The following is a 144,179-nucleotide window of genomic DNA, read 5'->3' as shown; positions in this document are numbered from 1 at the left end:
CTTAATGGGATGTTTCAGCATTTGCTCTAACAAATTTCTCTTTGGATTAGAAAATTACACCATTTATAGCCCTATGTTTTAAAGTCTAGGTATGAAACTTAGATTTTAATAGCTCTGATGACTAATTAGACTGATGCCTCCGAGGGCTGTTGGTGTATGACTTTGCTGACGTTTCCAGAATGAGTGAGTATTTCTCAGGTGGTAAATTTAGTCTGCATGGCGAGGTTCTTACTCTTTTCCTGAAGCCTTGCGCTGTTTTCTTTCCCTTGTTGCTCATCTCCCTATCCCAGCTGGAGAAATTTCAATGCTGAGGAGAGTTTGATGTAGCCAGTTGACTTGTGTTGGCTTTGATTGTTGTTATCTTGGCATGTGTAAGGTAAAACAGTGTGTGTTTATTTCTGCTGGTGAAGCTTTGCATTGAAATAATGTCTGTGCTGTAAGTGATGGTTGGTGTCAGATTACTTTGTGGATCCAACCAACATTCCAAGTGTTCTGAAAGAATTCAAATTAGTACAGTTCTATTTAGAGTGGAGTTTGAAGAAGGTGAAGAAGTTAAGAGAATCGTATCTAGGGGATCACTTCTCAACCCATGTTTAAGATGAAATAGGTTGAATGGCGATGATGAAGAGGAGAAGAATTGCTGGGCAGGGGAAATGCTGCTGTCTTGATGACAAAAAGCAATGCAAAACTATCTTAATAGGTCTGTGTACTATGGCTGTTCTGTATCTGCCAACAGAAAAAATACATCAGATGTTATTTAATGTCTTTATATTGATAGAATATGGTAAAACTCACCTGGGATTTTTTGGCAATAAACATGCATCTGATGAAAACCTGTAACTGCTGTGACTTAAAATGCAGTCTATGTATTGCAGATGTATTTTCTTGAAAGTCTGTGTTCAGGCATCCCAGAGTTAGAAGTTATGCTTGCCAGTCTTTTACTTCTAGTACCTGAGATCTGGAGCCTTAAATACTGTGTTTTTCCTCTGACCTATACTTTCTGGAGTGGCTGGAAAGGTGTGCTGGCCCCTTTCCCAGTTGTAAGTTGCAGATACATTTAAACTGATCATAAAGGATTGTTAGTACTGGAGTCAGTAAGAGGGAAGGGAACTATTGCAAGCTTCTCATTGATGTAACTACCTTTCAGTCTCTGGAATCTAAAGAAAGGATTTTTTTCTTCCTCGCCTGTAATTCATTCCTCCTCAAGTAATGGGGGGAAAAATCATGGGCCTTTAGGAAAGAACTAGGAATAATATATAATTCATTTGGTTCCAAAAAGATGTTTGTTTCTTTATCTCCCTGTCTTTGGGAGATAACCTCTATCTTTGGATTTATAAGATGCTAGCTGGCTCAATACTTGATACACTCAAAGAAGATTGCCTTCAGTAGGAGTTCTGTAGCACAATAATCTGTGAAAAGAGAAAGTGAAGATTCCCTTTGGGTTTGCTGTATGTTTGAAGAAAGGAAAAAGAAGTAAGGTCTGTGTGCATCCGCTTAAGAAACACCTTGCTTTGTCAGGCCAGTGGTACCTATAGCACAGTACTCAGTCCTAGATAACTGCACTGTGCTGCACTCTTCAGGAAGAACTTATGAGCTGTCCTCCTTGTTCTTCCTCAGCATCTGGAACTGTTGTATTAGTCTCCTGTTCAGAGACTATTTTCAAGCATGGATTTTGTAGTGTGGAATGGTTGTCCATGAATTAATGAATTCATGTCCACAGATTAACCTGGATTAGTCTATGGTCTTGAGGGTAATGTATCACTTATCACAGTTGATGTTTTGGGCCCTTTTACAAAAAGGTGCTGGAAGTCATGTCCTGAAAAGGTGTATCTCCAAGTACAGATAAATATCTTTCTCTGTGGTGCTTGTGATCAAGGGATTGAAAATCAGTTTTGAATGGTAAAATAAAAGGAGTTCATAGTTTGCAAGTGAAAAAAGAATCTTGATATCACCATATATATGTTTATGTTTATAAACTTAAAAGGTTCTACATCTTTGTGTATGCTGAAAAAATGGTACTTAAAAAATCAGTGTCACAACAAAAGTATTCCAAAAATATGTCATAGAGGATTATGTTCCATGGTCTAAGGGTTTCTAGACTCTCGTTGGGAGTGAAGGTGAGGAATTGTGAAGTTTTGGGTGCTGAGGGTTGGAGAGAGACTGGTTCCTAAATAAGTCTAAGCATTGTCCTTTTGCAATTCTTCCCCCAGAGAAGCATGCCATCGAGATATTGTGAATTTGCAATTGGAGATGATCAAGCAATTCCATATGCAGTTGGTACGTACAAAGACCATGATGGGAAATGTATTCACTTTTCAATTTTGGTAATACCAAATTCGGTAATATCAATCTTTTCTCAAAACTGAAAATGTATTTTATTTATTAAGACCAAGAAAGGGAGGATTTGATATGGAGGGGGAAAGTATGAATGGGAATCTGTTAAATTGTTTTTTGTTTGATTGATTAATAAAGGGAACCTGGGGATTGAGTAGGTATGAATTCCATATTTCAGGAGTTTTAAACAAATGGAGATGTCCTTTGGAAAGGGCCAAAGTCTGGGTAAGGAGAAGATAGATGGAATTCAAATAGAAAGCTTCACTTGTATGTACTATATGCATACTGAGCTGTTCTGTATTCTTTAGCTTCACCTTTTTATGAATCTTTGTTCTTTTGATCTGCGTTAAAAAGACCTTGTCTCAGTACTGAGCATTTAATGGAACCTGCATTAGGAGATTCTCATCCTGAAGAACTGCAAAATATCCTTTGATAAAATATTCACTAATGTATTAATGATCAAAATGCTGTATGTCAGCATAAAAAGGAAAATCTTACTTTTCTTATCAGAAGTTTTTAAAAACAGAATTATCTGCATTATTTCATTTTCAAAAGAAATATGAAAGCCAGTAGGGTAAAACTGGAGTTACTAACTTTATTACTACTGATTGGGACTTTTTTTCTTTTCTGTAGAATGAAATGCATGCTTTACTTGAAAGATACTCTGTAAATGAAAGCTTAGTAGCTGAAATTGAGAGACTGCGAGAGGAAAACAAAAGACTGAGGACTCACTTCTGAAAGATTTACTTTGCTAATTTTATTAGCATGAACTCACTACAGGTGATGTGTTGTCTATGGCAGATCATCTATCATCATTGAAGTATTGTTTGAAGACCTGCTATTATTTTGAACATGAATCTGTTCTTCTAAGTAACTGGTGTAAGATACTATATGTAATTATAAAATTTGTAGCAGATAGGCACTGTATAAAGAACATTTGCATCCTCATGCTAACCACCTTGAAACGCAGCCGTCTAACAGGAAAAACTGAAAGGACAAGTACATTATTGGAGTTTTAGCAATACATAAAGTGCCTTTTCATAAACAAAATTAAACCAGGACAGATGCTTTTACTGTAAGAACTTTTTTATATATACCTACTTTTCTATCTGCTTCTTTATTCTGCTGCTGTCAGAAACAATCACTACAGCTTGCCTTTCAGATACTTTCCTTGAAGAAAAAGGGGAGCGAAAGCTCCTCTTTTGCACAACACGGAGTCTTGTTTACAAAGAGTTGGAAAGTACAGTAGTCAGTTAAGTTTGTTCAACTGGCAACTCTTCAGTCCTGAGTAAAACTAGAGCTTGAAAATATTCCCAGATTTGGTGCCACAATCTTTCTTGTTGAATTCATAAGTTTGTTGTTCTAACAAATGCTACATCAACTACACAATGAGATTTTTTGTTACTACTTTGGCTATGAATTAGATTTCTTTTTATTTACATGTATTTGAATGTTGTCATAGCTTGTCTGATTTGAATGCAACTTTAGTCTTCAAAATGTAAGTATATTAATAATATAGCCATTCATAATGCGGCAATGTCTAAATGAGGTCTTTCAGTCTTTGACTCAAACACCTTTTGTGCCCAACCTCCCCTGCCATTCATAGTGAACAACACTTAATACTGAGCAGTTTTGTCACAATTTTGAGTCTTCTTGGTTAGCGTTATTGTGGCCTTCTTGAGATAGCTGCCTAACAAATCTATTACCTTATATGATTAACAGCCATTAAAGAGAGATCATTACTTCAGTACCATAATAGTATCATACTGGTGTGTAAACATTTCTGAAATGAAGCTCAGTGTGAAGTCCTGACTGTTGAAGTGTGTGGGATTTTGGCGTGGCCTTTATTTTGCCAAGAAGATTTAATTTAATCTTAAATTTTAAATTTCTTTAAAAATTAACTTAAAATGTTAAAGTGAGTTAAAATTTTTTCTGAAAGACGATTTCTACAGGTGCTTCGTGCTATTTAAGTTGTTCTGGAGGCTTCTTAATTTTCCCTCTAATACTTGCTTGTTTCTTTTCACAAATTCAAAACTCAAAGGAAGTCTGAAGAAGATGGCAGGTTAATTAGTTACAACAGCTAGTGTTTAAATCCATGATGACACTCTTCTACTAAATGAGTAGATAAATAATGAAAGCCATACTATATAGTGTAACTTATTTTTATATGTTGCAAAACTAAAAGAAAAACTCCAAACCTGTCTATAACTTTTCCTTACCTTTTTTTAAAAAAGAGACTTCCTTTTTGTATGTTATTCAATGAAAAACAGTCTTGTAGCAAAATGAGGGTGTTCAAGTAGCCTTTAATATTAGGAAAATGACTTTAAATGTCTGTTCTACTGCTTTTATAAGCTTTAAAAATATTTCTATATTACATATAACTTCATAGTGAAAGGAAGCAAAAAACATTGGGGTTTTTTTACTAACTTAACACAATCTAGAGAGCTCTATGGTAAGTTCATGTGATATGTAAGCTTGACCTATAGACTACACAGTTCATGAAGACAGTAGTAGTTGAAGGTAGCAAAAATATCTTAGCATTCTTCTACGTGCTTTCCAGTGTTAATGAAGTAACCTTGCATATTTCCGTCTCTTGGTTTGTTTCTTCAAGTGCTCTTGCTGGTGTACCCGGATGACAGCAGGGAATTAGACAAGTATCTTGGGTATTTTGCTTGTAGGTAATTTGTTTTCTTGACTCAGAACTGTATAATGCTTTTAATTCCCAAATGGCAGTGACTAGAGCAAGAGTGATTAAAAAGATTTTTAGGGCTTTTGTCCGTATCTCAGGATTACTGTAGCGCATGTGGCTACACATGGTGTGTGGAGACCCAGTCTGCCTATCACTATAAGGGTATGTTTTGCCTTGTACTCAATCTGATTTGTATGTTAAAATAAAGCTTGTTTTAACCTTTTTGAGGAAAAATCTGTGGTCACCTGCTTATTAAAGAGAATAATCTGTATTGTAATTGTTATGCCTCATCAGGCACGCTCTACCTGAAATTCTGGAGTAATCGCTCTTCTGCCTCTGTGGCTTTGTGTAGACCATCCAATCACTCCACAGAAATGTTCACAACACCTCATGTTCTTGGAGTAAAGGACAGATGAGCAGTTTCCCCTTCCAACTTGAAAACTTACAGTCATGCCAGAGAGATCATGTTCACAGCTAAAAATCATGTTCAAGCACGTGTTTTGGGCAGGGGGAATGATCTTGTCTCCGAAGGTCTTGGTGAGCTGGAGATCCTGCATCTTCTTCATGTTAAACTTAATGGATGTTTTATTTTTTAAATTCCCTTCTCTCATGCGAATACAGACTTACTGTGATGAGAAGTTTATTTGCAGTTTCCAGGTAGGTAGGGTTTGAAAACTGATTTTGACTAATTGATTTATTCTCATAAAAATGCAAAATGCCAGCATGTTCTTACTTCCTGGCTGCAGTCCACCAGTGCCGGATACACATGCTGTACTCTTCATAAGCACGACAAGGATGAATTTGGAAGTTGCACATTGCCCCTCCTGTACAAGGAACATGGCATACTAGGAGAAAGAACATGCTTTACGGACTGCATTGCCAAATTGTACAGTTCCTTGCCAGCAGATATCCTAGATACTAAAGATGAAAAATGATTGTAGATTATTTGTATATAAAGGTAACAGATCTGATGCTGCTGAGTGCTTAAGGTTGACAGGTGCTGTGTCTGTGCTTGCCCACCAGTGCACTTGTGTCTGCGTGTCATTACTGCTGCATGTCAAGAGCTGCACTTTCTGGTCTGTCTGTGTACAGCCATTTTCACATCACCTCAGGCCATGCATCTGGGTGATGCTGAACAGATTTCTCAGCTGTGGAAAGAATCTTGTACTCTTTCTTAAGCATCCTGTGCCAGGCACACTGGCAAAGATAAGCTACAAGGTCAGAGGGACAAGAATAAAAAATCTGAGGTGTTTTCAGAATTAACGGTGAAATTAGCTGTGATTCTGGATGTCTCGCTGTAGCTGAGGAACTACAGACACTACCTGTGCACTTCACATTTTCATATTTGTCTGGCACAGCTATAGGACAAGGAAACTTAACAGTGGAATCATACTCAATGACTGTTTCAAAAGTCATGGAAAGCACATTTTTTTTAGCTGATTCTGGCAGTTGAAGCAGTGATACACTTGTGGGACTAAGCCACACATCCTTCAGATGTTCAGACGTGGACAATGTCGTATGTAGTGTGCTGTCTACAGCAGTTGTTAATAGCACTTTTTGCTACATCACCACTTGTACTAAAATTAGGGGCTGATGAGATTTTTCCAATTTTTTTGTGTGGAAAGCTGTATTAGAGCTAGAATGTATATCTGACATTCTCAAAATGAACTTTTGGGGCAGTGCATATAAAACTGTGGATTATTAAAAGCATCTTTGAGATGGTGAGGGGGGGTGATGACACAAGAAAAACTGTTCTTGGGGAGTAAGCTTAGAATCCACTAAATCTGCAGAAACTTACAGATTATTCTCTCTTCACCTGGATGTAAACAACAATTGACTGAAAATGAAGGAAAGAGAAGCGTGGGCTGCTGATGCTTATTCCTTAGCCTCATTAGCACTTAAAACATCCAGACCTAAACTCAAGTAGAAAGCAGCATTCCCTGTTCTGGAGAGACTATCATGGCTGAAGATAGTTGGTGGAGTAACAACTGCCCTATTTATTTTGGACTGTGCCTATCCTGAACCACTTCTGGCCTCCAAATGCTGGTGCAGCATAAACAGTAATGCCCATGCTGTTTTGGGGCTAAACCATTTAGAATTTTCTAAATGTCTGGCTTGGGGCTCTAAAATTGGCTGATGAGCGGCCAAAGCCATCCACTGTCCATCACGTACTAGAGCAGTTCTCTGAAACAGCTGCCCAGCTTTGTTGTCCCATGTAGCCACTGGCCTAGTTGCAGACATGATTTTGGAGGGAGTTTAAACCTGTTGTTATACCTCTGAGGATTGCCTGAGATGTGTTCTGGGGATAGAAGCTTCTTTTGTTCTTATTAGCAGAGTATTTCTCTCCCTCAGTTCTAACGTGTGATTTGCAGCACAAATGCTCACGCCTTGGGCTCTCTCTCTTGAATTCCTCATTTGTCCTCTCATTCCAGCTAAAAATACCAAGGCTCATATAATGGAAAGTTATGGTTCCTTTCCAATTTCTTACACTACAAAGTTCTGTCTCTTTATGGAAATCACTGAGAGACAATGCTTTTTCAGCCTATTATTTTGCAAGAATGATAATTCTGATTTATTCTTTTCATCCCTGCTTGTCCTCTGAGTAATGGAGAAGGAATGAAATTACAGAGAGAAAAGGACGCATGAGAAAAGAACACAATTTCCAATACAGGTTATTTACATACAAGTGCCCTTACTGGTTATAAAAATACACATTAACTAACACAGGGCAGAAGTGTTTCAGAATTAATTTTAAAAAATTAGTACTATAAATAAATACTAGTGCTCAGTTCCATTACTATAACACTACTTACCAGAATGCCTGAATACCCAGAGATGTCCAGCTGGGGATATTTTTTATAATTATCAAGTTGCAGAGGGTGAGCTGTGTTTTCTGAATAGCAATTCTTCATATTTTCATCAGGTCTTAGACTGGCCAATCATAAATTAGGGTGAACAAACCCAATTAAGCATTTTTTAAAAGTTTTGGGCTAAGTAGATGGAATTGCCTCCCTAATTTCGTAGCATCTAAACTGAAGCAGTTCTGGGGTTTCTGCTGTTCCAGTTCTCATCACTGGACTTTTTTATGAGTCAAGAAGCTGATGCAATTTATCCAAGTCCACCTGAATAAACAGAAAGGGTGCAAGATCTATCTAAAGCTTTAAGGGTCAAAGCACTTGAGTGGATGGCAGTAAGTGGCAGACCAAAGTTTTAAATTTCCAGTGTTACACAAGTGTCTGCAGATTTGTCCTCTGGTTGTTACTGAAATACATCCTCTTGACAAGAGAAGTCAGCAAATTAAGGCAAACTTAAATTAAATAGACCCTATGTCCTCATGCCGTGATATCCAAAATTCTTTCCGTGACATGTTTGCCTTAATGAAATTGCATGTGGTGCTGGAGGTCACATTCCTCATTGTCTCCACGGTTTGGAGAAAAAATGTCACTGCACTGTATCCACAATACTTGTCCCCGGAGTCCTGTCTCTTACCAGCTCCTCCAGCTTTGAGAAAGCTGCTGACTGCCCACCTCTCAGCAATAGCAGAAGGAATTAAAAGTTTCATTCCCCTGGGAGACATTTGGCCCTGCTCCTAGAGCCCCTCTCCAGGGTGGTGCCCAGCACTGTCACATTCTGCCAGTGCCCATCTCCTGCTGCAGGGTGTCCTTCCACAAGGATGTGCTGCACCAGATGCAGGTCACACCATTAACTGACACTCACTGCACATGGCGTGGATGGGTAAGGCTCACGAATATACATAAATGCCATTGCTTGTTTCCATGGTAACTTTGATGCTTTAGAATGGAAAAGGCAAAAAAGCCAGGAACAACAGGAGACCTGCAGGGAGGTAACAGCACTTCAATCACATATATTTGAGTTGCCCTGTGCTATTCTGCAGTGCCAGAAATCCCAACTATGCCAGATGATCATGCTATGATGATACTCCAATGATAGTATGATTTCTGTATTTGCCCACCCCATAGCTGATTTTGCTATTGTGTAGTTTTGGGGTTACTTTCTACACCAGGTATTAGGCAAACAGCAGTGGCATCGGTTGTGACTGCTATGTATCCTCTGAGGACAATACAGACATCAGAGGTATGAATGCTTTGAAAGCTATGCCATGCTTTATAGAAATACAGGGGTTTAGGTATGAAACCCACATGGGAGTACCATTGGGACCAAACAAGATAAGCATTACTCTACCTTTTTAAAGGTGTTTATCTTTGTAAAGTTGAAATGAACTTTGATCTCATTTAGTTAATTGACAGTACTTAATTGTTGCTGACCTCTCACAAGTTTAATGCCTAGTCATATAGTGTATGCATTCGTTTCACTGCTGAAAGCTGTCTCTGCCTTACTTCAGCAGCAATTGTGTGCCAGACTTCATGGGAAGAGTAATCTGGTACTGAGAGAATTGGTAGCTTGACAGTGTTTCAATCTCAGCAATGACCAAGGCTTTTATACTTGCAGAAATGAGAAGTCTCATCACCACCACCACCTAATCATCATCTTTGTCAAGAGGTCTCCATCAGGGCAAGGTAAATGTTAAGGAAAATCTCCTGTCCGACCATCCAGGAGCCACCCTGGCAGTCACACATGCACCACCTGAGCTGGGACCGAAGTCCTTTCACAGCCACACGTCCTACACTCAGCACAGACCGTGTTTCCTTACCTCCTTACCGACTCGTCCCCAGGTTTTCTATAGCAGAGTCTCAGGCGTCCCGATCCTTAAAATGTTTTAATCTGGGTGCAATAACTAAATAACAAAATAACAGCTCGAGCTGGTGCCTCCGAGGAGGGACCACGAACAAAGGAAACCCTGGGCTTTTATCCCTTTAGAGTCTTAGCCCGCCAAGTGTGGGGATCGTCGGCTCCTGCCGCGGCTCTGAGTGCCCGGTCCCCTGGTCAGCGCCACAGGTTCCCGGGCCCCTTGTTACGCGAAGGGCGGCACTTCACAGCCCCTTGCCTGAGGCTCTCGCAGCTTGCAAACCGAGCTACCTGCACGAAACGTATTCCTCAACAGTAAAGAAAGCAAAATATTTCGTATCTAGTCCTTAGATTTCACCGATTACTTACACTGCTCGTGACTTTCGCCTGTTCCCATCAGTTCAGTCTCTGCATACATCGTACCAGAGTCATTAGGAAGAGTATGAAGATGTGTCTTCTGAGGGAGTTGATTGCGATGCTGTCAATCAGTTTAGCAGTGTCCTTTCTGGACAGAGAGTGCGACTACTGGGGAGAGCCCCACCTTTCAAATTACTGTGTTGTGTGTATCTTGTCCTTCTTTCCCAGAAATTACACTGGGTTTGAGAAATCCGACTACCTGTTGATCAGAGCTTGCTTAGGAAGGAGGGAGGAGAAACAGACCTAATGATGACTGAGCGATTAACCTGATTGACCCGCTAATCTCCTTTGAAGATGGGGACCTTGAAGCTGGTCTACAATTGAAGAGAAAACCTAAACCACTAGTGCAACTGGTCCTCTCAGCTGACGTGCTTTTAAAATGCCCTCTAATGCCTTTGTTACACAGCAGATCAACTGTTCCGTATTTTTCTACACTGAAGCTGCTCTTCCTAGTAAATTGGTAGGTAGTAGCTTAACCTAGGGACCACAAGGCTTGGCTAATAGAAGTCAGCTCCAGCTGCATCAGAAAAGATGGAGACATTTCTTGCCACTGTTGGTGTGTGTTAAGAGCATCGAAGAATGAAAACAACTCTCAGAGGATTTACAGCCCTTGCCACACACTGAGTCACAGCACTGAGGATTCAATAACAGGAGCCCTCCAGGTCCTTGAAATGCTTCTTTCAATGAGCATCCACTCCATCACACCAAGGCTAAGTGTAAACAAACTTTTCTATCCATATACTTGTCTCGGCCACGTATTGGGTTTTCTGGATAATGCCACGGCAAACTCTGAAGGAGAAAGCAGTACAGCTGCTCCTTGTACTATTTCAGCATCGGTGATCAGATTAACATCCCCTAGGGTGGGATAGCTTAATCAGACTTCAGAGGGCTTGTCTGAGGGCTCTTTCTAAAAACAAGAAAATAAATTGGTACCTGTAGGGTTGTGCAATGAACACTGACAAGGAAGAGGTGGAGAGAAGGACGGAGCTAAAGGGCAATGAGTGGGACCTCGCTCAGCTTTGGAGGGGCATGAGACACTCAGGCCGCGGCCGTGGGGGTGGCAGCAGACCTGGCTCTCGGGTGCTGCCGCCCTCCTTTCCCCGCCGCGGAGCTTCCGAGGCCGCCCGGGCGCAGCCTGTTCGCTGCACGGCGGGGCAGGTGGGAGGGAGGACGGCCAGACGGGCGCTGACCGCGGCAGTGCCGCCCGCCATGGGGGCGCGGGGGCGGCCCCCGGAGCAGGCACGGGGTGCCTTTCCGCCGCTGTCCGCCCACCGGCTGCGCTGTCCGGGGGCGGAGGGCTGGGGCCGCCCAGCTGCGGGCCGGGAGCTGCAGGTGCGCTGCCTGCCGGGCACCGCTCCGTGGGGATCCCGCCCGCGCCTGCGGAAGAAGGTGCCCGCCGGCCCCCGGCGCCGCGCTGTGCCCCGGGGCAGCGCCCTCGTAGCGGAGCCGCCCCGCCGGAGGCTCGCAGTGCCCGCAGGTGCGCGGCGGAGGGCCGGCAGTACCTCCGAGACCCCGCAGAGGGCAGGGTCGCCCCGCGGCTGCGGCCGCGCTCGCTCCCCGTCCGCGCCGGGCCCAGCTCAGCCCCGGCCTCACCCCGGGCAGCGAGCGCGGGCGAGCCGAGGCTGTGCCGAGCCGAGCCGTGCGGGGCGGGCGGTAAGTGACCCCTGGGCGTGAGCCCCGACCACCGCGGCCCGAACGGGCGTCCTTGTGCCCCTGCCCATCCTCCTGAGGCGAGCTCGTCACGGCAGGGGTCTGGCGTAGCGGGATAGGTCCGTTTTGAAGAAGCCTGATAAACAGATTTTCATTCCAACAGTTTATGGTGAAGAGATAAAAAGCGATTTAAATTTCATTTTAGAGCTACATGAAAGCAGTATCACTTTAATGTATTTTTTAAATTGATAATTGTTCTTGGTAATTAAGATATGAAATATTCACTAGGACCTACATTACATTCTAGGGACAGAAGGAAGAAGTGAAAGAATAGGATGCTATCAGATGACCTCTTTTGTGGTGGCTCATTTCCTTCCACTGTGAAAATAGTAAACTTCCTAAAGCTAAGAGCAAGGGGAAAAGTCGTTTTAACTATTTCAGTGAGTACTTACAACCTCTCTCTTAGGGGACCAGACCTTCTCTAACCAGTATTGTTTTAACTATGCAGCTCTAATAGTAGAGTGAGACTTCACATGACCCCATAGTCAGAGGTCTGAGTGACATTGGGATGTGCCCTGTTTCTACTCTCACCTGCAAGAAAATGTTACTAGTGGAGATCAAGATGGTTAGACACAAAGATTAGTCGGTATTTCTGTTTCAATTCAGGTAGAGCAGGGACTAGAGGTGAAATTCTCCTCAGTCATGATAAGTAGCCTATGAACGTATCGGCTTTGTCATAAGCTTTTACTAATTGTCAAATTCATTCTCATTTGCCAGAAAAGTTATCTTAAGTCTTGTAATAGTCACCTTATCACAAGGTCTGACAGCTGTTGGAGAACAGCAATCCTTGCTAATGCCACATCTGTGCAAGATAACCCTGACAAAGTGCTAGACGTGACTCCAGGGTGGCTGGGCTGTATCAGCATTTGTGTGGGTGTAAATTGTGGGGGAATTAAGGCTCTTTGTAGCTCAGTCCTTTCTTTTAAAGGAGTAAGAATATACAGTCTCCTCTTCCCATTCCCTTTGATGTGGGCTTTGGAGGAATTTGGAGACAGCAGCTCTCAGCTGCAAAAGGAGCCTTGCTTACAGAACCAATGGTCGCTTGATGGCTACCTTTGAGTGGGCCATATACAAATATATGTGTATATGTATAGGTTTTGTGTTGGTTCTGGTCCTGTGAATGACCCCAGGCATGGGACAATCTTATTTATTGCCTTTCAAAGCTTGGCTGGAAACCATGGCATAAGGTTATTCAGTGTTGTCGGATTTTAGTGGTTCTTCATGTACCTGGCAGCAGAGAGTGGGAGTCCAACAGGTGCTTACAGGGGTCAGGTGGCAACTTTAGCTCTTACCTTTTATACTTAGATGCATTTAAGTACTTAATGGTCTTGGGAGTTTTAGCATGGATTCACACGCTTGTTTTCACTAGTTGGAAGTTCAGGTCAGGCTATTCTTTATGGGATAAAGGAATTAGTAATGTGATAGGAAAAGAAATACCAAGATTAAGGCCAAAATGACCTTAAAGCTAATTCAACAGGATGTGGAATTCTGATTGGAATTGTTATTTGTGGCCACAATATAAGATAGCGATTGGATTCTGAGTTATTTTGACTATCTTTTCTATATCTTTTAACAATAATAAAACTTCCTATCAGCCTCTGGTCAGTAGGAGTGGAAATAAGAAGTAAAGGCAACAAGGAGGTTTTAAAGCCTCTGACTCACTAGTTGCTACCCTTTTAGGCTTCAGTGCATAGCAGAGCACGTTCCTCAGAGACAAATCACCTTTTTCTTCTTTTGTAGCTGTTTCAATTTGACAAGAGTTCTTCTGAGACTGTGTTTATGTGTGACATGGCTGTAGTTCAGGAAGGGAGAGGAAATTTCAGTTAATTTCTGAAGACAGTGGATTCTGTGATCATTCGCACATTTCTCAAGAGTGAGTTACATGGCTTTGTGGATGCCATGAAGGGTACTGGCTTCTCCTGGGGTAGTCTGTTAGTTTTGATAGCATTCAGCTGTGGTCCTTGAGTAAAAAAAAAATCTCAGTAGGTGGCATAGATATTACAGATGCCTTTGTTTCTCTGTTTTTCATTGAGAGAGATACTTCCAACCAACTGTGTTCAGTGCAGAGATGAGAGATGGACCAGAGAGCAACATCCCTGGGCAACATCCTAAAGAGGGTCCCCTCTCCATCCAGTGAAGATGTACTTCTCTCCACTGAGGGTATGACTGGAAGTCCAGGTAGATAATTTAAGAGCTCAGAGTTGGGTAGCATGTGTACATCCTGCCCTTCATCTGTTTGCAGGCATGTCCAGGATCATTTCAGGTTTGCTGCCTGTGCTGAACGTTGCTGTTGGGTAGCATGCTTAAAGGAATGAGGACATGGGAAGAGCAAGGGGCTCTTAAGTCACTAAAGAGTCATTTTCATATGACTGAAAGCCCTTTTCCTCCCTTTTTCTTATTCTTCCCTACAGTCTGTGGACTGTTTTTAATCTTCTATTTGTTTACTGATGGTAATGGCCATTGGCATTTATATCAGAACACCCACATTTCATGTGACACCAAGAAAAAGCAATAGTTTGGGGTTCAGATTTTTACAATACTGGTTAAAGAAGTGTCTGTGCATAGTTCTTTATAAGCTATTGTTAATGTTTATTTTAAAAATATTTTTCTTCATTCTAGCTACTTTGAGATGGCTATTGTTTATTCTTAATCTATGACTGCACTGATGTTGAGCTTCTGTTTTTATTTCTAGAAAATGTAGTAGAGTGCTATTCTGTTTATTTGGAGAAAGGCAGTATATTCCTGACTAATAAGCTGAAATAAAGCAACAAAGAACAGTGTCACAAATCTGCATAAAAGCAAAGTTCGTCAGTGTGAGACATGGTGTGGTGAGTAATTACTGAATAGCCAGGCCAGAAGGAAGGTTTTTCTTGGGTCTGTTAGGTAAAGATTTGCTTTTTAAATTTTTTAAAAATTTTTCTGCTTTAAACCAGCATAATGAGGAATGTTTCATGTTCAATGTAAATGACTTTTTCTTATTAATCTTAAGAGTGGTCTATAGGAACATTGTGTTTAATGAGAATTAGTTTGGAGTTCAGTGGTTTTGTTTTTCCTTAAAACAGTATCTTCTCAATTTATGATATTTTCACTGCAAATTTTCTGTTAAAATAGAGTAGAATGGCACCTTCTTTGTCTTCTCTGTGGTTCTTCTAATTGTGCCTTTCAAGTATGTGCCCTCTTACTTCTGTCTGTTCATTTTGGCCTCTGGTTGCCATGTAATGGGGGATCAAGGTTAAAATGGTTTCAGGAGACCATTTCTTAATGTGAAGACTCTCCAGGGCTGCCAGAAATAACCAACAATTAATGCAAGTACTGTTTTAATACTTGTTTGGAGTTGAGTCACACTGATACTTGTAGCATGAATTTGTAGCACAGGGAAAACAAACACTGTGTGCTTGGCACCAGACAGCTTCAGGTTTGAAGAACCATAAGGGAGATGTAAGTGGGTGAAACCCAGGAGGAGGTAGTAAATAAAACAAGACTGGATGGTAATCAGTGTTTGGTATGAGAGAATTAAACTGAGTAATCTGTGGAGGTGTTGGAGCAGAGGAAAACAAAAACAAAGTCAAAAGTATGCTGGAGACCATATGTGAAGTTTGATGGTTATTTGGTTTGAAATGTATTAGGAAAGCAAGCAGAGATGAACCTGTGGTTTCAGCTGAAAATAAAGTACCTAGCATGTGGCTGAGGGAGGGCAGAGTAATGAACCTCTCATTTTATCGAGCTGCATGGGTTGGATAAACAACTTGTAAATTAATTTGAAACAAGTATTATCCCAATTTAAGGAACAGTAGCTTTTAAAAGTGAAACTTATGATGTTCATTGTGTTTCTTGATTGCTTGGCTGAAGATGAATGGCTGGATTTTGCTCTCTCAGATCGTAAAGCTGCATTATGTGTTATCCTGAAATTAGGGGAAAGGCATAACCAACAGGTACAAAGCGTAGGAGTTTCATAGTCTGGGAATAACTGTGATAATGGAAAGACTCAGGAAAATGCTTAACTTCTAGACAGTGTTTTACTGTTTGCTTACAGAGAGTAAGTATAGTCTCACTGCTACAACAGTGGAAACCATGAAAACCACCAAGGCTAGACAGAAAACCTGTGATTAATTTTATTATCTTAATAGTCATGTGGTGATTCACAGTGCTAGGGATTTTTCCATTTCAAATGGATTGTTATTTTACTTGCATACTTTCTAAGTAATAAAGCTGAAATTATTTGTAACAGAGCTCAGCTGAACTAGATGGATCTATACCAGAAAAGGATTTGTTCCAGTTTCCTCTTCTGTATTCATTAGAACAATTGGGAAACTGTTATTTTCATGATGTAATGCACTGGTTGTTTTAAGAGCTAGTTCCCCAACAACGTGCTAATTGGTCTGAAATAGTGCAGTGCATGTGGTGCCCCCTTGGGGTTTGAAGTTACAGATGATTCTATTTGTTAGTGGCTTCAGAAATTAAACCTCTCATGAGTGTTTTAACTGTGCTTTTGTAAGAACTGAGTGAATAAGTGCATGATAGTTTGAAACACAGTGTTCAGAGCAATTGTTCTATATTACATGATTGCTGGGCAGATTGGACTTGCAGTGGAAATTTCCTTGCAGGCTACTGTGTTGAAGTTTTTGGCTCACCAGCACAGGGTTGCAAAGATGTTATAGAAGGTACAACATATATCCTGGTCTAATTTTGCAGTAAACAAGAAATGATTTAGAAACTTCTATTAGAAAAGTAAGATAGATACTTAGAAAGAGGAGTGCAGCATATAAACACAGGCTTGAAACTTATTAATCGAATTCCATTTCACATAATTTTTCTGTATGTTCTATTGCCAAGATGCTATGCTTTTATATTGACATGGCTTCACTACATTGTTGAGTGGTGGAAGAGGACTTGGAGAGAGTTTTGACTTTTTACAGCTTTGTAAAGGATGGTGAACACTTCAGCAGTTTGGAATTTAGATTGACAATTTTAACTGGATGTGCCTGAGCAGCTCATCAGGGACCCAAAATTGATTAAGATCTTCCTCCCTCCCCACCTGTCCTCCCTCCCTCATTTAGGCTTCTGAATCAACTTGATTAGCTGAACAACTCAGTTCTTAATTTTTCAGATTTGCTCAGGTTGTCTCCAGAGTAGGGAAGATGATATTGCGCTGGATTTCATTTGGTCCATGTCGGTGATTTCATGACTGTGAGAACAGGGAATGTGTTTTGTTTTCAAATTGAAGGTTATGTTTCTGTGTGGTGAGGTCCCAAACTCAAGGAGCAATTTCTAGAGTGATTTCTACAGTGAGCAAAAACCTACTGCGTGGTTGTGTGCCAAGATCAGTGGTTGCATTCCTGCTGCTGAGACTCTCCTGCCTTGGGACTCATCTCTGGGCTGAGTCTGCCATGAGAGACATTGAAGGTATAAAACCAGTGGGTAAGTAGATGTTTTACTGATGAATAATGATTCAATTATATAACTTAACTATAATATCTGCTAATGGGAGTGAAGTGCAGAGTGAAAGAGGCATCGTAGGCCGGTATATGTGAAATGTGAATTAATTCAAACAGTGTAGAGAACATTGGAGACTTCTGCAGTATTTTTGTGAGTGTTATATGTGCCTCATTTTAATTGCTTGATGTTATTCTGCCAAGCTGCATGAAATTAAATAAAAGGAAACTTACAATGGAACAAACAGGAAATGAAATAATAAGTGGAGTAAGATGTCTCTGGAGAGAATGGCAAGGGATTTGCAGTAATATTTGAGAAGTTATTAGATGTGAGAGTCCCACCCCTGTGCTCCAGCAGCCTTGTTTTTCTCACACCCATATAAAACTACATAAACTACAACGTGGAGAGAAGTGAAGGTGGGAAAGGCTGCATGCATGAGCAGCAGAGACTGGATGCAGAGGCATTTGGAGTGGGATACAGAAGCAATGTTATGTTATACTTCTTCCTTCCCTCTCTCTGCACCCCTCACCACAGCGAGTTTGGATTGGATGGGACATAGCCACAACAACTGAAGAAATGATAATTTGTGAATATTTGAGTCAATTAAGTGTCGGTGTCCTACAGTGTTTTCTCCACCTCTTCACTGAAGTTGGTGCCCACCATCCATCACTCCCCAGTTGCCCTTATACTTGAGTACGTCTCATTGTCCTCTGGCTGCTCTCCATTATTTGCAGCCTCTTCATTCATCCCTGAAATCACTGAGCAGTACTCCAGCTCTGCCTCCATGACTTCTTTGAGCCCTGTGCTGTAGGTGGTTGAACTCATGCTAGGCTCAGAATTTACTGGATGAGCACTGTCAGACTGCATGGTCTGTGTTTCAGCCATATGACATTAGTCTGGGAGGGAGGCTAGTTTTGGCTAACTTGATATATTGTGGGCAAGATCTTCTTGCTGTGCAATCACCAGCAGCAATAAAGGCTTTTCTGGTTCCATCTTCTGTACAGTGCAGGTGCTGCTGTCATTGTTAGGGCTTGTTAAGCTGTTTCCTCTAGTGCTGCTTCACCTCTAGCCTTGCCATCAAAAATGGAAGAATTTGCGTAGGCTACTTATCATTACATTTACTGATACACTGCCACCAAATGGGAGAAATTTTTCCCTTCATAAATGGAATTTTAGCATAATATGCGTTGGCCAGTCTTAGTAGTTCTCTACTGTATAGGCTTTGCAGTGCTGCAGTTTGGTCAAAGCGGTGTTTTCAGCATGTTACTGTGATTTCAAGTATACAGAAAGAACAAGTCTGCTGGCTACCAGGCTGGATTATACTGTTAAGTTTTTTGAACACAATGTTTACATCTTAGCCAATGTACCTTTTTTTTTTTTTCTTTTTTTTCCCCACTTAATACAATGGAGTTAGCGTTTTTGCTGACTGTGGCTCCCACTGGAGCTGATTGAGCTGGTATTTCTGTTCTCTAAGCCTTCTGTTTGTGGTTTCCATAAAGTTGAAAGTAGTTCTTGGTGCTGATTATGTTTTTTTCCTGCCCTAAAATTTCATCCCAATTTCATCTGTACCAGATAACCCTTCTTGGGTTTATTGAATCTTTTCCAAAATTAAAAAGAAAGCATTCTCTGAAGTTTTCTTAATTTGAAATGGTCTGTGATATTTCTGCTAGAGTAAACACCTTTTGCTCTACATGTAGTCAGTTTTTTGGAGTGAGTTTGATATGGGACTCAGGGCATCAAAGCCATTTGGCTTATTGAACTGTAAGATGGGAATACTCTTTTTCTGTCAGGCCTGTGAGCTCCCTCCTGGTAAGCTGTAGTAAACTCCTAAAAATTAGAACTGAAATTTTTCATGCCATCTGCCTTTTTATTTGATGTCTCTTTAAAATGTTTGGGGTTATTTTTAAAAATGAATATGTGGGAAAACATGCATTGTTTTGTCACTTGAAAAAGCCCCTTCTGTCATGGGCTTTGCAGGATAGGTTTGGCAGAAGTTGGCATTTTTAGAGGAAAATGCTCTGCTGCTTTTATTTAATTCTTGCCAAGTTTAGAAGTCTCTGAAAAATATGTGTCAGTAATAAAATTCTGAAAGCTTGCCTGTCATCTCTGTGCAATTAAGCAGCGGATGTCCCATCCTCGCTGAGCAAGCAAGAATGCTGCAGCCCAGGGTTATTGTGTGTTTGAACAGACCTCCCTAAGCAGCTCCTTGTTGCTGCAGGCTGAGGTTAAACTGCATCCTGAAACAGAAAAGGAGCTTCTGCCTCCAACGTACCTGGTGACCAGCAGGTTCTTTAAATGCAGATGAAATACAAGCCAGGCTGTGTCAGGAGGTGGAAAGAGGGGAAAGGAAGGTGGCAAGGAGGGATTTGGACATGGGCCCTGGTGACTCAGGGTGGGAAAGGGAGGGAATTTGCCTTGGAAGATAGGAGTTCTACTGGAAGATGCTGTTGTTGCTCAGAGATTTCTCTGAACATCTTTTCAGGTCCTCAAATCTTATCCTTCCCTGGCTTCTATAAAGAGCTACGCAAGCATGAGAAAAGGATCCCTGTGAGAGCCTAAAGTCTGCCTTTGGAGCAGGGCTTGGGTACCAGGTTTTGCACATTGATTTCTGCTGGTCTGCACAACACAACCACTGCCACCACATGTGCACTTTTGAGTTCTGTCATGCAGTGATTAGTGTCTGTTGGCACTCAGATTGAGACAGTATTTACACTTTTTGTCCTGTAAAATGTTCATGTGTACCTTATTTGAGCTTTGATTTTATATATATTTACTCCATTCTTTCATTGTTTTGGGAAAACATGTTGTTTTTAGTAGATGTAAATCTGAGACATGATTTAAATGGGATGAAAGTTATTCAAAATAGGAATTGTCTCGAGGTTTTTTTTCTTATGTCTTCAAATATTAATTCTTTGATTAATATTTTATGTGATTGAATTTGTAGTATGAATTTTACCAGTTCCATACAGGAGGCAGCAAATACAAATTGTGTGATCTAACAGCTCAACAGATCTAACAGCTTTGAATTCCCCCTGCACTGCTGTGGTAGACATCAGTTTCACAGATTGTCCTCATGGATCCTGCCCACCTGCGAAGCCTCACTGCTTTATCCACGGCTGCATCATTTCTAACCATGTCTGGTAAAGACTTGAGGCTTCACTGGGGCTCCTGCCAGGAGCCATATGTACACCTAATAAGTCACAGTCACAGTCCTGGAGGGCTTGCCATCTGAATGGAGAAAGACACAGCATGTAAGTGACACACTCAAGCAGAGGAAAAAGAAGAGGCAAGAGTGGGATGGCTTGGTCAGGTGTGGCTCGGTTTGGTGTTGAAGTTGGTGGGCAGTGTTACCCCATCACCATGTTCAGTCTCTGCTGACACTGTCAGGTGCAACATACAGACCTCTGCAGGTGAAGCTTCTCCTCAGAAGCAGCTTGGCTTCATCCTCGCATGAGTTGAACAATGAATGCCCCATGGTTGCTTTTACTGAAAAGCTGCTCTAGAACCAAACCCTTTAGCAGTCAAATCCCTGTCATTTTGAATTTAAATTTATTTGTTCCCATATTAGCAAATGGCCATGCATTCCTCATTGTCCTCTGGTTTGAAGGACTGTTTTTTGTTTTACATTTTGGCTTAGACAAATCACAGTGTTTCGTACATGAAAAGGCATGGCTTTTACCTTATGAGCATGTTTAGAGTAGAGTTGTTGCTGCAAGTGTGCCTCTGTAGACACACCTGACACACCTTTGAGTTTCCTCATTGACAGACTGTTAGCAACACAGTTGCCACAGTGTAAAGGTGAGTACCAGGTAACCAGATTCAATTTGAATATTCTAGTTTTTGGGTTTTTTTTTAGAACCTGGATTTCTGGAGGTTGAAGACCTAAGTCTGCTGCAGAAAACTTGTGGTCTTCTTCAGAAGGCTCAGGATAGTGCGATTCACCTCAAGCCTCTGGCCAGCGTCAGGGCCCTTCTCCAAAACGGTTCTGAAAGCAACAACAGTTCCCTTGGCTGCACTTTCCTGGTCTCATGATGGAACCACACATAGTTTGGAATCATCCTGCACTCACAGTTCCTACAGGCACGGCATCTTGCACTGCTAAATCTGGTTTTGGGTTCATTGTCATGCTTTTCTTCCCTTTTGTTGCTCAACTCTGTCCTTAAAGACCACTTTGAAGGAACTTACTTAATAATGAGCTTTCTGCCTGGTAATTTCCCCTTGCTCTTGTTTATCCTTTAAGTAGTTTATCTGATTTATACATCTTATACTTTTGCTGACTATTCCCACTTTTTCCAGTTTAGCCTATGTAGTATGCCAAATGATTTATTAAAATCCAAACAGATTGCATTCACATTTTTTGTGAGAATAAAATAGAAAAGAGACATTTTGGACTAGTGTGCCATGATCAGTCTTCTGTAATGCATTTGATCTGCCTTTGTTTTCCATTCTTTTGTCAAGATTTGTGTGCTATCTGTAGATGACTGATGCGTCTGTGCTACCAAAATGACTTTTTTCCCCTCTTTCCTCCCAAGAATAGGCACCATATTTGGCTTTCTTTAGTCATGTGGTACTACCTCATTTGATGGATTTATTTAATATCTGTGCTATCAGACTTAAAATTTCATGTACCAGTTCTTTCGGTGCTCTGTGATTAAGATTGTTCTGCCACCCAGACTTGACAGCAATAAGCTCTTTGGATTTTGCTTCTATCTCAGTAATTTCTGTTCCTGAGAACTCATTCTTATTAGCTGTCATGTGTCTGCTCCACTGTTCGGCATCAGTTTGGGTTTTTTTTGAAAATGAGTGGTGATAGTAGTTTCTTTTGGGAGTTATGTGTACATTTCACATGAAGTCTACCCTACTCCAGTGAAGAACTTCATGCTTCTTTCATGTGCTTACTGTGGTCATTTCTTTGCTGTTGCGGGGTTTTTTAGGTTTTGTTTTTTGGTGTTTTTTTTTTTTTTTGTGGTTTTTGTTTTATTCTTTTGTTTTGTTTCTTTTTGTAATTAAAATGTGGCTAAAGGACTGTCTCATTATCTATATTCTCTTGGCAGTCTGTCTGGTTCATCTTCAGCAACGCTGCTGTTATCTGTTATCTGTTATCTGTCTCACGAACTCTGAGGACACACGTGCTTGTGAGTTTTAGGACAGCAGAACACATTCAGCAGTTATCCTTTTCCATGTGTAAGATCTCTCTTTACTGTTTCTCCTTGAAGTTATCTTGTGCTGGACCCTTCTCTTACCACAATTTCTTCCCTTGGGATAAAAGCTGGTATAATAGCTCTGTCACTGCTTCCTTCAAGAAATTCAGCATCACTGCACACATGTCATAAAGGGTCTCTCCTTCTTTAGTGACTTTATGGAAGTAAAGAAAATGATTGTGGGAGAGCAGAAGGATGATGTGGGTTGTCTTTCAAATAACAAAGAGAAGACAATGAAAGCATGTTTGTCTGTAAGAAGTACTGTAGACTGTAGGTAGAGCATCTAATTAATCTGAAGCTAGACACTTTTTAGTATTGGGCTTTTTCTCACATACTGAAAGAGAGGCTCAATATTTCTGAAATATTCCAGAGCAATTCCATTGCCAGTGGTGCAGATCACAAAATAAACCCTGGAGTTTTACAGTGGTTTTTTGGGGAAGAATTTGATGCATTGATCTATCTTTCTGGGGTTTTTTTTAAGAAGTCCAGCAATTAGTAGCTTTGCAGACTTTCAGTGTCAGCTTTTTCTTTCTGAAGATAGTTCACACAATAAAGAGTGACCCCGTCTTCGAGTGGGTGCAGAAACAGCATGGGTTTTGAAAAATTGTAGCCAGCTCTAATTGCTCCATGCCAAGGACGTAACTATACAGTGAGTTTTGAATTAATCTAAACTGCACCAGTCTAATTCTGTGTGGACAATTCATAGACTCTTTGTTATCTTCTGAAAACAAATTGAAACTGAAAAGCAGCAGGGAGGTATTTTTAGTTTTCTTCTAGTGCTTCTGTGGAAGCACAGAAATTAAATAAGGGCACCTTGCTTAAAAGGGCACAGATAAAATTGTATGTGGTATGCTGCCATTGCTAGCTTTACTCAAATATCCGTGTCTGCTGCCACATGTAAGATGCACTCACTGTGAATCATCCACCAGACAAAACTGTAGCACTCTGGAAGCTGAAGCAGTTTGTGACCTGAGGAGATAGTACTGAGGGGTGGAGGAAGACGTCCACATCTTTTGTCCTGGTGCAGGGATTCCAGCTGTCAGTGTGTGATCAGACAACAAAAGACTAAGCAGAGCTGGCCTTATGAAGAGCCTTCTTATTCTGGCAGGGTTTGGTAGCACCAGTACTGTGAGATTCAGATTGAACTAAGCTGTTCCGGAGCCATCTCAGTAGTACTGCTGCTTCTGGACATTGCCTGACCATGTGAGTCCTGATAGGGCCAGGCTGGCTTCACAAAGAGCTGCTTGGCTTTCTAGGGTGTTTATCAGGTTGGATAATGAATGAATAATGAAATGAATCCAGATTTTCATGCTATGCTAATGCCAAGTTAGCCAGTCTTCCCAGAACTGGAGTGCTGAAGTATTCAGTGCAGATCCACTGGTGTCTTTGTAGGCATCAGAACCAACCTGTTGGGACTAAATCAGGGCAGGAGACAAGTGGCTGTGAACCTGAGCTGACTCCATGTGCCTTGTGGTTTTGCTCAGAAAGCCACAGGTTTTTTCCATAAAGGTTTGGTAGTACCCTGGTACTGCAATCTCAAGTTTTTTTAAAATTAATTCCTGAAGTAACCAGCTGGGGAAAGCAGCGCTCCCAGGGCAAACTGCAGGCACTGTAACACAAAGGTAGGTTGGATCAGCTGGAACTGCAGTAGGTGGCTGTTTCCCCTTACCAAGGCTGCTGTATGTGGTTCTTTGACTGCATTTTTTAAAGATGACATTCAGTATGTTCTGGCAGGTAGGGGGGAGCCTATAGCCAGAGCTTTAAGCTACATGTTTTTAGCTATCTGTTTTTACTTAGTGTTTGGGAAAGGAATAAATGTTTTATTATGTGTCTGTACCATGTTGATATTATAGAAATTCTAGCTAGGCTCCAAGCATTCTGCTGTTTGCTTACTGGGAGCCAGCAGGACTAAATTAGATTTTGCCCTTTTTTTTCCACCATAGATGCAATCCTAGATGTTTTTCTATGTTCAGAATCATCACAGAAAGCAAATCTAACTAGCTCCCTGCTGTTGCAGGTCCTCCATTCCCATGTGACAGTGCCCTTGATCCCTGACCGTTTTTATTCCTCACCAGATTTCTGTCTTCCATTGTTCTGGTCTACAACTGGATGTTTTTGTAGGGTGTTGGGAAGTTTTAAATCTGTGCTGAATGTGAGCATGAAGAGTAGATGATTGTGGATGCAGAAAGAATGCAGTTACTTGTTTTCCATTTGAGTATCAAAACACAGTCTCAGTGTGTGTACACAGTGGAGTCATACCATACTCCTTTAGGCATGAGTTGACATCCTTACTAAGTTTTTACTTTTGTTTTCTTATGTCCATACTCCCTCAGTTTCAAATGGACTAAATTTTAGCCACTCTTCTTAGCCAGAACTATAAAATAAATTAGCTGTCCCTGTGGATGATTAGGCCAGACGTGTTAGGGAAACATGATGAGACATTGTCACTGTGAGTGCTGTAGCACTCATCATCCTTGTTTATACATTGACAGAAGTAGATGTCCAGGAAAAACAACCCTTGTAAGAGCTCTCAGTTGAAAATGTTACTTTTACAGGTGCCTGTAACTGCCTCTTGCTGTGAAGAAACAGATTTGAAGCAACAGCAATTCTTCCAATTTCAGACACTGAAAGCATGGAAGACAACTAGATTTTATGGTCTTTATAGCTGGCTTATTTTTTTTTTCCCCTGTTAGTGGGAGAAAATGGTGCAGCAGTTTTGTAAACACTGCTAATGCTCAGTTTCTGGAGTGGCACTGGATTTGATAAAAAACCTTATCACAAATCCTGCAGTTTAACTCTACAGGAATCAATAGAACTATGAGGTTGATTATGTAAAAGGTATTTGAAAGGTTGGAGAGGATGAAAAACAATGTTTGCTCTCTTTCATTAAAGAAGAATCAGCAGCAGGATGCAGAACTTAATGTTTTACAATTCAGAAGTTTCAGGCTGTGGTAATAAATTAGGAGATCAAATTATAGCAGTGCTTTGATTTAAAAAAACAAAACCAAAAACCCACCCAAAACATATGGAAAGAGGGTACTATTGGATATTATAATTTCTTTTGCCTGAAAAATATCACTTTGATATATAAACAGTATCATTTATGAAAGAGAAGTTGCTGAGTTGTATTTATATTAGTGTGAAAATTTAATTTCTCTTCCAGTTTATTTACTGGAGGCCATCACAGTTTGTACAAGCAGCTATGCGTGTGTGATAATGACTAATAGGGTGGCTGTTGATGATATTGAATGTTTTAAAGCTATTAGTTTAAATGCTTTAGGTTTATTATTAAAAATGAGGAACTAGATTCTTAAATAGATAACATACATAACCTCAATAAAAATAAAATATAACATATTGGAGTTTTATGGAAGCTTAAACTAAAACTGTTTGCCAGCAAGTTTTTTTAATCAGATTACCTCTTAGTTGAAGTCTCTGCTCTATAATGTTTGGATTGCCAGAGACCACGGGGAATATCTCTTTCTGTTGTAATTAAATTGAACAGAGTCATGTTTATGGTACATCTTTGAAAGCCCCTCTTTGAAGGCATATAAGAGAGCCCCCTTCAGCAAGGGAAGTGCTGTAGGCAAATGTAGTGGATATTGATACAAGCGTATGTTTAATGAAGGAATCTTAGAGACCAAAGTTTGACAACAGCAGAGGTGAAATGAGAAACACTTGGGCAAATGCACCAACCTAAACCCGATATAATTGATCATGATATGAGCACAATAAAATAAAGGTTAAGAATCACAAAATCTCATAAAGCAATGGCTCTGAAGAGACTGGAGCAGAGTGGGTAATTATTCACGGGCCTGTGATCTCTCCAGCACAAACAGTTCTGTGCTGCTACTGAGGTCAGCACTGCTTGGCCTTTTGCAGTGCTACTGCTGTAAGTGCAGTTGAGAAATCGTGGTTATATTGTGAAGATGAGTGGAGTTTAAGTTCAGTAAACTTTCTCCCTCATCCCTAAGAGCTAAAATGAAGTGGCTTTCTTTATGGTCCTATTTCAAGAGAGGTAATTCTCTTCCATAACATCCCCAGAACTTTATGTTGTATCACAAGGGTTTTCCTCTCTTGCCCCGCTCTAATCTGTAATTCCTTGTGGATGATGCCACAGTGTTTGATTTCTGGCTGAAATTTGAGATTTTGATATGCTGTTCAATCTCTGTCTCTTTCCAAGAACTTCTAGGTGTTTGGCATTGCACTGGGTGTCCCTGGAGAGGGAGTTTTGAGGGTGGTGAGCTGCAGTGGTGCCCTCTGTGAGAAGGTGCCAGAGGCCACCCCAAGCTGGACATGGTCAGCTCTAGTGGACCCACCACAGGACACAGTAGCCCATCAGCCATGAGTGTTGCACCTCTGTAAAAAGGGGACAAAAAATGCAGGGCAGGAAAAGGAGGAGGGGGAAAAGTGTGACAAACAGTAGAGGGAAGCAGAGGTCAGAGAAGAAGAAGGTGGAGGGGAAGGAAAAGATGCTTCATGGTACCTTGGCAGATACTGTAGCCTGAGGAGGAGCCCACACTGCAGAAAAATTTTTTCCTGAAGAACAGCAGCCTTTGGGAAGAGACCCTTCTGGAGCAAGGGAGAAGAGTGACAGGGAAGAGGGTAGTAGAGAGGAACCATTGTGTACTGACTGTAATGTCCCTGTTTCCCCCATGCTGCTCAGGGGTTGGAGGGTGGAGTGAAATTGAGTCTGGAAGAGAAAGGAGAAAGGATGTTGTTTTAATGATTGTCTGTGTTTCTTTTGGCAATAAATTGAAGGAGTTTTCATCTGTCAAATCTGTCTTGCCTGTGAAGGTAGTTGGTAAGGAATATCTCTGCCTTTATCTCCACCCACAAGATTTGTCATCCTATTTTCTCCCTGTTTCCTTCTGAAGAGGAGTGAGCAGCAGCTAGGTGGGCATTTGGCTGTTTGCTGAGGTTTCTCTAGCACTTTATGCTTGTGGTAGGTCAAGAGGTACATACTAGTCTACCCTCCAATGACAATAAACTTCAGCTGTGTATTATACCACTGTTTTGTATGTTAGGCACAAATATTCTGTGAAAAGCAATAGGAGCAGAGAACTAGTTGATCCTTTAAAAATTACATCATGAAATAGACTTGTAGCATTTTTAATTTCAATCCATTATATTTTATCTGGAATTCTGATTATCTGTATTATCTCTTATCTTCCCTCCTTACTGGGTAGTTAGTCTAGTGGCTAGGCAGGAAAGGGCTTTGGGGTGAAAAAAATCAATTCTATTGTAAAGTCTCACTGACTTCAGTGAGCTTATGGAGGCATTAACCCTACAAGAGTCTCTTTGCATGGTTTGATCTTTGATTTTAAGAAGTATTTATCTAGAATTCAGTATCAAGCTGTGTGGGACATTTAGGGGAGTTTGCAACATGAAACAGATGGCATTTTCTTTGGAGGAAGCTAGTCTGAGAATTGAAACCCAGTCTAATTAAGCAGTTGACAGGTTGAGTCTCATCTTTTCTGAGCAGTCTGCAGCAAAATTAAAAATGCGACTCCTGGAAATAGTTAATTAAAAGCATCATTTTGGCCATGCAAGTTGCTTCATTGAACTGAATGGGATTTCTCCAGCGATCAGTCACCTCTGATGAAGTGTTTCCAGGGTTTGCATCTTTCAGCTGTGAAGATTTAAGAGTAAGGTTTTTCAAGCTCAGGCGTGTCAAAGCTCAGGGAGTCTAATTTTTGTTGACTTTGTGATATTGAAAGCCCTAAAGCCACAGTGCTGAGAAATACATAAACACTTTCTTCATCCCCACAGACTTCAGCAGCCTAAGCCTGTTTTAAAGTACTCAGCTGTTGATGTTCTACCCTTAATTCCCTCCTACCCTTAGATCCTGGGTGTGCAGGTTTTTCCAAAGCATCTTTGTTTTTAGCAGGACTTTCAGAGGCACCAGGACAGGTGAATTTTCTAGCCACTAGGTATTTCAAAGGAGGATAGTTTCAACTACTAGAAGTGGGTTATAAACCCTGGTGGGTTTATAATACCCACCAGGTACCTCTATATCTTCTGAGCTCAGTGAAAAGTTTGAAATAAGATAAAACTCAAATAATTTTAAGTATTTTGTGGGGATCTGATTTTGGAACACACCTGAAAATGTTTGTTGAGGCAGAATAATTGTTGCTATGCTTTTGGGCAAGGGTAGGCAGTTTGCCTATAGCGGAAAGTAGTTACAGTATAGAAGGAGAATGGAAAGCAAATGAACTTGTCTGTTCTGTTCTTCTTTGCCTTTGAAAAGCCCAGGTGTATCCATTAAAATACATCAGGTTTTATCTTCCTCATTTTGAAATCTACAAATTTAAAGTAGAGGCACTTGAACCTTTTGCTCCTACTTTCAGTCCTAGAAATACCTGTTGGAAGGCCCATGGACTTGTATCTCTTTCTCCTTCATGTTGCTGAAAACAGAATGATAGTAGCACTTACCATTTTCTATCTTCATGAGGAAACTTCAGCATTTCTCCCTCTCATATTATGGACAATTGTCATGGGTAAAGTGGGGATTGAGGTTTGCTGAATTATAAAATGCAGCTGTTTGATCTTGTATGTAGTGGATCAAAAAAGAGCCATTTCTCATTATTTTGTGCTTTTCTCGACATATTTTTTGTGCAGCTGAAATGTGCTATTACTATGAGAAGTTGGAGAAAGACATAGGTTTTCTGTCCTCTGGCAGTATGTGTAAAATAAAAATGAAGCATTAAAATTAGGATGTGGTGGTATATATTCAAATATCTATGAAGGTTTTGTTTTGAATAGATGCATTTCAAATTGTCTCCAAGAACAGAAGGACATTTTAAAATGTGGTTTCTATTTACCTGTGCTCATTTCTTTTATTAAAGGTTGTTGCTTAACCCTGTTATTCATAGTTTGTTGATATAACACTTTAAAATGTTCTGCAGTGCTTTCCACAGTTTAACAAAACAAAATTTAAGACATTACTAAAGGACTGGTATCTGTCTCTAGAGCAATGAGGCGAGAATTACTGCAAAGACATGCCTTGTCAAAGTACCCAGCCTTCTTGGTGAAGTGCTTATATATCTGATAAAGTTCTGATTAATTTCTTTGTCTTACTTTTGTTTTTATAAATGTCTGTGTCTTGATGCTTATTTCTTCCAAATGTGAGATGTAGGAAATGGAACAGATGTTTGTATAACTACTTATTGGGCTCATGGAAGAAATGCGTAAAGTGGTATTTTCATTGTTATAATGAAACTATAATTACATTTGCTTGTGAGGTTTGAATTGGGTTCTTAACAGGAGCGTGTTCAACAGGCAAAAAATATTAAATGGCATAAAACATCATGTGATATTCGAATAATGAAAAATGTATCACTTAACAGTGTTTGCATTATTCAGACTTATACACATACAAGTGTCTGCTCTAATCCCTTGCCAGTATGTTGTCTTGGTAACCAGCTACCTGCACACCTGCTCAGCTTCTGCAAGTGAGGGAAAATGGATGGTTATTGGCCACAAATATATTGAAATGGAATATAAAAATCCAGCAGAATATTAATATTTAATAAGGCTGTGCCTTCAAACTTCAGTGTTCTAGCTAGTCTCTAGCAGCAAGTTTTATACCTGAACAAAAAGAGATTTGACATCATTTGTGCTCTTTCTGTAAAGCAGGGAGAAGTCAAATTCAAATTTGTACCCAAAGATCCTCTAACACAAAGAAGAATATCAGCAGTGTGTATATTAAAAATAGTGTTATTCTAGCGAGAGTCTATTGTCTATTGAGTAACTGCTTTGGAGTACTTAATAACTGTCGAGGAATTAATCACTTTTCAAAACACTTCCTGTTTGTCACTGAACTGAACTATCAGCTCCATACAGGTACATGGACCTGAGCACCAGAAACTGGTGGCAGGGGATTGGAGGCAGTAGGGCAGGTAGATAAAATGCCCGACCTGAAAATACCTTCTGCTTTGGCTGAACTTCATTGGGAGAGTTTTACCTTGAAATAATTTATCCTGCTTGCTTTATAATTACAACCTTCTACTGAACCTGAAGAACTGAACACAGGAATTTTAATAGCTGGTAAAGAAGGCTCATATGTGCATTTTTTGATTTCAACTCCAACTTCATGAATAACTGTTAGAAAAATGGGATTTTTGACTCACTAGTATTTCATAACTATATCTGGAAAAATCTAAAGAAAGCAAAAATGTGAGTAAAATACCTAAAACATGAGAATAGGTACCAAAATAGTTTTGTGGCATTGAGGTATCTGGTGCACAAGTGGAGCCAGAAATAAGCCAGAATGGGTATGGGATTGGGGTTTGTGTGATATATGATGCTGTGTGCAAACTGATGGTATCCCACTAAGAAATGTCTTCCCAATGCATGGACAGAGTGAGCTTGCACTTGCCTGCTGCTGTAGCTGTAAACCTTTGCTGAGAGATACCTATCTATACAGACATATGGATAGTCAGAGATGACAAAGAAAAAGTTATAATCCTGAAAAGGGCAACTACTCAATGTTAACCAGATGCATATTTAGCAGATTGTCTCCTGGGCAGGATAATGCAGGTCACTCCAGCATTTCTTGTCGGGCATATTCTAGGCATCCATTCGTACGGTGTTATATACAGTCCTGAAAGTATTGCTTTTGAATCACAGAATGGGACCACATTACTTTAAAAGGGTTTCTCCTTGTAGTATAAGAACTGGATGTGTTTTGCCTTTCTTATTTTTTTTTTTTTTAGTCCTGTTTTAAAATACTGAGCATTAGGAAATAAAAAGTTTTATATGGAGTTAAAAGCCCAGCTTTTTTTAAAAAGCCAGACTGAGCCTGTATTCATGTTAAGGTGCAAGTGGGTTTGTTCTAATAACTACCCTGGAGCTCTTTTAAAAATGCCCTTTACCTCAGTTATTTTTGTAATGCAGGGTCTTACATAAATTTGTGGTACAAAGTGTTGAACTGTGATCTGATAAGGTGGAGTTCTGCTTCCAAAGAAAAGGCAGGAAGCCTATATTCTAAGTTACATGTAAAATATCTTGCATTCAAAAGCTGGTTTTAGTCTTTTTGTTTCTGCTCATGTTTCAGTAGCCTTGACAGCACGCTAGGTTCTGCCCACGCAGAGGAAGGCTGTTTTGTTGTCCTAATGTATAGATCCCATTGCACAAGACACATGGCAAAAACAAATGAATCACCACAGGAAGAATTTCAAGCTTAAGCTATATTTACTCCTGTGCTTACTCAGAAATTGATCTAAGATGAACTGGGTCTTTTTTTAGAATCATGTGTATGGATATGTGTGTAATTTATATACATACAATATAAAAATGGAGTCCTGTAGATTACTCATTAGCTACTAATATTATTAGCTATTAGGTTAGCTATTAGCAAAAGTCTCTAAGGGTAAATTTGATGCTATTATATTGGCAGTTCTGAAGGCTGGAGGTCATAATAATTTTATATGAATTATGATTTTATTTCCTTTAGTAATTCTTTAATACTGTAGAAATACACTTTTCCAAGTGTACTGCTTTTGGCATCAGCATGACCAGCTTGGGCAAGTGAAAGGACAATTGTGATTATATTTTACTTTATAGGTTGTGTAACAAGCGCAACGATTTTGCTAATTCAGATTTACATCTCAGGATGAAAGTGGTTTTACTTTCACAGCAGTGCGAACTTCATAAATTCACAACATTTTGAAGTATAAATTCAAGTTCTGTAGCTCAGAAGTATGAGAAAGGATTGCTCTGTCTTTTAGACCGGTTATTCCTTCTCAGCTGTATGGGAAGGGTGTGTGCAACGCTGTATCTAGTTAAAATTACATGCTCACTTATGCTGCTCCCCTCTGCTCAGCCCTGGTGAGACACAGCAGGAGGGTTGTGTCTACTGCTGCCTATCTCACTACAAGAAGAGTGGAGTGTGTCCAGCAAAGCATCATGGAGAAGATCAAAGGTCTTGGGGAATCTGACCCACAATGAGAGGCTGAGAGAGCTGGTAGTGTTCAGCCTGGAGAGGGGAAGCTCAGGGGGATCTTATCCATGTGTGTAATGGTCTGATGGGGAGGTGAGTAAAGAAGATGAAGTCAGGCTCTTCTCAGTGTGCCCAGAGAAGCAATGGGCACTAAGTGAAATATGGGACAATCTGTTTGAATGCAGTAAAGATTTATTCTTTTTAGGGTGGCTGAATACTGGACCAGGCTGCCCAGAGGGTTTGTGACATCTCCATCCTTGGAGATACTCAAAACCTGATTGGGTGCAGCACTGAGCAACCTGCTGTAGTTGGCCCTGCTTTGAGTAGGGGGTTGGACCAGATGACTTCCAGAGCTCCCTTCCAACATGAATGCTTTTGTTAAATTAATCAGAAAGAAATTGCTAATTGTTTATCAGTCCTATTTACTCTTTCATCCTGACTGATGGTGGACACTGTTAATGTAACACTGGTGCCCAGAGGTTATGTTTAAAGAGAAGCATATGCATTAAACAAATGCCTTTTTCCAACACGTGTGTGGGTGCTGCACTTAAACTCTAGGGTCCTTTCATTCCTAAAAGCTGAGTTTATGCTTGCTTCATTGCTAGGTAAGAGCTTCAGAAATTAGTCTGTCCTGCACACTGAAGTGCTCCAGAGGCACACAGCTGCGTGCAGAAAGCGCGGCAGTGTTGCACGGGGTGACTTTGGGCACAGGTGTGTGTCTAATCTTGGGAAATTCTAGTTATTATCACCAGAGGACATGATAAATTCCCATCCAACAGCACTCTGCCTATTGCTGGGTGAAGTAGGCAGGCAAGGTTTCAGAGACTGCCAGCCCCATGATGAGTGTGAAGGTCTTTTTTTCCTATATTCTGTTGAACAATTTCTGCCTGTATCTGTAATTAAAATATGGAAGCTTTTGGAAAGGTTTGTTGATTATAAACTGCAGATGCCAAGAGTCAGATCAGAAGGTAAACAGTTAAATAAAAGAGTAATATTTAAGGTCTGTATTTCCAAACTAGCTAATGTCTCATCTTGAGCCTGTAATCAGCAGCAGCTGTGAGGGAGAGGGAATATGAACATTATTATTTTAGTGTAAAAACCTAGTTCTGAATAAACCCTTTCTTGCAGATGTGTTTCTGGGCACCAACAGAAAATCTCATTGTGAAGACAGCATCATTTTAGTATGCAGGACTGTCACTGACAGTGCACTATGGAGTGATTTGCTTTAGTAAGAGTAAAGTGCCTTTCAAGCTGAAAACAACAAAACCCCTTTAATCAACAAAACAAAAGCCATAACAGAATAGGTATAGTGTCTGAAATGCTGCTCAGGACAGAAGGTAAGTTTTTCTAAGATGGGTGTTAGGTGTACATCTTCAAGTGGAATGTATTTTTTCACTGTGGTGCTCTTTGAAGTTCCAGTGTAAATGTAGAAATGACTAGCAGCTCCAGGTGGGTATCTTTGGAAAATTAAAAATAATTTGCTTCCCACATCTCAGTGCGTTGATGGGTATTCCTGTGCAGATTTGCTCAGATTTTAAAGCACTTTTTTATTGTGATTATTTGAACATTCTGATGGATCACTTTCTGGACTTGTGAACGTATAACCTCTACAAGTAACTTCAGATGCACTTTGTTCCAGAAGAGAACTTCTGAAGTGATCCATTATGGGGGAAAGGTTATGGGTATTATTTTGGCTTCTTATTATATCTTTGGTCTTCAGCTGTTTCAGAGACTTGAAAAGGGTCTAGTGATTATTCATTGGTTCTGTATGCACTGTGTAGGGACAGCTTGACCTGTGAAGCAGTTGTAAACCATGCTGTAACACAGAGCTTTTATGAAACAGTTATGTCTAAACTACTGTCCTTAAATACATTTTAATCCATGTGATAATACTTGTATTAATCAAAACTCCAAAGAAGAAATGTGGTGGCTGTGCATGGAAAATTGAGATATGGGAAGGAGTGGAACAGTCTGTATGCTGTAATTTTGGTCAGTGGTTGCAGACAGTGATGCAGCTGCGAAGGTCAGGTTCAACAGAACTGCCTTTATACCAATTTTCTGTTGGAGGTATTGATGTAAAGGAAGTAAGATTAGCCTTCAACTTTTGTGTGATGTGGACAGCATATTTAAGCACATATTTATGTTTCTTCCTGTTACCAAGATATTAGAAAAATAGACGATAACCACCAAATTAGAGCAATTTTGAATGGTGGCTGTACATCAGTTGATTGCTGCACAGGGACTGGGTATTGGAGTGACACATCCCATTAGCTGTGCAGCTGTCCTCTGCTCCCTTCTGACTGAATGCTCCTCTGGTGCTGGGATCTGCCACCCCACGTCCGACAGTCAAGGGTGAGGCTGCTTAGGATGTTATTAATCTCCTAATCGTATGGATACATCAGATGTGCTGGCCTTATTTCTTCTCTATTTCCAGTTACTTAAATTTGACATTACTGTCTGAAGAATGTTTATTTTCTTTAAGGAGAAATGTTTTTGAAAAAGATTTTTTTTTTCAAAGATGAGGTCATGAGTGAAAATAGCGCTGCAGCTATTTTACTGCTGATTGTACTGATAAGATTTCTGTCTTTTATTTTGGCATCACTGCAGTAAATTTGTTAGGATTAAAGGTGAAATGATCAGTACAATCTGTAAAAGAAAAAAAGACAGTTATGAGTTTGTGTGAGTCCATGGGCAAAGTCTGAGTGAAATGTTGAAGGTGAAAAAGTTTTTATACTGCTGATTCTAGAAGGTCTTTGGTTTGATTTTGAGACCAGGCTAGACTTTGACTGTAATGCTGTATCTTGGAACCACACAGCACAGGTGAAACCTTTATGAGTTGGTCTACTTATTTTACCGTAGTTACGTTCTTCTCTGCACTGCTTTTCTCTACATGTCTGCTTGGAAAATGGTAGGTACAAATCACTGGTCATGCCATGGAAGCAAAAATGGTACTTTCAAATGAAATTTAAATGTTTCAAAAAGGCCATGATTTGTAGAAGCTCTGCACCTTAAGTCACACGGATATACTCAGTTATAGAAGTTAGTTATATTGATCTCAATTAGTATTTTTGTGGGTTGTGCAGTCTTTATTAGCAGACCTTGAGAAAGCATGAAACAATCTCCTCCCCCCCTATCAGATTAGCATATAGTTAAAATCTAATTAAGGCAGTACCCATTATACAGGGTTATAATTTACAATTTAAAACAATAGCCTTGTAAAACAACTAAATATGCATTAAAAGAAACAAAAAAACCTTAGCAATTCATGACCTTTTAAAATCGGAGTAATCAATCCAGGCTTGTTTTCCGCTTTAATGAGTCCTGGCACCTCAAGTTTAAATGCCAAATGGTGTTTCTTTTCTCTCCTGTGGGTCTGAGGACATTTGTTGTAGAAGTTAAGCAGAATGACAGCTGGCTTTGTCTGATGGGCAGAGCCCTTGACTATCCTGTTTTCACTTTCCTCCATAAGAAGTTGCTAATAGAAATTCACTTGGCTGCAGGGTAGAGTTAATTTGTCACAACTATCGGGCTGATGTAACAGCAATGGAAGGCAGTAGAACAATAGGGAGGGATTTTTTGTATGTGGGCTCTTTTTGACTTGGTGATATCAAACTTTTTCTAATAAAAAAGTTCTGTCTTAGTGCAGTGAAATTGAAAGTAATCGTGCTGTGTTTGAAAAAGCATGTTCACAGCTAAATATTTGAACAAAAAGAAAATTTGAGATTTTTTTTCCTTATGTGCCTGTATTTGCATAGTCATATATTTCAATGCTATTGAAAATACTTTTGCTTGTGAAACAGTGTATCATAAAATCTACTATAAATAAAGTAATATTCTGAGAGGAAATACCAAACTTGGGGTTTCAGTTGTATCCCAGATAGAAAACGAGATTTTCTTTTTCAGGATGCAAATTACTCAGGTTACACCTTCAAGGTGCTTTTTTCCTCAATTTGAGTAGTCAAATACCATGGTCAAAATGTCCTTGTGAATGTTTGCAGTTGGCACTGCATCTTTGGGGACCTCAGCATAAGGAGGCAGCAAAAGGACAAATGAACAGTAAATTTTACTTCAGAATAAGACAAAGCAAATTATGTATTTTGATACTGGCTTGCATGTATATAGAATCACTATACACGTCAATTAGAAGAGAAAATCTTTCTTTTCAAGAAGTATCTCAAAGAGCAAGATGTTTAGAAAATATGTCTAGCACCAGAGTAACCTTCACAAGTTTTGGTAGCGCATGAAATATTCCCCTAACTTTGCTTTTACTTTTTGCTTCTTATAATCTGTGTTCTTGATGGTAATTCTGTAAGACAGAACCAGAAGCTGACATGCCTTCCCACAGCTTGATATAAATCTCCTCTGATACAAAATGAGTTGAGCTGCAGCGAACTTAAATGCCAATGCTGAAGACAGCAGGCAACCTGCTCTTTAGTATCAGAAAACTTTAACTTCGGCTTATTCCCACATCTTCCTTGTTCCAGTGCAAGTTAAACTGGTGCTTTACCATGGCTAATGACACAAAACTGTTCCTATTTGCAAGTAAAGAAATTGTATGATCAAAAGAGTCATTAATAACAAGCATTGCACAAGGTCAGTGCACGTACTACAGTGCTTCAGTCAGCTAATGAATAATCCCAGTCTTACTGAAAGGAAGAATTATCAAATAGGTTTGACTACATGGGTATGACATTCTGTCTTTAGAAGAAACAGTATTTTACTCAAGCTCATACCCTGTATACTGGCAGAATGTATTTATTCATAATTATTTTCTACAATACATGCTATTCTTTTCATGAATTACTTTTAAAATAACGGCCCTTCATTGATAAGGTATCACAGCTTCCTTCCTTTCTCCACTATATGAGTTTTCATATAACAAACTGAATGAAGTAAGTAACGAGTCTTTCATTTAGGCTTTTCAGAGACTCTGATGTTCTAAGTTGTTCTCCTATACATCTAATCAGCAAAAGAAAATTTTGATGTCTACCTTTCTGCTACAAATCTGATCCTGCTGAATGGTTCTGCTTCTCAAATTTTGCAGGATGTAGATGATTGGCTATGTGTAGGAGGATACCTGAGAAGTGTTTCTTAGGTGGGGTAGGTGTAGCCCATCCATAGTGGGCTGCCTTGTGTCCCTTCCACCTGTGGAATGAGGGGATGGAATCCAGGTCTGTCTCTACAGTAACTGAAAGAAAATGCTGAAATCAGGCACTGCATCTGGTGAAGGTTACACCTCATAATGGAGAAGATGAACGGCTAAGAAAACATGAAGCTCTGCCTTGTAGCCAGTGGGGTGTTTTGCAGTTCTTGGTTTGAAGCTGTCATTTCTTGTTTTACTGCACAAAGCAGGTATAGTCTGACCCTAAAAAAATATTGCCTGCTTGCATGCCCTCAGTCTGTATTACTTTGTCTTGTTTATCATTTGAGATACTAATTCTTCTCTAAGACTGAAATAATTAGGTCTTAATTCTTCCATCCCCTCTTCCCCACAGCAAATTTTTCATCCACTATTTCTAAATCCCATTGTTTAGAGCCTATAAATTTATGTGGGGTTGTGTGTTGGGCAGAGCCCATCATGTGATGATCATGTGCTTGAAGGTAATGTGGCTCAAAGCAGGGTGAATAAAGTCCATCTCTTGCAAGAAGGAGACTCTTTAAACGCATTGAGAATTCTGTGGTGTGCTTCATAGTTCATTTAGAAGAGTTTCTTATAGCCCTGGGCTAAACTAGTTGCAAGGCTGATTTATTTATTTTTCTGTTATTCATCTGATAGGGCACTAATTTTATATTAAAATTAAATCCTTGGTTTACAACAGGAGATTGTCATTATACTTTCAAAACTTTTCATTTCTCAATCTCCTAGTCTGTTCCTTTTTTTCTTACTTTTTTGGATATTACATTAGTGAGCTGTATTGACTGCTAATTATTTTCAGTTATTTTGATTACTGTTTAGGTAGTACTCTGAAGGTGGTCCTACATCCTGTACAGCTGTAATTTTAGCTAAGGTTTTCTGATATGTTGGTAGTTTTCTCCTATCAGAAGTCTCACCTTGGGGGAAAAAAAATCTTTTCCACTTTGTTCTGATTTTAATCACAGAACAGGCTGAGTTGGAAGGGACCCACAAGGATCATCTAGTCCAATTCCTGGCCCTGCACAGGACCCTCCATGTCATGTGGCCAAGAGCAGCCACTATTCTGAAGTATTTCAGGAAGGGTAAGAGAGTTTCTCAGTCAAAATCTCAGTAAAGCACCTTGTTCTGTGATTGACAATTTCTTGCATTTTTAAATAAGAAGTGCTTAGGTGTCCTTTAGGTGTCCTTAGGTGTTGTGTATATTAGTGTACTGCTATAAATTTTTTAAACCAAAATGAGTTTTATGGTTGAAATTTTAAATGTTTAAGTGCACTATACACACAGACAGTGTCATGGGGCATTGGAATCATAGTTTAAACAAATTATGGTAGTTACTGTGCTTTAATAAATTGAGTTGAGCAGATTGCTTTGTTTGGACTTTGTGGACCTGCTTTCAGCATGTGGGATAACACAATGCAGCTTCATGTTTTGTTGTTGCAAGCACTGGAAACAGTTTCAAGAAACTGCAGTGAGGATATGATGAACAAGAAGATTTAAAGAACAATATCTGTGCAGTTTTCTAATTCCAGAGGTAAGGGTTTTGCTAATTTGTCTGCACAGGTTACTAGATTGGATGGCTGGAATGGAACTGTTGCCTACTTTCATTTCCTCTTTGATGTTATCTGCAAAATGGGAGATACAGCAAACTTTTTTTGTTGTTAATAAATAATATTTGTGTTCTTTCTCTGGCAAGGTTCCATATTAGTTGTTAATGTGCCAATTTAGCTATTTTAAAATAGATTTCCTTATGTTGGAAATGATGGATATGTGATGCATTTGAATATTCAAACAGTGGTATTTTCCTTCTATTTATAACCTTTCTTCGGTCATTGGATCCTTGATCTGAATATATTTATTTATTTTTGAGATGTTTGTAAAGAACACCTCCAGAGATTGTTAACATTTGTCAGCTCTTGGAATGACAGCTCCAGTCAGTATAGAAGACAAGTAATTTTCCTCTTGAAGAAAAGGGATGCTAATCTCCACCTACAGTAACATGTTTTGAGAAACACAATGCACTAAGAAAATGTACCAATTACTTGGCTGAAAATTGCTCCCCTTCTGCAAGATAGACAATCATAACATTTTTGGACTTTTTTTTTTTTTACTAGTTTCATAACATAACTCCTTCTTTTCCAAAGTTGGAAACATGAAGTTTTAGAGCAGAGTAGTATTCTATCTGGTATTGGAGCAGCATTGTACTGCAGCCTGGCATTTCAGATTTCAGTCCAGATTCTGAATGTTGTCCAGGCTCTGTAGCTAGAAAAAAAATAGGATCTGATTTATTAAGAGAATTATTAAGTAATGAGCCAATATGGCACATATATGCTCCCATGTGTTTTGCTTACACAGCTGAAGGGTGATTCTTACACTGCTGTCCAGGATGGGAAGTTATTTTTTACGTGTGGTTTCTTAACTAGCTTTCAGAAGCACATTACTGATTTTTACCTGCAAGTAATGTAGAGGTTGTAGGTGGAAATTATATGTATGTGCATGAATGAGTGTATATCTCAATATAATTACTGGCATATACTAAGCCAAAACAGTGAGGAAAATGGCAATTATATTAATGAAGTTGCTTAATTGCATATAAAGAAATTTTTAATTTACTGCAACCTATTGAAACTATCACTGACCTGATAAAGATTATACCCTTTTACTTCTGTTGTTTCCTGTTTAAATCATCAGGAGTGTATTAAAGCAAACTGCTTAATTGTTGAGAAATTAGATTATTTGGGATATAGAAGGAAAACAAAAAGATAGTAATATAAAAATTGACTCTATTTAATAAGCAGTTAGACAAAACTATCTTTTTTAAGATGTTTTGTGCCACAGGCTTATGACATTAGCAAATGAGTCATATCAAGTCACTTTACTTGAAAAGATTTCTAATATTTCAGCTGGAAGCCATTTGCAGTTACGTCTTCGGAAAATAAAGAACTCTGTTGGTGTCATCCCCAGCCTCATGGGGTTCTAGTGGGGCAGAAAGACATGCAGTAAATGGCCTTTAAGGGCAAGGAGGGGTAAAGGAGACAAAAGGCTTAATTACAGCTCATTCTGAACATTTGTTCTTAACCTATGGCAGTGGATTTCTGTTGAGGGACTAAATGTAAACAGGATAGTTGGAGTTGCGTCCGGCCCCTTTCTGCTCAGTGCTCCATCCCATCCCATCCCACACTGTGCCTCCCTGTTGCTCAGACCCATCTGTGAAAAATGTTCCTCCTCATCCTGCTGCTGTCACTTTTGTAGCCTTGTCTCTTCATCTCCTTGTGAGACCTCACTCTGTTAGCAGCACAGGTGTTAGCTGCTGCTGCCCTCTGTGAGGGAATTGGCAAAAGGGTTTGTAGAGGTGGAAGGAGATCAGAAAAGTTTCAGATGGAGTTCAAGTCCTGTGCAGAGTTGCCAGAACAATAGGTTTCTGTTGGGATGTAACAGAGGCAATTAGGAAAAAAGTCATGCTAGCATAAAGGCTGGAACATCTGTTCAATGGTTTAGAAAAAGTTTAATGTTCGACTTTACTAATGGCCCTAAAACTTGCTATCGTTAATGTGAATGATAAAGAGTGACTCACTCCGATGTCTGATGAGTTTTGAGAGGGATGATTCCAGCTGGAGCTCTGCAACTGTTGCATTTGAAGTCATAGCACTTTGCTGGAGAATTCCAGCAGACAAAACCTATTTTGAGGTGTGTTGTCATGCGTGTTTTTGGCATCTGACTAATCCAGTTCTATTTTTTGTTACTGGCCCTGGTTATTGCCTGTATTGGTATTGTGTACTAGTGCTTAACTCCATCATAAGAACTGAAACATCTCAAATGTTAAAGTTTTATTTAAATCCTCTTGTACTTGTACATGGGGAAATACACAGCCTAAGTAAAGACTTTGTGTAAGGAGGATTGTTGTATTAAATGTAAGCCTGGCAATCCAATTAACTGCTTAACAATTTGACTACATTTTTTCCAGAAACACTCTGGTTTTTGGTTTGGTTTTATTTTTTCCCCCTCTGAGCTATTTTCATCATCCCGCTCTTACTTTTGAGCTAGTTGTATCTTTGGAAAAGTAATAAAAGCTTATTTCCTTTGTAACTTGGTTTGTATACTCATGGCTGTCACATTAATCTGGTGTTAGTATTAGATTTTAATGAAAGGCCCTACATTGTAAGAAGAAAGAGCCTTGCTGATATTATAGTATATTTCATATAATTTAATTTTTTATTTCTAATATTTATGCTTTTGGTATATTGTGAGTGATATTGGACTTTGCCAAACATCTTTTATAAAAAACAACCAAACAAAACCCCAAACACAGGAGTTACATTGAAGCAATACTAAGGCAGTGACAAAGGAAAAAATCTGAAAGGGTACAAATCTGCAAAGTACTCATCTTTTACCTGGCTTTGAGGTTCAGGGGAAAGAAAGAGAATATTAACAGTGAACTAATGTTTCTTATTAGCAATTACATTTTCCTTTAACAGTTTCAATGAAGTTTTGTGTATTTTTTGGAGTTAGCATAAAACAGCATTTCAGAATGGATTGTGGGGGTGTGGGTGTTAGAATCCCCTTGGAGGTTTATATAGGGCATGTTTGTATAATTAATTAATACAGGTGGGCTAGAGGCAATCCAATGGCTTTCCACATCTTGGTAAACAAATTAATCAGTTCAGGTTACTTCCCACCTATGGGGCTAAGTGTTGGCTGGTCTCATGTTTAAGATGACAGGTACATCTTGATGGGTCAGGCAATCATGGAAAAGAACATGGCTGAGATAGTGCTACTTCAAACAAACAAGAAATTCACATATGCTCTGCTCTTGCAGGCAAGAAAAAATTGCCTATTAGTAACTCCTAAAAGTTATTGCCATTGCCTTATTTGTTATCCATCATATAATTTCTCATGGCTTTTTTTCTAAATTACAATATTATCATTTTAATGAGAACCAGGGGAAACCCTTTCTCCCTTCCCAAAGAAATGTTAGAAGCAGTATCTTTATATGTAAATTTGATTTAATATTTATTACTGGGGAAGGAGAGAAAGAAAGGGGAAAAACAAGAAGAAATTCAGTTTTCTGTAGGATTTCCTGTGCCCATCAGTTCACAAATCTTCTAAACCCTGCCAGTACTGGATATTCAAATTTAATATGGCTCTTGAAGATCCTTGTTTTAACACTGCTGCTTATACTTGCCACCCCAAATTCCACTGAAGCCTTTTTTTTTTTTCAGTACAGTACCTCTGGAAATTGAGATAAAAGTGTTAGGTAAACTTAGGCCATGCGCAGAGTAATGGGCTTGTGACACCCTGAGACTGGATACTGCAATTAGTGCAGAGGCTTTTTTCCTGCCCTCTAAACTGGACCTTGATCTAGTACAGGTTCACAAAAGAATGAGTTTGGACATACCCAATAGCCTACAGGAGAGAGCAATGACCTTTGCTATGAATTCCCAATGATTTAGTTCATTAGCTAAGAAAAAGAGATGTGTGCGCACATCCATATGTGTACTCTGTCTAGTTAGTGTGAGGTTTATGGATACTTGTAAAGTCTATATGTTCTTTTTCTGTTAAAAAAAGTTTTTTGTGATATCTCTCGCTGCTTATAGGCTCTTGTCACTGTCTGCCTAGACACTGGTTTCCGACCTTGGGAAATTTGCTGTAATTTACTTTGTAAATGTAGTGTGTGAAGTACTGTGGACAAAAAATCCCACTAAGTTATAATTAACTAGAGCGTCATTAAGCTCTACATGTTTCTAAAAGTCAATAGCAGAGATAAAATCTAGGGCTGTGATGCCTTTTTTTTTTTTAACAGAATTAAAGTTATTTGAGCAAGGTTTCTTGGGATCTGACTTCTTGGAAGTGTCAAGGTTAAAAACAACCACAACAACAAAAAACCCTCAAATTTTCTTTCCTTTTATCTTTTTCTGACAGCAAGACTAGAAGACTCATGGTTTAGTTTTTCTAACATACTTTCATTAGAATTAAAATCCAAATACAATCGAATATATTCTTCAAAGACATTTACTTTAGAGTTATGTTTTCTGCTTTGGAGGTCTCAATACTCTTTGCAAAGTGACTATGGTTAATCTGTTCCAATTTCAATGAAAAAATATTTCTAGTTGCTTACATTTGAGAAAGTGCACCACATGTAGTTTATTTGCCTGGGAGCCTTAAAAGAAAAGTGGAGTTCTTGTATGTCAGGGAGGAAAGACAGGGTGAAAGTGTCACAGATATGGTTTGTGTGTGTTCTTTCTTAGAGGTGATAAACTGCTTGGGTTTATCAGACAGGTCCTGCTTGAGTGGGGAGACACTGCTGTTGATTCACATTTGCATTGTCCAGCTGGCCTTTTTTTTCTGGGGTTCTCTTTGTTTGGTAGGTGAGCCAGAATTATGCTGGTTAGGACACTTTGATTTAGTTGGGATAGGAATGCGGCTTTTATATCTTCTGGAAACTTGATATGAGTCAATGTAGTGTTGTAAAAAATGGCATAATGATGTTAAAATATATATCTTTGGTAACATTGGGACATATTGAAATCTACTTCATGATTGCTGGGCTAATGGGGGAGAGAAGAGAAAAAAGCTGCCCATCTTAAATTTCTTAATGTCATACAAGATGTACAAGAAATAGAGGAAGAACTGTCAAAGTTATACACTATAAAAAACCTGGTGAAGTGATTCAGAGGCTTGAATATTTATATTGCCTTATTAATAGGAGTGACATAGGTTTGTCAAGGTTGTACATGCTTTGAGGTCCACACTGCCGCTTAATTTGAGCACAGAAATCTATGGGAAATCATTACAAGTGGAAGAGGGAATTAATGGTGATCTTCTCACGTAGCTAGCATGATTATTGTCAATGATGTAGGTGTAGAAAGAGGAGGAAAGAGATTACGGTTGTATTGGCTGATCCTGATTAACGTAATCCTATTTAGGGAAATGGGTAAAATATTCCTGTTCAAGAAAACATTGACAGAAAGTGAATTTTCAGAAAGACAGAAAAAAATAAGAGAATGGAAGAGGAGGATCAGAGAATTGCAGACAATTTACCCAAATTAAGTTCAAGTAAAGTGCTGGAGTTTACAATCTTTGGCAAATACTTTGGAAAACCCAAGCTATACAGGGCATCTTGATTGAGAGCAACTCTTTTCAAACCAGCCTAATTTAATTTTATAGAAGTGGCAGGCCTTTTAGAGTCAGAGAGACTGAAGATGACATGCATCTTGCCTTTAACACCTGGACTTTTTTTTTTTTTGCATGCTGCACTTTTAAGCAAGAAAAAGAAATACATGGTAGATGAAACAGCTGCAAACTGAATCACCAGTAGTTAGGAAACTGTGCAGACTAATTGTGTGAAGCATCTGCTATTGAATAGGGGACTGAATGTGTTTCTGGAGGGTTTAGTTTGGGTCTGTTCAGCATACTTGTTTACCTTGCAGGTGGTCATGAGGAGGAAGCAGCAAGAAATTTGGAGGATGCAATTAGGATAAACATGCTGGAGCAATAGTCTATAAAAAGTTAGGTGACATTTAGCAAGGACTTACACAGTGTGCTACCCTTTGGACTAATTAGCTGCACAATCACAATTTGAAGGAATTCTTAGAACTGAAGAAAAGTTTATGGTAACTGTATTGCATACTACACTAAATAAAAACCCCCACAGTTCTGCCATTTAAAAATAATTTATAAATAGCATTACACTATGTTATGTATAATAGGATATTGGTAGAACTGATATATCATGTTTGGGGCACCGAATTTAAGGAAAAATGGGATAAACAGCAGAATCAAGAAGGTAAGAATAATAGAGGGAAGAAAGAGCAGTTACAAGGCCTACTGGGAGCAGGAGAAGAGGTAAGTTAATTTGCATTGAGAGAGATTGAGGTTAGATGTTAGGAAATTATTTTTTTTTTAAGTGGGTGAAGTAGGTAACCTCACCTAATGCCTGGGGAGGGTTGTGGAGATCTCTGTTGCTGGAAGCTTTGGTTAGAGAAGTTATGTGGATGTCTGTAGCAGAAGTGATTGATCTTACCAGGCATTATATGACCTGTTGAGACCTTCTTAATGTATTGTCTTGCTTTCTGGAAAGTTTTATTTGAAGAAAAAAAAAAAACAAACCAAACAACCCAGAGCAAAAAAGCCATCTATGAGTCAACCAAAATTGTTACAGAGCAGTATTCCTTGATAATAGGTAGTGTGGCCTTTTAATATGAGATTGCTTCTGGGATTTCTCACTCATCTGTTTACCAATTACTATCATTATTCTCATCATTTTTTTCCTAGCAAAAAGCAGAACAAAAAATACTCTACATCATGAACTTTCTAAAGGGAAATGTCAAAAATGTCATTCATTTGGGAAATTTAAATGCCGAGTCCTCTCCTTGGACTTCTCTGCAGTGTGCCATACAGTGTTTTACTCTAGTCTTTCAGAAAACCATGCAACATAAAAAAAGTGTTTGAAGTGTCAGCTTTTCCATTATCTCTATTGTTAACTGCATATTCTGTTTATAGGGACCTGTGTAACACAGCACAGTGCAAGTATTTATTATTCAGGAAGCAGCATTTTAGCTCATTTACATGACAGGAAACATTTTTTAAAATCTTTTATGTTGATTTACTGTCAAGGCAGAAAAGCATATCATTAGTAATCTTATTGCTGTTATCTAGCTAAATATTACATATTTTATTTATTTATTTAAACTAGCTGCATAATGTTGGGATGTGTACCACTATGCCCAAGAAATTTTTGGGGTATTTTTTATATTTGCGTTCTTCCTTTTTCTGCCATTTTCAAATGAATGTGCATTAGGTGATAAGTTACAAATTCAAAAATTTTAGATGGCACACATAGTGACATAAACATTTTCTGTAAAATGCATCCTTTCACCTAATCTGTTGCCTGCCTACTTAAGGAAATGAGGCAGAGACCATTACTCCATCTCTATCTATACCCTAATAGCTAATGGATCTTTTTGCCAATTTAAAGCAAGATCTAAAAAATTTTAAAGTTTTAGAGGTTGCATGAAAATTGGTGTTGACATGAAGTAGAAACTCATGTTTATGTCCCCATTGTGTAGAAGGAAGGGAGACTTTTGCTCTTATGACCTTTATTTTCAGTATGTGTTGTTAGAAGAAGATCCATGCATCTCTGGGAGAAAAGGAAACGAGTCCCGAGTTGAGGAGTCTAGGAATAAACTTGACTAGATGGTGCTGTGTGCAGGAGTGTTTTGGGCAAGAATTGAGCAAATGCATATCAACTGGCTTAGTCCGAAACAAGAAACCCATGTAAGCTTGGTGTGGCTCTGGGCATATTGGGCAGACACGGGCTGTTGCAATGACAGATGTCAGGAATATGAAGGGAAACTGGAGTTGGTGAGGGACGTGGGAAATGCCAGGCTAATTAGTTTAGCTCCTCAAAGAACAGTTAGTTTAAAGTCCTTTACTTGTTCTTCTGTTCCTGAAATTGTTCCTCTTGTTGACTGAAATCCAGTCACAGAGAACCACACATGGGCTGCAAATTAATCCAAAATGACTGTTTACAATATTCTGATTATTCCTTGGTTGAACTAAAGAAACTTCTACAATACAGTACAGAAAATGTTGTGTCCTACATTCCATTTCCCTTCTGAAATTGTTCCAGGCCACTATGGCACTTGTGTGGTTGCATTTACCTTTTCTTACCCTTTTCTTTAAGAAATGTTAGTAATCAGTTGCTCATCTGTAGCAAGCATTGAAGAACACCTGGGGGGCAGGAGGGCAGGGGAAAGGTTAAGGCAAATGTTTGCAATCACTTCACTTATAGAAATGTTCAGCCTTACAAATCCACAGACAAAATTAAAACAAGAAATAGGACATAACACATCATTATCTGTATCCAACACATGGTATTAGGCAGATTGCTTATCTGATCTCAATGGCTAGCTGTCATGGGACGAATGGAAGCTTCAGACAGGCCCTGCTTTAGCCTCAGAATTTGACCACACTTAAAATGAAGGAATCACTCTGCAAGTTGTAATGATGGCAAATCAGATATATTTATAAAAATGAATATTAAGCAGACAAGAGATAATAGATGAAAGATCTTAATCAGAATTACCTACTACACAGTATAAAACTAAAGAACTCCAAGTAGATTACAGTATGACATAAAAAAGTACACTATATCAAGGTTCTTATATTAAAGCTAGCAAAAGAAATTGTATTGATTAGGAGTTGAGTATAACTTACCACCAAAGTGATGATAAGGTACACATTTTCCTACACTTAACCCCTTGGGAATAACAGGGAAACAGGTGTCCCTACTCAAGGGAGAATCTGCACAAGTTTCCAGGAAAATGTTTGGAAGATTCCTGCTTTGTGAAAGTTTGGTGTAGCTTTTGTAGTTTGTGAAGTCTGATATTACCCTATTCACTATAACTCTTTTGCTTAATCTGTGAGCCAGTTGCTCACCCAATCACATAACACAGTTATCCAGATGTGAGCTGGACATCTTGTCCAGAATGATACTGTGAGTGTATCAAAAGCTTTGCAGAAGTCCAAAGGGATTACATTTACTGGCTTGCCTAGATCAGCTAGGTGGGTTATCCTGCCATAAAAGGAAATCAATTTCCATAGGCAAGACTTTCCCTTCATGAAGACATTCTGGCTGTGACCAATGTCAGGAGATGTTAATTGCTATAGCCAGGATTATGGATTCTTACATGGTCTGCAACCCAGCTGAATCTTAAGTGTTTGTTACAGCTGGGTGCAGAAGTGTTTTGGGCCAGGATTAAGCAAAAGCATATCAACTGGCATAACTGAAAAAAACTAATAGTGTCAAAGTTTCTATTTTTGTTTCCTCCAATTAAAAGAGTTAACTTTTTTTCCTTTAAGAACAAAAGGTGAAGAGTAAGACAGAACGCTACTGTTGCAAATTCCTGAATAATGTAACTCATTTAGAAAGTGTTATACCTTCTCAACAATCCCAGAAAATCAGAAAGTCTTTTGTTTGAGAAAGGTCTGAAATTCTAGAGGGCTGGAGATGTGATCACCATTCCACAGGAGTATCTCCATTCTATCTTCCACTTACAGTAAATTACTTGCCATATGCTCTGACTCACTTTCAGTTGTTCTCAAGGTGAATTTTGTTACCGTTGCTCTTCATAGTGCAAACTGTCATAAAAGCATCTCTCTTGCAAAATGCGTAATTCATACTTACGATCTCATGATTTACATAAAATGAAGTCAAGGACCCAAGTCGTTTATCTTGAAGGTATCTGCTCTCTAAACAAATAAAGGACTGTGAATAAGATTATTAGCTACCCAGGTGATGGACAGCCATGAATCCTTGAGTCCTTGAAACCCTTGAGTCTTGGATGACACAAACCCACATTATTTCCATTTCACAATGCTGATTTATATGTTGGTAACATTAAAAGATATCACTTGCACTGGCATAATAATATAGTTGATCAGTAGTTCGCATATTGAAGGTAATTCACAGTAAGTTTTCTGATTGTTCAGAAATCTCACAGAATATGATAGCTTTCTTTCTGTTTAACTTTCCAAATCAATGCTTTGAAATTTCACAGTAAAATTGCAATCAGTGGGACGACTGAAGTCTCACATTCTACCACGGATCATGCTGCTACTGCCATGAGGCTAATTAAATTGTATAACCACAGAAGCCAAACAATAGATAAACATTATTGTTTCTATGTTGGGAGGATATGACCTCTGTTTCTTTTCTCATCAAAATATCCATGAAATCTATTTCCTGTGGCCATCATTCAGAATTGCTGAGACCAAGACTCCTCAAAGAATATGAGAAGGCAGTAATCCAGTCATATCAGAATTCTGGTTCATTGAACTCTGCCAGCCTTCAGAGACAGTATGATATAATGAGGATTTTTATTGTTTCTCTGTTCCAGTGTGAACCACTAAGCCTCAGTCAGATAGTTTCTCTTGTGTTTCTTTTCTGTTTTCTTCACTTCTAGAAGAAATTGTTTCTATAAATGCTCATACTGGGTCTCTGCTCTGAATTTGTTCCTGGAGAAGCCTTTCTTTCTCTGTTGAGTATTGAGGAGCCACAGGATACTAGCTGCCTATGTAAGCACCTTAACTTCAGCAGCGTGAGCATCCACCCCCTCTGGAAACCTGAAAAAAACTTGGTTTTTCAAGATAGGATTGTTGCAAAAATAACCTTTTTTGCCCTTTTTTTGGTGAGCACCTGGGTGATTTTTGTTAATATGTTTATATTTTGAAGTAGTATCTGTGCAGTGTCAGTACAGTCCTACTATAGTGTCAAAGTGATACTAGGAGTAGAAGTACTGTTAATTATTTCCTGGGATATTGTACTGAGAAATACTGGTTAACACATGTAGCTGAATGAGGTTTGTTGCAGACGTTATTGCAGGCAGGAGTTAACACAAAAAGCATTTGTAAAAGACAGAAAGCATTTGTAAAGGAGAGGTTCTAGGCATGTTCACAAAGTTCCTGCTTAGATTTAGTTGCTCCAATATGCCTGTAATAAAGGCTGTGGTGGTTTGAAGTCTCAGTCAAAACCTGTTGAGTAAGACCATGAGTGATCCTTAATGAATTATTTTTAACGCTTTAGCTATCTGATTACCCAGTGTTAAACTGGAGAAACCTTTCAGAAACTTGTTTATCTTCGATTAAATAACAGAAAAGATGTTACATGGAAGGGAAACTTGAAGTCAGCCACTAAATAAATCATTGGAAAGAGCATTCTTGGCTCTATCAACATGCTGTACTCAGGGAATTTATTATGTGGACAATAACAATTTCCTATATGGGCCCTGAGGAACCACGATTATTGAGGAAGCCTCAGCTCTTTTTCCAGCTGTATGAAAAATCAGCAGGTGAAAACATTTTGGACAGACAACAAGAAGCCCAAAGTAAAATTATACAGATTCCATAGGGAATTAGTCCCATGATAGTAATGTAAAGCTGCAGAATAAATCTGCTCTGTCAGTACTGAAATACAGTGGAATCCAAAAGAATAGATCATGCAGCAAATTGATACCATAGTCATGAGCACAAGCCTATCTTAAGGCATCCAGCCTGGAGCACAACTTGAATACATCATGCTGTCTCACTATGAGTAAACTCATAGCAAGCCTGAAGGCTATTTGTGTGAAGATCTAAGTGTACTTCAGCATTGTCTGATTTTACTACATTTCAAGCTATTGGCCTGACCTTTAATCCTCAGTTGGCCTGTCATTCAGCATTTGAAATACCTGAATGCTTGGTTCAGATTCATCTGGGGTGATAACTTTGATCATAGATCAAAGATACAAGCACAAAACTGTTTTCATTAAAATGTTGCGGTGTATTTCAGAGATAGGTAGGTAGAGTTTTCCAACTTGCCTTATTTTTTCAGATTGTAGAAGAAAAGTCTTGGAAGTTAATGCTCTTTCCCCAGCCTGCTGTTTACCAGTGCTGAAAATTGTTCAAATACAACTTTCTTTGAACATATCCTAGGGGATGGAGCTGGGAAAAGACTATCTTACTTAATCTCTGATTAAAGTCTTGCAGGTTTTTTAAAGCTCTGCCTTTTGCTCAGTGGAAAACTCCCAAAGTTTCTGCAATCTGAAGTTTTCAAGCAAAAGCTGAACAAGTTTCTGGGACCCTTACTTAAGGGACTAAGTTTCCATGAAGTTTGGTCTTCTTTAATTATTTTCCCTCTGCTTCCCAAATAAATTAAACAGTAAAAATTGTTAGGTGGTTGTGAGTGGGGTGGGATTTTTTTTTTTTTTTTTGTGTTGTTGTTGTTGTTGTGTTTGTTTGTGTGTGCTGTATGTTGGGTTTTGGTCTGTTTTGGTTACGTTTTTCTTTTGGGTTTTTTTTTTTTTTTTTTCAGGATCCTGCTTTTTCTGAAAACAAATAGCATTTTCCTTGGCATACAATACTTGGGCTTATGACAGAAACTTTAATGCCAATATTCCTCATTAGAAAAAAGACTCATGAACTCCCAGAACTAAGGTGTCCTGTCTGGAACACTATGTATAATACTATGTAACTAACACAGGTAAGTGTCAGCCTCTCTCGAATATGTGAATGTCAGTAAGTTGTCAAATTAATGGCTCATGGGAGTGTGGTACTGAATTGGTGTTGTCAGCACAAGGGAAGCTCAGTATTGTGCCTTGGGAACTAGAAGGCTGTTACTCCTATAAAAATGAGGTGGTTTTAGCCATGGACCTGGTAGAAGATGACTGTGGCTTTGCTTTGGTATTTATAGCTTCCAGTGCACTCTGTTGGGGTGGAATTTAATGGAAAGAGTACCTACAGTGAAAAGAAAGCAATGGTGTTCATTGGAAGCCAGAAGGTAAGACTTGAGAAAGGTGGTTCCATACTTACCTTATTTCTTATGTTCCCTCTCCAAGTATGACCTCTTTTCTGCTGGTTCAGATGGCCTCTTGGTCTGACCTAGAAGAGAAAGTTGCCTGGATGATGTTTGGGAGGTTCATCACTTATGCTGGGTCTGCTGTTTTGACAGAACCTGATCTGGAATATCAGATCTCAAAGGTGTAGGACCCTGATAGATTACAGGGACACCATTGCTGCTGCTTTTCCTGTTCAGGCTCTAACCCGCTTTGAGATTGGGCTTCCAGCCCTTTTCATCTTGGACCCTTGGAGTATGGCCTCTGAGCTGGGAAGTGATCTCTGTAACACTCAGTTCTGTACTACCACTGGGACCTTGTTGGTCTGACTTTAGCATATCACCATTTTCAAGCTGTAGTGGGACTGCAGTCCAGGAGCTTGTTAGCACTGAAGTCACTTCACATGCATTGGGTAGCTAAACCCATGGAGTGCTTTGGACTGGGCACTGTATGCTTCCAGAGACAAGCAGGTGTGGTGGCCAGTTAGCCTGTGGTACGAAGAACAAAGAGAGTTATCTGCTATGACAATCCCTAGTACCAGAGACTCCTGCCAAGGTTACGGTGAGAAAAGAAGCTTCCCCCAGAACGCTTTGTTTGGTTATGGTAATCTACCCCAGTTCTGTGTTCCTGGTTGGCCCTTGGCCGCCCTGCCCCCTTGCCACCTTATATGTTCCATGTCCTAGAAAGTTCTCCACTCCAGGTTCCCCCCATTGGCCTTTGCTGCCCGCCACTCGCCCAGAGCTTCCCCATTGGCTCCCATTCCCCAGTCCTGCCTTTGTACCGCCCCTGTGCCCTCAGATCATTGGTCCCTGGTGCTTGCCCCACTCTGGTACTTAAACGTAGACCCTCCATTGTCTCTTGTCTTCGCCTGTTGACTCCTTTGTAGTACAGCTGCAATAAACCTCCATCCATGGAACTCTATACGGAGATCCTTCCTCCCTCTTTGCCGTCGACCCATACTACTGGAGCTGTCCGTGTGTTTGTGCGTGCATGTGTGTGTGTGTGAGTGTATGGCTGATCCTGCCGAGCAGCTTACCAGACGCTTTTGGAAGACTGCAGCACCTCACGCTCTGGCACAGAAGCTGCGGAGCCCGGGCTAGCGATAGGTTGGGTGAGTCCGGTATGTGTACATTATCCAGTTCAGAAGCATTGTCATTAAACATGCGGCTGCTCATGCCACCCTGTCTTTCTTTCCCATTGTGTGATAGTAGCAACTTGCTCAAAGGAAATTTATTTTATTGTTCCACTTGCTAAGGTTGAAGCTCTGAGTCAGGGAGCATTGTTCTCTCAGACTCAGGCAGGGTCACCTTTATTGTGGTCCAGTGGCTGTACTCAGGTTGCAGGAGCTGTGCATCCAGAAGCTGTCTTGGGGTGTACTTGGTAGCTGTGCCTCTTGGAATTCACAGTTGCTCCACCTCAGGTGTGCAGGGATGACCGCAGGGTCTCCTCAGCAATTTCTCACATTGGAGATTGGATAGCACAGAAAATATTTGAAGAAATTGAATTCAAAACAGGAGCAAGACAAATGTCTCCCCTTTGATATTGTTTCATCAAAGAAGTAGTAAAAGTCAGTGGACTTTACCTCAGGAAATTGGTTCAAAATGCTTATCTTCAAGTGTGATATGTAATATTCAGGCTGTAGGAGAGACTCACCATCCGTACGGGCTTCCTCGTATGAGTTTTCTTCTGAAGTAGAGGGTCTCTTATGACACTGAAGTAGTTATTCCTGGGTTCAGTTTGATTGCTTTTTTAACTGGCTTTCAGCTTGTGGGTTTTTTATTTTTTTTTTGTTAGCGGTAGAACATTTATAATTCAGTGGATATTTATTTGAATCTTGTTGTGTTTGTCTGTTATTGTGCAAAACAGAAAGTACGACAGTGAGCATGAGGGCAGAATTTTTTTTTTAGCAGTTTAAATCCTGTGAACCTCTCTGAATAATCCCTCTCCTTACTGACTTTGTGGGGAAGAAAAATAAGATAAGTGTGCTTTCAGTGGTATCAGTAGAAATATTTTGGGATTTAGAAGAAGAACAGTTGAAACTTATTCTGGTGTAGGTCTATGCTTATTCTGCTTTGTTTTCTGTAACTAAAGGAATCTTTAAGGTTTGCCTCTGCTCTTCTCTCTCCCCAACACCTTTCTCTTTTCCTCTGCGTATTTTCTGGGTAATACATGTTTTTGTTAGTTTTGCTTTTGAAATGGGATTACAGGTTTGGTGATATCAATTGAATATTTAATTAAAAGAAACCCTACAGTGACTAGGCTTTGTGTATCACCTTATGCAAACAGTCTAAAAAGATCACCAGTTACCTAAAACTGTGAAGTAGTCATCTGAAATTGAAAGGTTACTTAAAAATATGTTTTTATGATTAAGTCTTTTAAATTGGTACATCCTACAATCGCATGATAATGTTAACAGGAGTTGGGATTCAAGGTTAGGTTAGGTGGGGTTCTGAGCAACCTGATCTAGTTGAAGATGTCCCTAGTCATAGGAGGGGAGGCTGGACTAGATGGCTTTTAAAGCTCCCTTTCAACACAAACCATTCAAAAATTTGTCAGTGGATTGTCATGCTCCTCTGCATCTCAACTGTTTTTATTTACAGCATTAACACATTTGAGTATCACTTTGAAGTTACGGTAGCAAGATGCATCCTTTTCCAGTGGGTAGCTTTTGGAGTAGGCCATGGCATGCAAAGATAACATATAAGCAGGAGTTGACAAATTTTAGTAGTTGGTTCCTTTTCCCCTGCCATTTGAATATTTTCATAGTACTCCCTCAAAATATTGGCTGATTATTCTTTCTCTGTAAACAAGTGCACAGATAGAATTTTATAATGCTCTTCCTTTTGTATGTAACAACTTATATAAAAATGTGCATTCAGACAAAATGTGCTTGAATTTTAATTAAATTCAAAGGTTTCTGTCTTTCCCTAATAGTACTTCTTGTTAATGAGATAGATGAGTCTGCTTGGAGTCACAAATCTGTTTAGGAGCAGTGGGAAGTTTCAGACATAAAAGTAGCTCATTCTCAGTACTCAGCAGGTTACTGTACTTGTTTTTAACAACAGCTTTTCCACAAAATTCTGCTTCACAGAGATACGAAGAAGTAGAAAAAGAAGCATTGTTGGAACATATGGTAAAAGGGTAATATACATTCTTATCTCATTTCATAGTCAAACCACCTATAGTTGTTGTCTTTCTGTAATTTCAGTAGTTCATCACAAGAGCAGTCATGCATCTTGTACACCTTTGGAGTTCTGTGGTTTTTGCTGATCTGTTCTTCAAAAGCATGAACATAAATTAATGTCGTAATGTGAGATCATCCTCAGGGAAGAATGCTTCACACATGATCTTAAACTTGAATAGCTGCCTAAAAAGCTTTGATTAAGTTGCATGAGCAGTTTTTAGAACTGTCCTTTCAGGTGATTTCCAGGTTCAAGTAGCATTGCACCAACATGGGTTGGAATCACGTTGTCCAAGGTATTATTTCTGACTGTAGGAGTGAAGGAAAGTGAGCAGCCTGGCTGAAAGGTGGTAGGGTTATTGTTCTCTTACACATGCATGTGTTTCTGTTTATCTATGGAGAAGAGTTTGAGCGTTGGTTAGGATATCACCACATTCAATGATTATTCATTTTTAAAGAGTATTCATTTCATGAAGACTGAAACACAGAGAAGTCCTTAAATGGCAGAATTATCAGCAAACCTTTTATGCTTTCCCTGGTGGCCCATCTACCTGTACAGAAACACACACTGCATAGGAAGCAACAAGGAACAGGAAGTCTAGGTACTGTCACAATACCTCTTTAGGGGCACAGAAATGTGGTGTGGGATGGCTCACACAAATGGTGTGTGGTAGTGGAGAAATGCAGACTCTTTTGGAAGTACTAGCTGGTAAGATGAAAGAAAGGCTTGTGCTCCAATGGTGGCTTAAATTTGCAGATCCAGATTTGCTTTAGAAGGAGTAATAAGCTGGTCAAGACCAAAGGAGAGTCCAACATGAATGCCTCTCAGCAAACATCTACTACAGACTGAGCGAAGAAAGGAATCAACTGAAACCTTCTTTAGAGAAATGGAGGAAGCTTAATTGAAAACCTTGTTTCTTGTGAGCAACTTTGACCTGTCAACCTCTGCTGGATGGAGTAACATCATGTGGCACATTTAATCAAGGAGATCTTTGGGATGTGTTGAGGATGTGTTTCCATGCAAGTGCTGCCCCATCAGTCACAGAAGGTGATCTGCTGCTCATCAGTAAAGAGGGTGAAGAGTGGGAAGGTCAGAGGTAGCTCCAGCTACACACCTCTGAGGTGGTGGTGAGGAAGGTAAATAGCAAGATTAGAATTGTGGAGTTCAGAGTTCGGTAATACCTTGGTGGCTAAACTGATGAGATACTGATTAGGCAGACTAAGGTAGCTGGAAAACAAGCTTGACTGCTGGACCCAAAGGCTTAGGATCAGTGTGGTCTGAAGTCCAGCTGATCGCCAGTTGTTGGTGACCTAGAACTTCCATAGGGCTCAGCACTGGAGCCAGTACTATGTAGCTCCTTCATAATAACCTGTATGATTCTGTTGCTTGCAATCTCAGTAAGTTTGCTCAGTGTTCCTCTTTGGGAGGGAAGTGGTTGATTTGCTGGAACCCAGGGCTGCTCTTCAGAGTGCTCTCAACAGGGTGAAGAAATGGGCTTGGAGGAGCCTTACCTTCAGTGAAGGCAAATGCAAATCGCTGCAGTTAGGATGGAACAACTGCATGCAAACAGTGAGGGCTGTCTGGCTAGAAAGCATCTTTGCAGAATACCAAGCTAAAAAGGAGCAAAAAAATCTGAGGACTGGATTGGCTGAGCCAATTGACTAGAGAAGAGAAGACTGAAGGGGAAGTTTGAGGCACAACTCTAGTTGTTGTCTTTAACTGTCTAAAAGGAGTTTATAGAGAATTTGGAGCAGGACCTCCTGGAGGTTGTTATTAAAAGAAGAGAAGGCAACAAAAAGCAGCAACAAGAGAAATTCAGAAAGATCAGGAAGAAAAAAGAAATGATGGGGGTCCACATTAGAAAAGGCTATGGTACCTCCACTCTTAAGTTGTTAAGAATTTGGTAAGACCCTCAACAAATTCATTGAGCATCTGGGTTGTCTTTTTTTGGAGTGAGGAGTTGTACCTTCATGAAAGCCCTTTCAACCCAAATTTTTCTGTTCATCAGCTAGTCCCCATCTAAGAATTAATTATTTGGGATTTGGGTTTCAGTTTGTTTGGTGCTTTCTGTTTCTTTTGGGAAATTGGTGCATGCAGATATTCCACATTAGGCCGGACCAAAGATGTGATAAGGTCAATCTGTGAGTGGCCTGTAGGAGAAGCTTACAGCAAAGTGAACATTCACATGCCCTTACTTGTATTTCCCCAGAACAGTCTCAGCCTTCTGTGGTTTGCAGCTCAATGTTGTCCCGTGCTAGAGGAGAATGTATCTTATATAACACAATTTCACGGAATCATAGACTCACGGAATATCAGGTTGGGAGGGATCTCAAGGATTATTTGGTCCAACCTTTCTTGGCAAAATCGTGATCTAGACTAGATGGTCCAGCACCTTGTCCAGCTGAATCTTAGATGTGCCCAGTACTGGGGAATCCACCATTTCCCTGGGGAGGTTATTCTAATGGCTGGTTGTTCTCATTGTGAAACACTTTATTCCTATGTCCAACCAGAATCTCCCCAGAAGTAACTTGTTCCCATTACTCCTAGTCTTTTCCACAGGACTCCTTGTAAAAAGGGAGTCTCCCTCTTCTTTGTAGCCACCCTTTAAATACTGGAACATGGCAGTAATGCCTCCCCTAAGACTTTTCCCTAAGACTTTTTTGTTTCAAGGTGATCAAACCGTGTCCTTTCAGCCTTTCCCTTCATGGCAGGCTTCCCAGTCCTCTGATCATTTTTGTGGCCCTTCTATGGGCCCTCTTCAGCCTGCTTGTGTCTATTTTTTATAGTGGGGACCAAAACTGAACACAGTATTCCAGGTGTGGCCTGACAAGTGCTGAAGTGCTCTACACAGACACTTTCCTCTTGTAGTTCTTAATATTTTGTCAACACCTATAAATTTAGCATATCCAAAGAAAGCCGAAACCAAGTTATGACAGCAAAGGTATGGATAAAATTTGGGACTGACAATCTTGCAGACACACAATTCCTTTTAAAAAATGAAATCTGCTAAAGAAATTGAGAATATCATATTCATTAATCAGCGTTGTGTTGTCACTTTCCATTTTTATTATGAAACACATTTTTATAACCATGAAATAAATGAATAAATAAAAAAGAACTTGGCTTTGGATTAGTAATCAAAGCAATTCAGCAAGCTGATCCATACCAGATGTCAGCAGATTTTTATTTCAAACCATGAACGAGGTGTCTTGAAATTTATTTTTACTTTTCAGATACTCTGGGTGAATATTTCTACTTTTACTGCTGCTGCTTCTTTTGCCAAGGATCTGATTCAATATTATAAAAATAGTAAAAAGAGTACCAAGGATTTCCATTTCTCTTGTGCTAACATATTAGCACAAGAAGTGGAAGTGGGCACAGCCACGACTAGTGTTGAATCTGAGTTAAAGGACAGCGCTGTCAGCCATTATTGCTCATTCCTGCATTGCTTAAAGACTTACAATTTTCTGATGTTGGATAACAGTCATCTGAAAGCATGGACGATACTGGCTCCTAGCAGATACTCTATTTCAGAAGAAGGATTCTCAGGAAGTGTCTGCATTTTGAAGATATTTGAGATGCTGCATTGTATGTCGGTATGTCCAAAGACGATTATCTCCTTCCTTCATCTGTTACTTGGGCAGGTTTGAAAACAGAAAAAGGTAGAGACTTTGCTTTCACTGTTGCCTATGCTAAGATATACTGAATACGCTGTGCTTCCAGGTAAATTTTGTTTTTTTAAGTCCTGTTAGTTGATAGATTTGGGACAATAACACAGCTACAGTTATTTTTCCTGGGGCTGTAGTGATTCCTGCTCTATCTCAAAGCACTTCAGGCATACAGAGTGCTTTGAGGGCAAACCTACAGGTATTGTGCCAAAGTGTGCAACTCAGAAAGTGTGCTTTGTGTGTTTTGCTCTAGTGATCACAGATGCCCATCTCCAAAGGGGGGTACCTGCTGCCTGTGGGGTGCTGACTGCACTGTTAGTGGTGCTGAGGGCTTCAAGGTCTTCGTGCTCGCCTGTGAACACAGATAACTGGTTCAGTGGAGGGTGAGAATGGATGATAACAATGCAAGTCCAGTGGCATTTAAATGATGTTGAGTTTATCTGTTTTTTATGTAAACTAAACAGGTGAATTTAGGGAGTTTTTTCCCCTACCATTGTTTGGTGTGCTTGGACATTTCTCTCTCTTGTTAGCTGTTGTCTTTGACCTTCCTGCGAAGCTTGCTATGATATCTTTTTGAAAGATTGTGCCAGAGGTTTTTCCAGCCTGCTTTGTACTTCCCTCAAAGTGCTGCAGGGTTTTTGGCTGCCAGGTTTCTGGAAGAAGGGTGTTTTCAGGCAGATGAAGCCACTCTTGAGGGATAATGGACCAAAAGAGAGGGAGCAGTTACAGAAGAGATTTTTAAATATAGTTATTGTCATGGTTTAGTATAGTTTGGGTTTTTTGTTAGAGGTGTCTGTCAGCCACGGGAGTGATTCTCTTGCAAAGAGGTTTTTACAGATTCCTCTATGACCTGACAGAACCTATCAACTGACTAGTTTGAATATTGGCAACTTTTTAAGCCACTTAAGAAGCTCGACACACCTCTGTGATCCACATTTAAGAACGTACAAAGCCCAGGAAAGCTCTCTTGTCTTCCGGATTTCGGACAGGTAGCAGGAGGGGCCTGCAGGTGGCCCAATGGGGCTGGGCCGGGCCTTGCTCAGCCCGGCTGGGTCGGCCATGGCTGTGTCAGCCCTGGGTCAGCCCTGTTCCATCCACGCTCCCCCCACAGCCCTGCTCCGTGCAGGCGGTGCAGCCCGGCTCCGTATCCCTCCCCTCCAGTGCGGCCAAAGATTCATCTGAGGATGCCTCGATGCCCGGCAAAGATCATGTGACCAACAGCGATAAGCGAACTCCAGCTGCAAGGCCCGGGTGAGATTAACCCTTTTTTAGTGCTGTAAGTTTCCTCCAGAACAGATGAAGCCTGCAGACATCAATCCTCTCCCGAATCAATGCCATAAAGGCACCAAAGTCAGTGAAGAAGGAAGAGCTGAAACCCTGAGGGAGGAGAAAGAGGAGATGCTTCGAGCTTAGAAGTTTGTCATAGGTTAGCAAGCATAGTCCCGGAAGGGGTGTCCTTGCTAAGGGGTGCTTACAGTTTCCTCTGGGAACTGATAGAACCTATCAGCTGGCCAGTTTGAATATGGACAATTCTCTAAGCCACTTAAAGTTGTGAACACCTCTGTGATCCACATTTAAGAATAGGCAAACTCCCCTCCAAGCTCTCTCTCGTTTCCGGCGCTGGCACAGGTGGCTGCGGGCCCCGTGTGGGGGCCAGCGGGCCCGGCCAGGCCCTGCTTGGGCCAGGTCAGGCCGGGCCACGGCCATCCTGGAGCCATGGACCTGTTCCAGCCATGGAACCCCCCCCCACTGCCTTGCCGTGGGCAGCCGGAGCGGCTCGGCTCTCCCCCCTCTCCACTGCGATAAGAAAAATTCAACATTCCAGCTGCAAAGCTGCAAGGCCGAGGTGAGATTAACCCTTTTATTGCTGTGAAGAGCTGAAACCTGAGGGAAGAGAGAGAGGAGATGCTTAAAGCTGAAATTCTGTTGTGAAGCTATGATATATCAGAGTATCCTGTTGTAATTCCATGAAGATATGGGGGGTGGAGTGTTCAGCTCGTGAGCAAAAGCACCTGCACTGAGATAGGCAGATGCTGACGCAGCTGTAATTTCATGAGAAGTTTGGACAGGGAGAGATGAACCAGATGAGGACTTTTGCTCCAAACGGGAAAGGAGAAAACCTCAGTCCCTAGAGATGCTCCCAGAGATAGTCCTAACAATGAAGATGAAGAAGACCCTTTGCTCCCAGAGAAGGAGAAGGGCCTCTGTTTTTGTTTCTGAAGGGCTCAACCTTAAAATTGTACCCCAGAAAACTTCAAGAGTGGACCCTCGAACGCGGGAAAACCAATTGCTATCTGTGTGTGACCTTGAACAGGCTGCAAGTCGGGGGAAGGGACTCACATGCAGGCAGAGAGACTCCTCTTCCTAAATGGACTGAACAATATTTGGGAGTGGGCGGCTGTCTCGTTGTGATAATGTTTTCATAGCATGAGCAAGAAGAGACTTCTCTTTCTAAATGGACTAAACAAGGTTATTATGGCAGTGGTAAACAGACTGAACATCTTAAGGGTTGTCTTTTTACATTGGCAGTGGGAGAAGGGAGGAAGGTGGGGGGAGGAGGAGAGTTCTGAAGGTGGTATAATTATTTTTCTCTCCCTTCTTTTAGGTCTGTTAATAAACTTCTTTATATTCTTTCAAGTTTGGTGCCTGCTTTGCATTTCTCCTAATTCTTATCTCACAGAAGATAAACCAGTAATGAGTATTTTAGACCAAACCACTACAAAGTTGAAATTCTGTTGTAAAGCTATGGTGATGGACTACGATACATCAGAGTACCCACTGTAATTTCATGAAAGCATGGGGGAGTGGAGCATTCAAACTGTACTTGAGAGTAGAAGTAGTTGTGCTGAAATAAGCAAATGCTGAAGTAGCTGTGATTTGATGAGAAGTTTGAACAGGGAGAGATGGAAGTGATGAGGATTCCTGCTCCCAGGGAAGAAGACCTCTGTTCCTAGAGATGAAGATGCTTCCAGAGATAGGTGAAGAGAGCCTTTGTTTTGAACAGCTCAGCCTTAAAATGGTACCCCAGTAGCTCAAGATTGGACCCTTGAAAGCAGTTGTGGGAAAAGCTGTAAGTCAAGGGAAGGGACTCTCACATGTGAGCAGAGAACCAACCCGGGCAGCTGTCTCGTTGTGATACTGAGGCCATGAGAGAACTTCTTGTGGAGATGTCTCCATAGCATGAGCAAGAGAGACTCCTCTCCCTAAGTGAACTAAAAAAGGGTTATTATAGAAGTGGTAAACTGACTGAAAATCTCAAGGGTTGTCTTTTTACATTGTCAGTGGGAGAAGGAAGAAAGGTGGGGGGAGGAGTAGTGTTCTGAAGGTTTGGTCTGACTTTATTTTTTCCCTTTCTTTTAGGTCTGTTAGTAAACTTCTTTATATTATTTTAAGTTTTGTGCTTTGCTTTCTCCTAATTCTTATCTCACAGAAGGTAAATAAGTAAGTAATGGATATTTTGACCCAAACTACTACACTCTAATTGGTGTTTCCGCCTGGTTTTGAACTGAATCCGCTACAGTTATTAAATGCTAATAGTTCCTTCTGAGTGTTCATGGAGAATTGTACCACAAATTATTTGATACAGAAGTCCTCAGTGTTGCAAAAAATTGGAAAGCTGTTTATTTAAATGAAAAATATCAGGACTTTTCAGTCATTACTAAATGCTAAAACTTGCAGTAGATCTTTGCAACTTGCAATAGATCTTTGTGGAAAATACTGAAATGCCATGGAAGGGAGAAAATAGCACTTGGACAAAATTTGAATGTACGGTTGATGCAGGTGATGATGGTGAAGACTGGTGTCTCTTAGATTTAGTCTCAAAGAATTCAAGGTTTTCACTTTCTTTGCATTTTACTATTTAGATTTAAGAAGAGATTAATTCCAAACATGGTTTCACTCAAATGTCCCATCTACTTTTGAACTTACAAAAAAAAAAAAAAAAAAATCACCGTCCAAATCGATTCCTGAAGACCAGATATGAGCTTGATGCATTCACAAAGATCCAGACTTCTGTTTTACTGACATAGAGCACCAAGGCATAGCTTTCTAGGGAGCACATGTTCAGTCTGCCTTAGCTGACAGAACTGGTCATGGAGTCAGGAATGATGGATGATATTTTTAAGGTGTTGTCTTTTGTACCTCCCTTGGCTTAATAAATTTTCTCACTTCTCAAATGTGTTTTAAAGGACAAGAGTGAAAGAATTTTGGTTTGGTTTGGTTTTGGTTTTTTTCACCTTTTCTCCTCAGATTTGTATGACTTGGGACCTGTAGCTGTACTGGGGGATTGCTTAAGTGCCCACTTGCAAGTGCTTGTGGATGTGCTTCCTACCTTGACATCCTTTTGGCCCACACCTGGAATATCAAGTGATAGACAAGGAAAATTTTGTTTGTAAACTGAAGATATCAGACTTTTATAAACTTTAATTTGGGATTAGTGTTTCTTAGTTTGAATACAGATGTGCTAATTATTATTCATGCAACACTGAAAATGCACATACAGTGCTGTAACCAAACAGAAATATCCCCATTAAGATGACTTCCCCAAGTCTGTTAGATTGTTGTGTCAGTTAATCTTAACTCATTATTAATTCTAGCTATGGTGCCAATTATATTTCATTGAAGGTTTGGTTTTTGAGAGCAGATCTGTGGTGAAACTATGCTGAGAACTTCTCTGCTTATACGGAACACTTTTCCTGCTGAATTTGATTTGCATTTCTGTTTATATGTTCTGGCTCTTGACAAATGTTTTTAAGAAGGTATAAATCAGCATTGCTGCTTCCAAAAGGACTCAGTGAATGCTTTTGTCATTCTGCATGCTTCTGAGCAGCCACCTGCATTAATATTGAGGGTGCACTGGCTTGTGCATGAATTCAAGCTGATTAGTCAAGTAGGGAGTGTAGTTCTTGTTTCTATTCAGAAAATGGACTTTTTTATGAAGGGCAAAAAATCTATTTTGAAGCAGCAGCCAAGATGTGGGTAATATTTTATATGTTTGAACATTTACACACCATGCATGCAGCTCTCCGAACTCAAAATTGCAGTATCTTGTTGTGTTAGACATGAAGCCTTGCAATCCAAATATCCTCTCATGAAAAACTTTGTAGAGAATTACACTGAGTAGTAAAACAGTTTTTGTGATACTGTGCAAAGCTAATCTTGAAAACATAAATTAGCTAAACATTAGTTTTTCAATAGTTTTTTAACAAGAGCTTTTTCAGTTGAATGGTTTGTTAAATTTTGCAGCACTTCTGAAAGGAAAACATCCATTGCGTTTTCTCAATTGATTATGGAAATTGAGTACAACTTAATGTTATGCTCAAAAGAAAACAAGTCTAGAAGCAACAGCTCACCCCAAGCAGTGATGGAAACCAACCATTTTGAAAACAATTTAGCATTATGGGAAGAGAAATTATGTTCAACACAGTTCCTTTTGCCATGTTGACTGGCATCTTTTATCTGTGGGGAAAAATTCGCCTGTCCTGCCAAGGAGAAAAAAGTATGGTAATGCACTGGCAGCTGCTAACAGCAGCTATCAGAGGGATATGGAGAGAACACACATCTTTTCTACAAGCAGAATTATGTAAAGGTTCCATTCCCCTTAGTTAAAGATCTTATCATTTTCTGTCTCAATAGTGCTAAGAATCAGAAGGCAGAGATAGGGATATTCTGCTATTGTTTTGTTGCTATCTCTGTTCCTGAGTCTATGTGGTTACTGCAAACACAGCTAAAGAGCAAGATAGCTGACACTTAAGCAGAGAAGATATTCACCTCTGGTTTTCCTTCTGTGTTACTGCTAAATGCAAGTATTGCTTGGCTGTATTGCATGAGGGAAGGGATTTAAATATGAGTTCATATCATTCATGTCTTTGACTGCAAGTTTTCAAACTTGAAATTGAATTGATATCTTTTGGTAATTTTTATCTCTCTGACCTGTTTTTGAACACTGTGTGGCCATAGTGATGAGAAGGTGATTAGGCCATTGCCATGCAGACGCCATCCCTGTGTATTCAGCAGAGCTCAGATTTGATTCTGCTGTTGCTGGCATTACTGTGTCATTTTTTCTTTTGCTTTCCTCTCTTCCTCATCATTCCTCTGTGCCCTGCCATGGCTCAGGTGCTGCTGGTTGCTGTTACTGTCCAGGATTTATGAGCCATCTTTCATAGCAGGTCTCACATTCCTGGCAAGAACTAGATGGATGGAGGGTCCTGGGTTATCACTCAGTGCTGGTTTGGTCACAAAGAGCATGTGGTTGCATTTTAGGGCCTGATTATTTCTCAGGAAGTCCATTCACTAGCAAAGAAATACTGAGGAAACATTAGAAAAAAAATTAAAATACTAACAGTGGTGATTTTTCAGTTAAGCTTCAGAGAAAGTATGGCAGTATGCTTCCACCCATATAGAAGAAAGTGCCCTCAAGATAAATTCAGTGTTAGAGTAAAGGATCAATTTTTATTGACTCCACTTTGAATTGTTGCCTATTTATACCTGGCTAATCCTGGGGATCACCTGAGCAGTGACAAAGAGAGCTCAACACAAAAGAGCAGTAGTGTGTAGTTCCTTAAAATGATGTTTTCATCATGTGTTTTAGCCTATGTTAAACTCTTCAATCATTCCACATTGTAACAAAAAGTAAAATATTCTTCTGGGTGTTTTATTTGTGTGTTTGCATATGTTTTTAATTTTTTTGTGACACAATAAAGTAGGCAATTTTCTGAGTATTTTGTGTAATGGCAGTGCAGAATGTTATGACTCTATCTACTTGGCAAAATGTCTTGCTGAGATATAAATAGATTTCTAATGGCTGTCAGGCTCTGTGCCCAAGAAATTTTCTTGTAGATATCTCATTACAGAAATAACATCATCAATAAAATAGCTGAAATATTTTGAAAACGCGGGAATATTTTTACATCAGTAACTGCAAGGAAAATACCTACCATATGCATAATTTGAGGCTGATTTAAAAGCTGTAATTTATCATAATTATCTGCGTATTATAATGGCAAAACACGCTTAATTGCTTTTGACTGGACTGGTATTATGATGAGAGGGAAAGTTAACAGCAGATGGCCCTACTGTCAAAACTGTAGTCTCTTAACCCAAAATGAAGTAGCAGACTGAACATAACATGTTTCTGGCTTCTTCTTCTGATTTTCAGCGGTAAGTATGAACTCACATTTGGTGGGGTTGTGAATGTTTACAGACCAATGGAAATTGTCTTAGCTGGTGACAAAAATAGCAATGAAAACTTGACTAGATAGGATTCCTCATTGCATTATGACTTAGATTTCCTAAAGCATATGAAGTTGTTTAAAATATTAAACTGGTATGAAAAGAAAATTCTTTCCAAAATATTAGAACCTATTATAACATTATTTTCTGCCCTTTTACCACCCTATGTGCATTTTCTACTTTCATACAGCAATGAAAAAAGAAGTGCTTAATCTTCTATACCTGTCTGGCTGTGAAGAAATAAATTAACAGCTGAAGAAACATATAATTTTGCAGTGCTTCAAATAAGTTCAGCTTTGCTGCATCAATTGCAATATGCCTGAAGGATTTGTCTTGTATTAATCACAATGTGCATGCACAGATGCCGTGCTGTAAAAATCCCAGCATCTTTACTCACAAAATGCCTGAGAGAATTGAAGAATTTAAGATTACATTTGTACAAAGTTAAATTACAGAGTGGGAGAGAGAAAGGCTGGTTTGATTTTGTTTTTTTTTTTTTAAATGTCTAGCCAGAAAGAATCACAATAAGCAGGTGGTACATTACACTGCTGGATGGTCAATGAAAGTAAATTAGCTGCTTCAGCTGATAGAAAAGAAATGCTGGCCTGATCAGCTTAAACAAAGGTGACATGTTATTTGTGAAATAGTGCGAATACTGGAATGTGGTTTAACCCCAAAGTTTGTGTGTATATTTGTATGTACATTTTGCCTGTGCTTCATATTATACATTTTATAAGAGTTAATCTTCTAGACTAAAATAATGGGTGAATTTATTAGAAAGCAGAACTCATTACAGGGAGAGATTTATTATTTGCTTTGTGTCAGAACAGATCTTGCTCAGATGTGCTGATTGATGGGACAATGTAATTTGTTCATCATAGTAGCAATATGTAAAAGGAAACCAGTGGGACAAAGATATGTTGCACCTTAAACATTTTCCCCTTTTACAGTCCAAGCATAACAGGAGGATTTTTAGAAGATATCTTATTTTTTAAAGGGCTAACAAAAAAAAAATCAGTAGATTTGTTAGATCTAAATCAAATAGTAAGACATAAACAGTCTAGTAAAAAACCTTTTTGGAGGTATTTTTAACACTGAGATGATGCATATTTGTACATATTAATGTTTAAACTTTTTTCAATACACCATCACTTAGTGGTGATGTTTCTGGAAACTGACAGCCAGTTGCCAGTTACAATCTGTTTTATGCCTGTTTCAGGAGGCTGTTAGTTTTAAATCTTTAGATTTGTTCCTTAGACTGTATCATCTTGACCCTTCTTTCAGCTAATGCAGATACACAGCTTAATAACATTTCATGGTATAATGTAAGTATACAGGGACAAAGTGCTCAGACTTTCTCTGCTCTTTCCAAACCTAAAAGCATATCCTTCGAAGAGCTTACTACACATAGTAATAAACTGTGTGCAATAAGCATATAATTTTTATTTAGCCTGCTGTATCATAGTAGACACAAAGATAGGTACTCTTGAATACTCAAAATCAGTTGTAAAAAAGCCTGTAAGAATTCTCCCATTCTTTATTTTTCCTTGGAATCATCCTTGTCTTTGTTGGAGGCTCTCAAGATAGGTTTTCTTTGAACATGTAGTAATGTGATATTTTGCTTTTACCCCATGCTGGTCTTCTGAGCATCCTCTAAGAAGATTTCTGTGATCCAAAGTAAAGTTCAAAGTTCAAATTAATTAAAATATCTCATTATTTGAATCTGATTCATGTACTGTAGAGGTTTTTTTTTGGAGGCTTTAATGAATCAAGTTTGAATTAAAATGAAAAAACTTGATGATTCACTTATCTTTTGCTAATTCTCTATATTCCCTTAGAAAACATTAATGCAGTACACAGGAGGCTTGGAAGCAAGTTGAAGAGAATAATCTCACAAAAGTTTTTAAGAGTTTACCTGCTAAAGCTGTATTTTTCAATGTATGCCTTACGCAATTCTGGCAGAATTCTGGTTGCTGTTGTAGAATCTTATTTCTCATTCCTTCTGTGCAGTTTTGCTACACTCTTTTGCACTCTCCAAAACCTAAGCAAAGAAGCAAAAGCCATTCACAAAAATGCATCAATTTTGATGATTAAAATTTTGCCTATTGTTTCTCTTCTGCCTTCATTTTTTCATATTACTTGTTTTTAAACATCTGTTTAATTATTCACTTTATTTATTGTTTGTCAAAGTGTTTTGCTCTCATTATAAAGCCTATATTCCCTATCTTTTTATGAGCCAGCAGAGGGATGGATTGTGGAACATGTGGAACTATCAAGATTCTGAAAGCCTTTCAGTAAAGAAAACACCATTTTTTGTTTGTAGCAGGCTGACAGCTGAAATTTTGAGAAGTGAAAGCAGAGCAGGGTATCAGGAAAGGAGTGAAAGGCTAGATATAATAACACAATAATATTCCAAATGTGACAATAGAATCATTATAGAACATCTAAAATAGTAAGGAAGACACTTTGAAATTATGGCTTGACATGGGTTAAACAGTTTGATCTTGCAATGAAGCCTTAGGTCTAGAGCAAAAGAGTAGAAATCTCCATCAGTGTGCATTTATAGCGAAGTCTTTCTTCTTCATGTAGTTAATTGGAATCAAGTATCTTTGTGTAGGGCTTCTAAAAGTATGTATAGTCACATTCTCTGTGTTTCAGCCCTAAATAGTACTTATTTTTATTGCTCTACAGAATTACTGTTCTTGCTTCAAATATTTAATCATGGTTTAGTTGTGTAAGAACTAACTGGCTGGTTTTTACTACTGCCAAATTATTAAGTTGGGTATTTTTTTTTTTTAATTATTTGTCCCTGAACTCTAGTACAGGGGAAAACCAAAAATGGTATTTATCGAAAATGAGCCTTAAGTTGTTAAAGGCTTGAAGGGTGTCACTGTGGGGTTGCACATGTCAGCAAACCAGCAGATTCTGGCACTGCAGATGCAACACAATGCCTCTAACATTTTCCTTTTTCCTCCCGGAACAGGCAAGCTCCGAAGGCCTGCCTTGACAGGTAACGAGATCTAATAAGCAAGAGGAAAACGGGTAGGTGGGAATGAAAGAGTAAGGGAATATCCATATTCATTATTTAATCAAGGGAAATTCTCTTGGTGAATTTTGGGAATACTCATTCCTTGCTTCAAAAGCTTCTCTGTGATAGCTGTAAACAAATTACCTCTATGAATAACTTCTTAATCAGGAAAGAGTAGAGCTGTTCTCTACTTGATCTCTCCCTTTGGGTGGTCCCAGTCAGAGAGCAGCAGCCTTCCTTCTGATGGCTTGGCTTCAGAGAAGCTATATGATATTATGCTGACAGCTGTAGACCTCTTTTTGTTAGGGATAACAAACATCCTGTGCTGAGGACAGCATCAAGCCCAGCCTGCAGTATGCCCAATTAGAGAAGCTAAAATCTCATTTGTTTCACCATGGGAGTCTCTGAAAGCACAACGTTTTGGCCTCATTACAGTATTTTTAACTTTACAAAAACAATTTCATTATGGAAATTAAAGAAGCTCATTTAGTCTTAGCATTTATGCTTAACTTAATAAATTCCACAAGTGTATCAGTCACCCTAGTGTGCAGGCTTTTTGTTCTTTATCTAAGAAAAAACTTGTTTTAGAAACTGTTTGCAGAGACTGTTTCATAAAGGAACGTGCCATTTGAATATGCTGGTTATTTGTTACTGAAATGAAAAAAATTCTGGACTTCATTGTAGGAATTTTCCTTCGTTGAACATCTGAGCATTGACCAGCATTGACTCTGCTGTACCCTACTATGTAAGTCAGTGAAAAGATGTCAGACAATAATCTCTTTTAGTCCCTAGCAGTGCAGGCTAAGGACAGGATACCTCGAGGTGCAGGTGAAATAGCTGTTTATCCCACTAACTACAGGTGAAATGCTTTAATCTCCTTGAAATCTTTCTTTAAGATGAAATAAATCAATAAAAGGAGACTGCTATAAACTGTGCAGTTACTATATAGTTCTGAAAACAAACTAAATTGATTGTAAGCATCTGTTTTTATGTATTTTTCTCCTTGGAATACGTCCCAGTGGCTTTTTTTTTGTTAGAATGATCCAATTTACTTAATAAGCTATAAATATGTTGAGCTCAAGTCAACAAAGGTGTTTTCAACATACACAGCAGTATAGATAAATCAAACTTTTTTCTTACACCTCTTGTGGGCTGCAGTAGGAGAAAGGCAATCAGTATCAGTGGTGCACCTGAGGCTTTTCTGGTCTCAAGTGCCAAATTCTTTTTTCTTGCTGCTGGTGTTGGCACTGTCGCTGCTGCTCCATTTTTACTTGCTGTTGTAGACAGGAGCTGGAAGGAAATAGGAGTGAATGAGACAGAGGCAACCTCGTTCCACCACTCTTCATCTTTCCTCTACTGTCACTGGAGCTACTCCATCAGCTTCCTCAAATTCCCTGTGTTAAGATTTATTTAGACTGGTGAGAGGTGTCTGCTTAAATCCCACCTAAATAACTGAGTTGTTTTTCAGAGCAGTAGCTGTCTAGCTTGCTGCAAAAGTGGGTTGTGTTTAGTGGCCATAATAATTTGTTTCTTCTGTAGCTTGCTTTTTCAGTCAAGCTATGGCATTTTCTATAGTTAGAATGTGAGCTATCTTTGTTTGCTTTTTTGTTTAACCAAGGTGAAGTGATGCAAAAGTCTGTGAGAACATTCTGTTTCCCTTAAAATAATTGGACTTCAATTCTTCAAAGATGGTTGTTTTAGTTTTTTCTCTGCTGAAACCCCAAATCCTTGTATTACTGAGAGCTGAAGTGGTGATTCACCAGGTATTTTCTTAAATTAGAGATGAACAGTCTCAGTCTCTTTTGGGTTCTCCTTTGGAGACATTCAAAACTTGGCTGAATATGCCCCTTAATGACCTGATGCAGCACAGAAATTGGCCTGGCTTTGAGTGAGGACTTGGTCAAGATGACCTCCACAGGTCTATGTTACAGTTCTGAGTCCAGGAGAGAAGGACTAGCAGATGCTGGACATCCAGTTCCAGTGGATAGTTTTATTGGAAGCATAATTTTTCACAACAACTTGCTTTAAACAGCTGTGTAAAGCAGTGTAACAAATAAGTAGTTACCTGAAACTAATTCTGTGAACTCCTCATGGTTGTAAGCTGGCACTGCCACCAAAATCACAGCAATGTGCTATTCCTTCTTCTCTCCACACTCTCTCTCTCCTCTCTCCACTTCCCCCATTTCTTTCTCCTGCTCTTCTGCTTTTCTCTGTAGCCACCCCATATCCCTGCCTGGTTAATGCACCAACCATTGTGTAGCTTTGTTGTGAACAGAGCAAGGGAGTGGTCTAGCTGAAAAGATTTACTTATTTTAATGGACTGAGTTTTAGTTAGTTTTTTTAAAAGTAAAAGAAAACCTTGGCAGAACTGTAAATGTGTGTGAGAGTATGGATGTCTTGGGAACAAGCTGGTCTGGGAAATTTGTAATATTTTGATTTTTTTACTATATGTGTAATAAAACAAGTTATACAAGGTGAATGGTAGTCTTGGAGATCTTTATTTATTCATACAAATCCAAAGAAGAGAATGAGATTCCTGTTGAGCCTGAATAATGGCAATCTTCAGTCATTTGGTGTCCTCTGAGACTTACTTTTGTTCACTATTTCAAATGTCATTTTGTGCGTTAGAAAATATCAGGACTCCATCTTGCATAAGCTGCATAAAAAAATGCAGTTTCTCTACCTTTCTTTCAAAGCCAATTAAAGTGTAAAGCTGAAATAATACAATGTGGTTGAATTATAGATCAAGCAGTTGTGCAGATGTATCATTGAACGGTACTCAGTCCATTTTATGCTATTATAAACTACAGAAACACTATGTTTACTTCCTTTATAAATCAAGCAAATCTTGTTTTTATGGCAGAGAGTGGGAGGTGAGGTAATAGTGGAGTGGGAGGATAATTTAGAATAGAGGTACCTACAACATGCAGATACAGTGCTCCAGAGTATTAGGATATGTTATGTTCCTTTTGAGAAGTTGTTTGTAATGATTGTTAATAGCATCCCTCAAGAGGAAGCAGAATGTAAGTATGCTGAAATCCAATGAAAGTTGAGATAAAAAGTTCAGGATCATTTATATCAAATGAGAATCTTAATAGGAGGGCAATCAACAATTTTGTCAGGAGCTTGGTCCATACTCCTTCAATTTATTGAAGGTGCGAGTGGTCTGACCTGTCTGTTTTCTGGAAGAACTGTATATTTAGTAGTTATCAGAAACTGAAAGGGCAATAATGTAGAAAAAAATGTGGGAAAGAAGATAGTAATTCTAACTGGTAATGAGGCCATGTGTTACAGCCAAAATTTTTTTTCAGCTGACATATAACAAAATGAAGAAAAATGGAAAGTAAACATTTGATTTCCATCTTATTTTTCCTTCTAGTTAGGATGTCCTATTGTGGTTTGACAGAGCTGCCATCCTTTGACTCAACTCTGTTAATTCAGTAAACAAGAGGCTCTACCAGTGCCACTGCTTCTTCTACATCAGTTATTTCATCCTCAGGAAAGAAAGCTTCCTGCTTGGAACAGATTCCTTAGAATGCATATATGCATTTGATCTGATACTGTAAATAACTACTCTTCACAGAGTCATATTTTTCTAGAGCAGAATAAACTGAAGGGAGCTTTGAAAATTTGAAAGGACATATTTTGGCAAGAGAGAGCTAATGATAATAATAGAGCTATGTACTCTGAAAAAAAATCTATTTACAGAAAGCTTTTCATAGCAATCTGGTAGGAAATCTACCTATCAAAAAAGGTGCTGGTTTTCAACAAATGGCTTCTAGACTCATCTTTGTTGTTTTTAAAATTGTTGCTTTGAGTGCTTCTGGTTTCATTAAGGAAAAAATGTTAGCAGTGTTGCAGCAAAGTTTGTGGTGTCTTTGGGTTGAAATGTTGACATCAAAATTGGTGTGAGATTTATTATGTGTGTGTATATATATATCTATACACTTACCTCTGTGTGTGTGTATGTAGGCATATATATGTGACATCTGATGGCAAAATCAATGAATGAGGGAGTAATAAAAACTTGGTATTTTAGGGAATTTTATTTCGCAGGTATCTTTGAAGAATAGAGAGACAGAACTAAATGCTGACTTGCCAGCTAGGCTGCCAGTTGACTGCTGAAAATGTGATGTTAGATATCATGAGTGTTGTGATGGTGTTTAGATAAGGTGAATTTAGTGGCTTCATAAAACAAAAGCCTTTCCTTAGAGCAAGTGTGTCCACCAGCATATGGCTTTGGAAATGAATGGGGAAGTTTACCTTTTGTATTCTACTTAGTGAAAGTAATTGCAACCTTCATTTGATCATTTGCTCTGTTACAGGTCTCCTTATCTTTCCTTCACCTTTCCTTTCATGTGAGTTCAGGATCACTTTCGTGTCTGTACCTGGAGTTCTAGGAAACTGTTTCTGTTGTGGTTGTGCATTGAACAGTTGGGCTGCTTATGCCAGCTTAATCAATGCTTTTCTCCTCATCATAAAGCTATTCCTTGGTTATTATGTAACCAGATGTATATTAATCTGCCTTGAAGCACTTAACATATTGAAAACCACTAAGTATCTAATGGGCTTCCCACAGTTATCCCATGTGTATACAAAAGACAAACTAACTTTAGAGAAATCTGTTCTTTTTAAGTACTTTCCGAGTGGTGAAGCACTAGATTGCACTGTAATGTATATCATCAAATTAAAACAATTTTGCTATCTAGGTCTTTGATTAGGACAAAGATAGGCATATTTCATGGGATATGCAAGTGTCATTGGATATGGTGAAAGGACATCCAGCAAGAAGTGTAAACATCTTTTGTACAAGACACTGAAACCTCTTGCAAATGGAAATAAACAAGTTCAATAGAAACTTTGACCCAAATGGAGGCTACTGCTTAATGAGTCTTTCTTTAAAATAGATTGGACAGCCAAGCTTCTTATGATTGGCCAGTTTAGGAGTTAGAAAAGGATTTAATTTAATTTAACCACTAGGGCTTTGTAAATGAGTATATATGTATATATGTACTATGTGCAATAGTAAAATTGTCAGATGTGTTATAGGCTTCATTTACCATAAACTCCCAGCTGTCCTGCCTGTATTTTGCCCGTTAATCTGTCATGGACTTTAACACTTCAGACACATGTTTCTGAAGAGCCCAAATAATTATCTTATTTTATCTATCAAAATTAACTTGTCATATGAATAATTCTTCTTTTTTTTTTTAACAACCAGGGATGAATGTTCCTCAGACTGTATTTTATTTTGCTGTTGTATATGCACAGCCAGACAAACATGGGTACGCTGTTACTCCCACCTGTTGTCAAACCCAGAATGATATTTTGTTCTGAGCTCATGATGGATTTCTGGTTTGTATTTTTCGGTCTACCTGGTTTTAAAAACAAAAGATTTTTGCTACATGTATGTAGAAATACACAGAAGTAGGCGTATGCTATAAGTCAGTACCCAATTTTTTATATAAAACTGAAGATTAATGAATTTGCCTCATCAATTAAATAGGCAGCATGAAGACCTTGTTACAAGAATTGCTATTTTTTTTTTCTTTCTCCCAAATAAATATCGATAGAAATTTGTAATCCCATGTGCTTTCCTGACTTTCTTGGGACTTTTTAAAAAGTGAAATCATTGAAAATATACAGTATTTACTTTTTCACCATAAAACCACAGGTGATGTTAACATGATCAAAGGAAAAATTTGGAAAAACTTGACTTTTCTTATTACTTAACTCACTATAGAGATTTTCAGTGTGGCAAATCACACTTTGTTTTGGGAAAGCTATGAGGAGGAGATACTTTCAGCCATCCCAGCTTCTCCCATGGTGCTCATGAAGGTAACACTTCTTGTTAATGTAAATGTTGGGTCTTGGGGAAGAAAGAAGGAACTGGACCAGGCAGGACTGTGAATCCTGTTGCTGACAACATGACACACAGCTCTGCCCGGGCTCTGGGGTGTTGGTGGTGCTGAAGTTGTGTAGGACGAAATGGTAACTGAGGTTCCAAGGTTCTGTGGGGCTGCATCCACCCTTTTTTCCATAAGCTGGAGTATGAGCAGACAGTAAGACAGCCCTGGCCGCACAGGTGTCAGCTTTTGCTGGGAGCTTCCGAGGGCAGTGGGTTGCAAGCAGCAATCTCTGCAGATTTGGAGTTACAAACAGGTTTTCATTTGGCGTACTGTTATCCTTCTCTTCTTTCCTGTTCTCATCAAAAAGGAAGATGTCTCAGAGAGAAGAGCAAACTCTTTCACCCTAAAGTGATGTGAGAATGTCTGTACAGCTTTTAGATTTATGCTATATCACATCTCCAGGAGAGACGAATAGTAGATGCTTTGACAGAAAAAATCAGCAGAACAAACAGTCAAAAAATTTTTTCAGTTTTTCTGTCCTCCCTTCTTCCACAAATTTGATACGTTGTTAGCTTTAGAATGGTATTGCTAGCAGAAGAGAAGAAAGGTGGCAGTTGAGGGGTTTATTTATTTATTTTATATTTGACTTCCTTAAATGCTACCCTGATGATTGAATCATCAGTTCTTTGAGGCAGAGTTTTTCACAATTTATTTTGCATTTGTAGTTTGTTTAATATATTAATTATAATAAAGGGGAGAGCAAGAAACTTTAAATGTGTATGTTTTGTTAGTTAATTTTCCCATTGAATAGTTAGATATTTTTGTCTCCTAGGTTTTTTAGAACCGCTTATTTAAATTTAAATAAGATATTATTATTGATTGTTCATTTGTGTAATTTTAATTCATATTTATTTGATGCTTTTAGTATGATGTTGCTCATTCTCTCATATGATTATTAAACATGTGATTTAAAATTATAGAGAATTATTGAACAATGACTGTTAGAATGGAAGTTTTCCATGCAATCATTATTTTATATTCAGGCTTGAATTGACAGCAATATAAACCAGAAATATTTTGACATTTGATTGCTTTTTCCTTTTGCTGCCTGATTGAAATGGTTGTTTGCTTTGAGTGGCATTTCTGTACAAGTCCCTGGTATACCAACTCTAGCAGCACTGATCAATTTTCAATTGAATTCTTTCAGGCATCTCTGAGTGAAGTTTTATTCACTTTGGTGATGACTGGAAGAGTAGAAGAATAGTTGCACCATCAACTTCAGTCTCTTTATGCCTGTAGAAGCTAAAACAATCAGTATGAGTAGTTACCTTTCATCTCAAATGCATCACCATCTCCTTTGTTATTCTAAAATGTTAACTCATGTAATGATTATTTCCTCAGTCTGCAAGAAAGGAATGATTTTGTGAGATGATTCAGGTGTACACAAGCCCACAGGGGGTGAAAAAGGGGGCCAGGCTTCTGGCATGACAGATGGGATAGGAGACTGGATGAACTTAGTATGAACTGGACAGAGGAGGAAATGTGGAATGGGGATTTTGAACCCTTCTCAGTACAGTGAGGGAAAAGCAATGGCATGTGCAGCTGGGAGGATTAAGGTTGCTCAGAGAGAGGGTGTGTCCTGCAGAAGGCAAGAAAACAGAGAAATCCTGGGACATTTAAACTGACAGCATGTAGTTTTATTTTAGACAAGGAGTGGGATACTACAAAGAGTGGTGTGCAGTAGGGGACTTCAAACTGGAAGACTTCTGAAAAACAACTTACTGGCTTTTTTAGGTAGTTGAAGTAAATGAGTTTGGGCCATTTCTTAAAAACATGGATCTGGAAGTCTTTTGCTTGTTGGTGTAGAAACAGATGATGCTGCTGAGATCCAGCTGAGGCAGTGCTAGTGAATAGATAACTGCTCCTATACTCACGGTTTATCCTTTTTTCCCTGAAAGACTTGTCAAGAAGATTGTCTGGAAGATTTTTATCTAACTGGAACCTTAGTTGACTTGTTGCAACTCTTCCCTTAGGATTTGGTGATATTGCTCAACTCCAAAATATTTTGTAGCCCTACTTGAAGCTGGACTTTTTTTTTTTCTGTATCAGCTTTTGCAGAAGTCTTGTGGCTCTGCCTGATATTTGAGACCCACAGAGTTTGTGAACACAGTGTTTGTCTTTGAGGAAACAGGTATTTCGACTTTGTGTTGCATGTTAGAGCTTTGTAGGTATATTTTATTATGAAGTATGTGTTTTCATTAATGCATTTTCTCCATCTGAAAACTGTCTGAAGCCAGAAAGTTACTTTTTATTGATTTCCTACACTTTTTAAAACTTCAGGTGGTCCTCACAGATTTCCTTTGTTTCTTTTTTTCCCCCCTCTTTTAACCTGTACAAGATTCAGTAAATCTATGGGAAGCGTAAGGTGTGAAGTCAGAGTTTACAAGGAAAGGAATATAGAAATATTTGATACTTTGGGGGTTAATATTGTGTCAGTGTAATTTTAAAGAGTTGGCGAACTTTAAAGAAATGTGTGCAGGCTCTTCCTAAGCATTATTATGTAACCTAAAATTTGTGTGCAGAATGTCTTTGTACTCTAAAGTTAAAAAGAGTAATTGAAGTTTGCAGGAAGGAATCAGGAAAACACTGTAACTGTAGATACTTCTGGTCTCAGTTTTTGGGATGGTTTTAATGATCTGTAGCTTGCAAATAGTTGGAAAATTTTCTCTTTTACTTCACTGAAAAGAACAGCTTGCAGCAGTGGATATGTTTTACAGTTGCATCAAGTGCACAATTACTAAGCAAGGATGGGAAGCCTGACAGTTTTGCTTCTAGCAAAGCTGACCTCTGGAGGGTTTTATTAAAGGAATTTCATTTTTTTTTTTAACAGCTGAACTGAAAAAAAGAAATCTCTCATGAAACAGAGCCCAACAGATTGTATTGCTAAACACATTCCTTCAAAACTTCAGAACTTCAAGAAATCAATGTAGTTTAAGTTTCTATGCGGTGTTATTTGAGAATATGGAGGACAGTTCCCTTTGTTCTAAATGCAATATGAATTATTACCCTAGTCTCTCTCTCTTGGTTTATGGGTGCAGTGCTCTTTCTTACCTGGATGTAGGTATGACTTATGTATTAACCTGAGCAGTTCCATGGCTCCTCAGTCTTTACAGGTTGGTAAACAAGTGTCATGGCACAGAGAAAGATGTACCTGTTAGGAGTGTAGAGCCATGCTTATTTCACTGATACACATTCCTGTGACAGGATGAAGGAATACCATTAGATTAGAAATAAGAGTTTCTGTATGAAAACCAAAACAGCTCTCTCCTCTATTCCCCAACTGAACAAACAACCCCTGAAAACCAAAGAAAAAACCTCACTAAAATCTAAAGTGCTGAAAAAATGCTTCAATGTTGTATTTGGGGTACTTGTACGGGTGAAAACCAATAATTTTCACTAATTATGTATTCTCAAGATATTTTTGTTTTTACTGGAAAATGTAAATATGAAAGTTACTGGATAGACACAAAGAATAAGAGTCAAGAGGAAGCTGAGATGATTTTTTGAGCAGACTCAAAAGAGATTTTCAATAAAATATGAAAGTTAGCTTTACTTAAGCTAGGTTTTAAATTATTGAAATATCCTTTCTAGTCACTGAAAGGAATGAAATTCTGTAATTGAGTGCTGACTATTTCTGTCATACACATGGCACCTTTTACCTTACCTAGGAAGCCTACAAACTTTCTGGTTATATTCTGTAGTATATGTAATATAAATTTTATTTATAGATACATATATATTGTATTTTCCTGGAGAGTGAAAAATGGTATCTAAACACAAATGCGTGGAGGAAGGCATTTGTCTGCATGTTGTCCCTACTTTGTGTGAGTCTAATGCAGGTAGGCATGTTATAGTTCACAAATAGTGACTATTACTTCCAGATCCTCTGGTTCTCCCCAGCCTCCCATGTGTGTTGGGGTAGGAGTAAAAAAGACTAAGACAGGCTCTTCTCAGTGGTGCCCAGAGACAGGACAAGAGGCAAAGAGCACAAATTCAAATAGAGGATATTCAATTTAAATGTAAGAATTTTTACTACTGTTAAAGTGATCAAAGACTAGACTTGTCTGCCCAGAGACCTTATGGCATCTCCATCTTTGGAGACATTTAAAACCCAACTGCACATGGATATGGTCAACATGCTGTAGTTAGTCCTGCTTTGAGCAAGGGGTTGGACTAGGTGACATGCCAGCACCCCTTCCAACCTCAGCTATTCTGTGTACCATTTTCATTTTACTGCAAACAAATTTTGGTTGCATTTCCTCTCTGATTCCCATGTTTCTACACTGTCTTTTCAGACAGACTTGAGACAAATTTCTGTGTATACTGAAAAGCTGCACCGTTGAGGGGTTTAGAACTTCTTCTTTCATATAGAGTAGTTAAAGGTTGCCATTCATTGAGAATTATAATATAGCAGCAAAATACATATGGGGTTTGAACTATAATTTTGGAAGCTCAGGAGTCATAGCTAGCCATTCATCTGTCCATTTTATATGTTATGCTACAAGCATGGCTAAGCTTTCATGTTAACATTTTGTACAGATCATGTTTTTTCTCTATAAAGGGTTTGCTGGACTGTTCTCAATCTGTTAGTTGGTAACAGAATTTTAAAAAGTCTGCTCTATTTGCTCAGCTAAAGAATACATTCACATTGACAGGGTCTACACTCCTTTCTAGAGAGTCTATACTTTAGCCATCCTTAAGGAAAGTACAACTCCACTGTTTAATCCATTATCATAAAAGGATGGGACCTCATTAATTTTTGGCATGGGGAAAGAGAGGCTCGTTACTATTAGGATAATAAGCTGTGCCAAACGGATGCAATTGATATTGAATATTGTGCAAAAAGAAAATGCTGCTTAAAGAGTAGGATCCATTAGTGTTTATTGTAAAGGGTGTATTCTCTTGACAATGCTGTATCATCTGGAAATATTTAAAATAGAGTCTATTATGATCATAGTGAAGCCTCAAGAAGTTGGGAGGACTTTGAAATTATAATCGCTGCTAGGTAAAATACGCCACTGAATCAGAACTGAAGTAACAAATGGATTATCAGATGTTTGAGGGAGATAAATGTAATTTTCTGAATATACATACTGAATATGTATACCCTCTGCTTTGTATTGCACTTTTAAGGGAGGTGGGCATACGGCATGTGAAGTTCCTATCCTTAGCCTGAGTACATAATCGATTGCATTTTCACAGGGGGAAATTGTATTACTGGCTTTTGTATCCTCAGATTCCCATCCTGACACCCTGTGCTGTGGCATACACATATTATAAATATTTTGCTTTGGCCTCTTACACTTCCTTACTCCATATGTTAGATAAAGTTTTGCGTGCAGTCCTTCAGTCTGCAGTTCTAAAATTTGAAGTGCTGAATGAGTATTTGACAGTGGCAAAAGCTGATAAATCCTCTTCTGTTGGTACTTTGTGTTCAAATGGAACAACTTGCTGCAGAATTATAGAAAGAAGATTAGATACACTTCAGGTCAGATTCTGGATTTAGCTTGTTTAGTTAAGGACAGGGATAGGCATGTGAAAGAAAAGACAACTGCTGGGGTAGAGCATCCATCCACCTTTCTGCAGCAGAGCTCTTAAACTTCACATCAGTTTATCCTGAAGCAGAAGACTTTCTCTTTTAGGTCTTTGGCATGGGGAAAGCCATTGGTAAGGCTGTGGTGGTTTTACTCGTCAAGTGACTCATCCCATGCAACAGCACAGGGTGTGTAGGGGCAGTTTGGAAGACAGTTCTGCAGAAAAAGGCCTGGCATGTGTCGGACAAGCTGAACAGAAGTGCATCTGTGTCATGAAAATCAGCCACATTTTGGGTTGTAATAGGAAGAAAGTAGAGAGCAGGTTGAAGTTACCTATTTTTTTTCATCTTTTGTTGTCACTTGTGAGTCTGTAGCTGCATAACTATGTGCGACTTTGGGCTCCCAGCACAAGAAAGATGTTCACAGGCAGTCCGGCATGGGGTCACCAAGGTGAGTGCTAGAGAGATGATACGTGAGGATTTGTTCAGTCTGCCCAAGAGAAGGCTTGGGGATGATCTTAGTGCTATCTTCTGTTATCTAATGGGAGGTTATAGATATGACCTCTATTAGGAGTGTGCACTAATGAGTGAGAAGCAATGGGCACAAGTTACAAGAGAAATCTGATTAGTTATTAGAACGAAATAATTTTTCACGTGTGGTAACGATTAAGCACTAGAAAAAGGGCTCAGCAAGGGCATATCCATCAGTGGAAATGCTCAAAGCTTAACTGAATATTGCTCTTCCCTAATGACATGATCTAACTTTGAAGTTAGATTCAACAACAAATTTGAGGGAGGATTTGGGGCCAAATGACCTTCCAGTTTAAATTATTCTGTGATTCCGTCAACCACCTAGGCCACCAGTAGCAGGGAAGATTCTTAGGGAATTAACCAGGAAATATTTCCCTGTCACAGAGAGTATCACACATCCTGAATACATTTCAATCTCTTTTCTGTCAGTAGCTCCTGGGATATTAAGAGATGGACGGCATGTTCTCACAACAGTAAATAAAAAGCAAAACATTTTTGGTTGTTATTCAGTGGGTTTGTTCCTTTAGTAAATGCATAGAATTTTCAGACTTAGTATTTATCATAGGTTGTCGCGATGTGGTGCTGGGTGGTAAAGTGCTGCTACCTTCCCAAAAGCGTCTCCAGGAGGAAGCCACTCGACGAGGCCACCACACTTGCACGCACGTCCTCACACACACACACGCGTGCGGATAGCTCCAGGAATAGATCGCCGGTAAAGAGCCAGGAAGAGTATTCATATGGGGTTCCACCAGAGGAGTTTAATGCAGCCACACTTGTGAAGGGTTCCAGGGATGGAGACAAGGAGCATAGGGGGGTCCAGGTTTATATAGGGGAGCCAAGAGAGCATCAGGGACCAAGGGTCTGAGGGCGCAGGGGTGGTACACAGGCAGGACTAGGGTAAGTGGGAAACTCTGAGGGAGGGGCGAGGGAGCAAGAGCCAGTGGGGGAAACAGGGAGTGGAGAACCTTCTGGAGTGAGACAATATTAAGTAAAAAGGGGCAGGGAGGCCATCGGGCCAACCGGGGAAGCAGAACTGGGGTACATTAGCATAGTAGAACAATGCATCCTGGGGGAAGCCTTTTGGTCACCCTAACCTGGGGAGGACCTCTGGACTTAGGGATGATCCCACCAATGGACTTCCTTTGTCCCTTGGTCCATAGGCCCACTGGCCTCCACAGTAGGTAAATTTTTAAATTCCATAATTGAAAAAAAATAATGTGTAGAATATTGTATGTCAAAGGCTTTTCAGTTTGTAGTGACACAGAAGTGAGTTCAGCTTCTTTCTTGCTATAGAAAGCCCTTCTTTTGGCTCATCAAGTACAGCTCATGCTCTTGTTTTTGACATTTCCTTACATGTCTTCTTTGAAAATATGAGGGATATCTGGCTATGTGCAGGGTACGTTAATTGGTTGGTTTTTTTGATAGTCATGTTTAGCTTAGATCTGTGACTTTCCCGTTCTTTTTAGGGACACTACTTTCCTGGACTGGTTCTGTCGCATCTGCTTTCAGATCAATTGCAAATGGGAATGAAGAATCAATTGCTGTTATAATTTATACGGTAATAAATGTTAATCAATTCTTTTAGTATCCCAGTGCTAATCAGAGGGACAAACCCTCACAATAATTCAACATATGAAAGTAGGTTTGAACTTGTTAGGCTAAGTCAATTTAGAATGACTTTTAAAAAATAAACAGGTATTTCTCTTTGCTCTGCTCCTGTCCTTTCAGGGTGAAATACATGTATATATTCCCAGATGCCTTGATGAATTTTTTTATTTTACCTTTTTTAAGGGAAAACTGACAGCAGTGGCTGGACATGTCTGTGGGTTCATACAGTTTGCAGAATTGGTTTGATGGGGGGAAGCAACCTGTGTTTATTGGGAAAGACCTAATGTGTGCCCTCAGTAATGGAGATAAACGCACACAGTACTCTTCACAGTTCTTGGAAAAATTAAGAATCTGAAATATGGCATCAGACATTTGCTGTCTTTGTGCATGTCTCCATTTTTCTTTTTCTGCCTTGTCCTTACCTTTGTACAGAATTGGTGCAAGTTTGAAATATTTCCTATAAAATGAGAAATTTTATTTTGAAGAGTTTGAAGTCTGCATTCACAAGCATTTTTAGTAAAAATTGAGCAGTGGGCTCACAAGCCTTTATCTCCTCTGCCTCAGCCTCAACAGGGGCACATGTACCAGCAGTAGATGTTTGAATGAGGCAGGGGTATTGAGGCAGCTGGAGGAGAGCTTGTGAGGGTGACATGGGGCAGGTGGGCAGACCTTAGGGGCTGGTGGAGCTGCACTTTCTGTAACAGATATTAATAGTTTCTGGAGTCTGAAATTGCATGTAGAAGTGGGAATGTGCCTAGGAAAGAGGGAGAGGGAGCTAATGCTCCCTTCTAAATGTGCCAGAGAGAGAATGTGACTGAGCTGTCAATTGACTTTTAATAGCTGAAAATGCCTAACTTACCAAGCTATTGCAGTATGGAGAGCATTTTCTGTTTACTTGTGCTGTTAGCCTTTCAGTGCTCAGCTTCTACTCCTCATGTCTCTTACATTTTCTTTAACCATCTAATTCTAGCCTCTTCTAACTCCTGCATTGTCTGCTCTCTCCCTGCCCTGCATCCTCTCTTGGGTCCTTCGTGTCATGGGTTCTGTCAAACCAGGAGACATATATGACTTGGAATGCTGTTGGGTAAACAAGACCTTTATTTTATAAATTATTGCTTTAATTTGCACACCTTTGTTTCTTTTACTTGTTCCTTTTTGCCAGAAAAAGTCTGCAAGATCTTAAAACAAACTTTGTGTTTCTGTTTTATGTCTGCCCAAGAGAAATGTGGCTCGGACTGTTGAGTGCTCTCCTAAAGCCAGTGGTGAATCAGAAGCAGCACATCAAAGGGGTCTGGAGGAGGCTGTTCTCCACACCTGCTATGCAGGGCTCATTACCAACCACAGTGTATTTTCTGAGTGCATACATTACCATCAGCCAGGCTTTCAAAGAGCCAGGTGAGTCTCCTGCAGGATGGCTGGTCCCAAAATAGTGGTTGCTCAGGAGGTATTTGGATAATTTTGAGAGTCATTGAGAAGCTGCATGGAGAGTGAGGCACACCTGCAGGAGATGCAGGAGGTGCATTGCTGTGGTGTATCCTGCTGCCTTTGTAGGCTGAGAGTTGGGGAGATGGTAGGTTTGGCAGGGACAGCAGAACAGAAAGATGTTTTCTTGCCCAAGCATGCAGTTTGAGAAAAAACAGTTAGCAACATGTAATGGAATTAGTTATAACTTTAACATAGTCAGCATGAATAGATATTTAAAAAGTGCATGAATTAAAATTAAAGTGCTAAAGACATTGTTGACCATGGACTCAAGAGGTCCATGAAGTTTCTGTAGAACCTTGTAAAATGCACGTAAGCAATAAAATCTAGCAGTGTAGTTTAAAAAACTGCATCCTAATCTAAACTCTTTAAATGTGTGCATAGGCAGATGTAGCTGGAAATTCTGTTTATTCTCTGAACATAAACTCTTTGTTTCAGTACTCCACCATCTGTCTTCCACTTTGATGTTCTTGTCTGTTTCAGTTAAAATTCTCAGGGAGCAGCAAGAGCTGGTAGATCCCAAGGGATGGGCAGCCAAGGGTGACCCTCACCCTGGTGGCACAGTCCCAAGGGCCCTGACAAAAATAAGCAACCCTACTTAGTAGTGACATTTTCTAAAGCCAATTATTGGCAGTGTTTTAGGCAGTTGGTTTATCCTGGTGTGATACAGGGGCAGGCCGATTCCGCCGTTCCCTTTCGACAGCTGCGCGCAGCCGTTTGTCGTCGGGTCTTTGTCAGCCACGGGCCTCTGCAGGCACTTCAAAGAATCGTTTTGCATACACACGGTTTCCATATTTTCTCCCAAATATTTGTCATATTAATTTTCCCCCTCCTGGAATTCTGATTAGTTGCATGAACAGAAGTGACTTTGGTATTAATGATGCCATTATATACTACACTGAGTCCATTAATAAATTAATAATGCTATGTCTTGTTTGTTTATAAATGAGGCTTACTGAGGGCTGTTTCAAATGAGAAACACCACTGATTGCTTGTAATTTAATCTAGTGAGTTTTTATGCATTTGAGGCAAAGTCAGTTAGCCCTAGCTGAGATATTTCTAACTTCCAAGTAGATTTCAAGTTTAATGCAAATAATAGCAACCTGAAAAAATAGGGGAAAATATTGCCAAAATTCTTTTGTTTTAGAAGTATTTTCAATAGTTATTTCTGTTTTGAAACATGGCTGTCTTTATGCCTTCTTCTTGTGTGTCTGAAAAGAGCATTTTATTTTTGTATGTAGTCCTACATTTGAAATTTATTTTGATTCTGTTTACCTGGTCTACCACCAAAATCTGGAATTTTCCTGTAATGCAAGATAAAATTTCATTAGGCAGCACAATTTGTCAACAAAAGCCTGTAAACTGCAAAGTTGTTCAAGCCTTTATTTTCTTCTTTCTTTGTCAGCTTTTTGCATTGTTGATTGATTTGCTGTAGTGCTGCTGTCAGTAGTTTACCAATAGCCTCGTAGAATCTCATGACTGGCATTTTGCCTTTTTATAAACCATCTCATTGCTGCAGTAAAGAATTTGAACCTCTAAATCAGCTATCAAAGCTGTTAGCCTTCTTTTATTATTATTAATGTGCTCTTGGGAAAGGAATATTGAACAATAACTAGGAGCAAGTAAAGTACTGGAATAAGCCTGAAAAGGTCAGTCCCTAGGCAAGAGGTCTTTTGTATGTTATCTCTATTTATTTCTATGTTCTAATATAGTAACATGAATGAATTTGTATTTTTAAATGGAGTTTAAAATGCTGCTAGAGATCACACTCTCTAAAATACCAGTAATTCTTTGCAAACCAAACCTCAGCAGCATGGGTGATATTCAGATTCCTAACCACTTTATTTTAATGTTTTTACATGGTTGTTGTTCAAAGAGGTGACAAATACTGTGGATATTTTTCCATATAATGATAAAAAAATGCTGAATATTGAGAAAAATGTGACAATTTAATTCTATAAATTCTATTTTTAAAATGCAATTTTATTTTATGCCTAAAGGACCTTAGGTGAAGAAAGTGATGACAAAATTTGAAGGAAACTTTGGAAAAGTTGGTGCTTCACAGCAAGCAACTGCAATGTGCACAGGAAATACTTGTGGAGGAAAATGCCTTTAAGCACTTCATGATGCTGTGGGATATCAAATGTTGTGGGAGTAATTTTTAGTCTCTTGCAGGTAGGTGAATTGTTATGACCAAGGACCAGGAAGGCTAATACAAATCTGTAGGAGTATCAAGTGATCATGTAAGATGTCTTTTTAGTCCTAAGTAGTAATAAAATAGTGAACTAGCTTTGATATAAAATATTTTGGTAGTTTACTGCTCCATTTTTCTAATGGGTATTCTTTAATGTGTTGTTCCACTGATTGTTTGTATTCTAGAAGATCAGACAACATAAGATACTTTAAAATTTTTCACTGCTCAATCTTAAAGGTAGATTTTCCTTCTGGTAAGAATCTGCATATGCATGTTATGTGTGCCTGATATACCAGTGCTAGTGTATTTGTATGATATTTTAGAGGTTGTGCATTCCTCATGCATTCAACCCTGAAGGTCACAGCTGATCTCTGTGTATATGTGAAATAATGAAGTATAGAAGACGCATCTGGTTTAAGCTTTTAAAGGCTAATTATCCCATAAAGTGGCACTATAACTAAGTGCATTTTGTGAAATCATGGGAGGGGAGAAAGATTGCAGGCAGGAAGTTCTATAAGATGAGAAGGTGGCAGTGAAAACAATTCTTCAACTGAATATTTTTTGTCAAAATTCTTAGATTTTTGTCAATATTTAAAAATTAAAGATCATCCCAGAGAACATATTTAACAAGGTAATGAACAGTTATTTTTTTAAATCAAGAAATGTTTTAAACCCCCCAAAAATATTAATTATAGAAATTTAGACACCCTTTTCTGTCCCTATATGTATTTACATTATCCAGGGGACAGCTGGTAGCATGTCTTGCTAGAAAATGGCAGCAAAAATCTTTTATTTGCACTGCTTAGAACTGAATAAATGCTTTGTACTATATTGTGACAGCTGGAAGATATAATACATTTACCAAGCTGAAGATGAAGCCAGTCTTCATTAACCATTTAAAAGTAAATGTAAATGCTGACACATTAAGTAGTATTTAGAGGTGTTTCATGTTCTACAGCTAATCTGTAAGTCACAGATTCTAATGAGATTTCAGAAGAGCCATTCCTTTTTATTAAACTCTGCACTCTTTAGTATCATTTTGCCAAACAAACGGAGAAGTCTTATCTGCCAAAACTTTTAATTCAGCACAGTTCTTCTTTCCTAGCACCTAGCAGCATCACCTTGGGAAATCTGGGATGACTGTGTAAATTGGAACAGTAAGTCTAGAGGAGGTTATTTTTCTTTAGCAGACTAGCCAAGGAAGGTGCAGGAAAAAAGTCTTTTGAACAGGTAACATTTTGGGAAGTCACTCTACACTGACCTCTCAGTTCCTCTCTCTCTGGAGAGTAGTTTGTAGTAAAATTATTTCTTGCAGAACAGCCCATTTCTCTTGGCTACATTGCTCTTTTTATTGGTTTTTTTTGGTTTTCTTTCCCATGGGGGAGATGGAAAGAAGAAACTGTGATGGAGAGGATTAACAGCAGGACTAATTTCCATAAGCTAGAATTCACAGATGGCAGAGGAAAGTGGTGGATAGCCCCACTTTCACTACTGTAGGGCAGGTATGCACAGTATTTGTGTATGTGTATCTCATGCCTGTATTGTACTGTGGGTGTACATGAGAGATTTGTTTGCCACTTATTCCATTTTCCTATTTGAGCCAGGTCCTCACTGCTTTTCTATCTTGATACCCCTACTTCGGATAAATGCTCTAAACTTTTCTTTAAAGGACATAAACCGTTATAGGGCTGTATCCATATAAGAGGAAGAAAATATTTAGGATTAGTTTGGAATAAAGCTTTAGTCAGTCTGTTGGGATTATTTGTAATCCTCTATGTGAGATTTGTGTTTAAGGATAATACTTATGTGTATTTGAAGTTTTTTATTGTTCAGCAGTGCTTACTCTGGACTTCTGTGATGACTTTTTCAGGCAGGTGTCTTTGCAGAACCTTCCCACTCAAGTTTTCAGCTTTTATGCCGTTACCAGCCATTACTAGTCATAACTATTTTAAAAGCTAAAGGCCATATTTAGTCTTCAGTGATGTGAGTGTGATTGAACCTAAAAATGAGTAAAGTCTATATAATGTACATTTTATGGAATATGGGCTATTTGTCATTTGAAAATTCTCTATTGTTATAAATTTGGGGGAGTTACATTGCTTCGAGGTGTCATTGGGAATGATCCATGGGATCATGTTGCAAAAGTGGTGGAATGATTTTACTTCCATGTTAGTTAGAAAATTGAAAGGGCTGATAAGAGCTGCAATAGTTTGGCTTTTTAAAATTTACCACTATTCTACCCAGAAACTTTGCAAGTCTTCCAGTCAATTCAGCTGGAAAATGGAAATCTCTGTTTTTCAGTAATACTAAAGATACACTTTATAGATCAGGAGAGCATCTAGCAGTTGGTCATGTTTAGAAAAACTGAGATTAGCAAAATGTATGTCCACACATTTGCACATTGCCAGCCAGTTCTAGACTATGCTGGTCCTGGGTTTCTTTTTTCAGTGAGGCTCCTTGTCTCTGGGATATTTGTAGTTCAGAATCATCTATGAATGTGGATCATGAGTGGGAAATGCAATGATATCCATTTCATTCCTTAAGATTGAATTGGTAGCTTTGAGCAACACAGATGTAGGTGCTTAGTGATTAAAAACACCTCCAAAGGCCCCCAACCTAACAAAATATCCCCAAACCCCACCCAACAGAACCAAAACCCAGCCAAGCTCTTTTGACTCCAAAATGGCCATCTACACAATCCCATTTGCTCTCTGGCTGGTGTGTTTGCTATTTCTTTTACTACAAAGCTGTCTACAAGTGGACAGAGAGAGACACTGCATGTCTGGCAGCAGTTTCCATTTCCACACTTTCTTAGTTCTGGCATAAGCCTCACTAGCATTCAGACTGAGAGGGGGATTTTAGCTGTCTGCTAGTGATAATGTTTATTTCTTAGTTTGTTTGATTCTTAATTGAGATACCAGTTGAGGTGGCCCAAGCACAAGCACCTCAAGCTTTGTAGTAGCTTCTTTTTCTTCTAAAGCAGGTTGTATTTAGCTTGTGAGTGGGACTATGTGAAGCTCTGCTTGTCTTGTTTTCCCCAATGCAGTCCTATTTGAATTGGGTTAGAAAGAAGGCTCCCCCACAAAGGGAAGAAGGAGTCTGTTTATTTTGTAAAAATAAAGGTGTTGAATCTCTTCCATATGCATTGCATATGCCTTCTGCATACCAACCGTAGGACATTTCAGGCTTTCAAAAGTGAATTACAAAGATATCTTTGAAGTTGGAAGATATTTTAAAGTCTTTTAAAAAATGTTTCTGTGTTCTGTATGTTGCCATCTTAATTCTTTTCTGCATTCCTTGTCATGCATTCCTCTTTCCTTCACCAGTAGAGGGTTTTATAGTGCATCTAGTCAGATGTCAGGAGGTGATGCACCACTGAAAGTGTGTCATGGAAATCTTTTATTAAAGGTCTGTTGAAAAATACCTGGAACAGCTGCAGGGGAAGAAGCATTGTCTCATTCTCACTGTTTTTCTTGACTCATGAAAATCTCGTTTGGAGCTTCGGTGAGTTCAGAGAAATGCTACCAAAACTGAGAAATGGCACATAAAGCCACAGAAATAAAGGTTTCCCCTTTACTGAAATATGCTCCTGATGTGAGAAGACTATGAAGACATCTACTTATGGGCTGGCCAGGGGTGGCACGGGGTCAGCCCAGAGCCCAGGTCATCGGGCAAATTCATGGTTACAGGTATGGGCCAAGAGAGACACACTTTTCATGTATCATATTGTGGCCAGCTGAAATGTCAGATCCCCTTCTGAACAGAGCCCTTACCTCTCCAGCTTGGCTTTGCATGGGCACAGGCATTTATAATTAGCTCTGAAACCTGCCTCACTTGTTGCTCAGAAGCTCAGCCATGTATTTAAATACCTGATTTTAAACATCTACATTTAAAATACAACATATAGAATCAAATTAATATGAAAATTGTAAGTGATGTTTGGGACAGGACCACACTAATGCTTTCCTAGATATTAATTCTGGAAGGTGTAAAGAGTAAACCTGCAGCAGGTTATGAGGGCAGAAAACTCAGAAAAGGTGTTGTGTCTTAGAAATTTGCCAAGTACCAAATTTTTCAGGCTCTTAGAAAATGGAACAAAAGCTGCCCATAACAAAAGCAAGAGCTCATCCTTCTTCCTAATTTTTCTGTTTAATTTACAGTCCATTAAAAAAAGGCTGGTCTGAAGCCCAATAGTACCATCATTTTCCTCATGGTTGCTTCATTTTTGAGAAAATCTCAGGATAATGCAGATAAAGAGAAATTCTTTCTTTTTGAAGCTTGTAGGAATAACTGCTTTTCCTTTTCTCTCCACCAGTTCCCTCAAGTGAACTTGATATATTTTCCCAAGGAACTAAATTAGCTGAGAACTGAAGTTTACTCTGGAAGAACTTCAGAACTTCCCTTTTTTTATTTCTCTAATGAAAAAATATTTGCTGCCTTTTTTCTTTTTTCTTTTTTCCAGAGGCACTAAGGATCAAAGGGAGCCTTTTGTTAAAATAAGAGGTTGTCCTGATGTTTTAACCAGATATTTTTTTTCTCCTGCCCTGCTACTTACTCTGACATTGGCTGGCCACACCTACCCATGCCACTTGCTAAGAAATGTCGACTTTATACTTTTGCTGTGATTTGTTTATAGTCTTCGGAGTATTTTAGACTCCCTCAGACTCCAAATAAAGTATTTATTTAAATATACCATATGCTATTATCTTGAACTCCTTGTAGCATTACCAGATAAATCTGGCATTATTTTGTCCTCTGTGTATTTAGATTTTATTACATTGCAAGTTGTATTATCCTTATTACATGCACTGAGAATTTCTACTGTCTTTGCAGATACAGTTGTACTATCTCAAACTGTTGGAGCATAAATAATAGCAATACTGGCTTGCTTGTCCTCTCGATTCATGTGCTTTTGACATTTAGTACCGATATACCACTGATTTTTCTTCATTTTTCCCCTGTTGATTAAATGAATTTGTCTTTATGCAGGTGTTGCTGTGGGGCAGGAAGATCTGACTGCTCTACCAGTGAAGGTTGGTTGGGAACCCCACATTGTAACAAGGCAGGTGACCATCACAACAAGGAGCCAGGGTGCTAAGGGATGAGTCAGGGCTTGCATTAGGTCTGAAGACAGTGGTCAGGGTCAGTGTCTCCCCAGTGATTTCCCAGCAAGTCCACGGTGTGTTGGGACATGTGTCTGAAGCTGAGCCAGAAGGTCTGGGCTGGGGTGAAGACCAGGGTGGTGGGAAAGGAGGCAGAGGCAGTCACAGCCCACTTGCAGGGCAGCAGTGAGGTGAGCCAGTGGTACAGCCCCAGCCAAAAAGCAGCTGGGCAAGAACCTTCTAGTTTTCTTCATGATGATGCTTCTCAGCAGCATAGATGAGTTTGGACTCAGCTGCTAAGCTGGACTTGGCTTAAAACCCCCCTGAAAGACGTGTTCAGGGCCCTCACAGTGGCACACTAATTTCTTCTCATTAGCCTGACTTCTTCATGACAGGATCATGGAAGGGCTGAGGTTGGAAGGGTTCTCTGGAGGTCATCTAAGTCCAGCACCCCTGCTCAAGCAGAGCCACCTAGAGCAAGCTGCCCAGGACTTTATCCAGATGGTTTTTGGGTGTCTCCAAGGATGGAGATACAATGCAATGAAAAACTGTATTAGAACCTGAATCTTTGGTACCTGGGAGCTAGTTAGCTCACTTCCAGCAACCAGGTGCTTGTAAGTGATGAATCCATGTAGTTTTCTGTATTCAGTATAGGGCAATATTCCCCAGCCCCTAACCACAGCTGGAAATGCCAAGCAAGAAGTGCAGGAGACAACAATGCATTTTCTCCTTCTCAGCCTAGTTTTTTTTATGGTCTCTTCTCTTGCTTAGCATTGGGATTCAAACATGTGGTGTCTCGAGTCTCTTTCACCTTCCACCCTCTGTTAGAGACCATTAATGTGAGGTTTTATGTGCAATGATGAGCTATCTGTGCATCTCCTTTCTTCGTAGCTGAGCTTAGAAACCCATGTGATCAAGAAAAATATCAAATGTTAACTTTACATACGACACTATTCATAAGTGTTGAATAAATAGCTTCTTAACTCTTAGGACACCAGGTTACCAGAGAGTCAGATGCATGTTTGTGGTTTTTCAGTTTTATTCTTTAGAAACTGAAAAGAAAGATTTGTTTAATTTTCTGTGAAAACAGATCCTGTTTGGGCTGTATCATGTTCTTTTTCTGACTGTGTGCAGTCTGTTCCCAATGCCATTTTATTTCTGCTTGCTGTCCCTCTTACAGTCCACACATCAGCCTTTTAGCCCATATGCTTTCTTTGAGTAGAGTGGTTGACAACCTGTTAGATTTGCCTTTGTAATTGGATGGAATGGGTCTTTATGTCAGTGTCAAACTTGATGTTTAGCCTACTTTTGTCTTTGAATTATCTTTTTCTTGAAGACTTAACAAAATGACTATACAGTAACAGACAAAAATTAAACACTAAAAGCCACTGAGCATGGTTCCCAGCACAGAAACTTGAGCATGTTTCTTTTTTTGCTTCCTTTTCCAGCCTTCATCCAATATTATGTAAGGAATTTTTTGGCTTAAAAATAATAACGGGAATTAGAGAACGGATGTGCATTTATTTTTGGGAGGAAGATTTTAAATACACTTGGGTGTTTTTTTTTATCTTTATACTTTTAATCAGGGAATTTATAAGTAAATAATTGCAATGAGTTACCAAAAAAAGTCTGAAGGAAAAAAAACCAAGGAACAAAATGCATGCTAGGTGCTATAAAATTATGCTGGTTCAGAATTTCCCTTGTTAAAAAGCTGTTTTCCTGAACTTTGAGGAGGTGAATCCCTAGTAGTGGATTGTGAGAGATTGTGATGGGGTATTGTGCTGGGAATTTAGCTGCCATGGAATTTAAGTACCATTTCTTGTCCTGTACTGTAGTATTTTATAGTTGTAATCCTAGGCATAACGTATGTACAAATTTTACTTCACAAATATGCTAGAAAAGTTTAGTTCTCCCACAGCTGTGAAAAAGCTATTTTAATCTTTATTCTTTCAACAGGCTCAGATTTCCATAAAAATAATGGTTATAGCTCTTATAAAACTAAACTAGGGTGGGTGAGAATTGCTTTTTTTTTTGTTTGTTTTACCAGCATTTCATGTCTAGAGGAAGCATGGCATACTACTGGAATTTAATTGTTGAAAGGATTAGGGCACCTACAGTGTTTTGCTTTTACTGGCATCTATTTAACTCCTGCATAAATTTTTTGAAAAAAAAATCAACTTGTTAAAAGCTCAATCCCTCTCTTTCCAGTAATGTATGGCTTGCAGTATGAAAACCTTAAAATTGAGATTTGAGATTGAAATTTCAAATGCTTAAAAAAAAAAAAAAAAAAGGAAGAACTAAAATGAAGAGTTTTTCCTAAGTAAATAAAGAAAATGCTTTAGGCAAAAGTCCAATTTAAGAAATCAAGCCAAAAATTGACAGTTCTCATTTAGGAAATGTTTTCTAGACAAAGAATTGATGTTCATTTAAACAAAGCCACGATTCCTTTGGAGACAAGGTTGTTTTGACAAACCATTTTAATGTTATGACAGCAAACTTTTAAAAATGAAATGCTTCTCAGATGGCATCCTTACAGATATCTGGCAATGATTTATGAAGCTATTGTGGTGTTGTTAGTTAACCAAAAATTAATACTTGTCTAGCAGTAAAAGAAAGAATTTGCATTCATTATCATTAATGCTGGTATAATTTTAAAATGGAAGAATGTTTGAATGGTTTTATTCCACACTGTTAAATCCAATCTCAATATCTTGATTGTTTGTTTGTTTAATTATACTTAGATTAAATTCAAAACAGCCAGCTGATCTTAGCAGCTGGTAAATATTTACTGCTCATTTGCCAAATTCCTCAGAGCACAAATTTTTTGCTTTTTCTGTGTCCTAATACTTAATGTGTAAGAACTCATTCCTCAAAAATTGCACTGTAGGAATTGGCAGGGGTGGCAGGGAGCCTAGACATTCTAGATACTGCTGTTGTGTATAAAAAATGTATGTGGAAATTTTAGGAACATTACAGGGCTGGATAATCTGTATGTTGAACATAAAACCTGTCTCCTTTGAATATGCACCAAGACTTGAGAGAACAGGTGGTAGTTATTAGTGTTTTTACTAGGGTGTACCTGTGCCCATGCTTGTTACAGCTCTGCTTAGCACAGCTTCATCAAACAGGCTCAGTATTTAGGAAGCAATAGGAATATTGGAAGAGATGTGAAGCTCTATTTGTGTGCTGAACCAGTAGGAATCATACAACAGTGAAAGCCACCTGACATTTGCTTTAGAAAGTGCAGAGGAAAGACATTTACTTTTTGAATCATCTATCAGCCATTGGGGTATATGGATGTATCTGTTCTAGGAAAATGTGATGGAGTGTTGTTAACTAGTACAAAGTGTTATCTGTTCAGGAAGTGGCAAGGACTGTGTCTTGGGCTATTGCACAGCACAACTCCAGGCACATGTCCCATGAAGAAAAAGTATATTTGAAAGGTGTGTGGCCTAGAAAGAACAATTTAGAAGAGAATGTAATTGATCATTGAAGTCCAGTAAACCATAAAACTCTAAGCTTATGCAGAGGGATGTACGTGCATATTTTTTCTCCATTTTGATAAAGAATAAAATTCATGTATGTAATTTAAGGGGAAAAAACATTCTGTCAAGAAGTAAAATAGTCTGCTTGGCTCCTGAGCAGAAGGAATGTTTCATGAACTTGAAATTTATATTGCATTATTTGTGGTGTGGTTTTGTTTTGGTTTTTTCCCTACCCAATTACTTTTTGAGTTGGAGAGCAGGTTTGGAACTTGATTAGTTGTTTTTCACAGAAAAAGAAAAAAATACACTTATTTACAGTCAAGTTATGAATGATACGAAGTGAACAAACTGCAAAGTCTAGATAAACTTCTAAAAGTTTTAACAGTGTACCTCCTCTTACCTGCAGTAGTATTAGATGTTGCTTTCAGCACCTCTAATTGGCAATATATAAAAAAAAATCTAGCTTTCTTAACAAAGGGAACTTACACTTTACAGTATGTCTTGGAATTCAAGAGTCTGTATTTAAGTGGGATAGATATTTTGGGGTCTTATTAATATCATTTGGAGTTATACATTAAAGAGAGAAAGGTAAACAGTTCCCAGACATTATGGTGTGATAAATAATGAACAGAGGGAAAATGGATCTCTCTCTCCTGTGGTATTTTCCTCAGTAAGGGAAGCACAGGATATTTTGAATTATTCATGAACTCCTATATGGTATTGACTGAGTCCAGTACCCTGTCTTGCAAACTTTTTTGGTTTATTTTACCATATGCATCTCCTTTCATAACAAGGTTATTTACTTTCGCCAGCTTGCTTAATTCTGGGTGAATCTGGCTATTGGCAAACTCAGAGGAATGGTCATAGGGAAATGAAGGGTTAATGCCTTGGCTTAATATTTCATAAAAGAGTGAATTGCATTGTGCCTCTGAGAGCATGAAATTTCAGATCCTGCCTCTAAAAACGTGTCTACAAAGAAACTTTCACTGAAGCATTCATTCAGAGTGGGTTTTTTTCCCTTTTCCCTTTTGCTGTTTCTTTCATAATGATATGTTAATGCTGATCCTGTTCTCCTGACTGGCATGTCAGTGCCTCAAGGCATTTGGGTATGGGTTGTAACACTAGTAAATTGCCACATGTATGGAAATTGCCCATTTGCCACCAACAACGTATCAGAGAGGCAGCAGGAGGTCCTCACTTTCCCTTCATACGTGCTCTTAAGTTAATGCTTTTATTAGCAGGGAACTGTGAAGAGGAATATCAGGTTTTATTCTCAGGCTATTTTGCTGTGAGCTTTGCTGTCAACTTTTGCAGTGCTTTTTGGCACAGTCTCAACATTCAATGATAACCACTTAATTAGCATCTGTTTAAAAGCTAGTTTTGGAATCAGGATACTGTATTTCGTGGCCTGTTTGAATTCATGTTGCTTGCAAACATAATGCTTTCAAAAATACATGTGCAAAAGGTCATCATGAAAACCAGGTGTGTTGATTTACCTGAAGTAAGGTATCTTTTACAAATGTTTTATATGTATTTAATACTTAAGTATTAAGTTCATGCTGTGCATTGACTTTTTAATGTGGTAACTAGACAATACCAATGAGTTCATTTTTATAATTGGGTTTTATTCTTTTGTATGTCTTTCTGAGAAAAAAAGTTCTTCGAAATGATAATTTACCAGTGTTATAATTTGAAAATTGTATATAAAAACCACCTCAAAACTCTAACAAAATAGATGAGTAATTCAAATTGCCCCAGATTTTTATATACCTAGTGTGATTTTACTGCTACAGACAAGGAGTAGTGGAACAGAGGTCCTCCTAAAGCACTTCATTACATAAAAACTGTAATTAAGCAGTGGCTAATGTTTCATTATATAATTTATTTTCTCCTATGAAACTCACTTGTTTATTATACAGAAAATATGTGATTGTGTTGTGCTAATTATTTTCTAGGTAGCAAAAGAATATGCTGCTAGGGGGGAGAAGTTATTATATACTGGCCTTACTGTCTTCTGGTGTAGTTTTCAGAATGAGTTTGGATTTTTAAACAGACAAAACAACAGTGATGTACTTACTATGTAGACCATTGGGAGATAAATAACAGAATTTATCCATACCTGTCTAATGGAGCAAAAAGGGACTTCCACTTGCAAAATACTGTTAGGATGGCTAGTCAGGAAATCACAGAGATCCAGAGGGAAAAAGAAATGGTCAGAAATGTCAGAGACATTCTTATGGCAGATAAAAAACACAAAAAAATAGAAAATTGGTAAAGATCCACCTGAAAAGAAGGCACAGTAATTTAGTATATAAAGGAAATTACAGCAGAAAATTAAAAAATGGGAGTTGGTTAAAGTCTCTTGTTAGTCCAGGGCAATGTGAAAGCCTAGAAAAATAAATCTGTTTCCTACTTTTTAAAATCTTCCACATAAACAAAGATTAATTTGGAATCAATAATAAGTTGTAGTATAATCCCTTTTAAATCCTTTGCACACTCATATGTCATCTATAAAGTTTTCTCAGAATGTTTGAGAGGGTACTTCTGGAAAAGTTAATTATATTATTAGAAATATGATAAGTTATAGTTAGCATGGAACCCGGAGATCTCTGTATATTACTAATGTAGAAAGAAAATTGTATCTAGGACAGCAGGTTTTGTTTAATAATTTGGAGGATGAGAGCATAGAGACTGTGAAGAATCCTTGCTTAATGCTTAAAATGTTGGATGATCTGTAATCTGAAAGAACTGACATGCAACAAGAAGTAAAGTGTGTGAAGATAGAAATATCTTTTATTCTCTTGGAATTGCTTGAAGAGGAACAAACAGGGATTTAGTGTGCATAGTACCTCTCACAGACCTCTAGCGCTCTGCATGCTTGGCAGATGCTCTACTACTAGTACAGAAAACACAAAGAGAACAGCTGTTGTGGTTGGATGCTGGAGTACATGTTTATGTATCAAGGCAGTGTTCTTTTAAATGTTTGGGCAGACACACTGTCTAATTATGATCTAATACAACAAAAATAACAAGGCCGGTAACTATTAGGTTTCCTGTGTAGACTGGTACTGACAACTTCGTGTGCCCCATGTTGATGTTTGCGTCCCTCCCTTTCTCATCATGTTTCAGTGTTAGTATGTTGTGTCTTTGGAGAACAGCAGGCATTCCTGTGGAGCTGGTGGCTTCAGGGAGGTGCAGAAGGCCACTTAGTGGCCAATATAATTGTATTCACATAAACAGTATCTTTGGCATATCTGTAGAATAAACCGAAGATCTCTTCACATGACTTATTAACAGTGAATGGACCAGCCCTGGAAGTGTGGTATATGCCCCTGTTAATGTGGGTCATGACAGGTTTCTCACAGTTCCAAGAATGGGAATCTTTCTTACATGATGCTGTTGCTGTTTGTGAAAATGATGTAATTCCTGCACACTGACCATCTTCTTGCACTAGGCTTGCAAGTTTTGGTAAAACCAACAGCTGAATCATGCAGTAGGTGTTTTGCTTTTCCTTTTCAGGGTTTGTAATGTCACTGCTGCCAGTGAACTATAATCTGCCTGCATTAAATGCTGTGAAACATCTCTATTGCCCTGCATTGTCACCTTTCCATCAGCTGCAATAGCAAAACCAGGAGGCATTTATGCACCAGAGTCATAACATGGGTTCAGCAGAAAGAAATAGAAGGAATTTATGTAGGCAAAAATGTCCGTTCTAAATGTGTCTGTGAGCTAAAAATATCTCCCCTCAAACAGGGCAAGCAAGTTCTCTCTGAAAGCATCCTAAGTCAAATCATTGGCTTGAAAAAGTGAGGAGCACATTGAGAGAGATCCCTAGGAATCCTAGCAACAAGCCCGTCACCTAAGATATCTGCTTGATGCAATTACACAGGTGTGGGTTGAGTGCTTCTCTGCAATATCTATTCAGAGGTGAGCTTGCTAATTCTGGATGTTTATTCTCAGTTAAGTACATATCCTCCTTAGGTATAACATCTGTGCATAATTTCCTTATCTGTAAATAAGGGATGTTAAAATATCTTTCAAGGTTTGCGGCAAGTTTTTCCTCTGGTGCTTTCTTCTCAGTTGCTCAGAATTTTGACAACAGACTTGCCTGAAATTTTAGTTCTTGATCAAGATTATTCTTATTTGTTTAATAGCATCAATGTTATTGTTCAGGTAAAATCTTTGTCCCTTTGTACTTGTACATTGCTGAACATTGATAAATCAAAGGTTTTGTTGTTGAAAAGGCTGTATTTCTGTTAGTTTTCTATACAGAACCAATTACTTTGGGGCTTTTAGTATGACAATGAACACAACAAAGTTGTAGACCATAGTATTGCAAATATTGGAGGCGCACAAAAATCTGAAATTATTTGAGTCTGTTCTGTCATATGAATGATAATAAACAAAAGCAACATCCTCTCTTCCCTCTTCTCTCCATCACCAAAACAGACTAATGTTAGACTCCCCAAACTCCTTACAACTAGGAAGTCAAACAGAAGCTTATTTTGTGACTCAGCTCTGTGTTATTTAGGCTACAGAAGCAAGATTGCTGCTTCATTTTAGTGACAAAGCAAAATAAAGCCCAGCTTTAGAAATGGAAGTGGACAAAACCCTATGTGAATGAAACACTAGGGCTGAACTATCACCACCTAAAAATAAACCACATCCTATAACATAGAAATGATTTTCAATCAGCTTTTCAATATATTCTATTTTCATACAGAGCAATGGGAGATGTATCTCTAGTAGGCCTTGCTGGGGAAGAAAAAAATGAATCCAAGACTGAGAATGTGAAAGGCTTTTTTTCCCCCCACAAAATCTTTGGTTTTGCAGGACTTTTGAGGTAAATAAAAGCTTTATATAGCAATGTTATGAAATAGTTTGAATATTCTAGAAACCTGAAAATGTAAAATGAAGATATAGTAGAGTGTGATTTGTAGCTGAAATTTAAAGTAAATTTATTATGTTTATTCTAGTGGTTATTAAGAAGCAGCAACAGAATAGGTTCATACTGAGAGGATGAATGTATTAAATTAATGTATGAATCTTAGGAGATTAGTGGATATCATTATACAATTGGTTGCAATTTTTCATTTCCTAGTGGTCTTTAACAACAGATTTTTTCAAACTATTCTTTATAATTTTATGATAATAGCAGAAATTTACTATTTAATTTTTAATTTTCCTATTTTTGTTTTCCACTCCAATCTATTTTCACTTTTCTAATAAAAAGAAAGAAAAGAAAAGAGTGACCTACAAAGGAAAAATTGTGACTTTTTGCTTATTAACAATGGCAAAAATTTTTTTTTGTTGTTAACAGTTGTAATGCAAATAAGGTTTCATTTAGTCAGTTCTCTCTTTTGTCATTGACCAGAAAGACGAAAGGAACCTTTCCTTTATGTTTCTGAAATGAATGTGTATTCAAACCAGGAATGGTATTCAAAGTGTGGTCTTCTGTAGTGTTTCTTTCTATGTGTGTTTAAGTAAAATTCAAGAAGAAAATGTGCTTTGTCTTTAAAGCCTACTAGGTTTTGTTTTGCATCTAGTAATGTTAGTATAAAGTGGATGCTCAATCTTTTATTAAGGTTTTGTATCCAAGTATAGTCGTGAGAACATTTTTGCCTATGTAATGTGTCTGCTGGATTTTACTGTCTGTGCATGGACAAGGCAGTGGTGAGGGTCAGGCTTGATTCTAGGTTAAGGGGTGAGTGTTGGGTGACTGTGGGTTGGGTGGTGGATTTCATTTTCTTCCCTCTAAGCTCCAGGCTGGCTCTTGTACTTCTTGTCAAATGCTGCACAGCACTGACAGTTTTGTCAACAGCTTTTATGTTCTGGAGGCTTTTGCTCTTTGTTATTGATACTTCTCAAGACAGACTTTGAGCTATTTTTGAGTAGTATCAAAATGTTTGTACTGTTCTTCAGATGTTCATTTGTCAAAAATACACTGTCTGTCAAAAGCCTCTTTAGGATCCTGGTTTCTTCCATTTTCATTGCTTGCCCAGCCTGGTGCCGATTGGAAGTGCGTGAGGTTTTGGCATTAGATGGGCTGCTATGCAAGAGAACACAAATTTCAGTCACATCCTGTTTGTCACCCGCAGTCCACTGCAGACAGCACACCTGACATTATCCGAATTCTCAGGGAAGAGTTACAGCCCAAAGCTGTAAAGGAAGCTATAAAAGAAGCAAATGACACCTGCTTGTTGCAAGAGTCTTTCAAGTACCCAATCCCTCAATGACTCTGTATGTGATAACATTACAGCAGCCTGAAGATAAACTTGCTTTCGAAGCTTGGAAGAGATTTTGTTGTCAACAGCTCCTGGACAGGGAAAAAGCAGCCGAGGGGAAGTCTGTTGGCCACTTTAAATGTAATTACCTCATTCTGTTCCTGTGGAGGCTGGATAGAAAGTTTTTGAAGACTGTTAAAGAACACAGGTACCAATTCAGCTCCTTTAAGGGTCCACCGTTTCCAGAGTTGCCAGCTGTCGAGCTCCAGGTGAGTGTTAGTGACCATGGGCTACAGGATGTAGCAGGTGGTGGTCAGGTTTATTGAGGAAGGCTTTTAGTACTGAAAATGAGACCAGAGATGTAGACAGCCCAGTTTAACTTAATTTGTTAATTTGTGACAAACTCATCAAGAGTACATGGAGTCCAGTGGCTTTTTATTACACAGAAGTGGATAATGAATAAGGCCAGAGAGATGCACTTTTACAAAGGTCTTACAGAAATCTACTCAACTTCTAATTGTTTTCCTATTTATGATGCTTTCATTGACAGATCTTCAGCTGGCAAGGAAAATGTGCAGGATTTTCAAATGTGTTTTCATGACTCAGCTAAAGTAATCCAACTTAATCCAACCTGCCACTGAGGCAGTGCATTAGTCGTGTTCCTATCCTGTTGTCTGGTCTCATGCTCTGAATGAGCATTTACCTTGTCTGATATAGCTTGCTGTTTGAGGGGGTTAAACTTGTGAGGATGGCAGTGGTGATGCTAGTTTGGTTTTGTTTGGACTTTTTAAAAACTGCTTAGTTTGCCATGCCATGAACAGATAAATGTGCTGGTGGTGAGTGCACAGCTCACCATGGCCATCTGTGGTCTTCAGACTCGCTTGGCTGAATGGTGAAGCTGCATGCATAGGTACCTTTGTGTCAGGGAAGGGAGGTGTAAGGTGTGAAATCAACACCACTGGTTTCTCAGGATGAAAAGCAAAATTCAGCTGTAATGATTGTTGCACAAGGGTCGATCATGATCTTTTTTCTTTGCTGGAGCAAAGGATTCTATGTATGTGATACCGTGAGCTAGAGAAAGTATAAAACTAGAAATTAAGAAAGTAAATGCTAAATCAATCACAGAGGATTTTTTTCACATATTGCAGATGTTTTCTTTTTAACTTATCTTGTTTTTCTCTATCTTTCATTGTTGACTTGCTGATTTTTAACAGTTTTCTTTTTTATCTATCCACCATTATCATCTTGCTATCCTAATGTTCTGTTTCGCGGTTCATAATTATCAATCTGTTCCTTCATTGCCTGTCTTTCCTCCTTGGGATGCTAATTGACTTTTAATGATCTATTTCTGCATTGTTTTTTCCTATGTGGTCTACTTTTACTTTTCAGCTCCTTACTTTCACATGCATCTGGTCATGTCTTAATCTGAATTCTAGTCTCTACCATCCCTTTTTACTGAGGTAAACACCCTTCTCTTTTACAAGAAGAATTCATGACTGGTAGGTTCATTCTTTTCATTCTTTTTAAATCTCTGGTTAAAGTGTATTGGTGAGGTTTGGTGGGGGTTTTTTTTGTTTGTTTTCGTGCTTGTTTATTTATTTGGGGGTGTTTTTTTTGGGGGGGGGAGGGGATGTGTTTTGCTTTTTTTTTTTGTTTTATTCAGGACTCCAGCGGATTTCTTGACTGACAAAACACCAATGGAGCCTTATAGCAAAATCTGCCCCCATCTTTCAGGTAGCAGTTGCAGGATGGTAGAGGTGTGTACCCAAGCATTAGTGCTGCCTGAAAATTATCCTCATCCAGGGTTTCAGTGGAAATCTTTAAGGCAAAGCAAGCAAAAAGTCTCCAACACTTTCTTCAGTCACCTCAGCAAATTAAAGTTACAAGGTGGTTTTTTTATCAGGGAGATTTCCACCAGTGAGAACTTGCTGGATTAGATGTGGGCAGAGCTGGTTGTTACTTAGTTGTTTTCAATGTTTCCTGTGGGTTTTTCTGTGGTCTCCATAACAGTCAAGATGAGGACTGAACTCCTGGTTGTGGAAGGGGCCCTTGGGGATGGCAGCACTTGGAGACTTCCCACTCCTCTGGAGCTGGGACTCTGACCAGCCTGTGCTGGAGGGGCTGGTAGGGTGTGGGGGCAATGAGAAGGCTGTGTGGTACCTCAGTGGGGGACACTGGGTTCCACTTAGCATCCTACAGCACGAAATCACAAGACAATTCTGTTACAGCTCTTGCAAATGATAGTGGCAGCAAGTTAATTTTCATCTGAACAATTCTGTTTTTTTTTCCCAAGCCATTTTAGAGTAGCTTTCTAAAAATTATCTCTTTCGTCTTGATCCACTGATTCTAGTGTTAGATCCTAAGCAAGTATTCATAGTTCTCATTGTAAAAAATAACAAAAATCCTGTGTTTTTTTCATAGTCAGAGAACATAATTTTCAAATAGTCTTTATGCTACAGCAAGTTCAGCAATGGGCCTTGATTTCTACCTTTCCACTGATAGATATTCATCTTTTCCAGTGGTATGTAGTTTTCCTTTTTGTTGTAAGGTGGTCTTTGGTATATTAAATCCATCTACTGCTACTTCTGCATCTTGGACCAAAGGGATTTTGTCAAGATGAGGGAATACAAATTAATCTGGCAGGTTTTAATCTAGGAGAAGTTTCCCTGTCAATGCTCAAGCCCCCCCCTCCCCCCACCCCCCCAAAAAAAAGACAATATTATGACTAAGGTAGCTATGAATAAGCCAGTTAAGGATGCACCATCAAGACAATTAATTTTAATGTCTGTAATTTATCAGTGTGTATATGCATCAAGATACTTGTATACAGAACAAAACTGTGACATGTTAGATGTAACAGTTTGTATAGAAACAGTTTTTAACAGTAAATTTTCCTCCTAAATTTCTTTCTTGAGAAGGTGCTTTAAAATTAGTTTCTCCCTTGAATGGGGACAGACTTGTTAAAAAATTTTGTGAGAAGGTAGTTTTGTGTGTTTTAGTAGAAGCATAACATGTGCTGAGTAAAACTGGAGGAAAGTCAGAGTAATTTGTTATTTTAGCATGAGGCTTTGGGTAAGGTGGAGCATATCCTGCTGTGCTGAAACTCTGTAATCTAGTGGAGTAGAAGGCTGATAATAATTCAGAGACTTCCTTTTTGTTTGTTTTGGATTGCATAGAGTTCACTTGGAGCTTCCATTAGCCCTTCACTGTTTTGTGAGCACCATGATCAAAATAACAATGACATTTGCAGGATAAGTGCTTCACTTAGAATGTTCAAAGAAGCAGTGTTTTCACATGTCAGCAGTCTACTTAAGCACCCTCCCTGAATGACTGAATAGCTGAGCAAAATGCAATCGCACGAGCATTGTCACAGTGATCATGCTGTAACACTACCAAACTCTTGTATCCCTGTTACCTTTCAGACATCGTCATTACTCAGTAGGAGCAGGCTGTGGGAACTGTGTGAGACCTGTGATAATCTGATCAATTGCATTTTAATGTTTGCCAGATCATTTTGTTAACTCTGAAACTCTAATTCAGATTTTCTTTCATTATTGCATTTTATCTTATACCTTTATTCACTAATAAATGGTTGAAAAGGAGAAAATTATCAGTATGAAGCTGAGAGTGCCATCCTTACAGTGATGTTAATAAGAAAATCAAAATCCTCTGGAGGTAGTTCTAAGCTTAGTGATATATTTAAAGCTTAACATTTTGACAGCTGTCAAGGACTATCTGATCAAAGAAAGTGCATTTGATAAAATTGAATGGTTTGGGAGTCACTTTAGTAGTAATTAATCCTTCTAGCTTAAGCATTTCCTAAACCCTATAAATCCATTTGACTGCTTTAACAACAGTCCTGTTATCAGCTTATTGGGGAAGTTCAGATAAGTGTGCCTGTTTTGCATGTGTACTCTGAACAACTTATCTTTAGAGACATTGTTATTAAATGGGAGAAAAATTAGAATTTACTTGCTTGAAAAGGTCTTCTGTATTGTTTCTTCTCTCGGCACTACATTTCCTTTTCAAGTTGGCTGGAACAATTTGAAGGGTAAATGCTGAGGGCAAGACTAGTTCACTTGCAGTTTATATAAGCAAAATGGTGCAAGCTTTTCTGTAAAACTGTAGTGATGGTATTTATATAAATACAAAACATTATATGTTCAATAAAATTTTGAAGAGTTGTCTAGGTAAGTCAACAAGAAAGTAATTTTCTTCCGCTCCAGTTAATTTGTTCACAGGGAACATAAATTCTGAATAAACAAGCAAATCTAATCTCTATGACTTAAAACACAATAATCAGTTTTCAATATAGAAGTGTGTAGGAATCTAAAGTTCTGAAAATAACACCACATATATCATCTTAGATTTAAGACTCAGTCTGAGAAGTCAAGTCTCTTAAGTCTCATGTCTCCTATCCAGACTGAAGTAGATAGAGGGGAATGCAAGGAAGGTTTTCAAAATGTTCAGGCTAAGTGTTGACAGTCTCTTAAATTCACACAATTTCTTGAATGGGGGGAAACACTTGAATTCAGTCTGACCCATTTGCTTCTTACTTTTAAATGGGTTTGTTTTCATGTTGTTTAATAAAATAGAAAAACCTGCTTCAGAACAAAACCTTATATTCTTATGGTTTAGATAAAGCATATTGCTAGAAACATGACCTGTTTACCTCTTCCATGACTCTAAAGAAGCCGTATCTCATTTCATAAGGTTTTTTTCTGTAGATGGTTCAGACCCATATACTTCGTTTGAGAGAGGGCAAAATTAAGTATAATACATATGCCATGTATTTCCACAGGGCCTTGGCCTTTATCAATTGAGGTAATATGCCTGTCATGCTACTTAAGTAGTATTAAGTGAAAAGAATGTGTTATATCCAATCTAAAAGATACTGTTTCAGAGTATTTCATTGTAATTATGCTACAGCAACTCTGATCTGTTTCAGTACTTGAAGCAAGCCCAAACTACTGCAAAATTTTATCACAGTTCATAGTTTCCTTAAGAAACAAAAGACATGTTTTACAGTGGTCTTTGGCATATTTAGAGGTTTAAGATATGGTATGCGTGAAGGTTTTAACAATAAATGAACTAATCTGCTAGGATTGACAAGAGAGGAGAAAGGCAGTAGTTACTGGGGTAAGATGTTCGATTTAACACTTTAATAAGTAACCTCTGTCTGACAGATGTGATACTTTAGAAGAGTGTGACAAGTACGAAGTCTGTCTTTGATAAAATTTATACATTTTCTAATTTCCAATAACCGTATTTGTCAGAGGAAACAGGAATTCAGGTTTACTGTGAGGACAGCTGAATAGTCATGTGACTTTAACATGAAATTTGCAATATTTGTTTTAGAAAGGCCTTCTCTGACTAGTGAAGCAGGTGTGCTGGGAGTTTTTCCTATTTTTATCCCCCCGAAAAATTGTTTATAACAACGTCTTTTTTTTTTTTAAGCCAATATAAAAAGAGGAACATATCTCCATTACAGCAAACAAGAAAAAACCCCCCAACAACCAAATCCCTCAAAATGATCTCTCTTTCCATGTATGTCCCTTACACTGTTTAGGTTAAGAGTGATTGGGTGTCGAATTTTAATTTCAGGATAATTATCAACTGTGCTGAAGTCCTTGTTTGGGGCTTTTTTTCCTAATTTTTGGCTAACTGACATCCCCATCACTCAGTCTGATATACAGAAGCACATCCTTGTTTGAACACAGAACTTTGCAGGTCCAAAATGGTGAAGTTTCTCCAGCATAGAGGAAATTGCAGAATAAAGAGACAACACAGTAATGTTAAATCACTTGCAAAGAAGCTTGTATTTAGTAGTGTAAGTCTGTTTGAGGTATCTTGTAAATCTAGTGGTTGATTTGAACATTGTATCTGAAACTATTTTATTTTCCTCAGGAGTTTGAAGGTGCTTGAGTTTTTCTGAGTATGAAATATGCATGTGGGCTTTTTTAAGAGGGTATTTGTTTGAAAACTTATCATCACTGACAGTAATTCAATGATTGCTCACTACAGGATTCTAGAAGCAGTAAAATAACAATTAGAGGTTGAATGTTCTCTAAGGTACTTCAGATGGAGTTTTATTGCAGGTGGTAGATAAGGAAAAAGCCATCTTTGACATTCAAAAAGTAGTAAAATTTTTCTTTGACTTGCAGTGGAATTTGATCTATTTTATAACCCATGACAATGCATTAAGGTGAAAATCTGTTTCCTACATGAAACTGCCTTTACAGACTGGAATCTTCAGGTTGCCTTGAAATTTATTCATGCGATTAACCCTATTAGGGACTACAAAAATATGAGTTTAAAGATTTGTTTGTTTTGAGAATTGACAACAGGATTACCCCTTCGTGTGTCCTAATTTAATCTTTTTTTTCTGGTAGCAAAAGAAGTTCACTGAAACTTCTGTGTTAACGTTTGTCCGTATTTAAAGTGACTCTTACATGACTGATCAATAGCTTACCTCTTGAATCCATGTTTTTAGACATGTATAATTATTACTCTGTGGTATCAAGTATGCAATCAAGTTAAAGTTGCTAAAAGTCATTGCAGTGAACAGCGTGTACACACCCTGGTAACATGCAGCAGATCTGGAGTACTCTGTCTGACTGAATTGCCTTTGCACTACAAACCTGGCTAAGTGTAGACTATTCTTCAGGAGTATTCAGCATGGCTTCACCAAGGGGAGATGATGCTTGATCAGTTTGATAGCCTTCTATGATGGGATGGCAGGATGGATCAATGAGGGGAGAGTGGTGGAGTCTACCTTGACTTCAGCAAAGCTTTTGACATTGTCTCCCAAAACATCCTTTCAGGTAAGCTCAGGAAATGTGGGTTGGATGAATGGACAGTGAGGTGGATCATGAACTAGGTGAATGGCAGAGCTTAGAGAGTCATGATCAGTAGAGTAGAATCCAGTTGGAGGCCTGTAGCCAGCAGCATTCCCCAGAGATCAACACTGGGTCCAGTCTTATTCAACTTGTCAATGACCTGGAAAAAGGGATAGAATGTACCCTTGCAAGTTTGCTGATGATATGAAACTGGGGCAGTGGCTCATACACCTGAAGGCTGTGCTGCCATTCATTGATAGGCTGGAGAACTGGGAAGAGAGAAACCTAAAGAAGTTAAAGAAGAGCAAGTGTGGGGTCCTGCACCTGGGGAGGAATAACCCCAAGTACCAGCACAGGTTGGGGTCTGACCTACTAGAGAGCAGCTCTGCAAGAAGGGATCTGGGAGTCCTGGTGGATGACAAACTGACCATGAGCGAGCAGTGCCCTTGGAGCCAGGGGTGCCAATGGTGTCCTGGGGTGCACTGGGAAGAGTGTGGCCAGCAGGTCACAGGATATTATCCTTTCTCTCTACTGCACCCTAGTGAGGCCACAGCTGGAGTACTGTGTTCAGTTCTGGTCTCCACAGTTAAAGACAAACAAGGAGTTCCTGGAGAGGGTCCAGTGCATTAGGGCTGATTAGGGGTCAGGATCATCTCTTTAATGAGGAGTGACTGTGGGAGCTGGGCCTGCTTAGTGAAGACTGAGAGGGGATCTCATCAATACATGTAAATATCTCAAAGGATGGTGCCAGACTTTCTTCAGAGGTGCCCAGAAACCAGGTAATGAGTAACTGCCATAAACTAAAACATAAGAAATTCCACCTGAACATGAGGAAGTACATCTTTAAGTTGAGAACACTGGAACAGGCCTCCCAGGAAGGTTGTCAAGTCTCCCTGTCTGGAGACATTCCAAACCCACCTGGATCCTGTGTAACCTGCTCTAGGTGATCATGCCTTAGCAGGGAGGTTGGACTAGATGATCTTCAGAGGTCCCTTCCAGCTCTGTTCTGTGATTCGGTGAAGTGCCTGTAAAAGCTTATAATGGCTCACCTATCTGGTGATAACCCATTCAGGTGTTCTCCTTGGCAGTGTTTTTTAACTCTAAGTCCTACTAGATTTCAATTAGAGTTTAGGTCCTTTACATCTGGATAATTTTTATCAAAATAGAAGTTTGACCTTTATATCATTGAAACACTGTTGAAATTGAAGGAACGCTAGTTATCATACAAAACATGGGGGTTTTTTATGTTGGCTTAATGAACAATACATGTCAGGGAACTCAGAAAAGATCCCAATACCACTATGTGCCAAATGGCACATTTGTGTGCACCAATTAACACTTGCTTTGCCCTTCATTCCTGTTGGAAAAAGTAATTTTCATATAAGAGTATTCTGTGCCTTTTTTGTCCTGAGCTTCTGCTTGTACAATGAAATGCAGGACTCTGCTAGGTTTCATTCCACTGGGGATCTTTGGGCCCTTCAGAGACAGTAGAGAACAAGAAAAAAATGTTTGAAGTTTGAAAGGCCTGGGGAACTTTAGCACTCAGAGTGCTGTTGATTGAGGGACAATTTCTTGGAACGGTATTGGTCTGATAGACAAATGTGTAATTGGTCTGGCAGTGCTCCAGTACTAATGATCTGTCACTGTCTAGGGGAAGTTTCAAAATGCTTAATCAGTAGGGCCAGAAATACTGAGTCATAAGAACAATAATCTATATTTGATGCCCTAGAAATTGGTGAAATGTCCAAAAAGGCTTATTATAGTTTGAATCTGATGCTTCCGTTCCTTCTATGACCTCTGTGGGGCTCCCAGAACATGCAGAAGCATCACTGAAATAAAGTTCAGGGCAAATTTTGCCTTTTGACAGACTACCCAAGCAACTGTGCAGATTTTGCTCTGCAAGAACTTGCCATTAAAAATGCATTTAGTAGGCTGAGACATATGGAAGCTATAACACATCTGGTCCCTAAAGCCAAATTGTGTATGAAGCACTATTGGTCTTTTTTCGTTCCTAAATGTTCTCTACTCTGATGGTAGATTAAATGGTTTGTAATGTTTCCCAGTATGTTGATGTTCATGTAAATCAACACATAATCTATCAGCATTGTATCATTTTGTCTAGTGATATTTCTCACTATTGATTTTGGATAGCATTGCGTGCAAAATACTGGAGGAGTGATTACCTTAGTTACACCATTCTTGTATTTTTAAAACATGAAGTCATTCTGATGCATTTTTATTTCTGGTTTAAAAACTCCATTGCCCAAAACAACAGCTGACAGTCATCTTAATGAAGAATTAGGACTGAGGAAATGAGCACTTGCACAAGCGTAAAAGATACTTGATGATGTATTATAATGTTACCCAAGCAAAGCATTCCTAAGAAGTAAAAGGGAATCATAATGTGAAAGATAAATGTAAAAGACGGTGAAGAGAATATGCAGACTTGATATACGGATATACGCTTCCTCTTGCCTGAGGCAACCTGCTGTGTAACACTGAGTAATTGTACTACTTCTGTTCTCAGAAAAGATTATATTAATAATCATCTTAAATTTCAAAACCATATTTCTGCCTCTCAGATAACTATGGAAAGCAGTTTTGAGGTTGCTCGGGACAGCAGTGGCATGTTATAGAATCTTAGAATGGTTTGAGTTTGAAGGGAGTTCAACAATCATCTAGTTCCAACCCCCTTGCCATGGGCAGGGACACCTTCCACTAGACCAGGTTGCTCCAAACCCCATTCAGCTTGGCCTTGAAAGCTTTCAGGGTTGTGGCATCCGCAACTTCTCTGGGCAACCTGTGCCTGTTCCTCACCACTCTTGTAGTAAAGAACTGCTTTCTAATATCTAATCTAAACCTGTTTTCTTTCAGTTTTAGACCATTTCCCCTTGTCCTATCACTGCATGTTCACCCTGTACAAGAGAACTTGTGCAGATCTCTCCTGAACTAGCAGTAATCACTTGGTTCCAGGCCTAAAAGGCAGTGTAGCTGCAGCAGGAAGATGGAGCACATGAGGTTTTTTTTTCTTCACATCAGGCATTCTGAGGGCTTCAGATGCAGGGAGGTAAAGTGTTATAAGCCCCCGTGACACTGACAGATTTTGACCTTGTTAAATACTACTATTTCCCTACAGGGCCTGCTTAAGAGCAGAGGTAGTACATTAGGATCTGAGCTTGTCGTGAGTCTAGGATCTTATTGACAACATGGCTTTTTATCTCTGAAAGAGGACTGATTTAATTCACTTGTTAATTAAATCAAGGTTAATTAATTTAATGAAAAGACTGTACTTGGATGTTGTAACATGTTCTGGCAGGATCAGATTGATGTTGCTGCTCCCTGATGTCCGTTCCCACTGTTGACCAGCTTTATTGACAGACGTGTGGTGTAGTCAGTGCAGTGACCAAATTAAGGGACTGATCCATCTGAAAACCAACCCAATGAAATGAAACAAAGTGTTTCCCATCTTTTAGTATTTCTTACACCCAACAAGACCAGCTCCCCAGTCTTGTGTGTCCTCATGGAAAGCTAAGAAATTGTGGGAGGATGGGAAAAGCAGCAGGTGGAAATTTTATGAGGAAGAATTTTGTAGTAAGAGACCACAGCTATAGATGGCAGGGACTGCAGAGCTTTTTTTCCTAGCTCTTCCACTCAAGAGTTGAGTGTCTTCGAATTTATAACTTTCCTGTTGTCCGTAATTCTTTCAAAAAACTACCAAAATCTGAAGGAAGTAAATTTTATATTGGAAAATGTTAGGTCAGAGGAGTGCAAATGTTTCAATTTTACACAGGTTTTGCCAGAGCATGTGTTTTGCTACAGTAGATGGTGAGCTACGAGGACTATGGTGTTCCTTGACTTTGCTCAGAGCCTGGAAGTCATACAGTCATAGGATGGTTTGGGTTGGAAGGAACCTTAAAGATCATCAGCACTTGGTCTTAATTACAGCCTCCTGAAGATTCTGCAGCACCCTGTAATTCTGCAAGCAGCCTAAGAAGCCTTGGAATATCAGGTTTAGCAAGAGGCCTTCAGAAATTCTGGGCAGTTCCTCTTTCTCATCATGGAGAACAAGTTATATTCATGGGAATTAAGGCAGTGTGGTTGTCTCGGCAGTCAGAGTGAGTTTTTTCTTAAATCAGATGTTTCTAATATTCAACTGACTAGAGAAGGTATATTTTTCAATATATTTGATTTCTAGTAACAGAAACTCTGTTTTGATCATCCTGTTTTTATGGTTTTACTCAAGAGCTCCGTCTGGTTTAAGTACATTTTTGGTTTGTTTATGTTCATTCATTTGCTTCCAGCAGTCCTATCTGGAAAATGTCATGTAAAGATCAGTTCTTTAAGAGTGTGTTTGAGTAATCCACTTTCTTTATCCTGTGAGTTACAGACCTTTCAGGTCATCACTGGAGTCCTTCCTTTCCTTTAGCTGATGTTGAAATGCCTTAGTCTCTGTATAATACATGTTCAACATATATGTACTTTTTTTCTCTCAGAAGGTAATTTTTAGGTTTTTGTGATATTCCACTACCTACACTGGGCGGGGGGGGGGGGGGGGGGGGTGGTGTTAAAATGATTTCATATTGTACATCGGTAACAGCAACCATATTTGACAGACCACATTTTGACAGAGAATATCTTCTATATGCAATATAAAAATAAATTTAACAACTTTTTTTTTCTTCTCTCTAATCTAGTGCATCTCCAGACTTGATTCAGTAAACTGCATAAGAAAGGAGGGATGTCAATAGTCTTTGGCTGTGTCTGTATGGAGATCTTGTACAGACCTGGAGGTGACCCTCTATATGCTGACTCTGGGACAGGGCAATAAGATGAAGGTAATGGACCAAGGACTTGATCTCCTGATAGAATATGTACTGTGTGTCGTGTAGCCACAATGTCCAGTGCTTGTTTCTTAGCTATGGCATCCCAGCTGAGAAGTAGCACTTAATCATGAAGTTTCTGTATTAGAACAAGGTAAACCAAGCCCTAACCACACTTGGGCTCTTAGGCAGGCTGTCTGTCCGTGTTCTGAATTAGACTGAAAAATGGTGGTCTATTTGGGCTGGAAGATGGCTAAAAAAGCTTCTCTTCATAATTTCTCAACTGTCTGTTGACCTTCCAGCTCAGATGAGAGGTAGTATGGACCCATGGTACACAAAACAAGTCAAGTGCGAACATAAGACTGATGCAATAGGAGTTTGCCATGGAGAAAGCTTAGGTAAAGTATGTGTTTGGGTAGTCCTACAGAGAGACTTTTATGTTGTTTGGAGCTCATTTAATTTGTATAGTAAAGAACTAATACATTTCTTTTGTGGATTTTAGTGGTTTTGTATTTGAAAAGTCTTGTATAGGATTGTTGCCTTTTTTTTTTTTTTTTTTGGTAAGGAATGCTAGTAAGGGCTGTCTGAATGCTGTGGTGATCCATTCTTAGTTTATGTAACAGTTACCAGCTTAAACTTGAGGTTGATTTATTCCACTTGCAAACTGTAGTGTATGGGAAGTTCTTTTCTGCACAGAATGGGTTGTGTATAGCCCATGGAAGGACACAGATTTGATGTGGAAAATGTGAGGATAACTGCCCAGGCTGTTTTGTGCAATGATTGAAGTACTGGTAATTTATCGCTTTGCGATAATTTAATTTTTTTTTATCCACACATCACTCAGAATTTATTTAGCATAAAAATGTCAAACTTACTTTATAATCTTGCTGTCATCAACATTACCTTGGCTGTCCAGTGTTCCACTGACCTTCGAATAATACGTTCTGTGTGAGCAGTTGAGCTTGATTGATGATGTATGGATTTTTAACAGAAGCTGGGACTAGTAAGTATGTATAACTGGGCACGAATTTGTTTATTTGTTTAGTGATTGAAACAGTAAGACATGTATGCACAGTGTATATACACACTTTTCTGTGCACTGCTGATATTGAATTTATCACTGTTCCAGTTTATCACAGTTGCACTTCAGTTTCTGATATTGACATCACAAATAAGTTTTATTTACTATTTTATTATATAATATATTATTATTTAAGGTATCTAAATACACTCAGTTGCATCTGTCTTTATTCCTAGTACTATAGATTTTGGGTTGAAGGGGAAAATTAAATAAGTAAATTTTCCTTTTCTCTCTGTCCCCATCATTTTTTTCCATCTTTTCTGCCAGTATTCCCAGTATTCCCTTTATGCACTTTTCTGGTTTTTAAATCTTTGTTATCTGATATCACCAGAGCACAGTAAAGTTAATTGCTTTACATTTGTGTTGAATAAAGCATGGTTTCTGGGTAGTTGTATATATTTACAGAGAATGGCCATCACGTAGCTTTGATTTTAGAAAATTGTAATTCTTTGCTGATAGGCAATTCCACAAAGTACTTTATTCCCCTTAAATGTGTTCATTTTGTGAAATCGTGTTTATATGTGGATACTTCAGTTTATTTTAAAAAGTAAAGAAGATAAAAAGGCTCTATAAAGACAAACATCAGTTTGTCCTACTGTTGTCTGTCAAAAGCTAAGAAGCATGAGGGCTAACTGAAAGCAAGTACACTGGATTTAGTACATTTTTGGTATAACATTTAGTGACATTGTATACATAGCTGCAAGTTATCCCTGAGCAAAATCTTGGGGAGCTCTTTGTGCTGATGAAATGGAGAATACAGTTTGAATATGATGAAATTACTAGACAGCTGTGCCAGAGTATCATCTTTGGAGATATGTTTCCTTTTAATTAATGATACAAAGAAGGAACTGCCATTCTGTGCAAGATCCTGAGAGGAGCTAAAGGTCCAGGTGCTTACTATCTAGCAAATACTGTATTTTCATTTATAAATGATGGATCCTTAGGAGGCAGTAAACACAGAATTCCTCCCTTGGTGCCGTTTTTTTAGAATTCATGCGGGAAGTGCACTTCAGGACAAACAAAGCTGCACGTCCTGTAGAGATCTGTAGAGGTGTGTATTCCCTGAATTGTTGTTTAAGCCCTGAAAGATGATCTTTGGCAGGTTTCTTAACTCTGTGAGATCTTACATTGTGATCCTTGTTTTTAAAAGCTAAGGTATTTATTTATTTATTTTACTTGCAGCTTTGAGCTAGGCAGCCTAGAGATTTCTATAAGCTGCGCTGCTTCTAATGTAAGGACCATGATATTTGTGAGGCCTGGAACACACAGTTTATGGTTTTTGAAGCAAAGTATACAGTCAGTTTCTTTAATCCTTTTGGTTTTTAAGCTGCTCTGTGGCTGGACCCCTGGTTTCCTGACTCAGGGCTTCAAAACTTTCTGCTTCCCTCTAGGTGAACAGGCTATCAGTGAATTGGGATAAAATTGTTTTTAGCTTTCTGTACAACTAGAATAGACTTTCAAGTTTACCTTAGTTCAATTGCTTCTCTGGCATCTGTCAGACTGCTTTTGCTTTCATTTTTTTTTGGCTTCACAGCCAAGTTAGTAATAAAGCTTGAAATCTTCTTCCTCATCTGAACCCACTTGCTGCTTCTATAGCTGTCAAATTAGTGCTCTGTACTAAAGTGTCTCTGTAGAGCTTTTAAATTTAAGTGTTAGTCTGTAGCTATAAAAAAAATCCCTTTTGTGCCTGCCTATGCAAAAAAAAATGGGCAGAATTAGTACTTCACTGATTGCTGTGAAAGACTGGATAAAAGACTTCTAGTAGATGTCTTCCATGCCATTTCCCATCTTCTCTGGCCACAGCTAACGACATAATCACTGATCCTTTGGACATAGGCTGAGACTGCACAAAACCACAGGACTGTTTTAACGGTTTGCTGCTGCTGCTGAGGCTGCTGCCTCCTGGCTTTCTTACTGGGAACTTTGTCCTTCCAGACACTGGTGTTTGAATCTGATCGTGGGTGAATCACAACAGTTCACTGCACTGTTATAAAATTAATCTATGGAAAAAAGGGGGGAAAAAAAGTTAATTTCTTCCTCATGATTTAAAAATCTAGACCAGTTTTCTTGAGAGAATTGGGCCAAGGAAAGATCCTGACTGTACTCCTGAGAGCTGAGAAGCTCCAACAAAGGATGGACCACCCCTGGCATGACTATTTGATCAGCATTATAGTAAAACCTTGCTCTTCCTCAGCAGATTCTTAAGATGGCCAATATGACAATATGGGCTGGGACAATGCTATATCTATTAGGTACTTAGGTTTGGCACAGCACTTACAGCAGTTTTCTACCTGCCTGATTTTCTCTGATTGCAGGTAACCAGATGTACAGCTGTGATTTGAGCACACAAAATCAGTATCTCCTCACACAGTGGGCTGGAGACAAGAACTCTGTGCTATGCCTGCATAGTGAGAATAAATTCTTTGGTTGCAAACATGGTATGTCTTTAAAAATGGCAAATAAAAACTGGCAGCATTCTAAACTGCACTAGGCATATTTTTAACTGGTTTTACCCCCTGCCATAGTAAAAATAGAGAATTCAGTAACATTACAATAAAACATAGTTTTTCATGTCACTATGTGAACAGTGGATTACTTCTTCCTACTGGGGAAGAAAAGAAGCCAAGAGCTGAAATATTTAAGCCAAATAAGTTTAAAATTGAAAGTATTTTGCCTTTTAATATTAGGTACCACTGTCATGATTTGGTTTAGAACTCTCTGCTTTGTCGTTTGGTTTCTCAGAAGCAGAGATCAGAAATACTTCCTTGTTTTCTAATACTCCAGCATAATAATCTAGGTTTAAGAATTTTATGTTTTTACTTTAACTCACAACAGCATTCCTTCTATCTGCCTCCTCTGTGTAATCCTACCAGTAAGTGCACTAACTGTGACCTGCAGGCTGTCAACCAGTTGATCATCGCTTAAATCCTTAACTTCGTTTTACCACAGGAGCTCAATCTACAGTATTTTGACAAACCACTGGCATTAAACTGCTGGAGTTGACCCTGTTCCCTTCATGGATCAAAGCAGGGGTTTTCACTTCCTCGTCTGTAGCTCTACAATTCTGGTGTCTGTTTAACATATGCTAGTGCCATATGTGGGAAAGGAAGGTGTTAGCTTTTCCCTCCTCTCTGTGCATAACCTGGGAAGCTACGGGTGATGTCTTGCATACATGTGAGAAGTACCGGCTGCAATCCATGTGTGATCAGAGCAGGCTGACGTTCTGTGATGCAATCTCACAGCCCTATAGATGGCTTGTTAACAGTCCTATCCTACTGTTTTCTTCCTTGCTGATTTATGTATTTTAAAATCATTCACACATTCAAGGGTGGTTTTATGTTTCCGTTTGCTGTTTTTGTTTTTTTTTTTTTCTACAAGTTCATTAAACTGTCTTTTGAGGTACGAAGTTATGTTAACAGAATGAAGCTCGCTTATTGATACAGAAGTGGCTGAGGAATCAGTCTGTAATGATTCAAAACAGACATCCTTCAGAGTTCCTTTTTGTCTTACTAAATAACAAATATGGAGGTATGGCAATAAAGGACATTTTTCTTTAACTGAGATGAGAGTACAGCAGAGGGAAGGACTTTTGGTGGTAGGAGGGGCAGAAGTATGGTGGAGGAAATGAAGCTGCATCAGCTCTGAGAGTCACTTAAGTAGATTATCCATTTGCTTAGCAGGTTTCTGGCACTTAATGAAGAAAGTTCACAAAGGTGTGGAAGGGCCATTACGGTGTCATCAGCAATGAAATCACTCACTTGGGGAACGAGTGATTTGGCTTTGAACTATATGCTGAAGTCTTGGAATTCTTCTCGCCCCATGCCAGCCTGACTGACACCACTGGCAAAGCGTGTGACTTTTTAGTTTTCCCTTTTTGTTTGATGAGTTGTCAAAATACTTGTTTGATTGGTTTTGTTTCTTAGAAGGCACATTTCTGACTAGGGGTTCCTACCTCTGCTTAGAAGCAGGTGAAAAGTGTGGCTTCTGATAGAGAGACCAAAGCCCAACATGTCCACACAGGGCAGAAGGAAGACACTCAGGGGATGGGGCTGTCATTTGTGTGCATGTCCGTGTATTTCTTCCCCTTGTTTTTTGTGCAGGCTTTGAGGTGTAGCGATGTGTTATGTATTACATGTTTTTTGCTTTTGAGCTCACATAGCCCACTAACACTTTAAGTAAATAAATGTAAAGCTCTTAATTTCAGGAGCTGCATAAATGCATTGTGGTTCCTTTCTTTTTAGAGTTAACTAAACTCGCACAGTCTAATAAGGAGGCAAACTGCCTGAAGTATTACTGATTAATTTTCTTTGGTTTCCCTATACTATCAGGCTTTAGTGCAAATAATGCTTGAAAAAGTATGTAGTAAAGCTTCTTTCAAATAGGTCTTACAAATGATTTGACAAGAAAAATCTCTCTCTTTGCACCATAGAAACTCTTGACTTCCATCAGTGAAAACTGTAAAATGATGATAATTATCTGGAACTTTTTGACTGTGCCATAAGAGAATGATAGTGTCACCTCACTAATAATTTTATTTTCAAGCTAATGATGGGCTTTATAGACAAGAAAATACTCTTACCATATGATGCATGTAAAGTAAATGATCATGTGCACGTATCCAGCTATCTCTTACAACTCCTGAAATTGGAAATAATTGAAAAACACCCGTTTCACATCTTGGCAAAAAAAGTGTGTCTGTAACTTAGATCCCAGTGAAAAGATTTTGATGTTCTTAAGAATCCTCTACATTCATAAAAGAAAAACTAAATGGATTTCTTTGTGGGAAGGAGCCCTGATAAAAAGAAGATGGTTTTGATAAAAATAATGATGAATGTCTTTCTATGAGAGTATAGGAATGAAAAAAAACTATAAAAATGTAGGAAGAATGGTGCATCATAGCACAATCACTTTTTTAAAAAAAATGTTTATTTTTTAAGTGTTTTATGTTTTTGAATTTTGGGCAGAATCCAACCATGAAAGAACATATTATAGATTCTAATAAATTATTTGAATCATTGCTACTTTTGAAACTCTTGAAAGTTATGTTTGCTGAGTTTTTAAAATGTTACGCATTGAACTTGTATGTCCTCTGCCTCTCCCATTACAACTGAAAGTGGAGAGGGTGGAGCAGAGGAGGGGGTGCTGGAGGTGTTATGGCAATTATGTTAAACTAAAACTGCTGCTGTTCCATGTCTGTTAGCACCTATCTAACAGTCTTTGAAGTTAATGGAAAGATTTCCACTGGTTGTATATTGTGGATGGGATGCTTTGTGCATTCTTTCTCCCTTGTGTCATCTTGTATCATTTGCATAGTTAGTGTTCTTCATTAATTTATTGCCTCTGCTCATCTCTGTTACAGGGCCTGGAATGTACTGTTGGTACTTGTCACATAGTAAAATGGTAGTGTTTTTTCAGAACAGGTTGTTCTTCCATTTAGGTGTATTGGAATTCATGATGATTTTGAAAATAGGAATTAATGTGAGCCTTTGAGGTTTTAGGAGGAACTTTCTGCACTTTTCCTATAATAGTATAAATTATCTATTAGTAAACTGTAATAAAGCTGCAGTCTTTAGGCTACAAAATAATTCTTGTCATCTGCTGGTTCTGAAAAGTTTTAACTGTTACCTGTTCTTCATGAATGCTCTTCCACTTGAAGAGAAGCTCATACGTGTATTGAAAAACCTGACCTTACAATTAAAACTCAGAAGAAGGAAAAAGTAGAGAAAACAAAACTTTTTCTTGTTAGATTTAGGGTGTTCATTTTTAGAATGTCCATATGACTTAATTTTAAAATGTGGGAAGCTCATTTTTTTTACCCTCCTTCCAACCACCACGTGTGTGAGGATGTGATATTTCATACGTGGTTCATGTGTGGTGCATGATGATGATTTTATTATCTCCTTTTTTCATTACCATTTTTTTCTCTACTTTGTGAGATTTAGGTTTTTAGTCATTTATTAATGTATCTTTTGTTGGTGTGTTTTATTTCTCATTTTAGTTATTATTTCATTAGTCTTGTGATAGAGAATGAAAAAATTTTCAGTTTGAAAGAGTAGAAAGTAAAATAAAAAAAAGGTTCAATTTGGGGAGATAGCCTGATGATCAAAGAGAGATGGGATCTGTGAACCGTGGAAGATAAGAACTCAGAAAACTCTGAAATTCGTAACCCTGCTGTGTGTAGCATGAATAAGGTGTCATACTGCCCAATCACAACCTAAAAGTACATTTTAGCAAATCACTATTTGGTAAGTAAAGGACAATTTTAAAAGAAATAATCTATTTGGTGATAAGGAGTTTAAAATATTTCTAAAGACAATATATTTTATGCATTATAAGTGCAATTTTAAATGTGTGCATCATGATTCAGATTACCTTGCAAGCAACATGAAATGCATCCTTTTGTATATGTCAGTCTTCAACAAAGCGTTGTTTACACCATAGATCAAATATGCAACATTAAAATTCATTATAGGCATATTACCCACTCTCATTATATGACAGAAGTGTGTCAGTGAAATTAGCAGCCACAAAAAAGACAAAGATTTTCTTACCTATTAGTTGGAAGGTAGCAGCTGTTTGAGTAATTCCACAGAGGGATAACAATGACCAACTGACTTGCACGTTTTAAAGAAAAAATGATATCAAATCCTTTGAGGATGCCATATGTTCTGGGCTTTGAGGCAGGCTGTGTACGCTATCATAGCAATTAGACAGACTGGAGACTCTGCTAAAATTTTATCCAAAATGCCAGCAGAGAAGTATTTCTTGGGGCTTTTTAATCGTGAACAGAGACATACTTATGCTCCTATTACTTATTAGAGGATAAGTTAGTTAAAGTGCAGAATTTTTTCCCAATCATTTCCCATAGAGAACTATGTATGGTTTGGGGTTTGGGTTTTCTATTTATTTTTCTTTTTAATCATGCTTGAATTTATTTAGGGTTTTTTTTGTTACATATGGTGGTTGTCCTTTTGCTTACAGAAGAGACTGTGAAATAATGTTTTTAGAATAATGCTAGCTCCTTTTGTCATTTGTTAATGAGGTCTGAAGGATGCCAAGTGTGCTCAAACAAACTTGGTAATTGCCACTGAGAGTTGGACCATTCGGATGATCAATGGCTCCATCTGTGTGTTCTGTAGTTTGGTATTGAACTTCTTAAGTTTGATGTGACTTCTTGCCAGACCTATTGTGATTTAAGAAGGCTTGTATTGACCAGTTTACCCGAACTGAGCACATACAAATAATCTGTGCTGATGTTGTGGAGATAGGTCACCTGCCAAGCTTCGGCTGGCTAAAAGGAAGATGCCTGTATCCAAAAAGATCTATTTGGAGCCATTAGGAAGCAGAAAGGCCAGTTAGCTGAAACTGCTGTGAAGATGTGTTGAGTCTGTGCAACACACTCTCCAGAGACTCACCAGGACACATAACCTTCCTTAACAAGCTGAGGGATTGTTTGTCTGTGGATACCCATATATACTCAGAGCTGTTAGATCCATTTTGAAGCAAGACCTTTTCTGCTGTGCAGGTTGTATTATTTCTTTGCCTAATAACTGTCAACAAGATCCACACTGGCACTTTACTGTTCTTCCAGTGTCTTGGTTCTGTTTGGCAGTTCACAAAGAGCCTGTCTGACCCCATAGGCATTTTGGCATTCAGCTTTTCTTTTATTTAAAGCACAAACCTTGTACATGTACAAAAGAGCTCCTCAGAGCTTTGTAATTCCGGATCATAGTAATGCAGTATTGCAGTATTATTGTATTGAGTACTGTGGTTCCCAGGTCCCCTTGTAGCCCTTCCCCTCTCCCTGACCCTCATCCGGAACTGCATTGAATCCCCAAATTGATCTCTGAAGTCAATAGAATTATTTAGATTTACTATTTGATGAAGTTAGGGACTAGGAAGAGAGCAGTATAACCAAAGGCTTGCCTAAGAGGCAGTGCAAAACTACAGGCAAGGAGTATGGAGTATGCAAGAGTTTGACATCCAGGATTTTGTGATCTGTCAGATTTAGTATCAGGAAAAGGAATGATAGATCCGCTGGTTTTCTGTGATACAGTGAAAGAATATAAAAATTGAATCAATAGTGACCATCCAAGTCTAAAAGCAATACGAGGGCTAGTTTATGTAGTTGAGAATAAAAGGAAAAATACTTTCTGAATGGTTTAGGTTTTGTGTTTATTTTTGGGGTCTTTTTACCCCATAGAAACAGATGTTTGAAACCGTGAAGCTGTCTGTCACAGAACTAATATTGATCGATATAAACGAGCATGTTAATCCTAAGTAAAGAGGTCCCAGTCATGTGGTGAATACAGTTTTAAACATACTTCTGTAGTTTATCATGCGTATTCTGCTGAGGTACATGTTTATATACACTGCAGAAACTCAGAAAGTAATGCTGTATTTAAAATAAGATATATCAATGAATTTTGGGGTTGTTTTTTTCATTTGCTTTTTAAAAGAAGCATCAAGTAATGTTTGAAATGTCTGGTATAATATTGTAATTTTCTACATGACCTCAGTATTATGCACTCGGTATTTATCTGGTGTAAAGGGGGGAAGGAAAGCTTTTTTTCTTTATTTATAAGTTAGGAGTTTCTGCATTTTCTTTCCTGATTCTCAGGCGTTTTGAGCACTGATATTTCCAGAACAGCCACAGCCTGTCGGTGACTGGGGACATGTGATGTCTCTGGATCTGTCTCCATGACTGAGGTACCAATTCTTCAGGGCTCCTAATAGCCAGTCAGGGTGAATCAAGGAATCTGCTATTAATGGCCATTCCTTTGAAATGCCTTTGCTGCTGCTGTGGAAAAAAAACGCAGGGGTTCAGACAGTCCTTGAGTACTGGCATTGTTACTGCCTGCTTTATTGAGCCATGGCAACCACAAGGACAGGATCCTGCCCCAGACAGGGGCATCTCTGCTCTGAGGGTGCTGTCTGCCATGTTTCAGCCTAAAAAGCATCTGACAGGAAAGTGGTGGCAGGAGGTGTTTTCTCTTGAGGCAAAATGCAGTCCCAAAGGGAAGGGGGAGAAAATAAAAATCCTCTCTGTGCTGGAGGCATTGTGAAGTGAGAGGATTTCTTCCCAAAGAGATTTCTTTCCTTTTAGGGAAAGGTTATTGCTGTTTGTCTCAACAAAGTGATGGTGGACTATCTCCTTCACTTTTTACTTAAGGTGTTATTTCCCAGTTATACATCAGTCATTTTCATCCTCAGGAAATTGTGTGCAGTCACCTCTTACTCTAAGTCATGGACCCAAAGCAATGTAGGGCAATCTGGTAAAAAGGATTAAGTTTAGGTATTGTGATATCTTCTTTGTTACACCTGAGAGGTCTTTCCTGCTGAAATTGAATGTAATTGAAGTTGCTTCCTGGATACCTCGCAAGCACTGTCACAGGAGGAACCGCCTGCAGCAAGGCTGGTAAAAGGGGGGTAGGGGGAATTTTGACAGCATGGTCCATTCACAGCTGGGACCTGGGAGTCCTGGAATTTTGGGAAAGAGATTTGTACAGGGCTACCGGCTAACTGAATTTGGTGAGATCCTTGGCTTCAGCACAGCCTACAATCATGCCTTACTTCTAGTTCGGAAAGTCAAATGTAGCCCAGCATCCTTTAAATGTGAGGGATCTTTAAGAAACTAAGTGAGTAAGTACATAAAGCACTTCGTTGTCTCCCATTTTACCAGGTGGTCTATACAGAAGCAGGATTGTATCAATAAGTAGCTGGAAGGGACTTTACTTAGTCTAATAAACACAAGTGTGTAGTAGGGGTGGTTGTCAGTACAGGGGTAGGGGACAGACACAACTGGGCACACATATTACTCTGCATAATAGCTGTGATGCTTCCAATGCTTCGTTAAAAGTTCTGCCCCTTTGTCAAGAAAGTAGAATGAACCTTATAATGAATGAAATAAATTATGTAAGTGTGCAAAACCAGTAGCAAATGACTATAGAGAGAGCTGTACCTATACAAATCCAGGTGTAGGTGAAGAGGAATAGGCATAGTACATGTGTAATATTATCTAGGAAGTTTGAGATTTGAATTACAGAGTAAAGATGGTGAGATATATACAAGAGAGAACATTGGAGATCAGTGTTTTGAATCTTGTCATTAATCTGTGAGGTATTTTTTTCCTAGCATTTTTTAATACCTTGCTGCACTGTTTTACTTTAGTTGCTCTGTACATCTGCTGTTTTAAGTGCAACAGTTTATGCTGTATATAAAAGCATTAAATATTTTTGCTCCTACAGTGTTTGCTATTGACTTTACACATGCTTCTCTATGTAAAACAAAACTAGATTTCCTAATATATCAATAGAAAACTGTTCAGAAAGCAGACTGATTAATAAATGGTCTAGTGTTTCAACACTTATGGATACCATTTTGTTTTATCTCACTGTGAATTGACAGATTATGACAGGCAATTGAGAACAGAATGCAGTTCAACTTCTTTTGTGCAACTGATATGTCTTTTGAGGTAAAATACTTTGATTAAAAAGACAGCTGAAATCTTAGCTTTAAATTTCCTTGACGTGTCAGATTTTTTTTTGTTGCAGTCTTAACCATAACTGTTCTTGTCTTTATATGTCTACTTAACAAAAATTCTTTTAATAAAAAGTATACTTTTAAAAATTTCCTTCTGAATGTTATGTTTAGTTTACTGATCTCAGGAAGTAAAAAATATCAATAATAATTCCCTGACTACCTGTTTCTTGTTTCAAATTTAAACTAGCTTAAATTAGTCTTTTCTCTAGCATGCATTTAAAGCAAAAGCTTACCTCTAGACGGTCTGATTATAAATTAATCATTTTATTGTTTTGGTGTTGTAGCTGGACATGACTAGTCTCAGAATTGATTCACATTTTCTAAAATTTTCAGATAAAGTAGAAGGTTTATTAAGGAGCTGAGTTTGGTTTTAAATAGATAAAGCTGGTGAATTTACTATCAGATAACCTGTATGTGAATTTTTCCAAATATATTTGGCTTGGATGTCACATTTTAATTTTTTTCTCTAAGAATAATTATTTTTAAAATGTTCTTTTTCTGAGGGACAGGTAGTCTGGGCACTAAGAACTATAGATCATCCTGTTTGTGTCATCTACTGACAACCATGTCAGGCCTCTTTTCTCTCAGTGTCTAGATTGATCCTTTCCTCAGGTCACCCATCATCTTTCTTTCTCTCTTTTTGTGTCTGAGAAACAAAAGGAGAGGGGAAGAAAACTGTCAAACAAAGGAGGAGCAAGAAGGCCAAGACTGCAGTGAAGGGAGTGGGTAGAAATGCAGTGGGAAGGGTAGAGCAGGTTTCTGACAGTTTGTCCTATGAGACCATTCCAGCTGATTTTCACAACCAGGGCAATTGAGTGCCAAGAAAAAGTGGTATCCAGATATCAGGGAGTCAGGTTTTCCAAGTGTTTGTCGTCTCCTTCCAAGCAGCGGGCTTCTTAGCCTTGCAAGAGACCAGGACTGTGTGCTTAGCTGCCTCCCTATCTGGACTTGCATCTGACAGCAAATATACATGGCCATATGCAGACCATCACTATTATTTTCAGTATACATCTTTCCTTTAACAAGGATTGCTGCTGGGTTTGTGGACAAAAGCCCAGCTACCCATGTTCTGTCTTTTCACTAGCTCTTTCTTTTTAGGCAGAGAAGTGTTTCTGAAGTAGGCAGCCCAGACATCAGAAAAAACGACCCTGGTGATAGAATTGCTTCAGCTGCATTGGAAAAGATCATTGTACTTTGTTTTGAAAGCTACAAGAACAAAGACTGCTTTCCCTGTAATAAGGCTTGTGGGTCCTTCATTCCTCTGCGCATCGTCACAGGTCAGGCAAGACAACACAGTGGTTACTTCTCTGGGTCTTTGATAGTTCTGTCACCTTGGTTTCTAGAAATTGATGAGTCTGGCAGCTCATTCATTTCTGGACACTTTAAAAGACACTGAACATTTGTTTTAGTGCCCTGTTCTTCAAAATCTTTGGTGACTTTTGAAGGTGACTACAAGAAAGATGAGCAGAGTTGCTTCGTGCACCTGAGTTTTTCAGCTGTAGTTGATTTAATAGCAAGAAGACACTGACTTTGAACATGAATTCTTTCCTTTTGCAGATGAGAAGACAGCCAGCTTCCAACTTCCTCTTGAACAATTGGAACTTTTTTCCTTTGGAGACGATAAAAGTCTGCATGCCCAAGATACTCTCCCTACTACTAGACTTGCAATTAAAAAAGAATTTGAAAAGAAAGAGAGGTTAACATCTCAAAGCTTGCAGAGCCCTGCTTTTGGTCCTGGAATTTTGATGGGAGCTTTGCTTTTGTTTCAGATTCCCAGGAAACTCTCTATTGAGAACGCTCTTTGGCTTTTAAAAAGTAGCATAAGAACTCTTGTTATCTTATAGGTTAAGAAAGTTCTGAGCTGTAGTGATTTCCCTCTTCATCTTCCCTGAGATTTTATTTTTTTAATTTATTGTGTACATTTCCTTTTTCTCAATCGTTTTTTAATCAGAATTTGTTGTGAACTAGTTCCCATTTTGTTCCCTCCCTTTTGTGCTGGCAACTTTTGTAACTGCTGCCATCCACAATTTTGAGAGCTTTAACTCTTGCTTGGCTGCTAGGAAGTGTTTCTGGGTAATGGCTTCAGTAAAGGTGACTCAGACTTGAGGTTACTATTGCAGGATGTGTGTGAAGATGTTGCTACTGGGGAGCCTTTGATGAAAGGCTGGGTAGCTTTTGGCTGGGGAAAAGGCAGGTGTAGGTACCCGTGCCTCAGGGCAAGAGAAGGACCATGTGAGCTCCTGGGGCTCCTCCTTGTGTTTCCTGTGCCGTTCTGTGGTTTTGCCCCAGCTTGCCAGGGTCAGACAAGAGTTTCCTGGACTGTAGTTTTTTTCTGCCAGCATAGTTCAGTGTTACAGTAAATGAGTATTAAGCCTACAACTCTTAGTTGTCAACTGAATGCTCTGAAGGCTCTTTATCAGTTTGAAGAGGGTAGAACTGTTGAGTGGAGAGGAAGGGCTTGTTGCTCAGTTGTTGTTTTGTTTGAAAATTTTATCCGTCGTGGATATGGGGACAGTTCCCAGCAAATTTTAAATCTCACCAATACAGGAAGTACAAGTGGGAAATGGAGGGAGGGAGGGGATCGCTAATCATGTATGTGCATTAGGAAAAGGGCTTCAAAACTGTTTTGCCTCTGTGCTTTCTGATAGATGGCACCATATTGCTAACTCTCTGAACTGCTTGTATGGGGAGGGAAGGGAGCAGACTATGACAAACAACTAGTGGAAAGTAATTTTTCTTTGTGTCAGTAAAATTGAATAATAGAGAAGCATAGCAGAAGCTCCTTTTGTGAGTGGATGGTTTCTAATGTGTATTTGTTATTTTAATTAACACTTTTTTTCAGCATTAACAAAACCTAAAGGATCCGGACTATCTCCAGGAGAGGCATAAAGAGGGACAAACCGATTAATCCTAATCTTGTCCATTGTGAAAGGTTTTATATATAGTCACTATGATCTCTACTCTGACTTTTTAATCCGGGGTCCTGAGAGCTGAATAGCAATTCTCACTGTTCCAGAATGCTTCTGCAAATCCATATTGATACATCTTTTGCAAAGGATCCCTTTGAGCCTCCTCCTGCCAGACTTTTGTAAGCCTCTGAATTGCAGACAGTTACAGTCTCAGAGCTACGTCTAGCAGGTGCCAGCATTGTCTGCATTTATTATTGTGTAGTAAAAACGTAAGGAATCTGATTAAGGACTTCCCCGATGGTGGAGGGCATGTTACCTATTTCCTTGAGCTTTGCAGGCAAGGCTAGGTTAAATGTAGCTTTGTTGGAATTTAGATTTTTTGGTTTTGTTTGGTGTTTGATTGAGTTTGGGAGGGGTGTCTGGTTTTCTGTATTGTTTGGATTTTTTTAATAATCAAGAATTGAGTAGCAGTATGGAAGCTGTTTAAACTCCAGTTAATAATTCAGGGAAGAAGAGATCCTATAATTTCCAAAGCTTATCACTTATCTGAGAGTATCCAAAATTCCTCTGGTTACATTGACCTGGGATCTGCTTGGGATCCTTGTAAATGCTGTGTCATTTCTATTGGTATGTGTCAGGGTTCTGGTTTTTGTACATTCATTATCACTGGTTACATTAGCATTTAAGCAAGTTTACCAGATGGGATGGAAGGACCAAGGAAAATATATAAAGTGTTTCTTGTTCTATCTTGCCCTCTACAGGGGTAGAAGATCATGGATTTCATTTAGGTTCATGCTAAAATCTGTGTCTTGGTTTGATAGAGATAGTTAAGATATTTAGCTTAGCTCTATTAAGCTTAGCTCCCCAGCTGAGTGCAGGGGTATTTCTTCTCATGCAGTACAGGAAAACAATTTTGTTCTTTTCCTAGGACAGAAAAGGGACATATAAACATTAGAAAGCCTGTGAAACAGATGGTGATTTAACAGGTAAAGTTATTACAGATAGGATGGCAGTCATTCAGACAGAAGATGTGCAAATCATAATAGCTTCTCAGGTGCATATGCATGATATGAGCTGTGTTACAGAGCAGGTCAAGCAATCAGTTTTACATTCATATCCTGAGCCTCAGTCATTTTTGTTAGGTCACTCTCCTGTGAACTGCTTATTCCATCAGGGCATGGAAATTTATTCTCAAATGAAGAGCATTTGTTTGGCAAAAAGAAACAGGAAATTCAAACTGGTTTGACCTGTTTCTAGATGACCAAGATAAAACTACTTTTAGTCTAGTTGGGATATGGTAGCAACTTATTCTTTAAAATACAAATGGAGCTTTTAACTTTAGTAAGGTAACAAAAATATTGCAGATATTCTTATGTGTAAAAGAATATCCATAATATTTTCCCACTGTTCTTTCATGTTTCTAAGGTGCTTTTCATTAGAAATATCCTAGTTTTCTTTTTAAGCTTTTATGTATAGGTATGGACCTGCCTATTTTCTCATCCTCTGTAGAATCTATTCATTAGCACAATGTCATGTAGATGAGTCTTAAAGTTCTTTGGATAAAGAAAGAAAAAGAACATTTCCAAATATTGAAACATGTATAAATGGATGTGCCATCATCTCCCTGAATTTTCCCTGCAGAAAGCCTGCGACAAGAACTTTGTTCTTTTGGACCATTCTTATTATCTCTTTGGAGTGTCAACACTCAAACTGTGTGATAAAAATGTCAGTGGCAATGTTATCCATTTTTGTGTTGATCACTTTCACAGAAGTACTCACCAGCTGAGCCTATTTCTCAAACGCAGGTCATATTTGAAGCACTAAATCCTTCATTCATTTTTTTCTGTGCAACTGCCAAAATTTCCTCTTGCTACTACGATGTTGATAGTCACTCTTAAAACTAAATTTACTTATTTAATACAAAATGCAAAGCAGGTGTGTTCATGCATTTGAATATGAAGTTCTGCCTCATTTCTTTTTTTTTTTTTTTAAAAGGAGATTAGCAATGACCTCTGTGATGGAAGAAAAGTAAATTGAATTTGATACCAGGGAATATTTTTCTGACTGTCTTTTCAACTCACAGTTCAATAAAATTTGTCAGTTGCTGTGGAAGTATTTCCAACTTGTCTGGTAAAGTACCACAATTATAAAAGACTGACAAAAATCGGAGCACAAACTCTTCAGTCAAGTTCAGCATCAGAACCAACAGGTGAGAGCACTGTAGTTCTAATCTATTTTAAAGCAGCTGATGATCTAGAAAACCTGAGCAAGACTTAGATGTGTGGATGCCAGGATCATGAATATATGCCTTCTCAAATGCCAGCCTCTGGTAGTTTTGTTAGTGCTTCTAGGTTTGACATACCACAGACACCAGGGAATAACATAACCGAGAGCACCTTCCTTGCCTGTGAAAAAACTCTGCCATATTTCAGGGGTTGAAAGCATCAGGTGCTCAGGAGCCCCAGTAACCCTGCTTGTGCCATGGTACCCCTCTAGCTCCCAGAGGCAGGGGGTGGGAGAGGAAGATGCTCTAGAGGAGGCCTAGGACAGTCAGCAAGCTACCTAGGACTTTTATCCCAAACAAAATAGGTACCTGTGGAAGTGACAACGAGGAACAAAAGTGACAAAGGAGATGTGACTAGACTAGGCTTCCATTTAAATAAGTGCAAGTCAGCACATTAGATGTGTAAGTAAAAGGCAGCAGAAGCAAAATGAAAATTATCCAATTTTTTCCCCAAACATTGCATAATTTCTGTCTTTGACTTTGGAAAAGAACTAGTACGTTATTGTAGGACCAATAAAATGGGTAGATTTGGGCATATAGTAAATCTATTGTGTATGTTCTAAAAAGAAAAATCTAAACAAGGCCTTAGTAAGACAATAGGATACATTTTACAGAAAATATAAATATTTAAGGCTTGAAAATAAGGCAAAGTGTGATAAATGCAAGAGGGGTTTACTAAAGGTGCATTGTGCCAGGCAGAGAGGTTATCTTTGCTAAAATTAATGAATTTCTAGACCAAGCAGGTTTGGTTTACATCATCTGACTGTGCTGGGTATTTGGTAATTAGTATCTGAACATTAATAGTCAAAAGTGGAAAACTGGGGATCTGCATAAGTAATAGAAGTGATTAGCTAAATGAAAGACAGCACTGTTTAGTCCCGAATGAGAAAGTACAGGGTTGTGCAGGTGTCACTGTTGGAGTTCATGGAGGATGAGTTTTGTGATCAGTCTTAAATTTTTCAAGTGACTTACTTGGGCATTGGAAATGAGAGCAAGTCGATGAAATTTACTCATGAGAAGGAAGAGAGTTGAGTCAATTAGTTGATCACTGAATGACTAAGTCACTGTTATTATACATCAGTTGGAAAGGGAGATGGAAAATCATAGGATGCATTTGAATTTGATTCTGCCCAGCTATTTTATACCAATTAAAGCACATGTTTAGTTTTTTTGTGACCTAAACTGCAACAGTTAGGATTATTCTCACAATAGATCATTTCTTTTGCCAGTAAGAGCCTTGCAGGTATGCATAGGCATATCTTAAATACTTTGCTTTACATGCAAATGAACCCTGCAGTGCAGTCATATGAGGAAAAAAAAAGGACAGGAAAGTGCTTTGGGAGACTTTACCCTGTGTGCGTGATGGTAGGAAGCACGGATTCTTCTGCAAGTTAAGCTGACTACCTCAGATTTGACACAGTGGTGAGTGGTTTGCAATGCGGGCTTGCACACCTCTGCAAACAAGACCATTTTTCCTGCAGAATCAATTTATGAGAACAGATCAGAGGGAAATGGTACAAAGGGGAGACCGAGAGAAGAGTGGTGCAGATAAGGAGACAGAAGAAACCAGAATATCAAAAAGGTGAAAGGGAGAATAGTATAAAGATGAGCAGGGATAAGGGGCTCAGGAAGGAGGAGATGAAAAAAAGAGGAGAGGGCATGAGGGAAGGCAGGCAGAGGAAGGTTTGTGTGAATGCCAGTAGGAGCTGCTGAGAAAAGGCTCGTGTGCACTGCAGTGGCAAAGGACGATGCAGGATGGATGCACGTACTGGGGGAGGGGGAGAGGCAGTGAATACTCTCAGCAGGAGGGGGAGAGAGATAGATGGCAAACATACACAGAGGAGTGGTGGGGAGAAATAGTGGATGTACACAGCAGGGAGAGAGCAAGTGAGAGAGAGACACAGCAGATGCACACAGCAGGGGGGAGAAATGCATAGAATGAGGAGGGGGGGGCTGCACAGGGAAAGTATCAAAAAGCCTCAACAAAATTTTACAATAAAAGAATAAGAAATAATAAAATTCTTGATTTGAACATTTATCATTATTTAACACAGGAAATCAAGAAGAGAATTGAAGAGAATTTCCATTAGTTAAAAATTTTAAGCACTTCAAATGTTAATAGTGTTTGGTTTGGAATAAGACTATGCTTGACTTAATGAATTCCTCTTCGCATTTGCAGTGAAGCAGATGTCTGCTTTCTGTGTCTGACAGGGGACCCAATCCATTGCTTTTTGACGTCAATAGGACTGGGGCTTTTTCAAGGGCATGCATTTATCTTGTCAATGTGGTCTAACCAGCTGGCCTCGCTTCACTGCTCTGGTCTCACACAGGTGAGGAAGGTGGGTGGGAAGTGTTGTCACCTAAACTTTCTGAAATCTAACAGCTGTCACATGCTTCTCAGTACTCCTATGCATGTTTGGGCACTGATCCCTGTTACTCAGTGCAGCAGTTAAGGGGAGGTTGCTGTGATGTGCCTCTGTGTGTGGCTTGTTGAGGTATCTGGCACCAGCCCAGTGGCACAGACAAGGTTAGACCACCTTGATGATAAGTAAAAAGCAGGACCAGTAAGAAAGCAGTCAAACGATAAACTAGGTTAAGGAACAGTTTTTAGAGGATCCTTTATTCTGTTATTGTATTAAATGATGTGTATGTTTCCCAGATGCTGTGGCAATTATACAGGAAAACTCCAGCAATTTTTATGAGCATAACATGAACTCCACTGGTATGCATATGGAGAGAACACTGCCACTGGAGTGATTTTGTTAGTACACCTGTACATAAAGTTGCTTCTCTGTTACTGAGCTGGCAATTCAATAAAAAAAAAAAAATAACATGGAAAAAGGGACTCAGTGGGAGACACTTCTCATTCGTAAGGACATAATGTTGGTACAGTAAAGGCATGAGGAACTGGAGGTTGAAGATGCTGTTTCTTAACAAAGCAAGGTTTGCTCCAATGGAAAGGGGGTGTCCCTGTGAAAGAAACAAAGTGTGGATGGACAATTTGGTTTGTTTTTGTGGGTGGAATCAAAGGAATGTACAGAAGTTGGGCATCAATAGGAAAGTCTCTTTCTCCTTCAAATGGTTTATAGGCCCTATAATGGTTTCTTGCCATTGCTGAGAGAAAGTCTCTACGTAGTGCTGATAGCATGCTCTTGAAGGGAGAGTGTCCCAATTCAAGGGACAAAGTGAGTACAGTCAATGTACCCATGCAGGCCCACACCTTTGATAACGGAATGGGAATGCGAGGTTTACGTATCTTCAGTGAAACATAGAATAGTGATTGGATTACTCTAAGGTGGAAATGTAGTAGAAGATATGCTCAAAAAACAATAACTGTTCTTATTCATATCACTCTTTTCCTTCCTTCTGAATTCTTACTTATTCTGAAAGCTCACAGAGAAAAGATTTATTCAAGTTTCATTTAACCTCTGCAATATGTTCTGTGGTTGCTGCTGTCCTCCTACAGTGTAAGGAGCTTCATGGAGCACTGTGCTCTCTGGCCAAGCAGACACAGCAAAAAGAGAGAGAAGGTGGGTGAAATGTGTGGGTTTCAAGAGAGAAGATGTGTATGTCAGAGACTGGTATCAAAATGCCAGTGTTGTAGATCATAGTGAGAAACAAGAAGTTCTAGAAGGGTCTGTTTGTCTTGTCCAGATTTGGAAGGATCTCACTGCTCATTTACTTCTGCCATGGTGAAGCCTGTTATGGTTTGACAAGCAATGTGGAAAAGGGGGGAAGGAGACTCTCCTGCCAAAAAGACTCTTTGTATTTTTGGGCAAGTGGAACCAGAAATAAATATGGTGTGGTGGGACTGATGCATTCAATTAGATTTTAGTATGTCTGAAAGGGCAGTTCAGAGACAACCTGGGCCTTCTGCTTCTGTGTTCTGAGGGTCTGTTAGTGATCTTAGTGTGAGTGCTGTATGTATTAATTGCCTGAAAGCATACTTCCATCAGTCTTCTGCTAGCTCAGGGTGATGAGTTTATGCTCCTTTTTCTGAACTGGTTGAATAGAAGGATTTTGCTTAGATGCTACTGCAGTGGGGAAAGGTTCATTCTGGACTGCTGTCATGGCCATCTCCACCCTAATAGGCTCTGTTCTCTGGTAGAGTCAGTTCAGGCTTCTCTCATTCTGTGCCCTCATGCTGTTTTGAATACAGCAGGGCATGGTTAAGCCGCTTGAGTGGCCAAAACAAGTGCTGATGACTAAGTGCTCTCACTTGCACACATATACAATCACATTTTCAGTGTGCTTCTGGGGTTGAGGCAGAGGGAGGAACTCACACCACTCCTGGGAACTGTGCAAAGCTGTCTGAAAGTGATGGGAGGATGTGTCTTTAAGCTGGGCCCAGTACACATAAAAGACTAAAAAAATGCTTTTTGAATGGTAAAAATAGCTAGGATATTATTATTGTCTCCTTTTGTGTTGGTAGAATAAGTTTTTTCTCTCTTCTTAGATGCTTTAAATCTCTACATGATTTTCAAAAGTAAAAATCCTGTTAGTCCAGATGTCTGAACGGGACTTGGAAAACATCTACCTTTGAATTCTGACAGTTCTGATTTGTGACCAATGTTAGCCTGGGAAAGCAAGGGTTATCTTGGGCAATTCAAGTGTGACAAGATGAGCTGAATCTTATTATCAGAACCCCCCCCCTCCCCCCCAAAAAAGACTAAAGTACAGGGAATCATGTGATGGGGGTGATTTAAAAAAAACCCCAGTAGATACAGCTTCAGTAGGCCTATTACAAAAGCAAAAGCTTAACTGATAGTATCAGATGGGTGACAGCTGATAACTCGTGATGCAAATGTTGCCACTATATGGAACGCATGTGTGAATGTTGTGGGGACAGGAGCACCATTTGGCCTCAGGTACCACAATTGCTCTGCAATTTTCTGATGAAATCTTTGCTTTTCAATAACTGTTAGTTTAGTTTCTTTAAGGTATGCTTATATGTCAATATATGTCACAAAAGTGTTTTGTGACATATATTCTCCTGCATAGGTATGTAATACATCAAAAACCCTGAATCTTGTTTATGAAGTGACTGCTGTGAAGATTTAATTCTGGAAGGACAAGCTCGAGAAATATCTGTAAAATACTAAAACCTTTCTGGTTTTCATCAGCTTCTCTATTGAAATTAATTTTACCGAATATCAAATTAGGTGCTGTTTGTTTAACTACTTGAACTGTAGGGGTTACATGCCAGATAAAGAAAAGTGTTCTGAATATAAAATAGTGCAAAATTAAGTCATTTTAAAATGAGAATGAATACTGTGAGAAAAGCTCAGTCCCCTTCAGCTCTGATTAGTGACTGTGTGATACTTAAAGGGATAGGCTTGAATATGAATATGGTTGATGTGTCCTATCTTCAATCTATTCTACAAAAATTAGAATTAGGCGTAAAGCATAAATCACCTCTGATTCTGTCGTTTCATAAGATGTTCTGGGCTTTTTTGGGTTTAGAATTTTATAATTTTTGTGAGGCATGTGTGTTATTTATTTTTAACTTCAGCATTAGCAGTGTTGTGATTTAAATTAACCTTCTCATATTCAGAATGAAATTAGAGGACCTTATCTGGATGTTGATTGCAGTTTTGCTGATTTTTGTTCAGAACCAGGTAGCGTGCAGAAATTATAGCCTCTTTTTCCCTGTCAACAAGCAGAGGAAAAAACGTATAACTCTCACATATGTTGAAAGACTGGAAGGAAGAGAGAGAGGAAGAGAGCAAAAAGTAAAATGGTAGGTAGGGTAAAGAGAGGAGTGTAATGCAGCTGAATTTTTGTGCATTTAAGTCCCAGCGCAAGCTGGGACTTAACACAGCAACGTGACAAAAATGTCAATTATGACCATTTCACTGCTATGTAACTAAAAGGAAAGGCCTGCTCACCTCTGGATATGTAGCAGTATCTTGATTTTAGTTATGTTATTGAAGTTGAATTTAAGTAATGTCATAATTCCAAATGTATTAAAAAGAAAGAAAGAATGGAGAGTTTATACATGATCTTTCAGACCTATCTCACCATTGACATCTCACTTGACAGTTCAAAGCAGTTAGAACATACCATGCAATTTTTAAAGTATTTTTAACTTCATTATTAGTAAAGGTTTTCTTGGTGTATATTTGCATCAATTAATGATACAATATGCACAAAAAGTATCTCAGTGACCTTATTTTGAAATACTGTTTTGGATATGTTTTTTCCTCCCTCTCCCCCCAATTATTAATATTGATTACAGATTCTGAGAATATTTTTTCGATTCTATTTTAATTTTTTCTCTAGTCATTGTATTCAATTAGTTAACATCTTTCCTTTCAAATGTCTTTGTGTCTAGGGGCTTGGCATATGAGGGCATGATGAGAGAATTCAGAGCATTATCTTCTTTCTTTATTGTTTTTCTTGTGAGAGATTTTTACCAGACTCTAGAGAAAATCAGTATATTTGAAAAAAATTAGACATCTCTTCCCTTAGGATTTTTTTAGAAGATGGTTAAAATATTGACTTCCTGATATATTTTAAATAGGGAATAAACATTTTTACACCCTTAGAAATGCATGTTGTCTATGTGATTTGCATTAGACTGGAGCAGGATTGTAGCAATAGCCTGTATTTAGTATTCCTCAACTAATGACTCACACCATATAAATGCATTATATTCAATTCTGATAAATACAGCTTTCCTTATTTCCTAAATGTGCTTTCATTTAGGAAATGAGTTAAAAATAAATATGACAGTTACAGATAAGATAAAACTCTGACTTTGGGTACATTTGGAAGAGTATATGACAATAAAGTAATCTGTGAGTTGAGAGAAATTCTTCCTACCCTGTTAATGGATACCTGCTTGATTCCTCTCTTGAAGGATACTCAGGATGGGAAGAAAAGAAAAGGCCCAGTGAAATTCTTGGCTTTTGTGATGTCTTGTGGCGTTAAACTCTGAACTAAATTTGTGTAGTAAAAGCAATGGTTTCTTTTCAAGAGGCTAAAAATGCATTACTACATTCAAAAATTACTTTTTGTGTGTGTTGTGAGAAGAATTAGCCACTCATTTTTGCTCTACAATATGTGTATATTTATTTATTTACTTATTTTTGCAGATGGAAACCCTAACTTAAGAGACTCCTGACCAACTGTGAGGTCTCAAGTAGGCTGAGGGAAAGATATCATGTCCTGTATTCTATATTGTTTTCTTTTTGTCGTCAGTCAGAGCAGGTCAGTTTTCTAATTATAGGGTGAAATGTTACAGATAGAATATAAGACATAAGGAATGAGAATAAATGAGTGAAAACCTGTTAGTATTCCTTTCTAAATAAGCAATAGGAATTGCATTTAAAATGCTAGGTGCAATATTGTATTGATGACTTGAGAATGTTGGAGACAATACAGAAAAAACCTGAGCATTAAAAACACTTTTAAAAGGCAAAAGCAAAAAAAGCTGAAATTTCTTCCATCAAATAAGTGAGTTATTGTTAGCATTTTTTTAATAACAGGTTATACAGTAAAACAGGAAGGTGAGGTGGTAGATTCCAAATGTTTGAAAGCATTCTTCCAGAGGGCTTCTGTGGAATAGTACTAAAACCAAATCAAGTTAATCAAGTGCAGTATAGTAGGAAATAGTTAACAGGTCTTTGACTTCTAAATCTAATTTACTTTGAACTTCAGACTATTTGTCAAATTCTTTACCAAACGATCTTCAAAGAAAAATGAAGTCAGTGTACCTAGATGACTTTGTCTACAAGGGCAGGCTGAACAGACTGGAATTTTTAAGCACAGAAGAGGTACATATGTGGGAAGTACTCTGGTAGAAGTGAATGACTGCTGCAGAGGAGATAAATATGGACTTATGAACTGGTAGACTTAAACAGGGGAGAAAAAGACCCTAACACACAGAATTTCTTTTTTCCCCTCTACCACAGAATTTAAACTGTGGAATGCAGCTCTACTATTTTTAGATGGTCTGAAGTGCAAACTGATTTAAAAAGGGACTGGAAAAACAGGAGAGAACTGGCTAATGAATAGCTATTGAAGACAATTGTGTGGACGCAACTTGTGACTTGAGATACTATCCCCATTTATTACTGACAGGTATTTTGCACATTCCTTGATGGTAGCAGCTCTGGAAACAGACTGTGTATTAGATGGACTAATGTTCTGATTTGCAGCTGCATTTTTCTGGATTTCCAATTTGAATATGAATACATGTACAAAATCATCACTTTAATCTTTTTCCAGAGCGTAAGAAAGATCCAAAAATCACTTGCTGTAGTGTATCCCTGTAAAATACTCTGCATAAAGTATGGGTTGCTGTGTGGTTCATTGCCTGCTTTCTACTTGATAAAGGTGCATTACAAGCCCAAAGGTGATAGAGTTTTGCTAAACTGGGTGGGCACAATAAGGTTAACAGTTGTTCTTGCGCAGGAAAATACTCCAGGGTGTGATGAGGAGAAATGTTTTTAAAAGTCAGCCTTTTCTGTATACGGGGGACTACCTTAAAGCTTCTGGTGGCGATTACACCCGAGTTACGTTCTGCCTGGCTCCCGTTGATTGCATTACAGAATGACAATTGAACCTCTGGATGCTTTATAATGTATATAGTGTTGGTGCATGAGTTGTGGTGGAAAGCAACATCCTTCTGCATCCCAGTTCAGGACTGAGGAAATAAATGCACTATGCAGTTTTGAGTAATTGCTTGTACTCTGTCCATGAATCTGTGTCTCTGCCATTTATTTAAACATAAACAACTCTCTGGTTGCCTCCAAGACTTTGGCTTTTGTTTAAAAAATTCTTTGGCAGAACAATGCTTTCTCTCCTCCTTCGAGCTTAGTTGCTTGTCAACCTGTTCAGCTTGTCATTTCCTGAGAATACAGTTGGGGGACAGTCAGAGCAGGAGCCTGCTGTTGGGGGCCAAATTAAAGGAAGGTTCAATTTATATCCATCATGTTATATTTTTAACTGATAGGTTTTTTGCCTTATTTGAGCAAAATATTTTAAAAATTACGTATTTAAATGTAAAACATAAAAATGTTATTCAGTCAATTAATATATAGATCTAAGTACAACAGTGTTTGAAAAAGTATTTATTTTAAAACATAAGAATTATCTAGTTTAGAAACAGTAAATAAAAACGAATTCCTAGCATATGGATCTGGCCCTTCAGAAAACACACCCAATTGTGAAATGTTGGTGAATTAATACTTTTGAAGAAGCTACAAGCTTAAGGAGCCACCTACTTAATATGCATAGCAAGTAATAACCTGTCTGCTGCATACGACTTCAGTTTAGCAACAGAGCCAAAGATTATGGTTTTGTGCAATTTTATCAGCACAATATTTGGGCTTATACTCAAATTTTCAGCATATTCTTATATTTCATTGGCTTCTGGACTGAAAGTGAAACCTATGCCCACTTACATTCCTTAATGGTGGTAGACCCCAGGACACTTCAATGCTTTCGTGTGCTTAGGCCTAATCAAGAAGTATATGGAATATAGGGTGTTTCTGCCATAGTCGAATATGTTACTGGTTTAACAGATCTCAAATTCCACCTTTTTCTTGGCATAGCAGTGTGTTTTCACAGAGTGGCTTGCTTTTACTTGCAGAATGTTATACTTGTGTAAGGACTCTCTTGTATGCCTTTCCTTTTAAAAAGAAAAGCAAACAAAGAAACCACCCCAAAACCCAAGAGATAGAAGGTCTTGCATAGCTCTTAATGGAAGAGCTGTGCTTTATTCTGAGGTTAAAAAGGAAAATTGAAACAAAAGATCGGCCAGTTAATAGAATGTAGGATGTTTAGGTAAAATAAAGTCATTTTATCCATGATGAAGATGCCTCCTGTCAAGCAAGCACAGTTTGAAGAAGGCATAATAACTAATAACTTATTTGTACCTGGGTTATTAGGATAAATCTGCAGATAAGGATATGTGTATAATGGAAGCTTCAAAAGCTTCAAATCTGAGGTGATAAATGATTCAAAGTGAAACACATTAGCTTAGATTTTAATGTTTGTAAAATGAATGAAACAATACATCTATATGCCAAAACCATATTATCATAAACGTATTTGCCAAACTGTAAGGCATAAATTGCACTTAAATTTAGTAATCTATGACGGTATGCTTGAATGTATCTTTGTGATTAAATGTGAACAATTGCTCCTTTAAGGTAAAGGTCTGTGTATGTGAGATTAATCAGATTGAAATGACAGGGCGGACAGCTCATGCCATGCCTGGTTATCAGAGTGATTGATTTTAGTCAATGCTGCTGGATGAAAAAAAATCTGTTAATAACTACGACTGCAAAACTCCTGATGTCACTGATAGCACAAATCACTTCTCACACTCATATTATCTGGCTCATTTGCAGATATGGAGCACACAAACCAATCCACTGGAACGCAAAATTATAACGTACAGATTTATGCAAGAGGGATGACTGCAAAGTGCGCTGCATGAGCAGTGTAAGAAGCTGAAAATTGCTGCTGTTGTAGCTGTCATAGGCACATTATTTTCTTTGGTATGTGTGGAGATTTTGCTGTCAGGCTTTTATCCTCCAGATTGTTTGTGCTGTACCTCTCTTCCTGCTTAAAATAGAAAATCAGTCACTGAACCTGGATGCTATTAAGTGTTCTTAGAATAGTTCTTAACTAAGTTGGCTGATTTTCACTTTCTGGTGAAGGTACACTCGGTTGTTTATTGCAGGCTCTGATCAAACATGTGTTTCCAAAATCAACCAATAAGATTACAAATTGCATTTCATCAACAGAATTGTTTATCATAGGTATATTCCTTCCATCTAATATTTATCTTTTTAGTTGTTGTGTTTTTATTTTGAAAGATCTGGAGTTTGTCTGCTTCCAACATTGTGTTTTGTCTTCATTTTACAGGGGTTAACAGGGAATGTGAATGTCTTATGGACTTCAGAGGAGAAGGGGGACAAAAAATAAATCTCTGGTGTTTGGTAGGATTGTTGTCCTAAATTCAGCCCCTTACCCAGCCTTTCTCCACTAGCTTTTCATCTGCTGTTCCCCACTGGCCTAAAGCAACACATTTGATACACCTCTAAGCATAAAAATCTTTTTGGGTTCCTATAGTCCCTTGTCCCCCCAGAATTCACAGATGCATCCATTTTCAGGAAGCCCATACAGTTATGGTCTGAAACACTGGGACTCTTGATTTTTTGAAATGATAAAGTCATCCTTTGCTTTTTCAAGCTTCTCCCTTCTGCTCTGTAGGTAAGTCCTACTGCAAAAATATTTCTATGAAAGACCCCAGACTTACTAATGTGTATGCTATTTCATCACACTGCTCTTCAGTTCTGTCTGGTATTCTGCAGAAGACTAGAGCGTGCTTATAAGGATACCAGTTTGCCCCAACATTTTATGTATGTAAATGACAAGGGGAAAAATGTTCACTTCAAGAAAGCAGAGATGATTCTTGCTTTGTAGTATATTAAAGCACTACTGTCATTATTATTTGTTCTTATTCCTCCAGAGGATCTGGGTCTTGATTATGATTCTGTTGTGGTAAGTGCCTCTATCAATCACAGGGAGATCAAGTCCTTGCCTGAAGATGTGCATATAAAGGTACCCCATACAGTAGCACACCTTGAAGGAGCTTGATGGTAATTTCTTAGGTGCCAAATGTATTAATGTGAATTCAGGTAGACTGGCGTGTTTCTGAAGTCTGAGGTATTTAAAGATAAAACTTTCTGTTTATTTATTTGTTTAAATTATTCCTGTGATTCTCACAGGAATAATTGTGATGCAGAAACAAAGGACTTACCTCACTTTTAGATTTGTAGCTTTCTGAACTTTGGATATTGTCCTTTAATATGTTGAGTGGGGTTGTGTAAGAGTTCTGTGTTAGGTGCTTTCATCAAAGGAATGAAAAACTGAAGATGAATCCTTGCCGCTAGTTCAGTTTACTTAGGAATTTACTGAGGAATTATCCCTTAATCTAAAGGTCATAACATTTTAAATAACATGCTTTTAATATTCAGAATGGACCCAGTTGCCCTCTAAGCAGCTGATAATTTTGAAATGCTTTTTGCCACGGACACCCATGCATTACCTTCTCTCACTTTCCTTTCATACAAATAATGAACCTTGAACTTTACTGCAAATATGCTTTTGTCTTTTGTTCAAGCAAAAGAGTAAGTGTTGACTTTAAGCCTGCTCATGTATGGTGTTCCTGAGTTCACTGCTTGATTTGTTTGCAGATATGGCAAACCGAGAAGATATGTTTAAAATACTGCCAGTTGTTTTTATGTGCAAGGAGAATCCCGTCCATGAAGGAATCTGAACTAGGAAGAGAAGACAGGAGTTCTTGGCTGCACTCTTTTGCTAGCATCATTAAGCCATTGCCATAAGATTGTATGAAGATGCACCACCCAGGAAATTTTAGATAAAAGGTCACAGTTTGACACCAAATACAGGACATATGGATACACATCCATTCCATTTCACATAGCATCTATTCTGTCTCCAGGCACAGCTGCAGGACTCTTCATAAATAAATAACCTCGTGTAAGACAGATTATGTTCCTCGGATATCAATCACTGGTAAATATCGTGTTCCTACTTACGGTGTAAGAATACCAAATGGAAACTCAGGAAGATTTCAGATTGCCATTATATTTACAGTTCTGGAGCTTACTGCTGAGAATTATTGGATGTCTTTGCCTCTGAATGTGGGCTGAAAGCTGCAGTGGGACACTCATTCCTAGCTCACCTCGCAGATTTTCAAATCAACATCGATCGTACATCTTAAAACCCTGCCTCTGAATCACTGTAAATATTGCAAAAAGATTCCAGTCTTTGCCAGATAGGGTCAGTGAGGAAAGAAAAGCCTAAACTCATCCTTTTCTGATTCCATATCTGGAAAATGTTTTGGACCAAAGTTTTCTGGGTATTGTGTGATTATAGGGACTAAATGCAGCAGGGGAGATGGAGGGAAAAATATGTCAAAAAAACACCTGGAGTACTGGAGTTCCTTCTAGTAGCTGCACAATGAAAGGACAGTTATTTCATTCCCTTTCTTCTGCTGGGTCATCAGCTCTTTTTCTGTCAGTAGTCAGACATTCCCCAATTCCAGCTGCAAATAATACATCCCTCCACATGCTGACATCAAGAAGTGGGGTTGGTTTAGTTTTGAATTTTTGCCATCCTTCAGAGGCAGTGAGTCCAATTTCTTTGGAGTTCATTTGAATGCTTCCCTCAGCAGCCAGTGTTCTGCACTGGCCAGAACAAAGGTAAGAGATTGTTCACAAATTCAGTAATTCTGTGTTGGAGACTCAGTGTTTTGAATGAAGCCACAGTTGGGTGTTCTGAGAGGACTCTGATTTTTTCCAATGTGAATGCAGCTGCTGTTTCATTCCTTATTAATTTTGGCTTATTTATAAATAATTCCAGACAGGTTTCAATATGTCTTTTTCATATTCTATTCCATTCTGTTTATTCTTACAGGGAAAAATATAGTCAGAATATACAGATTCCCTTCCCCCCCATTACTTAATATATCACAGATTAGCTTGTGGTCATTTTTATTGAACTATAAGGATAAGGAAAAACTCAAAGCTTCCTAAATACTCTTATTTTGATTAGGGAATGTATAAAGATGAATGGATATCTGTTATCATTTACCTTCTTAACATAATTGCTCTTATTTTAGGATTGGATTTCTTTAGTTCTGTAGCATTCTCATAAAATAGCAAAATGATGACCACAAACAGAGGAGTAGCCCAGCCACAGAAGAGTATCAGCAGAGCCAAGACCACCTTGGACAAAATGTGAGCTAAGAGGGGGTACACAGCACTTCTTACCCTGGTTTTGTCCAGGTACCCTGGAAGCAGACCTTTGGAGGTCATGTAGCCGAGACAACCAACCTGGCAAGAGAGCCACTGCAGCTTGGTGTAGCCATCTTTGTCCTTAATGATTAGGAGCAGTGGGATTCAGGAGGACCAAAATTCAGATGTTTGTTGAGGGATGATTGTTTTGGACTGGCATATAATAAGTATGATTTTTTGTCCTCAAGTTTTTCTTATTTCTGTTTCGAGTTAAAGCTGCAAAAATTTAATTTTAATGTGCCTCTTCATTTGTAATTTTTGTGGTGATGTTCTACTTCATACAACATCGTGGTTAGTACACCATGGCCTTCATAACACAGCCTCCTGAATTTTCCAGGAAGATTGCTTCATTGTGGGGGAAAGCTTATTATCTTGCTATTAGTTTCTATTACAGAGTAAATAATTTCCAGATAAGAAGTGATTTAGCTTTCCACAGAAATGCACAGTGTTTTCAAATGTAGAAATCAGAAGCTTATTTTTAATACTTCTATGAAACAGTCACTAGGAGAAAGCCATTTATGAATTGAAAAAGGGGGCTAGAGACTTTTTAGAGATGTATTCGGCCAATTTTGATTATCTTAAATTCTCTTAGGTTTTTTCAAGCATTTTTGTTCAGTGGATTCATATTTCAGACAGTATTTCTGACAATCTATTTTATGCTTCATTGACCACAAGGTTTGAAATTCTAGTTCATATTGGCATAGTAGTGTCAAATTTGTAGTGATAAATGGATAATTTTTTTTATTTCAAATA

General features: G+C 38.7%; 1 protein-coding gene across 1 annotated transcript in view; it reads left to right on the top strand.

Annotated features, from left to right (window-relative positions):
- The window catches only part of NEDD1 (NEDD1 gamma-tubulin ring complex targeting factor), a 24,351-nt gene extending 19,139 nt beyond the window's left edge, over positions 1–5,212 (top strand). Inside the window, exons 14-15 of the mRNA XM_082279744.1 lie at positions 2,211–2,277; positions 2,968–5,212. Coding sequence (XP_082135870.1) covers positions 2,211–2,277; positions 2,968–3,072 — 172 coding nt within the window. The 3' untranslated portion in view covers positions 3,073–5,212. The remainder of the gene's footprint in view (positions 1–2,210; positions 2,278–2,967) is intronic.
- The last annotated feature ends 138,967 nt before the right edge of the window (positions 5,213–144,179 follow it).

The sequence above is a fragment of the Coloeus monedula genome, assembly GCF_965178545.1.
Source record: "Coloeus monedula genome assembly, chromosome: 4".
In the NCBI taxonomy this organism is placed as follows: Eukaryota; Metazoa; Chordata; class Aves; order Passeriformes; family Corvidae; genus Coloeus; species Coloeus monedula.
The sequence above is the reverse complement of the archived record's forward strand: the minus strand, read 5'-3'. Positions and strand labels throughout refer to the sequence as shown.